Genomic DNA, 137,573 nt, shown 5'->3' with positions numbered 1-137,573 from the left:
AAAAGCCTCCCGAGGTTCTGAAGAGGTTTTTAATCCTGTAAGACTTTAATGTTTTCACTTCTGTTGTAAAGTTGTGGGTTTTTTTTTTGGTGTGTTAATTTCTTGACAAACAGGAAACTTTAAGCAAGTTTGTATTATTACAATCTGACAATCTTCTTTTTATAATCAAGTTAATTTAATGGATGAAATGTCAGAAAATACTGATTTATGAACATCAAACTGTTCAAAAGCCAAAATTTGTGAGTTTGCCGTGACTGGAAACTAGGAACAAGAAACCAAGCAGGAAGTGATCGTATTTGTACAAGCTGGGGGAGGAGCCATCGGTGGATCTGACTGATCTGGAAACCTTAACGATACTACGTCCCGCCCTCCAATAGCTGTAACTTGACTGCACCACAGGCCTGTCAATCAAACAGACTCGCCCCCCAAATCACATCTTTTTAAAGTTTATTTTCTAATGAATGAGGGATTATTTTCAGATGGACCTCCAGAAAACTAAGAAGAAGGAGTGACTTTAGCCAGCAACACCGAGATAACTGATGGACACATTTTATTCACTTTGTATTTGATGAGAGAAGTTGAATGGGAGTCTATGGAGCCGGAGGCTTTTTGGAGCCGAATTCTAGTGGCACTTGGTGGTATTGCAGCTTAAAGACACTTCTGCATTGGCCTCGTTTTTCAGACCTTTTCAGAAAAGTTAGATATCAGGTCAATAAAAGGTCAACAATTAAAAATGTATGCTGTTTATTAGCCCGCAGACTCCAAAAAAAATTCTGTAAATACCGGATTGTAGGTTTACTCTGAAGTTTCTCACAATTAGTTGTGGGACAAACGTCTTTCTCTAACTGAGGTCACACAAAGACAGCAAGTGTTGTGATGCACTTTAACGTCCGCAGAGGTGATCATAAAGATGTTTCTTTTATGTCCCACTTCATTAAAAATTCACTTCATAAATTCACATTTTAGTTCGTCCTACCAGTGTGTTTTAGTGATGCTCTTATTTTGGAAGACATTGGCCTTATTTCCTGTTTGGAGTAGGTTAACTGAAGGTAAAATGCTGCCCCCCCTCGTCCTGCTGTATTTCTGCTGACTGAGCACAATCCCAACAATGCACCAGTTCAAGTCCTCATCCTCCGCGGGGAATCACACACGTTCATCCTGATTAGGATCATTGTGAAAGGGCCTCCGGGCAGGTTTTTACAGATGTTTGCAGTCATCAGTGATGCACACCGAGATTCATTCAAACAGCCTGTAATTAATACTGACAGTACACTGCTGTCTGTTTGGAATATTTTTTTAAAAACTGGAAGTGTTAAGAGGCTGTCTGTCCTGTGTTTTGGATGTTTTATTTTGATCATTTTCACAGGATGTATTAGTGTATTATGTCTTTTGGTGCCTTGGACTGTTTTATTTTGGTAGTTTTCCCAGGAAAAGTTGGTCTGCTTTGTACTCAGGATTATTTAATGGCGATAGTGTTATTGTGATGTCCTGTGCTAATGAAGATTGTACTTTGATAGTTTTCACAGGAACTATCAGTTTATTATGTCAGTTTTGGTGATTTGAACGGTTTCATTTTGGTAGTTTTCACAGGAAGTGTTGGTGTCTGTCTTGACACTGGAGTGCACTAAGAATCCTGTGTTTGCTGCCCTCCAGAGGTCATAATGAGGAACTGCAACGCTGCATTTAAAACCAGTTACAGGTGTTCGTTGTGGTATCGATGCCACACAAACCAACGGGTGACGTCACCGTTGGTCGGCGATTGGTTTCACGTAAAACAGTCATTTGGGAATTCAAAGTGACAAATGACTAATTGGAGAATTGACCTGTAAATTTCAGGTCTTTGTATTTGTATTGGTAGTTTATTAACATTTCTAAGCAAACAGGTGACGCCCGATATTAGCCATGCTGATGTTTAATCGTACTGTTTAATGGTTGTTTGTGGTTTTGTGTCTCTTTGTAGTCGTTTGTTTACATTTTATTTGTTAAAATTCAGTCACTCTCCATGATGACAGATGATCAACCGACAAATTAACCAAATTGGCAACAAGTCTAAAAAAAAACTGCTGTTGCAAACAAGGTTCTGTGAATGTTGTGTTCAATAACATAAATGTATATTTTTAAAGGGACACTTTTACTTTGAAAGACAGACACTGAACAAACCAAGCGTTTCCGGTTTGGTTTGTTGTTATCTCGTCCTGTTTCCGGTGTGGATGCTGCCGCAGCTGTTTATGGTCCCAGCATCAAAATGACCAAACTGCAGCTGCTGAACGCCTACCTGACGGAGCGGCTGACGGCGGTGGTGAAGGAGATCCTGGACGTGGTGGGGGACACGGTGACCGAGTACCGGGAGGAGACCGCCAGGACCAAGCGGGAGAACGAGAGCCTGCGGAGGCAGCTGCGGGACATCCTGCTGCTGGAGGCCGAGACCGAGTGGATGAGTAAGGGCCGAGCTAGCCGGCTAGCTCCCGGACAGAACGCCGTTCAGAACCGCGCTGAAAAATACGTCAGTTTAAGTCTTACCAACGGTTTTAACGTTAAACTCCGACTTAGTCGCGGATTTTAAAGTGCCTACGTGTCTTCAAGGATTCTCTTTTCAATTCGGCACCTGATTAACGACCCCTCTTTGTCAGAATTTTAAAACCGACGTGACCTTTTAGCGTTTTCCCCGTTAGTTCCCCTTTTCCATCACGCGACTATCGAGCGTCGTCTGATGCGATGAGAGCAGGTGTCACCTGAAAAATGAAGAGGAGGGGCTTTGTAGCAACGTGAGACTCCCGCCAAATTAATCTTTAAAGTTTGTTGGCACCGAATTATTTAAATGTGCCCCATTATTATAAGCAATACGTTTACAACAAACAGTTGAACATTAAATTGGCAGATTATTGCATGCAGTTTGGTGTGACGGGCTATAGAGGAACTAAGTTTGAGGAACTGTCAATCTCAGTGTTGGGATGGCTGTCTGTCTGTCAGTCACGTAAAAGGGGAATTACACACACATTTCTATACTATTGAAACTACTTCAGGTTCTACTGAAGAATCAACACATGTTTTTTAGTGGTTGGATAAATAAAACAATTCCCAGATTTAATCGTGAGTTCAGGGTTCATCTGAAATGTCTGACAGGATGTTACCGCCTCCTTTGTTCTGACTGTCGGGTCCTCCTCTGTCTCAGGGTCCAGGTCCGGTCTCGGTCCTGCAGCTCCGGAACAGCAGCAGCTCGCAGAACCGGAGAGGAGACCCCGCTCCGAGGAGCCGGACTCTACCCTGAACCAGCCCAGACAGCCATCGGTCAGCGAGCAGGTGGTGACGGTGTCGTTGCTGTCGCTCCACAGCGACGCCCCCCCGGGACCCGCCCACCTGCCAGAGGACACGAAGCCCGCCGAGTCCTGGGACCTGAAGCCAGAACCGTCGCGGGAGGCGTTTGGAACAGTTTCACCTCACCCGTCTCCCTCCTCCCTGAACCCTCCCGCCGCCGCGGTACCCAGAGTCCACATTGAGGTCCCGCCCCTCAGGGAGGAGCCACGTGCCCCGCCCCTTAGGGAGGAGCCTCGTGCCACGCCCCTCGGGGAGGAGCTTCGTGCCCCCCCTCTCATCAAAACTGAACCTGAGGAGTTCAAAGTGAGTGAACCCGAAGGCCCGACGGGCTCCGTGACGTTGAGCGCTCTCGTCCCGAAGGAGGCGGTGTTCAGGAGCCGGGTGGAGCCGGAGCGGACCGTGGTGGTGCACGCAGACCGACAGGAAGCGCAGCCAAACAGAAAGTCTTCTCAGGAGACGCTGCCGGCCGACGGCGGCGGTGCCGCGGTCGGCGGTTTCGTCCCCGAGCTCGTCCACCGCTGCCCGCGCTGCGGCGACGCGTTCGGCCAGGCCGCCAGCCTGTGCCTGCACCTGGAGCAGCAGAGGAAGACGTACGCCTGCGACTGGTGCTGCAAGTCCTTCGCGCAGTCGGCCGACCTGCGGCGCCACCTGCGCACCCACACGGGCGAGCGGCCGCACCGCTGCACCTTCTGCTCCAAGAGCTTCAGCCAGCGGGGGAACCTGCGGCGCCACCTGCGCATCCACACGGGGGAGCGTCCGTACAGCTGCCCGTTCTGCTGCCGCACCTTCAGCGACGGCGACACCATGAAGAAGCACAAGCGCACGCACTCCGGCGAGAAGCCGTACCGCTGCGCCCAGTGCACCAAGACCTTCACCAGCGCCAGCGGCCTGCAGATCCACCTGAAGAAGGGCATGTGCTTCGTGCTAAACGCCTGATTGGTCGCTTCGGGAGGGACGTCGCTCACACATACGGACACGGCAGCTCATCAAGCGAAGGGGGCGGAGTTCTGCAGGGACGCCGAGGACGGCGGGAAGTGACACGACGGAGGAGAGATGGTTCCCGCTCGGGTGTCCGAAAGAGAGACGAGCAAAGCGGAGGAAACGCCGGTCGTCTGCGAAGTCGTAAAGGAGAAAGACGACGACGCGAGGAGACAAAACAGCCGTCCAATCAGAAGAGAGGCTGTCGACTCACCTGAGGCTGTTTGTGTCTGGAGCTGCGAGACGCGTCGCAAACCAGCGAGCTGTGAGGCGTTTTGATATTTTCATATAAAAACCTTCAACATTAAATCAGACGAAGTTCTGAGATGTAAAACTTCACAGAAAAAAAACTTTAAATCTCCTGCAGAAAATAATTTCATTATAAAATGTATTTATTTAAAGCAGAAAATAAAGATCGTTTCATGTTTGTTGCGAACCGAACGTGAAGACATCAGCCAGCCGGTTTTTCAAAATGCAATTTAGTCTAAATATCATCTGTGTGCAGAACGACTTCTGTCTGCAGCTCATATTCATTTAATTATTGATTACGCTGCAGATCAGATTTCTCCCTGTGAAAGATTTCAGTTTACTGTCGTCGTTACAGATGCATGCTGGGAAATATTTTAGTCAAAAGAGACAAAAAAAATCACCCAGTGAATCATCAATTTATTATTTGACTCCGAGAACTTTAACATCTGGAGAGGAAAATTAAGATGGAAGTTGTTCATGAAACAGAATTGATTGATTGATTGATTATTGAAACTTTGGCTGCTGGTACGTTAACATGTTAGTTATCAGTTTTTAAACATGTAAAAGATACTAAATAAACTTTAGGATCTTTTTTTAAACCCTAAAGACAGAAGATGAACTGAAACGCTGAGAAAACAGTCACTGGTTTGTGATGCGGCGCTGCAGAGGAGGAAGAACAGGCTCCTCCTCTTCCTCCTCTTCCTCCCGCTGAGCTTTTTCCGAGCACTTTGAGTTTTTAACGGCAGCTACAGACGACGTGGTCCTTCCTATTTATTTATTTATTTCTGAGAGTTGGAGGATGGGACGAGTGTTTACGCCGACAGGAAGTCTCTTCTTGCTTTGCACTTGTTCTTCACCTTTCATTGTTTTCATTTTGGATGCAGGTCAGAGGTCAAAGGTCACTAAAAAATCTTAAATAATCTGACCTGCAGAAAACTTTAATCTGTGAAAATCCTTCAGAGGACGACGACGCTCAGAGAGAAGAAGTGAAACAATAAAGTTTTATTTGCTGGATTTATTTCAACAATTAAAAGTTTTGCGACAGTTTTGTCAGGTGGTTTTATTTATTAAACTACATTATTATTTTGAATATTTTTTTTTTATATCTTATAAATCACCAGCTCAGAAACAATCGACACATTTATCTTCAGTAAAACTTCTTTTGATGAAAATGAAAATCGACCTGCTGTAAAAAAAAAAAAAAAAAACTCAGAGAGACCACGTGATGGAATAAGTATCAGGTGACACGTTGCTCCGTTCAGGTGTTTCCACTTGTTCACCTGGTGAGAGCTTACCCTGCATTCAAATCCTGTTGGACATCTGCACGCTAACACCAGACAAACACTTCAGACACTTTCTGTATTATTTAATTATTAAAAGTGAAAGTTTCTCTCCCATCAAGTGAAAAATCTGCTTACTCGGACGGTAAAGCAAAATCTGTGATGAAGGAAGACGGAAGCAACAGAAACGAGCAAATGACACGAGAGAAAAAAAGTCTTTAATAGAAAAGAAGAAATTAACAAACAGTGAGTTCCTGGACGAACAGAAAGAAAACGAAGATGAATTATTTCTTAGAGGAAGGGCTTTAAATGTCATTTAATTTCACAATAAAAAAATATTTGCAGAAGTTTCTGTATTATTGATGTGAAAAAAATGAAGTGAAAGTAGTGGAGTATATTTAGTGACTTTAGGATGGGTTCAGCAATTTAAATTCTATTTTTAAACAATATGTGAGCTAAGTTTTCTAATCAATTAAAAATATCGCCTAAACACATTTGATTAACTAGAAAAAAATTAAGTACAAAAAGAATCAATTATCAAGAAATATATTCAGAAACAACCTGATTTAAGTCAATTTATAATATAAACGACATGTTTTAACTGAATGTAAACTAAAAACACGTTTTGAATTCATTTAAAACAAACGACACGTTTTATGAATTTAAAACATAAACGACAACATTTTAAATGAACTTAAAATTTAACCATGGTTTCAGAGAATTTCTAGTTGTGTCTTTGTTGTTGTTCGTGTCAGATTTCTTTTGCCTCTTAATAAAAACCAGTAAAACACTAATAAAGTTGAAACCCTCTGGTAGTGTTGGAGGTGTGACCGTAATTACACTTCACACATCTGTAGTCTCCCTCTCTGCTGCTGCTGTTATTGCACTTCTGTTTCCCCGCCTGCAGGGGGCAGCGTGACGCCGCTCCGCCGAGGAAGAACCACCCTGCACGGGAACAAACTGACACCTCTTCCTCTGTCTGTGTTGCATTCCAAATTTATTGTTGCATCGTACATAAAACACCTGATAGAAATGTCAGAAGGACCGTAAAGCACGAGGTCGGTGTAAACAACGATATCGTAGAGAAAAGCCACGTCCGTACATTCAGTCGTGCATAAGAGATGAAGAGTAAACAGCGGAACAGGAGCTGCAACCTGAATGCCGCATCAGGTCTCGCTCCAACACTTCAATTAGAAAACAGGCGCAGAGAGATATAAAGAAGTATAACAACATATTGCATCATGCAACAACGAGGAAGAACCACTTGTATCATCATCATCATCATCATCATTGACAGGATGTACTTTGTTTTTTTTTCACAGTCTCAGTGAGGAGTGCAATAGAAGTGTGATCATGGGGGAGTGACAGGAAGTGATTAATGGCACCTGTACAGATTTATATGGAAGCAGATGAGGGTTTATATTTTAACAAAATCCCCAAAAGAGTCGGGAAGCTGTTTCAGTCGCTGCAGTAAAACTCATCTTCATTCAGAAAACGTCACCAAACTCACAGTTTAAGATCTTCTGTATAGAGTCCAAAACATGTCAATATCAAACAAATAATTAGAAAATAAATATGTTTTTTACAAATATGGTTATTGTGAAATATTTCATAATATAATGTTGACTTCGTAAATTTATTTCTTACGTTTTACACCATTTATTGACGCGATTATTGATTTCCTAACTATTTATTTAATGTTGACCTCTTTGGGACTCCGTACATCTGCAACAGAAAAATGTCAGACTCTTAAAATAAAAAGCCGGTAGGTATACGAGCTTGTGTACACAACGTTTTTCGACAACTCCCAACGTGCATTTTGTTCGTAAACATCCAATCACGAAGCTTAAAACTGTTGTCGCATGTGAAGCTAACGGAGCTAAACTACTAACTAAACTGAAGATTATCGAGTCGAAAAATGTATTCACTTAAAACAAAAATCGGAGCGTGGCCAAATTATTCGGGGAAACTCGGACCACATGTTTTGAGTTTCTTCTGGTTCCTTCGGCAGCCGAACCCAAAGATTCTCTCACAATTAGCACCTTCAAACATCATCAAACCGTCACCTTTTAAAAAACAGGTGAAAGAATCTTTTTCAACAAAACAAAAAGCATCAGGATAAACGGTGAGATCCAAACGATGGAGGATCATTAAACCGAGCTTGTGGGTGTGGCTTCGTACGTCTAGATCAGGGGTGTCAAACTCATTTTAGTTAAGGGGCCACATACTGCCGGCTTTGATCTCAAGTGGGCCAGACCAGTAAAATCATAGCATAATAACGCATACATAACGACAATATTTCTCTTTGTTTAAATCATTGGTGAAGGTTTTTGGATGATAAACCCTGTTTTAAAGGTCTTTCTACAATAAACTAGAAACATAAAGAGCAAAAACTCAGACATCAGCCCGCTGTTTATCCGCCCCGGCTCTCCTCTGCAGATTCCCTCGCTTTGTGACGCGTTTGACGTCAAACGCGTCACAAAGCGAGCAGCGAGCGCTGCTGCCTGTGGCACCGAGCGCTTCTTCCTCCGGAGCAGACGTCGCATTTACGCTGTTTTTGAAGCAATTACTGGATCGATTAAAAAAAAAAAAATAACAAAACGTTCGTACTCATAAACCTCCATATTCTCATAGAAATGCAATTTATGTCTTTCTGTAATTTTCACACTTAGCAAAGTCATCCAGCGGGACGAGCTGGACCCCCTGGCGGGCCGGATCCGGCCCGCGGGCCGTATGTTTGACACCCCTGGTCTAGATTGTGTTTTATAAACTAATATGTTGTCGTTAATTTGATATGTGGCCTCTAACAAACATCATTTCCCAGAAGCCCAGAGGTTTGGTGGCCTTTTGTGTTGGAATGTGAAAAGGTACCCTGAGGAACATGCAGCATTTTTATTTTTTTTTCAGATAGAAACGAGAGACGGCGTCGACTTGCTGAAAGCCGGCGGACGGAGACGAACTCCGACGTGTCGATGCGACTTTAAATACTCCGCGTTTTGTCCTTCAGACCGACATGGTTTTTCACGCTTTAACCACAACAAGAGATTATTTTAAACGGTAAGACGTTGCTTCTTCACTCTGGCCAGCAGAGGGCGCTGCCGTTCCCACAGCACCCCGCCGCTACGCTGATTTAAGCAGAATTAAACCTTCTGTGGACGAACTTCCAGATATTTAAGTGCCCCAAAAAAGATTAAAGTAACAGAAATGGTCCCCGTTGGGTCTTCTTTCTAGGATCTTTTTTTTTTTATTTTTTTTTTATTTTTTTTATCACAAGGGTATATTTAAATTATAATTTAATGAACTGAAATTACATTCGACGTGTTACTCTGAACATTGTGTTCTGTTGGTTTTTATCCACCAAATGAAACAGAAAATTCGTCCCAACCCAGCATATCTACACCATGAGGGCCGGAACTCATCAAAATGAGATGATTAAAGATTCACTTCGGTTACTGTCCCGTCAGCGGCCGGTTAGAAGTGTTACGACGTCAGCGCGCAAGACGCCTCGAAATTCAAGCTGTTTTCCGAGAAAACTTCCTGCGGCGGAAACGTGATGCAGGAAATGCAAAAGAGGGAACAGACGGAGCGTCGATATTTTCCTCGGACGTACTTTTAAATTACGAAGAAAAACTGCGTACGACTAAAAATGACAATATATTCATTTGCCACCCGGCGACAAATTAGCTTCCAGCATTCTTGAAAACGTCAGTAAACGCGACACAGTTTTGTGAACTCGGAGCGTTCGGAAAAGTTTGCAAACGCCACAAGAGGGCGACATTCACACGAACTCTTCTCGTAAAAGACGGTAAACACGACCACAGTCGGAGGCAGCAGTTAACAGATGAGTTAGAGGCTCAGTATGCTACAGCTGACCAGCTAATTAGTTTGCTAGCCAGCTAACATTGGCCGTGCACGTTTCACCAGCAGACGTTTGTTTTATTTAGCTTAAGTTTAGCTAAAAGCGCAACGCGACGCGTGTCCATGCGTGTTTCTTACACTCTGACGAACACCGACATGTAAATCCTGCAACAAACATGCTTTCGGCAGCGCGGCCGTTGATTTATTTGAGCCGACTCGATCAGATGGAGAAGTTATCGGTCGACGAACGGTCACAGCATCACGAAGATTAATTTGAATGATCCGATTGGCCGTCGACGTAAACACAGAACAGCAGAACCAGGAAGTGACGAACTTGAAGTATCAAACATGCAGTTTAATTTATTACAAATCTACAAAACCTCGACTGAACTTTGGTGAGTTCCGCCCCTCAGACGTCGCGCGTTCACATCGACCCGACGACCTTTTCTTCCCGATGACTTGCGGGTCGGTAACGAAGGCACGCCGCCACCGCGCCGCCCTCTTGTTGTAAGACACTCGTCCTCCGTACTTCCTGCGGCGAAGAAGAAGTGCGTCCAGTAAACCCGAAGGTCCCGGTGAACCGTGCGCCCCCTGACGGCGGAGGGCGGCGGCGGCGGCGGCGGCGGTGGCGGTTAGTCGTGGCTGAGGGTCTGCGGCAGCTCGTTGGTCAGGATGTGCCACCGCTCCACCCGGCGGCCTTTGTTCTTCAGGCAGTCCGTCCAGTGGCGGAGGGCGTCGCCCTGGGAGCGGCAGCTCAGACAGACGCCACCTACAGACCGGCGGCGGGAAGCACAGGAAGAGTTTCTGCAGTCAGCGATCCGTTAAAGTCTCTCCGAGGACGCCCGGGAGTCGCTACGGTCGCCACGGCGACACCGAGGAAACCGTATTTATTTTTGACGGGCTACGTCGGAGTCCTTCATCGGCGCTACGATTGTGTTGTTGAGGGCGAGAAACTCCCCCGTTTTTTAACGCGCCGCGAGCGGCGTGCTGTCATGTTGGAGAAGCCCGTTGCCACGGCGACACAGTTCAGGTGGTTTGCAGCGAATGTTTTCCCCTCGGACGCCTCAGAAGGTCCCGGTAGAGCTAACCAGGCTAACGAACATCTAGTTTCACAAAAAAAACAAAAAACAGCTAAACTCAAGTTAACCAACAGCTATCAACTTGCTAAACAAAGCTAAAAACAGATAATTTTACACAAAAAACAAAAAAATACTTAATTTAATAAAGCTAATTTCACTAAAAACTAGCTAAACTCAAGTTGATAACAACCAGCCAATAAAGCTAAAAAAAAAAAAACAGCTAATTTCACTTAAAAACAGCAAAACTAAAGTTAAAATCTAACAACTCTAACAATCGGCTAACAAACAGTTAATTTCGCAATAATAAACAGCTAAACTCCGGTTAACAACCAGCTGAAAACGCGCCTTCTTCGGTCTTAGACAATGAAGCTCCGCCGCTCTTGAAACGTGAATGTCTCTCATAAAAACCTTTTTCATCAATCAAAGTCATGATTCACAATGTGATTGTGCTGTTTGTCATCAATCAGGTGATCATCTGAAAAACTGTTCTAGAATCAGTGTAAAGATCTACAGAACCGATGCATTGGGTTCTGATTGGCGTTTCTTGACAGCCAATCAGGACGAGTATTTTTCCACGTCTGTGTCGAAACCTGTCTCGTACTCGCCGACACAACAGGACAAACAACTGTTGAGCGCTCACGTCGTCCAGGATGAAGACGGCAGGACTCTGTGCAGATGGACGCGTGATAAATATCTTAGGAAACATACCCAAGCTGTCGCTGAGCAGCTTCGCCGACACCAGCGAGCAGCGTGTGTGAGCCTCATTAATATTTACGGTATTTTTTTTGTAACAGCTAGAAGCAGAAAATGAACCTGAAGATAAGAAAACAAGTTTCAGCCGCTCACCGATGAAGTCGTTGGAGCGTCCCAGGTCGTAGTCCCACACCGTCACCTCCAGCGTCTTGTTGGCGAGCTCCGACAGCGACATCTCGTAGAAGAACTCCTGCAGAGAAAACACAGGCTGAGGACGGGTCGGTGGGGATGAGTCGCCGAGGTCAAGCGTCTAACGTCCTCCGACACCTGAACGCTGCACGAACAACAACGGCCTCCGTTCGTTTCCTCACCGCAGTCGTCTGCTGCCTGCTGACGTTTCCATTGATAAACGTGCAGCTGTGGATCAGATTTAGTTCAAATATTTCATCTTCTAGTCGGTCAGGAAAAAGGCTTTGTGCTCCTTTCATGTAAAACAATGAATTTTTGACATATTTATGACCCCAAACATTTGAAGTCCCCTCAGAAGACTATTTTTTTTAGGTGAAAACACAGAGTTTAGTGTCGAAGAAGCATGTTTTAATGGGAGAAAGATGTCAGCTGGTAATTTCCTAAAATTAAACGAATATAAAACACAAAATCCTCCCCGTCGGCCCCAAAACAAAAAGAGATATGTTGGAAAATAATCTGGATTAGCTAACTCTTTGGATAAAATCAGAGGTAAGAAGCCACGGCCACTTATAAAGTGCTCTGCGTGTTACTGGAGGACTCCACTAGGGGGCGCACCACTGAACCAAGGATAAAATCAGAACATCCCGATATAACTGATATAAACAATAAACATGGCGACAGTTAAGGGCGTCACTACTTTACTGATTCTGATATCACAGGGGGACAGAACGCTTCGGAGCACACTCAGTTTTTCCAGCATTTCACGTAGAAAACGGACATAACTGTCTCTGACTTGTTTCTATGCAGTTTAGCACATCTCTGACTCTGTCACGGCTCCACACTGCCCCCACAGGTCATCTGTATATTACATCTGACCGTCACAGCTCCACACTGCCCCCCACAGGTCATCTGTATATTACATCTGACCATCACAGCTCCACACTGCCCCCACAGGTCATCTGTGTATTACAACTTGAGTATGCAATGCGTTAATTTTAAAATGTGTTTTACTTTTTTCTACATTTTAACTCAATTTAATTGATGTGTTTCCTTGTGTTTAATTTAATCTGCTCTTAGGCTTTTTATTTTTAAATTACATTTTAACATGTTTTTATGTTCCTTTATTTCTGTTCTTATGTGAATCACTGCATGTCGTTTTCTTGCTGTAAAACACTTTGAGCTGCACTTATTGCATGAAAGGTGCTTTAACAATAAAGTTTATTATTATTAAACGACCGTAGTACGAGCTTGTTAGCACCGTCATCCTGGGAGGACGTGGAGCTCAGACTCAGGCTTCTTACCTCGTTGAACTCCGGGTTGAGGGTTTTCTTCATCACGGCTGTTTTGTGCTTTGATTTCTTCTGCATGTCAGGCTTCAGGTATCTGAGAGCAGAGACAGAAGAGGAGGAGGAGGAGGGAGCTCATTAGTTCACTTCTGAGTCATCACACTTAAATATGAGTGTAAATACAGTCATTCAACCTGCTGTTCATGTGCTTTAATACGGACTCTGGTTGGATTCAAAGTCTGAAGGAAATTGGTTCGGTCAAAGTTTTATTCAGTTTTATTCTGTAAGTAGCCAACAAGTACTCAGTATAAGTGGGACCTCCCTCAAAATAAAAGCATTCTAGGAACCTGGTTGTAGGATAAAGAGTTAATTCTGATTTTTTTTTTTCAGTACATCATTTCACATATTTTTAAACTTATTTTTCTCCCTTTTTTGACCAAAAAAAAATTCAGCATTTTATTTCACTTTATTTCTTATTCCTGTCAAAAGGGACTTTTTCCTTCCAGCTGTCACTCATGTTGAATTGTTGGGTTTTCGTCTGAACTGCCCCGAGAAGTCTTATGTTGTGATTTATTGCTACATAATTAAAAAAAAATCTGTCTGGACTCTGCAAGTCGTTTCTGGTGAATCTCTTCGCGCTCTTTCGGCCCTCAGCTGTCAGACGTCTTGTTCTGACTGCGACTCAGTTCTTATCGACAGGAAACAAACTTTCCTCCTTCCTCAAACTGTCCCTCGAGCTCCGCAGGAGACAAAAGAACAGGGAAGCCTTAAATCCCAGAGTCCGTCCCGGGGCATGTCCTCCCGAGGAGACACTGCCCCAACTCTCCTCCCCTCTCTGATTCTCTCTGATGCCAAACAGATGCTGCTCTTAGTCAAACAGTAACTGCACCAGTGCTTATCGCGGTTAATAAGATGGCAGAACTCCAGTTTTTAATTGTCTCATTGATGTCGAAGTGTGAAGTCTGCAGAAGGAACAAGACGCAACACTGACAAACGGTCCGAATCACAAACGTTGGCTGAGCCAACGTAATAATACCAGAAATGCTTTTTCGCCGCTCAGTTCATATAAACTGAAGGAGTTCAGTAAAACCATAAAACCTAAAAACACAATTAGCGTAAAAATTTAAAAATGACCAACTTTAAATTATAAACGAAAACATTCACCAATAATTAGAAATAATGCCTTTGTCCCATTAAACAAACACAACGAACCAAACAGTGAAAGTTGTATGATGCTGCCATTCAGCTTTGCAGCCAACTTTTCTCAGTGGGCACGTCTGGTACTGTAACAACAACAACAACAACAACAACAACAACCAAAACTCCATTGGCCTCCATTATAATTTGTATAAAACCTCATTTTCATGACAGTGTGTTGGGGATCTTACATTTTGACGTAGGGGTCGGAGAATCCGTTGACGTCCATCGCTGCCAGGTGGGCGCAGCGCCTCACGCCAACGCAGAGACCCCCGCTGCGACGGCCTTCACCTCCTCCTCCTCGCTCCACGTCTTCGTCCTTCAGCGGAGGCAGGAACTGCAGGGACAGAAGAAGACGACCTCTCTCCTCCAGACTGTGGAGCTGCTCGTTCTCCCACTGTGGACGACATCAGAGCAGCCGCATTGGTTTAGTCTGTTTAGTTTAGTCTGTTTAGTTTAGTCAGATTAGTTTAATCAGATTAGTTTATTTAGGTTAGTTTAGACAATTTAGTTTCGTCAGTTTAGGTTATTCAGATTAGTTTAAACAGATTACTTTATTCAGATTAGTTTAGTCAGTTTGGTTTAGTCAGGTTAGTTCAATCATATTAGGTTTGTCAGATCAGTTTAATTGAGCCAGTTTTAATCATTACTTTTAATTACTGGGGTGAGAAAATCAGCAAAATCAATCAACAACAACAAACTGAAGCAGCAACAACAACAGTTTCTAAAACTCCAATCAGAAAGTCATACAAATTCCAGTGTTGACTCTGACGCTTTGTGTACTTTGGGTTTGATCTTGTACTCCTTTTGCAGGACTCGATATCCTCTCAGGTTTCAGCTGCTTTGATGCTTTTGCTTCAGGCGATCCGAGCCGAAAACCCTCCAAGGAAGGAGACGACACTCGTGAACTCAGCAGAATTTCCCCAAAGGTACCACGACTGTGTTTGAACATCAACAATCGTCCTCTCTGGATATTTTAGTGATTGTCATCACGCTTGCGTCTCCCTGTTGGCGAGGACAGACTTTTAGTTTTACTTCAGAAAGTCAACTCTCCACAAAATGAAGACAAACCGATCATCATTTCTGTCAGAGAGACTTCCAAAGTGCAAACACAGTCCTGAATGTGGTCCAAACTGTTCAACTCTTTTGGCCACGATAATCATGTGTGAGTCATGACTGGATCATTTTAGCCTATTAATCCGCCTGCAATCCTGTTTTCTACTGATAAACTGGAAATGTATTTTAATCCACAAACCCAATCATAGTCCACCACAGCGATGAGAACAAACGGACGTCTGATGGAGTTCATTAAAACTTTTTGATTCCATCTCAGTGAGAAGATCGATAGTTTAATCCTCTATCTTTGGCCTCCTCCCGGTGTGAAGCTCCCGTCTCCGTCTGACTCCTCCAGCTCTCTCCATCATCACCCCACCAGTCCTCATTATAAACAGACCGTCTGAGCTCTCGGTTTATCACCTGCACCTCCTCCTCCGCTCGCTGACCTTTTTCGCTGTGCCTCCAAAAAGGAAAAGGCAAAAAGCTTTTCGTTTTGAGCTGTTTGAACTGGACAAAAAAAAGGCAAAATGTTGTATTCAGGTCGTTTGTATTAAGAGCTTCCTACGATTTCTGTTGGTATTCAGCTGCTTCCCACCATCCCTCACAAAAAAAAAAAAAAGAAATGCAGCTAAGAAAAGAAATAAAGGTCAAAAATAATCAGACCGATGACTTTTCGCAGGTGTCGGCACGGCCTGGCAGGACTTCTCTTCCCGCCCACCACTTCAGTGGGAGAGGCACTTTGTAGATGAATACGGTCTCCGGCTGAAATGGAGAGTCGCTCTTCAATAACACGTTATCAGGCTCCAGCTTCGTGTTCCAGCCGGTGCACAGCTTTTCTATCGGAGTGAGACCTCCATGCTCATCTTTCAAAGTGAGTAAGGAGGTGAGCGAACGGGTCGAGGAAGGGTGACGGTTTCCTGTTTCCCTCAAACAGTCAGTTTTGGTTTCTTTTCAACCATCATCTTTCTCTGGCCAGAAACAGCATCGTATTTCAACCAGAACTCCGGTTACAGGTTAACTAAAATACAATATTTTAAATAATACATTTGCATTGTTAATCATTTTTATGACCAAAACGAAGAAAAAAATGTTGGAGGAAATATTCAATATTCTCCTTAACAAAGACAGCTGAAGGGGCGTGTCCCTGTCTGTTTGATTGACAGCTGGCAAAGGGGCGTGTCCCTATCATTCAGGAAACAATTTACATATTTGTTTCTAACTGTTGGAGGAATAATTATATATTTTTTTGCTGTTATTTGCATGGATCAGCAGTGCACATAGTTAATGACAAAATATTAACAGCAGAGTAAATATTAAATTAACTGTAATACATTATGATGTGGAATAAATCCTGATGTTTGTGCTCCGGGCTGCTATTAGACAGTATTTTAACACACTCATCATCTAACTAATCTCACCAAATCTGATCAAACAAACGACTTCATTTCCATCATATCTGCAGAGGAAGAGTGAAACAGGACCAACGAGGAGGGGATCTGATCCACAGAGAGACTCTGAGCTGCTGTTTGTGTTTTACAGCCGGCCACTCTCAGATCAGCCTCCACACACGGCAACAACAGGCCGAAGGTGAGTCATTAGGTAAAGCCACTTGTTTGTCTCTGTGCAGGTTCGATTGGCTCTAAACAGCGACGGTGAAACGATGAAACGGCGAAACACCTCCCCGCCTCCCCCGCCTCTGTCTTTGTTAAAGCACCTGTGTGACCGCTGAGGCCGGCAGGCGACTAACAAGCTCGCTCCGGGTTAAAAACACCGACGAGATCCTGCGTCACACACACAACATGAAGCCAGACTAATCTTTAAAGTGGTGAATTGGAGCCTGAAGTTTGACAGAAACAGGACAAAGACTGATGAGACCTGGCAGGAGGACGCAGCTCCGACCGCATGTTGTTATGATAAGAAGGACAGCACAGCATGGAAAATATGAAGAGCATGAATTTATTCGTTTGGAACTGGATTTGCACCAAACATGAAGGAACGCCACCAAGGCACTCCTAAAATTTTGCATTTGCAACAGGTAATTAACATGAGGTCACTGTGACCTTTGACCACCAAATTCTAATCAGTTCATTGTTGGGCCCAAGCGAACATTTGTGCCAAATGTCAAGGAATTCCATCAAGTTGTTCCTGAGATATCACATTCATAATAGGGGATAGATGTGAAGTCACAGTGACCTTCGACAACCAAAATCTACTTAATTCATCACTATGACCTTGACCTTTGACCCAGAATCTTATCAGTTTATCATTGGGACCAAGTGAACATTTGTGCCAAATTTGAAGGAACTCCATCAAAGTGTTCTTGAGAAAACACTTTCGAGAGAATGAGACAGACATCCACACGTTTGTACGAAAACCAAACAAATGGACAAACAACTAATTACTGTTTCAACGCAAACTCTTATTGGACGACTGATGTGAGAACATGTTCTCCATCAGATCGAAGGCTCCAGGTTTGATTTTGACACTCAGAGAGTAAAGAGACTAAACGAGTCAATGGCATGTTATATAAAGCATCTCTCCGACACGATGCTGTCCGCGACACTCAGAGCTCCAAATCCGGTGGTCACACGTCATCGCCGACCTGCCGTTTGGTAACAGGAAGCGACAGATTAATAACAGGATATCCAACCCGCGGTTCAGAGACTGCCAGAGGTCTTCACGAGGTTGAGGAATCAGGCAGAGAAATGAGAAGTAGTTTCATCTCATGACTGCCTAATTCAAAAGAAATTATCTCCCAGTCGGAGAGCGTGTAACGAGGAGTAATTCAGATATCAGGCTTAACTCCTCTCCACACTATTATCCTCCCACATGAAGAGGAGGAGGGACGGCGAGAAGTTTCTGCCAGGAGACACTAAAAAATGAGCTGCCGATACAGACGATCATCGAGTCCAGTTTGACTGAGGCTCAGATTTCTGTCTGAAATTTCTGTCCTTAAAGTCTCCAAGAACCAACACGTCCTCCTCTCAGCCCGACTGAAAGAGTTAAATCCAGACGTTGTTCTTGCAGCTCGACTATCTCGAACCTTCAGAGGTTGTGGGATGGTCGGCAGCTTTGATAATAAAGTGTGAAGGACGCTCGCTGTCGGAGCCGCGAGGAGCGACACTTCCTGCTCACATCGTTGACTTATTGCCAAACTACCGAGGTGAGACGTCGTGTTCCCCGCCGAGCGTCTGTCTCCTCCAGCTGCCATGACGAGTCCTCTCATTTATCTGGACGTCTCTCCGGTCCTCAGTCTCTCTTTTTACGAGGCTGCAGATCTCAGAGCTCAACGAGAAGTTCCAGAAGAGACTTTTCTCATCAGTCAGAGCTCCTATTTGTTTTCTTGCTATTTTCTGTCGTTTTTTTTAACCCAAAACTACGACTGAAATTAGAATGAAACCGAATTCCATCCGGAGGCTTCACGTCGGTCACAGTCTGGATCATTTCACCGTCATGGTCCATAAAACCACACAACCTTCCATGGTACATCAGAAATGTCTCATTAACGAGCCTCCCTGGTTGCAGCTGCCGAGAAAATCACCACCGCAGGAAGTCCTTGTCCGAAAGTTCCCGCTGAGAACCGACAGTGACCCCGCGGCTAAACGTCAGAGACGAGATGATCTCATGACCCCGTGTTTCTTTTCAAGTCAGACTTGGACGTTAACTTTGGAGGATGTGAGGACTCTGCATCACTTCCAATCTCTGGTTGGGTTTTAGATTTAAATCACAGCAGCAGACACATAAGGAGAATTTGGATAGAAATTTCTGATCCTAATTTGATCCTGGTTCTTGCTGTTCTTTAGATTCTTTAGATTCCAGACCGGAAAATAAACTCTTCAAAATAAAATCTTCCGATAAATCACAGCATTTCAAACAGGAAGTGAAATCTCAGACTGACTCTGAACCTCTCTGAGTGTTTGATGAAGGAGAACCATGAGAGCCGCACGTCGGAAGATAATCTGAGTCCTCAGAAGAACCACTTCAAGCTGCTCTATCCTCCTTCATCCTTTACGTTCTGGTTTCTAACGAAGTCTAATTAAAGTTTGAAGAGCAGCTCAGTGAATCAACACGTTCCTTTATCTCCAGACTTCGTGGAAACAAATAAAAACAGGTGAATTTAAATGTAAAACTCTTCGAACCTCCTCTGTGACTCCGGCTCAGCGCGAGTCATCCCGTTCAGCCTCAATACATCGACGAAGCAGATTCCCTTTATTCATTAATTTAGAAGCGTCAAGCAGTCGAGACTTATTCGCCATGGCAACCGTCCCTGTTAGAGATTTGAGGACGATGACGAAGAAGATGGTTTCACTGCACTGACATCAATAATAAAGGTACAGTACTGAGGTGAGACCTGTTGCATCAATAATTAGGGGTGATCGTCATTATTAAAGTTGATTAAAGGTCTGAATTAATAAAGAAAATTAAATATTAACATCAACAATCAGACAGGACTGATTAGATTATTAATCAGGTGTTAATGGATGATATTCATAATGAGGTCAAACTTTAAAGAGAGTTTAATACATGTTTTTAATTTCACCTGATAAAATTCTATTTTAATCTGATTTAATTAAATGGTTGAAAGGTTTAAAAATGTAAAGAGAAACCGAACAGATCAATACAACGTCCCGCCCACCAATAGCTGTAACCTGACTGCACCACAGGCCTGTCAATCAAACAGACACGCCCCCAACACATCTTTTTGAATCTTCTTTTCTAATGAATGAGGGATTATTTTCAGATGGACCTCCAGAAAACTAATAAGAAGGAGTGACTTTAGCTAACAACACCGAGATAACTGATGGACACATTTTATTCACTTTGTATTTGATGAGAGAAGTTGAATGGGAGTCTATGGAGCCGGAGGCTTTTTGGAGCCGACCTCTAGTGGCACTCGCTGGTATTGCACCTTAAGACACTTCTGCATCAGCCTCATTTTTCAGACCTGGAAGCTACGAACACTTTTACATTCAATGTGTGATCAGGACGAACACACCTGCTGATTTTAAGGTCACGCTGTCACCTCATCAGACAGATCGGTGATTAATCTGCTCTCACAGACAGACAGACAGACAGATGGAGAGACGTTTACCTCTCGTAAGTAGCAGGATATTCCTCGCAGGGCTTCACCCATGGCAGTTGGAGAGGGAAGCTGAAGCAGAGACGTGAACAGGAAGTCAGAGATAAAACAGAATTATCCAACGCAATTAAATGCCCTCGTTAATGTGTCATAACTGGCTGCTGTTTTATTTTCCATGAAGGACATGCATGTGTGTCCTCGCTGGTACAGTTCTGTGTGTGTGTGTGTGTGTGTGTGTGTGTGTGTGTGTGTGTGTGTGTGTGTGTGTGTGTGTGTGTGTGTGTGTGTGTGTGTGTGTGTGTGTGTGTGTGTGTGTGTGTGTGTGTGTGTGTGTTACCGGTGGCGGATGCTCTAGGCAGGTGTGGAAGTGTTTCGTCTGGTCGTGTTTCACACGTTTCAGAGGAACACGGGACTCCCCGATTAACTCATTATGGGTCAACTTGTCCTCGTCACACACGGTCAACCTGGACAGGAGGAGACACAGGAGTTAGGAAACAGAGGAAGAGACGCAGGAGGAAAAAAGAGGAGAGGAAATAAAGGCAGAAACCAAATAAAGTCCTTCTGTTACTCCTTCATGAAATTTTTTTTTTTTTTTTAGATTTCTTGTTTTAAATTTTCTCTGCTTTGCTGTATTTACGTCTCGTTGTCTCTGGATGTCTCTGGATGTCTCTGGATGTTTCTGGATGGTTCTGGATGGTTCTGGATCTTTAGGACTGCAGACCTAAACCCGTCCAGGTGAGAGTTTGAGAGTTTGACTGTAACTGAATCAGAAGTGGGAGATAATGAGGACTGCAGCTCCTCGGAAATTTCCAGCTGTGTGTGTTGATGTTTTTTGAGGAAAAATCGTGGGAATTCTTTTGCAAAATTTAGCAAAATTGCAAGCTCTTGCAAATATTGAAGGTGCTTGAATTTGCATTAATTACTATGCTCGAAAGTGCAGCAGAGCACAATTCAAATGGCAGAATTTACAAAAGAAGGAAGAATTCTTTGATAATTTAATTTTCAAAAACTGAAAAGAGATGCTATTTATATGAACAACATTTTTCCCAAGAGTCCGCAGACGTTACCGATATTGTAAAAAAAAAAAAAAGAGGGGGTGGGGCTCCAGCTGCTGTACATATCAAAGTATTTCAGAGGTGCGTTCACAGTCACATGTTGGCTTTGACACACGTTTAGTGGAGTCTGAACGTTTGCTCTGAGATCAGTAATTAAAAGCTTCCTGCTCAGTTATTTCACACCTCCGACTGCAGACTTTCTCCTCCTGTCGCTGTCATCTGCATCTTCACTGCTGGAAAACATTCATCCATCATCAGAAAACATTTCAGCTCCTTAAAGATCCGTCATGGTTGCATCACGTAGAGAACGTCACCAAACTTCATTAAAGAAGAGAGGAGAGGAGGTCTGAGATACGAGCGGGTGGGAAACAGGAAAACATCAGTTCGCCTCATGAATCCCCTGTCTTACATTCAGCGGGAGCTCAGAGCTTCTCCCACAGCAGGTTTCAGCTCTGACAATTAAATTAATGAAACATGACGACGGAGCTCCACGTCTGAATGTCAGGGTGTCCCCGCACCCGGCTGACAGCTGCGAGAGGAATTGCTCTTAAATGAGAGCCGATCGAACTGGACAGGGATCGTTTCCGAGGTGTCTCACGCACACACACACACACACACGGTAATCACACACACCTGAGCGTCTTCCTGTGCATATCCTCCTCTGTGATCCCAACGTACGTGAGCGTTTCATTCCACACCGGATTCAGTGAGTTACGGATCGTCTTCGTCTTCAGTTTGTTGGCCTGAAGATGAAAAACACAGAATTAATGGAATTATTTGTTTTGTGTTTGGTATGTCACTTATCCGTCATGTTTCCTCTTCCTCATGTCCTTTTAAAAACATTCCCGCTGGTATTTTGTGTGTCTGTTCTTAATTTTTTTTTTTCTGATCCGTGTAAAACATTTTGCAATTTTGTTTTGAAAGGTTCTTCATAAATAGATGTAATGTTACATTATTGCTAATTACATCACGCAGCGTTGCAGCAGCACAAACTGTGACATGAGGAGTGCGCTCCCACTGAATTCCCTGGAAGGAACATCCTGAACAAAGAAGCTGTGTCTCAGTGCAGAAGGTTTTAATATGACTCACAGCAGCATACAGATTAAAACAGTCTGAATAACCATGTTTGTATCAGAAGTAAATTTAGAGTTGAGATCCAAAGCAGCAGAATTATGAACACAGCAGGCGAGAAAAAAACAAGTCCTAAACAAATCCTAAAACCAAGTTTAAAATCAAGTCTACAACCAGGTCTAAAACTAGTCCTCAACAAGTCCAAAATAAACCTAAAACCAAGTCCAAAACCAGTCCTCAAGAAGTCCAATGTAGTCTAAAGCCAAGTCCTATACCTGTCCAAAAATCAAGTCTAAAACCAGGTCTAAAACTAGCCTCTATTCTAGAAACTCCCAGCTGAAACTCTACCGAATCAGACGTAAAAGAAATGAAGCCCGACATCCGTTTTAACCACAGCAGCACCAGACGGCCTCTCCAGAGTGATACAGAGATCTAAAAGTGCCCGACGGTGTGTCACTCCTGGTTCTGAGGTTTATACGCTGATTCCTCGACGGTGTGACGCTGCTATCAGACGGTATTCCACCAACACTAAGGTGTGCGGTTGTGTCTCACCTTACAGGCTCCTGGCAGCAGGTGCAGTTTGACGTACGGGTCGGCTAAACCGTTGAAGTCCATCGGCTTCAGACCCTGCAGTCAAAAAGCAACACGAGAGTGAGAAAACGGGAGGACAGCAGGTGAGACTCATTATTTTTTTACTGTGGAGATGTTTCTGTTGTCAGTTATCACTAGTATTATTTGAATTATTTTAGACTTTAACAGGAAAAATGGGTGGCATGAGAACGTGACAAGATACAATTAGTTTGAAGATTTTCATTAAGTCTGTATAAGTCTGCAAAGAATCTGTTTGTATGTTTGTTTGTCCTTCAAATATCTCAACAACCGTTCGTCCCATCTGCTTCAACCTTGGTGAGTGTGTTGCTGGGGACTCGAAGATGTGCACTGTCAAATTTGGTGCGATTTGAACATGCAACAAATTAAATGTTAATAAAGTTTAATAAAAATGTGACAGCCGCAGTTCTACAGAGCATCGCAGCAGATGTAGTCAAGCAGGTTTTCAAGTACGGCGAGATGTTCTCAAGAAAACTACACAGCAATACCACAAGCTGGACAATCATACCGCCAAACAGGTTATTTTTAAGGGGCACTGGTAGAAGTAAATTGTAAAATCAGGAAATAGACCCAAACAGGACAAGGTCAAAATATACTTTTTGGCCTGACCAAGTATGAAACACGAGAGGGCTTTTAATTTGAAATGAGGGCTTTTAATTTGAAAATTCACAACATCTCAGGAAACATGGAGCACAGCGTCAGCTAGGACATTTTCCTGCAGAAATTTCTATTTATTGTGTTTTAGTGTTTTCAACGGTTGTATTTGAGTAAAGAATTTTCTCATGTTTTTTATTTAGACAGAAAACTGAATTAGAAACCTTTCTCTTCTCTCACCAGTGAACTGGACACGACAGTCCGCAGATGATTATAAATCATCCTGTATAATCTGTGATTCCTGACATTCACACCTCATACTTGTGGATAAGATCTCTGAGAGTCTCTCCTGGTATCAATGATTCAGAAGAATAAAAATAAATGAGACAGCAGCACAGAGGATTTTTTTTCCTCAAGACCAGATCAAACACCTGATTTGAATCTTTTGACCTCACCTGCAGCAGCAGATCATCATGACAAATTGCTCCTAAATGTCTTTCAACAGCTTTGACATTTGCAGCCGCAAAGATTTTTTTTTCTGGGAATAATTTTCCCCCTTCACCATTTTTAATGAGGCCGCGGGATGATGAAGACTGTGACCTTCTCAATGTGCCTGGAGTCAAATCCAATCTCACATCTGACAGAAACAATTACGTATCTTTCATTCATGACACCGACTTCTTCCCTGCGATGTCAAATGTACATTTTTGTTTATTTAATGGTGTCAGCAATGCACCATGAAACCAGAGTGGAAGCTTATCCACATCTTTTTTATTCACCACTAAAAGAGTTTAACAGTACACAGATCGTGTTTTTTTAACATTTTAATACAGTTGTCATTTTCAAAAGTTGTTTCGTATTTTGTTTGTTTTGTTTCTGACGAGTAAAATATGTGTTATATGTATGTATAATACAAACATTCTTTTTTTGTCGTAGTTTTCGTTAACCCTGGTAATGCTTAGCTTTTTCCGTTAGCCTCGCAATAGACAAGAATAACAACAGTAACCATGACAACCATATACATAGAAGGAGACAAGTATAGTATGAACAATTTTTTGAAAATAAATTTAAAAAAAGTTATATTTTCATCCGGTACGTTGATATGTTTGTTCAAACTGCATCTTTTCACTGCCAGAACAAAAATCTGCCTCGTCATCTTTTTATGTTCTACCTTTGAAATTTTGGATTACTCTGCCGAACAATTCAAACGTTCCTGAACAGCGGTTTGTATTTTATCTGACATTACAGATATCACATGAATCTCAGCTCTCCTCTGCACGAACTGAGCAGTACCCGCCCAACAGACAGCTGAGTTAATGCACCTGCTCAGGTCTGAAGCAGCTCCTCTCTCCGCTGCTGCAGAAATGAGCCGCTGCCGGGAGGGAAATCATTGAAATTCAAGTACGTACTCAAACCAAGAAAACACCGGAGCTCAGTGACAGCAGGCGCTCAGATTATCTCCCATCCCCGAGATAATGAAGCAATTTTAACCCCACTCGTGTTTCTATCAGTGTGCTTTCCCGTAATGTTTTTCCTTTGTTGGTACCACTGCACTCCAAACGTGTGCCGCTGTCCGACCTGCATCAAGTGGAGTAACCAAATTCAGGTGCAGCGTGAGAGAAGCCCAAACACCTCAGCCTGAATAAAATTTCATTTTAGTGGCGGTGAAGTCAAGATGAGGAGAAATATTAGTAGCTTTAAAAGGTTTAGTTCTTCAGTTCGAGACTGATTCTAGTCTAGGATTGAAGAACGGGGGTCCAATGTTCTGCACACGGGGTTTATATGTATTTTTAGTGGTCTTTTTAAAAATGTGAAAATACCAATCAGCAACCATCAGTGACTCAAGTCTTTGGTTTGTGAACTTTATGAAGCCTCCAGTTCAGATTCTGGCCGTCACCATCTTTGCTAGTTCGGAGCGGTTTAGAGCAGGAAGTGACCATATTTGGATGAGTTCGGGGCGGAGTCAGCGGTGGATCTGACTGATCTGATTGGAAAGCTGACGATACTACGTCCCGCCCACCAATAAGTGTAACCTGACTGGACCACAGGTGTGTCAATCAAACAGACCTCAAAAACAGGTATTTTTTACACCGAGATAACTGCTGGAGACATTTTATTGACTTCATAGTTTATTGACTTCTAGTGGCACACGGTGGTATTGCAGCTTAAGGCACTTCTGCATCGGCCTCATTTTTCAGACCTGGAAGCTACGAACACTTTTATATAAAGTTTATAGCCAATACGAGTGGCCTTTAGGGGCCCTTCTCTCTAATGTTTTGGGGGCACATGTTGTTTTTTGTGTCATTAACATCTAAAGACCTCGGAGCTACCAGGAAACAGCAGCTCTGGGAGACATACTGACGTCCTTAAGAAATGTTTTTCTGTAAAAATGCTCAGAGAATATTCTGCAGTCATGTTTTCCGCAGGAAGTTGGTTTTTTTGTTCACTGAATGTTCTTCTTAAAGATCGTTCTCTGAAAATAGTTTGTGTTGCCTTTTCTAAAGTGTTTCTCATTCTGCTGTCAGAAACATTATGATCCAATTCTTGAAATGTTTTCAGCAGCAAGATTTTCCAGGAAGTCATTATTTTAGAGAACGATGTGCTTTAAAAACCTTTCATTTTTAAAATGTTTTAAGAGAACGTTCTTCAACATCCTGGAAACAAAATAATAAAAACAAATCCTTGAAATTTGAACATTTCTATCCGGGTACATTGGCCTCGATGTTCAGTGGATCATAAATTATAAAACCTGAAAAAGCGACATCTTTAGTCAGAGACTGACTATGTCCTGGAGGCAGCTCAGTAGAAACAGATATCGGATTACGGAGTGAAATCATTTCTCCCAGCAGCATTTTTCTTTCGCCCTGAACTCGACATCTGCTTTTCACACCAAGCTTCGTATCTTCACCTACTCCTGACTCCCAACACCTGCCGAGGGACTCTGTGCTTACGGGTCAACGAGATGGATGACTCAGCGAAGCAGCACTGAGATGCACCGTCAGCTGACGAACATTGATGGTATTCATATCTGAGGAATGAAGCCACATCCACAGTCTGTGCCGATGATGTCACAGGTCTGAGCGCATCAATAAATCTAAATCTACACTGAAAAAACATTCAGCATTCAGGTGTAGGTGAAATACCGCCGAGGGCCACTAGGGGCTGTCTCCAACAGACTCCCATTGAAAAAGTATCAAGTTTATTATCTAATGGCACCATAACGACTTGTGAAAAACATTTACTGACTTTGTATTTCAGGAGAGAACTTGATGCTTTTTCAATGGGAGTCTGTTGGAGACCGCCCCTAGTGGCCCTCGGCGGTATTACACTACGAACATTGTGGTTCTGAGTCAAATCCACCGCTTGCTCCTCCCCATCTCGTCCAAATATGGTCACTTCTAGCTCCAAAAAAAACAAGATTGCGAAGGCCAAAATACCTAAATCGAGGCTTTAAAACGTTCACAAAGAAACAGGTGACATCCCTGTTGGTTGATTGATTGATTGATTGATTGATTGATTGATTGATTGGTTCTACCGCATTTCAATGGTGTTCTTCCACGGTTAATGGCTTCAACTGACTTCAGTACTGCAAAATTTATGACCATAAACAACAAATTTTAACTAAATATATATGAACAATGTGGGAAAACATGAACTTAAAACCTTCTATTAAACATTTCATGAACAGAGAATCAGTCCTGTTTCTCAGTGTTGGGACATAATCTGGTATCGAGTCTTAAAGTTCTTCCTTGTTTCTGAATATTCCCAGAAAACAGACACACAAGTCTCGTTTGGATGACCAGAAGCGGACGGGGAGTATTGGTGTCGTTACCTTGGCCCGCAGCAAGGTGCAGTGGAGCTCGCTGCAGCTCCGCTCGTAGCGCAGCTCAAACTCCAGCGTTCCTAGAGCGGCTGCGGAGAGGAAGGAGACGGATTAAAAGAAAAAACACACGACACGGATCAACACATCGACATCTGTCAGGCCTAATTAAAGGCAAGCTGCAGAATAAAGACGCTTCTGAAGCGTTGAGACGATCAGAGGAATCTCAACAGGGCACGACGCACGTCAACAAATCTACAAATCCTCTTAACAGGAGACACACACACACACACAATCAAACACACAGGCAGCGTGAAGATGTGTGAACATGTTAATGCAACAAACACAAACAGAACCGGCCGTTCTGCCAGAACTCTTATGTAACATACGCTGATACATACACTGTGAATGAAAGGATTTATTTATAACATCAGAAATACCCACAAACCCCTGCTGGTAGTTTTTCCTTCCTTCTGTTTGAGGTTTCTTCCTGTTAAAAGAGAGTTTTTCCTTCCTTCTGTTGGCGTTTTTTCTCCCATTAAAAGTGAAGGTTTTTCCCACCTAGTTTACATGGGAACTGTTGAATTCCTCTGTAAAATGCTGTAAAGTTCTGTTGTAAGCACTTCATAATTTATAAATAAAATTGAATTGAAAGTGGTATCGTACTTTAAGGCACTTCTGCATTGGCTTCACTTTTCAGACCTGGAAAACATTTTTATAAACAGTCTGTGGCTGCAACATTAAAGTGATGAACATGTTATTAACTATCATAGTGGCTTTTAATATATTTAGGATCCTGTATCATAAGTACTTTTAATTGCAGAGAAACATTGTTGAAAACTGGACTTTACGCCAGAGTGTTGGCAAAATCCTGCTGCTATTTCTTCTCTCTGCTGATTCCTCTGCAGTCCAGAGCGCACAATCTTTTGGTGCTTTTTTCATTCTGCTTCCACCCACTTACTCCTACTTACAGCAGCTCGAGGCAGAGACGACCACAAACCCTCCTGCTGACGTCGCTGCTCTGAAATCTCTGCGTAGATCGAAACCCTGATCAACGTCTTTAATGTTTGATCAAAGAAATGCAGGAGGCCGACTGTCGATCCGTCTGAAGCCTCGTTAGTGAGAAGCTCCGAAGAAACAACAGAACAAACACATGTTGTCGCGGATATGGAAACTAATTGGTGTTTTCTTTGGATCGGTGCACGCAGCCTTTCATCACAATTTATTCTGGAATGGCGATTGGCCCGTTCAGACATCCGTGCAGCACAGATCATGTTTCAGCTGCAGTCTGCTGCCTCATCACACACACTCCGACGTTCAGCAGATGTGTCTGTGTGAGCTGCATTATTAATATTATTTTAACATAAACCCATTGAATTATTAAGGAGGTGCTGCGGTTCACTGGTTTGTGTTTCATTTTGGCGTTTTTGCTGCTGCAGCATCCTTGAGGAGGATTCGTAACGTTCCTGCAGACTCACCAACATTTCATCTGCACAACACGCCGACAATAAACTCACATTTACCAGATAGAGACAACATTTTGTTGTTTAAAGTGTAAATAAGCACATTGGTAGTGAAGACATCTGCGGCTTCCAATCCACCGAGCCTCCAGTCAATAAAATGATTCACCAAAAGAACAAAAAAGAATCCGCCTGCAGCGCCATGATGCAACAACAACAGACTGGATCTTAACGGGGAGATCTGAGGGATTATGAAGGCTGTGAATGAGGAAGAGGAACACGTTCGTGTTAATCTGATGGAAACATATAAACCTGTTGAAAATAAAGCTGCTGCACTCTGTGAGCTCATCAAATTCAGTGGAATCGATGCCGTTAAAAGCAGCTGAATGATCCGTCAGCGGCTCCTGTTCGTAATGAGCCCGCCGAGTTTCAGACGACTCCTTCTGGATCTCTGTGATATCGAAGAAAACATAACGTGAAGATTCTCAACAGCTTCTGAATTGTCTTTTCACTCCGATTTCTAATCAGCATTTTACTCTTGTGCTTCCTGTTCGATTTTTTTTTTAATCTCCATCTTTGTAGAGTTTCTCGCCCCTTTTCAAAGTGCTCTGAGCGGTCGTGTTAAAGATTTTCTATTGTCCAAGAATTTGACTCAAAATGTGATGCAAGGGACAAGGCTGAAAGCCAGTATGGGATGGCTGTGATCTTCAGGCCCCTCCGGCGGCACTGCTTTAAAAACAGCCATGATTCTGTGGGTGAAAATGACTGCATGGGCTCAGGAACACTGAACACTACAGTTGGCTGCAACTGGGTGACTTGCAGATTTTGTTCCCCAAATTCTGATGATTCTCTGCTCCAGTTTTAAGTCCGTGGTGACATCACAAATGTTCACGTTCATGTTGCTTCCTGCTGCATCGCTGTGCTGCGTTCAGGAACACTCTCCGAACTTTTAGAGGAACTGAACTCATCTACAGCCTTTAACGCTGTCAGATCGGCTTCCTGTTGGGTCGACATTTTAGTCAGAGCTCGTGAAACATGTGGAAACAGACTCGATGAGAAATATCATGCGGCGTCGTGTGAAGAAGCCTCGTCACCTGCAGATGTGTACAGATGTACAGACACACACACACACAGACAGACACACAGACACAGACAGACACATGCCAACAGTGAGGCTCACTGCAGTCGTCACTGTCGGAGCTGTTGATCTCCACCGACGTGTCCATGCTGCTTGTCAGGGACAGAGACCCGCCCCCGCCCCTGACTCCGCCCCCTCCCGGCCTGCCGTGGGCCAGCAGCGGCGACAGGAGGTGAGACCCGCCCATCCCGGAGGCCACGGAACGGGGGCTGAGGGCCAGCGGCGAGGACGCGGGGTTCGGGGTCACGGCGGGGTTCGGGGAGACGGGGGTGGGGGAGGTGGGGGAGAGGCGGGGGAAGTAGGCAGAGATGGCTCGGATGGGTCTGATGGGGCCGGGGCAGACGTCTATGGCCATGTGTTCCTGGATGGAGATGGAGAGCTTCTTATCTCTCCGCACCGTCATAGAGTCTGAGCAAACAAACAAAAACAAACAAACAAACAAACACACAAACACACAAGATTACTGAACAAAACAATCTCAGAATCAAGTCATTTTCTGGCTGTAGCTTTTTAATCAAATAACATGAGCTTCATCAGCAGATGAAGAAAAAAGAATCAGTTCAGTTTAAATTGAGTTTTTGTAAAACTCAAGTTTTTTGTTTGAATTGTTATAAAGTTTAGTTTAACTTTAAACGTATTAGTTTGGGTTTATTTGTTCTGGTTAGTTTGTGTTTTTAGTTTCAATTGTGTTGAATTTTGCTTTAGAATATTTTAGTTTAGTTTGACTTTTGTTTAGGTTAACTTGAGATTAGTTTTGGTTAACTTTAGGTTAGTATGAATTAAATCTTTGTTTAATTTCTTTCTCTTTAGATCATTTTTTTTTTGTTTATTTTCACTTTGGTTTAGTTTGGACGAATTCAGTTTAACTTTAAGTTAACTATGATTAGTTTGAGTTATTTAAATTATTAGTTTTAATTGTGTTAACGCTCCACATTTTTGTTTTGTTTTGTTAAATTTTAGTTTAGCGTTCTTTAGTTTTATCCGTTCATCCATTATTGATATCAATTTCATCCTGTAGAGGGGCGGAGCCTATCCCAGTTGGCTTTGGGTGAAGGCGGTACACCTGGACAGGTCGTCAGTCCATCACAACACTTTAGTTTTACTTTAGTCTCATTTTTGATTTAGTTCATCTGTGGTTTGGTTTAGTTTAAATAAGATTAGTTACGTTTAGTGCAGGTTCATTTTAAATGAGTAAATTCAAGTTTATTTTTTTATTTAGGTTAACTGTAGTTTAAATGTAGTTTTGCTTTACTTGGAATTCAGTTTATTTTCAATTTTTTTTTGTTTAGTTTTATTTTGCTTTAGATTGGTTGAGTTTAATCTGGGTAAGTTTAGTTTTCTTCAAGAGTGTTGCCGTCAGCAAATATCTACATTGGGATTCATACCGCCTTGCTTTGAACCAAATAAGACAGTTGCATCCCATTCTTTATTCAGTAGAGAAATCAGAGTTGAAATGAATAAATTACAGTATTAGTCATACAAATTGGACTTTCCAGCAGAAATATTTTATTAAAGAAGATAAATATGAAAACTTGCTGAAGATCTGTTAACTGAAAAGAAAATGAATCCCAAAGAAAGAAACACCAGAACATATGAGAACCTATAATTGTGTTGTTTTCTTTGATTATCCTCGACTGTTTTTTTTACTCCTCTCAGTGTGTCATCGGTATAATTACACTTTAATTATAATTATACTGTTGGTTTGATTTAAAACCTCTTTAACCGTCTGCAGAGACTTCAGGATAATCTAAACACAAACAGAGCTGATTGAAATAACGTCAGATTTACTTATAGATAAGTCCTTGTTGGAAGATTTATCAAAGATGAACTCAAGTACAGCCCAAGTAGAAGCAAACAATGACGCTGATTGGATTTAACGCTGCGTAAACGGAGCAAAAGTTTTGTGTTGGAAAACAAAAACTTGTTTGTGTGGACGAAGCTTGGGCTTCTAAATTTGGTACCAAATTACAATACAATTTTTGCCGTGAAACTATCGAAGTCTGGCACCTTTACTGGCCTGATTAGGTGAAGACAAACAAGTGTTGAATCGCCAGCAAACAATTCAAGACTAATTCCACTTCTAGATCCCCATTATGGTTTTAATAAAAAAAAGCCTGAAGGATCATTACTCCAAAATAGACTTCAATATAATTCGACCCAATCTGAAGACAAACCGAGCTGAACACGTAGCTTCTATGAACGGCGGCTGGTTTCATGTTATTAATAACCGGGTTGTAGGACACGCCGGTCGTTGAAGCGGACCGCAGCTCTCCATCTGACAGTTTAACATTTTCCTCTTCTTCCTGTCAGAGCGTCTCTGCAATGTTTGGGATTCGTTACAGGAAAACGATGCAGCGCCAACTCCTACCGTTCGATTGCTCATCTTAATGGAAACGCAGCCTGGACGCCGGGCCGGCTGCAGGTGTCTGACAGTTTAATGAGGAGTGTTTGTGACACATGAAGATCCGATCATCGGGCTAAAACTTAATATTTCTCTTTCACGTTGGTTAACGGTCAGATTCAATGCATGAAAACGCAACGAGTACGACATGGACAAACACACTGTTCTGTGGTACAAAGTGTTCTTTTGTGATTTTAAACGTATAGTTTATCTGACTGGAGCATTCAGCACCTGACAGCTGGAAAAGGTGGAGGTTGGTTTTGCCATCATGTGAGATATCGATGTTTCTGGATCCCTCAAACGGAGCCTTGTGGGACTCCGCGTGTCCCGATTAAAACAAAGCAGTCTCTAGAACTTTTAGGGTAAATATATTATTTTCCTTCAGAAACGTATGTTGCGAAGATCAGTGAAATATTCTACAAGTAACTTCCTTTATTTACCATAGAAATTCATCTCCGTGGCTCATAATCGCATTTACGTGTAAAACGGGCCTGGCGCTGATCTTTCTTAAGTAAATATGCCGCTCAGTTTTCGTCGAGGAGCCTCAGTCTTCACACTCGATGTGACAGATGAGTCGGCATCCAGGAGGCTTTACAGGGAGGAACAGTGATAGTGTCAACTCCAGCAGCCGACTTTAAAAAGTATACAGGTCGAAGAATAAAAGCTGCAGCTCAGTGAGGTATCAGGGAATATAATTCCGGCAGCAAAAAAACAAAAAACAGCAAAGTTTTCAAAGAACTGGGAATTTGTTCCAGATATGTGGAGCATAAAAACACCGAATGCTGCCTCTGGGACTCCGGGGACTCCCGACAACAGACCGCCGGCCATAAAACATGCAGCTGCAACAACAATCCTCCGCCGGCTGCAGTCTCACTGGAATCAACCAGACAACAACACAGCAGCGAGCTCAACAGGCGTAATAAGCTCCATAAATCACTTCCTAATGTAGTCAAAGCACGCCGTGAAAACTCGACCTCCGAGTACACAGGCGTCACTACGGCGATCATTATTCCACTGAGCTCCGCTAATATCTCTTCGCCTCTGTTCACGCACATCAAACACGACAGGAAACACTTTGGATTTGAAGAACATCTGGAAACGCAGCAGCAGGGTTTTTACCCTCGGCGGAGGCCGAAGAGTTTCGGTATCCGTTTTAAGAGTAAAAGCAATTAAGTGCAAAGGAATCAAACACGAACAGGAGACTGTCCTGCTTTCCTCTGCAGCGCTTTAATGGCCCCGACTGGGGAATTGGCTCCTGATGGTCTCGTAATGATGTAGAAATTAGTCATTATTAGTTTCATTGTCTTTGTCTGATTTTCTCGAAACTCTGCTGAGATTTGCTTTACGTCCGGATAGAAACCCGTTAAATGAAGAGTAAATGTGGTATTTTGCTTGCGGGATGACCTTCGAAGGTCGCGCCTCAAAGTGTGTGAGATCGATTATGGGCACCAGGCGGACCGTTAAATAAATGAATTATAACTGATGGAGACGGACGCAAAGGTTAGCGGTAGCGGCGTGGCTCCGGATGGATGTCGGTCTGAGGGTCCGACCATGTTCTCCTGAGGATGAACCCCCGACATCACCGCCAACATTAAAATTGCATCAACATTTTTGAGAATGATGCAACAATCACAAAAAAAAACAATTCTGCAACATCCTGGAGGGACTGTGTAATTTTACTTTTAACTGTTTTTTTGGTTTTTTTTTTTTACTTTGTCTTCTCATACTTGTGAAGTTTTAAGGTTATTTTGCGAAAAATGTTCAAGCTCTTACAATTTTTACAGCAAAATAAGATGTCAAAAAGTCCGATTTTGCGCCAACGTTTCACTTTAATTAAGTACATTTTGGTTTTGTGGGGAAGTTTTGCTGCTTTGTTGTAGATTTGTTCACGTTCAGGAAGCTCAGACAGAGTTTTGAATGAGACAAGAACAAAATGATTTCTTTCCTAGGCTTGTGGAGTCTAATGTATTCACCAGCAACCGGGCTGAATGTAATTGATCTCGGCAGAGAGGAGCACCGGATTGTCTTTTTCAGTTAAAGTGGGATGCGGTAACGGGTTCGAGCCTCTCGTCGTGTCTGGTGGTAATCAACTCTCTCCAGCTCCACTGCAGGAGTCACATCAGGAACACGATCCAATATTTCATTCAGTGATCAAATTGTTGTGAAGAACCTGCCGCTGCAGATGAGAAACTGAAAGCTGACGAAGAGTCTGGTGGTGCCGGAGTGACTGAGAGGACTCCTCGTTACCGACTCCCTGCTGATTCGTCCTTCGGTGGTGAAGCCAGATGACGAATGAGATGTTCGAGGACGTGAAGACGTAGAACCAGCGGGAGAGACCGACTCTGAACGGGAGCTGTTTCACAGCATGTGTAACCATTTTCTCCATTAAACCCTCAGCAGGGCGTCCGTAAGGAGGCGGAGGCCCGTCGACGGTGCGAAGTGTGGATGGAGTGAAGAGGCGGATCAAAGACTGGACTCTTCTTCACTGGGTTTCACAAATCTTCAATTCCATTCTCCTATTTTCACATCGGCGACGTAAAGACCAACGTAAAGACCGACGTAAAGACCTCGTTACTCGTGTGGTTTCAAGTTTTTTTTTAATTTGCCATCCAAGAAGAAACCTGCTGTGTTTTTGCTGGGTTCTGATTGGCTGAAAGAAGCGCTGATCCGTGCACACTTGTACTTCTAAATCAAATTAACAGGACTGGAAATGCTGCAGTTATAATCGGCCACATATCGGCAGGTTAATGGTAACGATGTTTGTGGCGGTTTTTTTTGTTGTCGGAGGACTCAACATTTTTCACCAGATGTTGGTCTGAAAGTCTTAATTTCAATTCTGCTAATCGAAAAATCCAACCTGATATCAAGGCCAGTGTGTAATAGATTGTATATGAAAGTGGACAAAGTTTCCAGGTCTGAAAAGTAAAGCCAATGCAGAAGTACTGTAAAGTGTAATTACCACTGAGGGCCACCAGGGGCTGTCTCCAATAGACTCTCATTTAAAAAGCATCAATTTCTCTCATGAAATACAGTAAACAGTCTTATGTTTACATCTCAAGAAATGTGTGGTTCCGAAAATGTCAAATTTAAAAAAAAAATTGTTTTTTCTTTTAAACCTTTTTTCAACATCTCCTCGGCAACAGACCGACCGAATCGTCACAAAACTTCTAAAGACGTTTCCAATCTTACGTTGTTCAGTAAATTCTGATTCGTCGATCTGTTTTGACTTTACAAGCGAAACAATATCCATCAAAATGTCAGATATTTTGCCAATCGCATCGTCCGATTGGGCCAAAACGCAACACTCTTGGTCTTCACGACGCTCTGTGGACGAAGTTTAATTCAAATAGACGACTGAACAGTTACTGACTTTGTATTTCAGGAGAGAAGTTGAGGATTTTTGAACGGGAGTCTATTGGAGACAGAAGGGTTTTTGCACTAGCCCCTAGTGGCCCTCAGCGGCATTACACTTTTAAGGCTTCACTTTCACCTGGAGGCGACATCCACTTTTATTTCGCGTCTACGTACCACACTGCGTTTAAAATTGGAGTCATTTTGATTTAATTACAAGACATGAAGTCAGTTTTATGAGATTCAGAGTTATAATTATTAATTTGTTGTGATTTTATGTCACTGAGGAGCCTCACAGTCGTCCTGGTGAATAACAACGTGCGGGAGTCCGTCCCTGAAGTTGGACTCTTCCTGTTCATTATTCGTTATCTTTGCCGCCGCTGTGTGTGTGTGTGTGTGTTTGTGTGACTACGTGTGTGACCGCCTGTTTCATTCAGGCAGGAAGCGGCGTTTATCAGCGGAAACATTCTCCCACATGAAAAAGGAATCTGCGGCGCATGATGGATTCAGTCACGGTGGGTTTACGGGAGGAGGAGAGTGAAACTCAGCACATTATGTTAATGAAGACACATGAAATGCTTCTGTTTCCTCCTCGCCGACTCATCTCAACTGCCACTCGCTGCTGCAGCCCCCCTCCGCCCTCCTCCGCCCCCCTACCCTCCTCATCCCTCCTCCTCCTCCTCCTCCTCCCCACTGCAGGTATTCACCATCTGCATTAACAGTCCCCCACTCACCTGCCCTCCTCGGTGTGACAGCAGCAGGTGAGGAGCATTAAAAGATCACATCGTCACGACAGCAACTTATTGATTATTCCTGGCAGCGCTGCTGTTTACGCTGCTTTGGCATCACCACATGGATGCGGAACACAATCGATAAGATGATGGACTGCAGTTCAGAAGTCCCCTGAGAATCAGTGGGATTTTAGGATGACTTCATTTTCAGAACGATTCACTGATAGATGAGAGAACGTCTGATGGTTCGGAGTGAACATGAAGTGTTGATGGATCATTTAGCAAACTGAATTTTTACAATTCAATACAATAATTTTTCTTTTTGACTGCAGTATTTCAACACAAAATCAGGAAGTTCCCCGAATAAAACATTAAATGAGGAGAAGTGTGGAGGATTTTGTGGCATTTCAGCGGTCGCCATCTTGCTTCCTTGGAGCCAGGAGTGACCATATTTGGACGAGCTCGAGAACCCATGGACACTAGATTTCAGTTTGGTGAACACCTACAACAGGAACGCCATGTAAAAAGCACCTGTGCTCAGAGGATTGTGGGTAATGGAGTCTTTACCCCTCCCTGCCATAACGATAAGTTGAATTAATTAAATCTTTCCAGACCAACAGTTTCCATCCCGAAGATATTCTGTTTCTTAACACGGAGCCAGAAAACATTCAGATTAAGGAAGCTGGAATCAGAGAAATTAATTAAAACAATTCATTCAAAGTAAAAGTTCATTATTTTGACAAACTACTATAATACGTCGTCGTTATCACCTTTTCCACGACCATTATTCTGATTCTTTGCGTCTTGATTTTCCACATCATTATTTTGAATTATTTCTGTAATCTCTCAGCAGACTGACGCAGTGTTTCAGCTCAAGGTCGTCGTAACTATAATTAAATTCACTTCTTCTGCCAAAATTCTCCTCTCTGGGATCTGGAAATCTCCAGCCACCGAAAAGCACCACATTACAATTCATATCCACCAACAGCTGCATGCTAATCAATACGCAGAGCTGATCAAAGGAAATCAGTTTGGCAGAGAAACAGAGAAGAAAAGAAGCTGTTTTCTCAGCGGAGGAAAAAAAAAATTCAGTGAGCGAAATAACAGCAAACTTAACTAAAATAAGATACACGGAAACAAACGCTGCAGCCGACGGAGAGGCACACCAGGGAACACAATCGCTTCCGGACGTTAAGATGAATGTTAACATGATCTGCATTGGCTAGCTGCTTAGCCGTTAGCTCGTTAGCAGCAGTAGTTCACCGACTACTGACCGCCATTTTAAAACTTTACGGCAGAAATAAACATGTTTTCAGAAGAAATAAACACATTTACAGCCTGGTACAAAACATTTTCCTGCAGAACTCCATCAGGACATTTGGACCGAAATGTTTTTATTTATTTCACATTTTATAGACAAATGTAATGTTTAAGTTGAAATCTTTTCCTCCTACATGCTTCTACTAATCCTTCAGGGCTTCAGTTTTCTTTTTTGCCTAAAAGTTAAATAACAGGTGCTTTTTCAATGGGAGTCTATTGGAAACATTGAAGCCCCTTGTGGCCCTCAGCGGTATTACACTCTAAGGCAACTTTTCTACCTCTGCCAGGCAATACATTTCTTTTTTAAGTATTATAAGGTATTGTAACATTAAATGAGGCATTTACATTTTTTTTTCTTTTTTTCTTACTGTGTTGTATTTACTATAATCCAAATTTGTCCAGTTTAACCCGCAGACATGCATATACGTCCAGTAAAGATTTTGGTAATAAATACGCATCCATTTGGATTTCTGTTTATTAAATCATAAATAACATGGACAATCCAACAATGACATATTTACACCTCTCCTGCTGTTAGCAGACAGTTTTACAGCCACAACATCACATTATGTTCACTTGTCGGATGTTTCTGTGCAAAAAAAAAAGCTTCAAACATTCAAACGCAATAAATAAAATACATAAATACACATAAATAAAAGCATGTAAGAGCTACCATACAAGTACCTATTGTTTGTTTTGATCACTTAAAATTCAAATCTGAAATGTAATTATTAAATACAGTTTGAACTGTAATTAAATGTCCAATAAAGTGCAATAAAATATAAAATAAAGTCATTTAAATCTACTTTCCAGCCCTCACGTGACCACATAGACATAAAAAGAGAGAGCAGAGAGAGAGGGAGAGGCAGAGACTGAAATCTCACCCAAAAAAAAAAAGAAATTGAGAAGTGAAAATTCTGCAGCGACATGAGGCGAGAAAAACGGAGGAGAAAAATAAAAAGCATTGTTCTTACCTCTGATTGTGTGAGTGGAGGAGATTCCTACACAAACAAGTGGATGTCAGTGCAGGAGGGGTCCACACTAACAGGTGGTGAGAGAGGCAGCCAGCAGCCGAGGGAAGAGAGGGGGGGTGGAGGAGGAGGAGGAGGAAGAGAGAGAGATCTCCTTCTGATGGATTTGGACTTTTAACTCTTTGTGTCTCCACTCCGTTTAATATCCTCTCGCTGAGCTTCACATTCATCTGAAACGTCAACAGCCATGAAGCTCTTCCTTTAATCACACTACACATGTATTAGATTAACTCCTCCAGCAGCACCTTCTCCTCCTCCTCCTCTCTCCGGGCTGCAGAACAATGTTCCAGCAGCAGCATCTGTCCCTCTCTCTGTATAATTTGTGCTTAATGACTCCTAATGATACATGTGTGCATCCAACACAGACACCCACGCCGCACTCCTTCACTGCTTCACTCCTCCACAACAGGAAAAGGGAGGAGATGCTGCGGCCTCCTCCTCCTCCTCCTCTCTTTATCTCTGCACCTCCTCTTCCTCTCAGACAGATAGGTGTCTCTGGGGTTGTTAAAATAAAATTAAAAAAAAAAAAAAAATCCCTCCATCCTTCCTCCTCCTCCTCTTTCTCCTCTGCAGCTCATCCACCCACACTCTATCTCTGCCCATCCATGCATGCCAAATGGTGGGGGTGAACCCTGAGATTAGTTTTCATTTTTCATCCACACCTCCTCCTCTTCCTCCTCCTCGGATCTTCAGCATAACATGAAAACAAAATAAAACCCTGCAGGCCAGTTCAGGAGGAAGCTGAGTGATATCAACACTGCTGATTTTTAATGTGCAGCTCAGATGCAACAACCTGACTGTGGAGCAGGAGGAGGAAGAAGAGGAGGATGAGGAGGAGGAGCACCCAGCATGTCCAGCGTCTCCGTTTTTAGTCGTAGCTGCTGTTCCAGGAGTTTAACAAAGAGTTTGACAGAGCAGTTCAGTTCTGTTTATTTAAATAACTTCTTTTTTTTTATATAGCTGCAGCTTCTGGAAGATGTTTCATTGATGAGGAAATGAAAAGAAAGATTCAGAGGTGGAAAGGAACCAAAACGCCCAACAGTATGTGATGGAAAAAAACACAAGTTCAAATCACTGCAACAAACTCCCGGAGCCGGCACAAAGAACGCGAAGGTGACTAAACGCGTAATAAATAAAAACTAAAGAAAGTTCAACTAAAACGCAAAGAAAATAAACTAAGACAGAACAAAACAGTCACGAAACTTACTGGGTTCCAAAAACACGCAGGAACAGACGAGCAAACGAAACGACGACCTGATAAAGAAGGAAGGGAATCACAGACTAAACGCAGCAGGGAGAGGAGGACACCGAGGGACAAGGTGAAACTAATCAGGGCGGGGGAGACGACCAATCAAAGGGCAGGAAGTGAAGTGGACCAAGACTCAGGACTACAAAGTAAAACAGGAAACACAAAACCCAGACGATGACATCATGTTTGCGTAAATGTGGATTTTATTTGCACGTTAATAAAATAAATTAAAGATTGGTTAATGCAGTTTTCTGTGAAGCTGTTTGTATAATACATTTTTCAATTAAATGTATTTAAATAACATCATCCCAGCTCGAATACTTTGTTCTGAAAAAGTGTTCTAGTTATGTTCATTTCTTTATTCCTAGAATCTTCTTCTTAAAGGTAGAATAAAATGTTTTCAAACATTCTAAAATATTTTTAAAAATATATATTGTCACACATTGTCATAATTCTTATGTTTCTAGTTGCAAGTTTTTTTTTTTTATCCTTGTTTCCAGAAAGTTTATATTTGTAAAAGTGTTATTGTTTCACATCCGTTGTCTTCATTTTAAAGTGTCTTTTTTTTCTCGTTTGTCACCACTTTTTGTGTCTTTACCGACTTTTAGAAACGTTCACAGCCGCTCACCGTTCAGTTATTCAACCATGAACGTGAAACAACAACAGTTTCCGTCCACCAAATCCTTCCTCTGAGAGTAAAAGAAGGACAAGAACGAGGTGGTTTCACTGGAGAACAGTTAAATGATTAATTGCCCGTTGACGGACAACAGTTCAGTGAAGAGACTCGTCCTGATTGGCTTCTCTCTCCTGCAGATCTTCCTCACAAGCAACCATTATTATTATTACAATTATTATCGATGATAATGAGTGAGTTAATTTAAAATATTAATTGCCGGCTCCGTCCTCGGCCTCGGAGATACGAGGTGGTGCGGAGACGCTCATGTTTTATGCAGAGTGAGAGTTATTAACACCGGTGGCCCCGAAGAATTGAGACAATAAACACTCGCTCTCATTTCATTTGCATGAAAAACCCTGAGACCAACTCAGATGGAGGACTCCTGCGTTGTTACTGTAAAAGATCTCCGCCGTGTTTCTCTACATGTGGACGCAACAGATTCCCTCTGATCCCGTTTTTAGAGCTGGAACTTCCTGCAGTGTGTCGTCCACTCATTCATCCATCCATCATTCATCCATCATCCATTCATTCATTCACCCATCCATCATTCATGCATCATCCATCCATCATCCATTCATTCATCCATCATCCATTCATCCATCATTCATCCATCATCCATTATCCATCCATTCATTCATTCATTCATTCATCCATCCATCATCCATCATCATCCATCATCCATTAATCATCCATCCATCATCCATCCATCATCCATCATCTATCCATCATCCATCCATTCATTCATTCATTCATCCATCCATCATCCATCATCCATTCATCATCCATCCATCATCCGTCATCCATTCATCATCCATCCATCATCCATCATCCATCCATCGTCCATCATCTATCCATCATCCATCCATTCATTCATTCATCCATCATCCATTCATTCATTCATTCATCCATCGACTCATCCATCATCCATCCACCCATCAATTATTGACATTAAAATAACAAAAACAATAATCTGAATTTCATCGTCTCTCCGGTTTCCTTCTCGAATTCCGTCAGGTCTGTTTGTCACTTTTTAAAGGCTTAAATGAACACGTTTAATGTTCCCATCTCCTCGGTGACGGCAGATTAAAAGTGTCCAAGAGAGTCCCGTTATTGTTTCATAAATCTCATAAACCCTCTGCTGGCATCCGAGTGACAGACGTGATGACTCAAAGTCGGAGAGGATCTGGTGAGTGTGTGTGGCTACAGTCGAACCAAATGTTGACTTATTTCTGGAGTTGAAAGGTCAGTGTGTTGGTCGTACGGAGAGAACTGTGACGTTTACCAGTAAACAGGTAACAAAGAGCTGGAGTTCATCTGCAGGATTTCCAAACAGATTTACTTTGTTTTTACAGAAAACATTTCATTTATTCAGATTCAGATTTTAATCAAGCAGAAATAAACTCATTAGTTTTACAAATCTGAAGACAGGCTTCGATAATCAGCTTCAGTGTGCGTCTTTATTTTATCGATTTGGTTGTTGGATGGAGATTTCGCGTCTTTTTGTGTTTGATTTTAGATCCATTTGTGTTCATTTTCCATCTCTCTTGTTGGTTGGCGTCTCTTTTTTTGTTGATTTGTGTTTCTCTCGTCATTTTGTGGCTCGTCGTGTCTGATGCGTGTCTCTTTGTACTCGAGTTTTTTTGTGGTTAATTTTTGGATCTATTTATGTTATTTTTACATGTAATTTTTTCGTGTCCTTTCTGAGTTTATTTGTCGTTGTTTTGTGTTGATTCTGTTTTTTGTGATATGTTTGCATCTCTTTATTGTAGTTCTGCATTGATTTGTGTTTATTTTCTGTCTCTCTTTGGTCACTTTTTGTCTCTGGTGGTTTTGTGTTGGTTTTATTCCCTTGTTGTCCTCTCATGTCTCTTTTTGCTGCGGTTTTGTTTTGTTGTGGATGTTTTTGTGTGTCTTTATGGTCTGTTCGTCTCGGCTGTGTGTCCTGAGTATCCGAATGGCGACAGAACGAGAGGACAAAAAAGGTTTTTGAGGAAGTTCTTTGAAGAATAGAAAGACTGGAATCTGATGGATGAAGTCGGCAAGCGAACAAGCGGACGGCGGAGAAGAGATTGTGGTCAAAGAGGTGGAAAAAAACAGATGGAGTGCTTTGAAAGCACACTGACAGAGCAGCAATATAAAGAGGGAAGCTGACTGGGAGGCTGGTGACAGGTGAGGTGGGAGTGGCAGACAGGTGAGGTGGGCGTGGCAGACAAGTAATGAGGAGCCGAGTGGAGGACTCGATGGAACTTCTTCCATCACATTTTTGGGGGTCAAAGGTAACTGTGCTGATTGATCTCGTTTTGAACTGGTTTGAGATGTGGTTTTGGACTGGTTTTAGACTACTTTTAGACCGACTTTGGTCAAGTTTTAAGCTGATTTTAGAGTTGGTTTTCAACTTTGTTTGGGAGTTCAATTGCGCTTTGGTTAAACTGGTTTCAGACGTAGTTTTGGACTGATTTTGGACTTCGGTTTTGGAGTGATATCAGATTTGGTTTTGAATCTGGTTTTAGACTACTTTTAGACCATTTTTGGACTACTTTTAAACTGTTTTTAGACATGTTTTAGGACTGATTTTGGACTTGGTTTAAACTGGTTTCGGACTTGGTAATTGCTGTGAATTGGTGACACTAATCTTGGGTGTCCACCTCGGCTCGGATCTTTGCGGATCAAATACGTGATGATGATCTAATGAACCTTTAATTTACCTGTGTGTGTGTTTACAAGGCGGCACAGTGGTGCAGTGGTTAGCATTGTCGCCTCACAGCAAAAAGGTTCTGGATTCAAATCCAGACCTGGGCCTTTCTGTGTGGAGTCTGCATGTTCTCCCTGTGCCTGCGTGGGTTCTCTCCGGGTACTCCGGCTTCCTCCCACCATCCAAAAACATACCCTGCCTTCGCCCAATTTGAGCTGGGATAGGGTCCAGCCCCCCCGTGACCCTGTTCAGGATAAAGCGGGTATAGATAATGGATGGATGGGTGTTTACTTGCGTGTCTCTATGTGCCATCATGTGTTGCTGAGGTGGTCAGGATGACTCCTGAGTGTCTCCGGCCCTCTCGCCAGGCGGTGGGGTCATCAGGAGCCAACAAACCTCATCCACTTTGATGTTTCCTCGCTCCCTCTGAGCCTCATTATTTCCCTTCCCCTCGTACCAGATTTTCTCTCCCTCTGTCACTGTTGCTTCGCGGCTCTTTGTAAACCCGCAATTGTACCTCAGAGATTTTCTCTGGCAGTGAGACGGGCAGGACCGCATGTCATTATCAGATTTCTTTTTATTTGAAAGACCGCATTTCATTTCCTGCTTTCTGTCAAAACACAATAAATGAGAACAATAGAACAGCAGATAGCTGATTCACAGGGAGTTTTTTTTTTTTTTTTTTTTAAAATGCTGCTGATGAACCTGTTGATCAAAAAAAATATATTATTGTCTGTGAACTGCAAATATAGCGTTCGATACGGAAACACACGACGAGGAGGAGCTGCATTATCATACAGAGCTGATGGAGAGCTACTGAAGGGGAAACAAGGAATTAAATCAGAGTCCGTTTTCATATATTCATTAGGATTTCAGCTGCTCAGGTCATATAATATGTATAATGATAATAATACTCAAGGACCCAGCACATATTTCATCACCTCTGGAAGACACGTTTTATTCCCTAATTATGTCTCAGTATATTTTTTTATTTAAAAAAAATTTAATAAGCCATTCCTCGCATGAAAACAAGTTTAATTTCTGATTCATTTATTAGCTTTGCTTAGCTTAGCTTATCTTGTCTTAACCTTGCTTAGCTTTTCTTGTCTTAGCTTTTCTTAGCTTAGCTTAGCTTATTTTATCTTAGCTTTGCTTGTCTGTGCTTAGCTTGACTAATTTCGTTTTGTTTTGTCTTTCTTCATTTTTTTCTTTGCTTAGCTAAGCTTAACTGGCTTGTTTCAGTTTAGCTTACTTTAGCTCGTCTCGTCTTATTTGTTGTCATTTTTGTTTAGACTTTAACGTGATACAGCAAAGTTTAAATTGATCACAGAGTATCCCAGATTCACAGAGCAGTTTCATCATATTATCACTTAATATGAGGAAAGAATCACTGGTGAAATATATTTTCTATTTTCAGAAGGTCGAACCTCTCCGATGTGATTCTCAGCGCTGCGAGGAAGATTGAGTCTTCCTCGCTGCACAGCCATCTCATTGATTTCCAGATTGAGATTGATAGTTTTAATAGTGTGTGCGGAGAGGGCAACAAATCCCAGTTAAACTCCAGTGTACAACACCAGTACTGGTGATTAGATTTACTTCTCCTTCATATAAATCTTATTCCCATCCTTCCTTCACATCTCGGCGCTGCAATCTGGGACAAATTTAGAATTTCTCATGCAGGCCAGCATGTAAATGTGCACCACATGGTCCCAGTCATCACATGTGATTCAGTTAGCGTGTAAGACGAACTGCGGAGACGCCAACACGGGCCGCTAACTGCTGTCTTTTTTTTAATATTTCCCTCTTGGTATCAGCTTTAATCGTGTTTCCGTCTCGCAGCTGATGTGATGATGTGTGTTTGTACATTTTGTGTACACCAGAGTGAATCAGAGCTGCCAGAGTTTTAGTGTCGAAACGCTGAAGTGGGACGATTGTGTCGTACAGTAGAAGTGAAGCATCCCTAATTGCTGTAATCATCATCAACACATCAGCGGGTGTCCGTCTGCAGATGAGAGGCTGTAAAATGAGGCGGTTCCGTTGGGTTTGTGCAGAAACACTTTGCAAACACTTGGAGTTACGTCTTATTACCAGAAGTAATGACTCCTGGAGAGACCTGCAGGCTGCACGGTGAAAGTTAACTCAAATAATCTGCTGGTCCGAATCTGAATCTCACCGTTGAAATATTTTGCTCTCATCATCTTTTATATTGACCTGTGTCGCAGTGTTGATTTCCCTTAATTTCTACGCTGCTCAGACTTTACATTTAGATGATGTCCCACATGAAAAATTGCTTTTTTGATGCTCTGCGATGATTACACAAATATTGTGTTGACACCGAAACCGCAAACACGGTTAATATTCCTCTTTATATTCATGAATTGAATTTATTCTCAGAGTGTTTTATTATATTGCACATACTGGAGTATTAGGACTAATCAAAGCGTGACAACGGAGTTGTTAAGTGATCCTCCGGTAAGTTCAAAATTCCCTCAACCTTTCCAACAGAATTGCTTTAAGGTCTGTCTTGGGTAGAGATTTGAAGATGTAGAGAGACACCGTAATAATCGTCTATCACAAATAAATCTTTTCACCAACACTTAAGACACAAAACCCTCAAAACCAAATGCTGCCATATTTGCTGCAAAGTAAGCTAAACAACCCACCTCACCCATTCACCAGTGGCAGACATGAAAACATTACTGGATGCCACACGAGCAGCAAGTCGAGCCACACAAGAACTAACAACTTTCCCCAGCATCCTTCCTAATATAAACTTTACTCACCGATCTTCTGGAGCGTACCAGGCTCGAGGTGACTCGAAAGGCTCAACTTCAGCAGCAATAAACAGCCCCAGAAAGCCTACCCCCGTTAGAGACTGAATCTCCGCCCGGGACTACTCTGAAAATAAAAAATAAAAATAATAAAAGAGGGGAAATTATAGAAGAAGAATAAAAGAGGAAGCCATTAAACACTGAATGAGGCCAGACGATACTCACCAGACCAACCACTAGAGAATAGAGGTGACAGAAACACAAACTTAATTGAATTTTATCCCGGACGAGCCCCCAAATATATTATATCCCCGGAGTGGCTAGAGGAGTGGTGGGGAGCAACACGGTAAAAAGAAAAGCCAGAAAAATAAAAAGACACCAGAAAAAACTCCGTAAATTATTTACAAAGGAGATAACTTAAAGACAAATAGCCAGAGGTACTGTGAAACAAAGGATCTTCCTAATACAACAAAAAAGGAGAACTGGCAACCTCTGCTGTTAACAAACTAAACTTTAACACAAAGAAGAAGAACTTCTTCCGACTACATGGAGGAAGTGACCGACTCACCGGCTGAGTGATCGATGGTTGTCAGAGTCTGCTTAATGGAAATTAACACGTACTTTTGTTGCTAAAGTCAGTTTTATTTAGAAAGATGACTGGTACACGAATTGATTTTTTTATATCAAAATATTCAGAAATTCTGACCTATCCCTATTTCATACTGTTTATATTTCATATATTACAGGAAGTACAAGGAACTCTGTAATTTGATTTTGTTAAATGCTTTTAAAGTAATTTTAAAACACCAGGAGGCATTGAGGTGTCAATGCTTTGACTAATGATATTGGGTTGCACTTTTATTGCTCTGTTTTATAAAGGGTTTCTGTTTGTCTTCTTTTAATATATTTGTTTTATTTGTTTTTAATCTGTGATGCTGCCCGTCACAACCTACATTTAATATAAAACGTGTCTGGTCCTCATAAGTGCAGAGAGATGAGCTAATGTGCCTTTGTCTCACTCGGTTATAAAACAGGACGAGAGGCTGCAAATATTTATCGACCTGCAGGTCACTCTGAACATGATAAATAATATCTGTGGGTCGACCTTTAACACACACACACACACACACACACACACACACACACACACACACACACGCATGCACAGAGTGGACTGTAATATCAGCACCAGCAGGATGTTTGTTCTGTATCATTCAGCTCTCTTAGAAAGCAAAACAACAGAGAATTTAAAGATCCGAGTGCTTTAAAGTGTAATTACCACTGAGGGCCACTAGGGGCGGTCTCCAACAGACTCCCATTGAAAAAGCATCAAGTTCTCTCCTGAAATACAAAGTCAGTAAATGTTTCCTACAAAGTCATCATGGTGTCATTAAATAAACTCCCTCCGTCGTTGTACCTGTGCAGGAAGAACAGGAACAGGAAGAGGCCGGCTGAGATCTACAGCACCTGCACAGAAGGAGGAGGAGGATGAGGACAAGGATGAGGACAAGGAGGAGGAGGAGGACTCACCTGAACCTGAACTCTCTCCCAGCCTCAGCAGCACAGTGAGGACCAGCTGCTTGAAACAGGTAAACTCATGCACGCACACACGCACTTACAGAATATCATATTACACTCTCATAACAAACAAATGATCTCTGTCTCTTTTGGCGATACTGAGGACCAGTTGCTAGGCAACCAGGGGAGTTTCTAAAAGCACTGGTATCTCCTCTTCTGCAGAGGGGGTGAGGAGAGAGTGTGTGTGTGTATGTATGTGTGTGTGTGTGTGTGTGTGTGTGTGTGTGTGTGTGTGTGTGTGTGTGTGTGTGTGTGTGTGTGTGTGTGTGTGTGGTTATGTAAGCGTGTTGCTTCATCTCTATAAATATTTCTGATCCTGTTGGAGGGATTCGAACCGAGCCACTTCCTTTTTCACTCTCGGTGTGATTAAAAGTCTACAACCAGACGACCTCAGGCAATAAAAGTAAATGTGATAAATAGGATGCACCATTAAGACTCTGACTTCTGACCTTTGACCTCTGACGACCATGCCAACAGCAGCATGTGTTTAATCTCAAGCTCCGTGTTGAAGTTCAGTCTGAACTCTGCAGTTTCTTCTTTAACTGTTGCATCACTTCATCTCTGAGACTCTGACTCAGCAGGACGACCACTTCCTGTTTGAAAAAACACTGCGTGAGGTCGCGGTGCGGTGCAGCGACCGATCCGACCGAACACGACCATCTCTGAAAACTCTCAGTTCCCCTCCTCAAATACTGGAGAGTTCAGACTCACCTCCAGCCTCTGGAGGGCTGACAGGTGCTGCCACCTGCTGGTGGACACACGCACATCCCACCCCCCTGCAGACTGCGCGCGCGGGCACACACACACACACACACACACACACACACACACACACACACACACACACACACTGTTCAGCTTCAACAAATTCATGGTGAAGAAAATTCATGGTCATCTTATTAAAGAGTCGAGTCTTTGAGTTTAACAGATTTGCATCAGTAAAGAAACAACAGTAAAGAAGATTTACATTAAAACTCAGAATGTGTCGGGTCAAAACTAATCGGATACATAACGTGTAATAAAAACAGTCAACAACTTCCTGCAGTCTTTGTGTCTCTTTGTTGTAATTTTGTGTCTTTTAATTGAGTTCTTTAACTTTGTAACAATAAATATAAAGAATGAAGGTATTTATGTGTCTTTATTATGCAAGCAAAAGAAAATAACAGTTTTGAGAGTAAATATCTCACTGCAATTAAAATTAAGTTGGTAAGTAAAAATATATGAACTGAGAAAATTTTTTTGGTTATTTGCACTGTTCGATGAATAGTTCCAGTCACGGAAAACGCTAGCTGTTGTTTGACAAACAAAATAGTTAAGCGTTACGGAAAACGTCAGCCCGTTCCACGAAAAAAAATTGTTCTCGTCAAGGAAATCGCTAATTGTTGTTCAACAAGAAATAGTTAAAGTCACAGAAAACGCTAGTCGCTGTTCGACAAAAAAAATTGTTGCGGTAACAGAAAACACAAAACGTTATACGACAAACAAAATAGCTGCTGTTGGACAGGAAATAGCATCAGTCGTGGAAAAATATGAAGAAGGCGAATTTCCCCCGAATGTCTATTTCTGCAATAGAAGAGAAACCGTACGGTCATCAAGATGTGCCGATGAAACGACTTCACCGGAGAGTTTACGTTTGCCACCTGCTGCCGTTCTGCGTTTCCTCACACTCCAGGGAAGTACGACTCTTACAAAGTCCAGTCGGAGGTTTGGTCAAGATTTATTGTAGTCGTTAAAAAAAAACATTTCTTGTTCATACAGTTGGATTGCAGACTCTGAGACAACCGTAACCATGGCAACAACACAAATAAACTGTAAAAAATAATTTGTGAATTAAGATATTCTCAGGAGTTGTCAGTAAAATAAAAGTAAAGCTCAGACATGTCGGTCTCCACGTTTAATGTCAGACGGTGGACGAAACCGATGAGAAATAAATGAAATATATTTTTTAAAAAACAAAATTTTTCTGGCTGATCGGACGCGAAACAGTGGGAAGGATCTAAAACCAATTATTCTGGATTTTAATTTAGTGTTTCCAACCTTTAGGAATTCAAAAGAAAACTGGCCGCTGCTCGTCTCAGGTTGAATGTATCTGTAACGTTATCTTCCTTACAGCGTTAAGAGAAGCAGAAAATGGAGAATAAGTTGCTAAGAGTTTAAAGTCAAGTTCCCCTTAAGTGTCGAATCGGAAGCTAACTTTGCGTCGTAACAAGTCGGTGGATGGTAGCCAGTTCAACTAAACAGAAATTTCACAGCAAAAAAAAAAAGCAAATATTAAAAACAAAATGTCAGGAAATTAAAAAATGTAAAATGTTCGTCAGAAATCAGGCTGAAAACGGTCGTTCTGTGTCGGTCGTCCATTTCGTTCCAGAATGAAATGTCTCAACAGCTGTCGCTAATTTACACGTTCATGTTCTTCAGACGATAAATTAGGATCACTGTGATTTCCTGATGGTTCGTCTGGTGCCATCTTTAGTCCACAAAATAAAATAAAATAAAAAAAATGTAAAAGTTGGCGTGATTCGTCACCGAAAGCCCCGTTTGGAAAAGATTCATTGCTGCGTTTAAATGTAGTCGTATTCACAGCATACACAAGAAGAGTCCATATGAACGGCGCCCTCTTGTGGTATTCATCACGTCACAACTCAAAATTTTCTAGAAGCCTCGAGTTCACCAATTGTGACGTGTTTGCTGACGTTCACAGAAATGTCAGAGGTCGTGGAAGTTCATGTTTGGTTGGATGTTCAGCTAACATTGTAATTTTAGTCATATAGAGTTTGTCTTCATAACTTAGATAATAGTCTACGTCTGAGGAAAATGTTGATCTTCCCAACGACCTCATCTGTTCCCTCTTTGTATTTCCTGCATTACGTTACCGCCCCTGTTAACTTGATAAACCATTAGCCTCTGTGGCTTCTAGACGCCCTGCATGTTGCTGTTGCCTAGCTGAAGGAAACTTAAAATCAGACAGATTCTCAGGCAGCTTTTGAACTGTCTGTTTTGACTTCCTTCACAGCAGATTTGTGGAGTTTTTTTTTTTTTTTTTTTTATTCATTACGACGTGGGGAAGAAAAAATATCCTGTCATTTTAAAGAAAGTTTAAATTCTGTCCCGGTGAGTATTTTACCTCCACCTCCCTCCGTCATGTTAGTGATAAATCTGCCGTTCTAAGCGTCTGACTCGTGGTTGGTGTTTTACTTTGCGTGGAGGTGGAGGAAGAAACGTGAAGATGGAGGTTGAAATGCTCGCGGTGGTCAGGCAGTCGTCCCATCATGCACTGGGCACATCAGCTGTGGATCAGCTGAAAGAAATAAGAGACACTGAGCCGTCTGTTTGTCGTGAGGATCTTCGACGTGGCGGCGAGTTGCTTTTACTTACAGGCGGCTGATTGACGTAGTTCCCCTCGCCGTCACTGTCGCTGCTGTTACTGACGCTCTGAGACGATACTTCTGGTGTCGCCGCTGCTCGAAAAAATAAAAGTAGATGTCAAATTAACTGGAAGTGTGTACAGACTTCATCTCCCCATTTATTCCGGGACAATAAACACATTCGATTTTGACGACTAACAAACGAGGAGCCAGAAATGTGACTTCAGGGCGAACTGGCTGTTAGTTCGAACACAATTGGATCCTTCGACCACATGTTTCCACAGTTAAACAATAAAATACAGAAACTAGAAGCTAAAACAAGAATCTCCTGCTTTGTTCAGTCCAGTATGAAGAATATTTAGTTTACTGTCAAACATACGGAACAAAAGAAAAATCTCAGCATGCGAAACGGTCAATATTTTTCCGTTATTTTTGCTCCAAAAATAGATAATAAAACTTGTATTATCACATTATCTGGTACTGTTATTATACTTTTAGTTTTTTATATATATATAAAAAACTATATATATATATATATATATTCACGTGCCACCCGAACCATGTCCACATTTCTGAAAGCCTCACAAACAAACACACATCACATGATCTAAAAACCGAAAGAAACTGGACCTCGAGCTCACATTTACAGATTATCGTCTGCACGTTCAGATAGTCAGATGTGTTCTCCGAGGACTTCTCTGAGGAGCTCTCTGAGGAGCTCTCTGAAGAGGACAAGACACGAAGAAGAAGAGACGTTAACGAGTGTTCAAAAATATGCAAATTTACATTTTAGGATCAGCACGCTCATCTCATTTAAAACTCACCGATATTCTCGTAATCGTGTCGAACATCTGTGGATAAAAAAAAACAGCAGATCAGTTCACGCATTTCCATTTCCAAACATTTCTGCTGCAGGAATCTGAAAATTCGCAGCCTGTTCGGGAAACTTAACAAGTCAGAATTTCATCAAGCTGATATCAGGTGGACAATCATAGAAAAGATCTACAAGAAGTTATTTCTGCTACAGGAGGCAATAATCTAAGTTTCCTGTTGGTGTTGTTCAAGTATAAATAGCATTTAAGAGAGGATCAAATGTTTGCTTGTTTAAAAAAGTTCAAAAAGACCATTGGATCTACTAATTGTCACACGGCTGGAAAATCTGAAGTAACGAACGTAGAAAAATGTGCACACGCTGATGATAATGCATCATCCTCACGAGATTAACTGAATAACTGTGTCAGGATCTTCAGAGGGTTTTTGCTACCGAACGTTCATAAGCTGGAGGAATGAGGCTGTTTCCGAAGTCTTTCCGAACTGTACCTGAACTGGGCGTCGAGGCTCGGCTCTGATTGGTTGGAGGAGCTTCGCCTTCAGGCAACACATCTCTGCAGAAACCAGAGAAGAAGATACGATCAGATCAGAAGAAGAACCAACTGGACGAGACAGAAGTGGTCTGGGCGAAAGAGGAAACCTACATGTATTTGGGGTCGTCTGTGTCGCTCTCCAGAGATTCAGGTCCTGCAGGAAACAGCATGTCAACCGAAGGCCGCGTTCACACACAATGACATCACACAGCCAACGTTTCAAAGGCTATACCAGGTTGGTTATTGTTCTGGTTACACAAGCCCCAAGTCCGGTCCAACAACTCCGGTTTCACAACTTCGGTCCAACACATCTCCAGTCCAGTCAAACGAATCCCCAGTAAACCAAAAAATTCACAGTCAACTAACAAATACAGTCCAACAAGTCTCTTGTCCAGTGCAAGTCCCGAGCCAAAGGCCAACTAGTCCCAAATCGTTCCTGTTTTACGAGCTCCTAAAGCGTCTCGTACAAATATGAACCTTTATAAATTCATTTTTCATCATTGTTAAAGGGTCACAGATTAAAAGTTTGGAAAGCATTGCATCATGGGAAACTCAAAGATTTTAATGTTTTCTTTATCTGCATTTGCTAAAGATTTCTGAGATATGTTGAAGGACTCATCGGCCTGTTGGGATGTTTGTGATCTAGAAATATGCCTCAGTGAAATATTCCAACTGGAAAGTTAAATGTCTTCAAGATAACGACTTCTTCATTGCAGTATGAATAAGATGGGTCGTCTCACCTGGATTCTCATAACTTGGATTACTTTCTGTAGGATAGGAAAAGGATTTCTTTTGTTACCACATCAAAATCTAAAATCAAATTAAAGTCAGAGATAAACTGCAGTAAAGAATAAATTCCTGGTTAACATGGCTTATAAATCCTGTCTTAACAGGACAAAGAAGAATCTCACCAGTTTCTGTTGGCATGTAGGGTCGGAGTCTCCGCTGAGTCCCAGGATCAGCTGAATTTGGACTGAGTTTGACAAAAAAAATACATTTATATTCAATAGCCAACAGCTGACAATCGAAATCTGTCAGGGCAAAAATCTGGTCATAAAATGGCATAAAGCCATTTCTGAAGCACTGAATGTTCCATCCGACCACTTCAGGTACGGCTACGTTTCAAAGTTATTACAGGCATTACTGAGGTTTGATGAATCGTTAAGTTTTGGTAGCGATGAAGACTTCGCAGTCTTCGTAGACACACAAAATAAGCGACTCACAAAGGTGACAGCGGGATGGAGGAAGAGTGAACGGGGTTCAGGTCGTTGGTTTGCTGGGCTGCAACTCAACAGAGAGAAGACCACCTTCATCATCATCATCAACAACATTAATGACAGCATCATCAGCGTAGAGTTGAAGGTTTAATTCTTAAACCTTTATAATCACCAGCTACATAAATGACAGTATCATCAGCGTAGAGTTAAAGGTTTAATTCTTAAACCTTTATAATCACCATCTACATAAATGACAGCATCATCAGCGTAGAGTCGTTGTCACCCCAAAGAAACAAACTGACCCGACTTTTATAATAGAATATTTGTTATCTGTCTTCTGGATTTGGATACTGAAATGAAAAGTGCTGTAAATGTTGGATTTTCTTGATTGAGTCAGGAAATGTCTATGAAAAGATATTTATTTAAAACATATTGTGCTATATTTTGTTATAAGAATGTTTCAGAACAATTTTAGAGTAGACTCTTAAAGAATAACTGGAAGCCACCTCAGGTGTTTCAGACTTACATGGATGGATGACTCTGAATTGAGACGATCTGATAGAAACAAACAAAGAGACGTCAGCCAAATGGTCCAGATTTAATTTATTGTGTTCAAATATGCAGAAGAAAAGACTTACGGCGTGTATTCCTCTGAGGCTTGTCTGATGGAGACTGATGGAAGGAAGAAGAAAACATTAAAGACAGTAAAGTAAAGCCCGTGTGTGATTTGTCAGCAGCTGAAACCAGAAATCACGCAGTCCGAGTCAGACATCAGAAGTGTGAAAACCACACATGATGTGTACTTAACGACCAACCAGAGCAGAGATCAACCACGTCTTAATTTAGTTGGAGGCGACACTTCCTCTCACCCAGTGGGCCTTTGTTCCTGCAGTCCAGACAGACGACGGCCAGCAGGATGATGGCAACGAAGACAGCGGCCGACATGAGGAGGAGGATCCAGGAAACAGCCATGATTCATCTGGGGAGGAAGAGGAAGTCAGAAATTTTATTCAGTCTGTTATTACCGCAGTTGACCACAACGTGTGAAACTGACGGGGACACCAGGTGCGACTCTTTGATACCGCAATAAACTGGCTTGAGTCAGACCTGGAAGACAGGGACTACTTTGTGTCTTTAATTACAAAATCTGAGAAAGTGGAGTGCCTCAGGGCTCCATCCTGGGTCCTCTTCAGTTCAAAATCTACCTGCTGCCACTAACTCGCATGATAGAAAACAACTTAACCAGGTTAAAAAAAAAAAAAAAAAGTTTAAAACTAGTCTGAAACCAGGTTTAAAACCAAGTTTAAAAGCAGCTCACAGCCATCAGTTTGTTGATTTTGGTTCACATGTCGATGTCTTTCCCACTGACAAAAGTAAAGTGGAGTATCTGGTTGGTTTCTTGGCTGTAAAGAGTTTCAACAGCATGTGTTGTTTTCACGTTTGTGGTAGAAATCAGGAGGAATACAAAGTCTTTCAATAAGAATGATCAAAGTTGGTAAAAATGTTTTTCTGTTCCAAAACTGCCAGGAACTTGTATTTTTTTTCATTCTTTTCCGTCAGAGAAATGATGTCACAAACACATTTACATCTCGGAAGACATTTTCCTCAGCTGAAGCTGTGAACCAGATGAAGATGAGTCTTAACATCAGACCTGCTGCTCTATTTTCTTAAATAACTCGTGGTTTTGACTACTGAGCAAGAAGCTGATCTCGATCGAGAAGCGTCACACAGGAAGGAAATCACCTGACACGTGGTGCGACTGACTCTTCTTTCCTCTGCAAACCTGAACTCTCCACCGAACCATCAGCAGCCGGCTCCAAACACGGAAACACAGAAAACACCTGCACCGCCCATCACACACGCTCCCAACACGGAAACAAACACACACCTCCCATCTAATCCTCGGCTTCACAAGTTTAATATTAATTTGATGGTCTTCACAGAGATCTGAGGGATTGATTCTCCCAAGCAGCGCTGCAGCAGACAAATCCACAAAAAAAGTTTTTTTGTTAAAGTCAGCGAATTGAAATTCAAATGAAATTCAAATGTGTCACAGGCGAGGAGAGGAAGTGTGACAGGAAAAGATTAATTTTAATCGATCTTATCAAACATAGAAGAGAGCGACTCTCTTACAGAGAAATCTGATGAAAACCGAAGAGTTTTACCAGCTAAATGTCAAAATAAAAGCTCTCAGTGTGCAGAAAACTGGTGACTGTTACATGAAAACTGCAGAAAATAAGTGATTATGAGGCAATAATGACTAAATATCAGTGAAAGGATCTGTCCAGTTCATTTTACATGAAAATAAATCTTAAATGTTCCCTTTAAGTTACATTACAGGACAAAGTAACCAACATAATATATTCACACCTATTTATCGATACTTTATACCTATTACCTGAAGCTTCATTCACTTTCCAGACTGATATAAGACTCATTTAATATCTGTATTGAACACTTTGAAGGAATTTGTCCAATGAATCTGAATCTGATAGAACACAAAGTTGTTAGCATGACAACAGACGATGCTTCAAATCTGGACGTTACTGTAAATAAGCTACAGATTGTGGAAGGTGGATTTTTCACACACATGTTGAACCTGACACAGAAGATCTAAACAGTCATCACAGTTTAAATAAGAGTCACACATTCAGGATCTGAACACAGACGGTCTGTCCTTCTGTGAATCACTTAAGGCATCACCTTCACATGATTGGTGGGGACATGAAGTCAGAGTGACCTTTGAGCACCGACATTTTATCAGTTCCTCTTTGAGTCCAAGTGAACATTTGAACCAAATTTGAGGAAATTCTTCCACACCATTCCTTCGATAACGCCCTTTTAACAATGGGAAATATGTGAGGTCACAGTGACAGCCAGAGGTAACAACGGTCTTGAACTTTGGCCTTTGACCCCAGTTTATCGTTGGGACCAAGTGAATGTTTGTGCCAAATTTGAAGAACTTCCCTCGAGGCGTTCCGGAGATATCGGCTATACGAGCCTGAGACAGGCGACTTCGAATGTTGTCGGACCAGAAACGTAAAAAAAAAAAAAAAAACTTTAAATGTGGTGCAATTTTAAAAACAAAGAGCGAATAGTTTGGTTGTGGGTGAAAATCACAGAGCAAACGTAAATGTTTGACCCCCTTGTGCGCTAATATCTGTGCTGTAATTGAAAGTTCCTACTTGAATAAAATCAGTAAACTTTTAAAACTCCAGGAGGAAACAGGAAGCAGCTAAAAGGCCTGAATCCTGATGGAGGATGTTGAACTTCAGGACTCAGACCTCTGAGACCAACAAGAAACAGTTTGCGGAGGCGAGTGGAGGTTCGTCTGCTCCACGAGGCCTCGCCGGTCTGCTTCAGCATCTCCCTGAACATGCTGGGAAGAACGTGATCGAGAAGGTAAATATGACGGCGGACTCACCGGCACCTGGAGACGGACGGAGGACGGGTGGAGGACGGGAGAATTTTCAGCTGGGCTCCTCTGCAGGATCTGTTCCACACGAAGCAACTACTCCAACCAAACATCCGCCATGTCTGAGAACTTTTTCGTCAGCGACTCCCCTCCTCCGTCATCTCTTCGCCCAATCGCCTCCTCCGGCTTCACCTCCCTCCACGGAGCCCGGGCGCCTGCTCTGAGGATGGAGACGATGGGACCGTCAGCTGATCGACAGATGAGAGGAAAGACTTTAAGGGTCTGAAAACAGACAGGAAGAAGTGTTAAAAAGCTGCTGAATCAAAAAGTGAGTTCCTGACGATGCGACAAACATCTGCAGAGGTCGACTCACTCACCGGGTGACTCACCGAGAACCAGAGAAGTTCCTGCCTGAGCTGCGGTGAGCGCCGTGTGGGCCGATCAAACTTCAGTTGCAAACTGCTGCTGGAAACTGGAAAAAGGAGGGCCCGAAGCGCAGCAAAGTGTTTCACACTGATACCTTTCGACCAATCAGGAGGGAGCAGCTGCGACACCTCGGAGCGGCGCTGCTGCTGCTGCTGCAACCGTCTTCGACATCCGCCCACCTACAAACAGGAAACCACACCGAAAGGTGGGGAGGAGGGGGGGGTAGCCGAGTCCTCCTCTCCTCTTCACTCCTGTCAAAGAGTCAGAGAGCAGAGTGAGGAAGAGGAGGGAGGAAAGAGGGGCGGGAGGGCAGAGAAACCCCCCCCCCACGTGAGGACACCTGGGGAGCACAGGAGGTCATCGGTTTTCCTATTTATGTGACCCTGCAGGTCAAATAAGAGACGATAGTTTGAGTAGTTTCCCCAATAAAACGGTCAAGAATCAACCGGGTTTTTTGTAAAGCAGCAGACAATTACCATAGACTCGAATGAAAAATGTAAACTCTCGAATGTTTAAAACCATCGTTGACGATCAGTCCTAAGACGATGGGAGGTTCTGCTTTAAATTTTATTATCTTTAATTTAATAATGATTTAATAATTATCTTTAATAATATTTATCATTATTAAAGAGAATATTTTCATATTTCTTCCTCTTGGATCATTAAAAGCATCTTGAAATGTTCCCGATTGTGTCGTTGACATGTTTCGGTTCATCGAGAACGAACACACAAACACAACCATGTGACAAGTTAATTCTCATTTAATAGTTCACAAAAAGATTTGTCAAAATAATCTGAGGTTAACATTCAGTTAGTTGTTTTTTTCTTAATCCTTCTATAATAACCGTGTTGTCGATATATCTTCTGCAGAGAGGAGTAATGATAAAAGGTCGTAACTCTGATTTAAACGTTTCAGAGTGACGGAAACGTGACTCAAACCATCATAATGAAAAGAAAAAAAAAAAAAAGGCCAGAAGCTCGGATGGTTCCTGTTTGTTCTGCCGCAGCGAGGATGGCGTTCCTGAAACAAACACATGCTTCTGAGAAGGCGTCGTTAAATTCTGCTCGATATAAAACGTCTGGTTTTGGTCGGAGATGTTCGTCTTTATGTTTCCTGGATGTGAGGCTGATCCCGGATCAGCAGGTTGAAAAGATACCGATCGAAACCTCAGGGCAGCTTCGGTCGGGTCTCCGCTTCTCGTCCTCGTCATCATGTCCGCTCTGAAAACATCCCGTCAGTCTCCGCTCGAGGCACAAACAACATCTCAAGCCCAAAAATCTGTTTCCTCCAAAACAGGCATGGAAAAGTTATAAAAAGTAATGCTGACAAATCTGTAAAAATAAAGGTCCTAAAGGGTCTCTGCACGGCCGACAGTCCTAAACAGGTCGAATGAACCAACCACAGGTGGAGACAGACGTCCACCAGGTCTCAGATCAGGACACTGGACACCGGTACCCGAGTGGACCGGCCGCTCTTCGGTACGACGATGGGCTCGTCATCTGTGGACGGAGAGAAGAGGGCTGGTTTGACTTTTCGTTTTCTTACGTCCACACACTAAAACACATTACTGATGAACTGACTTCATACTTAATGAAGTTTTCTTAAATAAATTCATTTTACTTTAAAGAGTCACGTGTGGTTTCCACATTCTGTCCATCCTTTGTGTCCAAAAACGGGCTTGTCCGGGATTCATACCCGGGACTTTTTACTGGGTCGTGTCATGTCTTTTTTTTTTTTTTGTAACTATTACAATCAAAGATGTTGATTTTTCAGCAGCTTTTTTTAAAAGAACTCAGATATCATTTGCGACATGTTTTGCACTAAATTTGCATGAATTAGCTCAGATTGCACGTCCAGGAAAATGTTTATTATTTTCCCATGACAATAATCCTGCTGAACATCACAGAAATATTTCATTTGTAATTTGTTTTTCTTCGTTTTGAACCATGGGGCTCAAAGTAACGTAAACTGTCTAAAAAGTGACGTAAACTGTCGAAAAGTGATTTAGTTTTACAAAACAGAGTCTGTGACTGTAGTATTAAACACAGGCTCCATCTGCTTTAGATGTTTTTTAAATAAAAATGAATTCAACACTAAAACAAAGTTCCAGTAGTTTGGAGAAAACTCATTTAACATTTTCCTCATTCCCATCATAAGAGCACATTTCCCACAAACCCCGTCACTTCCTGTTGTTGCGGTTTGCTAGCGGCAGTTTGTTTTGATGGTGAGAGGAGAGGTGCGACTCACCTGTGGGGACGTAGTTCTCCGCCCGGTTGCGATCTCCCTCGATGAAGAGGGCGGTGGCGAGGAAGAAAGCCCCGCCCACCACGGCCACGAAGGCGCAGAGCAGCAGGGAGAGCTGCAGAGATCGAAACTGCCAGAGGAAGGAGTCAGTCTTCCTCAAAGAGTCAGAGACCTGCGAGAGAGGAGGAGGAGGAGAAGGAGGAGGAGGAGGAGGAGGAGGAGGGTTCTCTTGAAAAAATATTTTTCCTCTTTTAAAAAAAAAGACATAAATCTGAAGTGTGTGTGTGTGTGTGTGTGTGTGTGTGTGTGTGTGTGTGTGTGTGTGTGTGTGTGTGTGTGTGTGTGTGTGTGTGTGTGTGTGTGTGTGCGCGTACCACTCCGATCAGGTACGGACTTCCTGCGTCTCCCAGCAGGTGAGACACGACAATCTGAAGAGCTTCAGCAGTGGCGCGACGAGTGGGAACGACCACGTACTGAGACAGACAGGGGGACAGACATGAGGACAGACGGGAGGACAGACAGGAGGACAGACAAGGCAGTCAGTCTGTGTGTGTTCACGGAGATCTGCGATGTTCGTAAAAGAAGACGCGTGTCTCACCAGCAGGATGTCGGCCACAATGGCCCAGTTCATGGACAGGAATGTCTCCCCGAAGAAGATGAAGACCTGCAGAGACGGACGAATGACACAGAGATCTTTAACTGTCTCACAACGGACAGAGAACCAGAAAACATCAAACACGGCAAAGATCAGGAAATAAACTTCAAAACAGGCTCGTCAGAGGAATAGATCACGTTTCGGCCCCGCCCCCGTTGCCAGGCGACCGGCTGAGGACTCACGTAGGTGGCGACGGTGCTGGTCTGCGCGAACACGATGGCCAGGTAGAGGAACGGAGCGGAGAGGAGCAGGCCGGCGGCGCAGACCAGCGGGTCGGCGCGGGCCGTCCTCTTCCTCAGCTGCCGGCTCACCTGCACGCCGCTGGCCACGCCCAGCACGCCCGTGACGCAGGTGATGGCCCCGAATATCAGACTGCAGGGAGGGAGGAGAGGACACGGAGAGCGTCAAGGGCGGCTGCCTGCGTCGGGCGGAGCGGCGACATCGTCGGGTGCGTTTTGTTACCTGTCGTAGGAGGCGCAGTGGGCGTCCATGCAGGGCGGCCGCTCCCTGGTGAACACGGCCGCACGCAGCAGGAAGGTCGGCGCCCACAGCGCCAGAGAACCCGTCACGAACGCCACCGCCGTGAAGCCCAGCGTGGACAGCAGGAAGCTGCAGCTGCAGAGGAGACAGGACACGCTGCGTCATGCGACCCGATGAAGAACTATGTGATTCAGAACCATGTGACCCAGAACCATGTGACCCAGAACTATGTGATCCAGAACTATGTGACCCAGAACCATGTGACCCAGAACTATGTGATCCAGAACTATGTGACCCAGAACCATGTGACCCAGAACTATGTGATCCAGAACTATGTGACCCAGAACCATGTGACCCAGAACTATGTGACCCAGAACCATGTGACCCAGAACCATGTGACCCAGAACCATGTGACCTGGTGAAGAACCTACTTCTTGCTCAGCGCCCGCAGGTCCGTCAGCCAGCTGCTCCGCTGCATGTGCAGCTCCGGTCGAGCTTCGATGGCTCCTCGTTTGGGCTCCTGGACGACGAAGAGCAGCAGCAGCACGGCGATCAGCCCCAACCCCGGAGTCACCTGCAGGAGGAAGCACACCTGGTCAGCCTCATCTACCCGCGGGAGGAGGGGGGGGCAATCAGAGCGGAGGATCGGTCGACCACGCTCACCCGCAGCGCCCAGTGCCAGTCCTTCGCCACGTTACTGACTTGGGATCCCACGATGTATCCGAGACCGCTGACAGGAAGAGAAGACACACCGTGAGGTCAACACACTTCACATACATTTTTTGGACTTTGATTTGCTGTTTCAGCCATTTTTCAACCAAAACCAGTGAATAAAATATAAAATATTCTTAACTGGCGCTAGTGTTGACTCACATTAGCAGCTCATGTTAGCTATGATTACGAGTGAAGAAATGTTAGCAACGTAACTAACTTTTTGCTAAAATCTCATGCGAGAGATTTTAACGTTGTTATAGATGTTCTGGAAAAAAGTTATTCAGCTGGAAAAAAAATAAACTCTTTTAAAAAAAGTTAGTAATTATTAAACTTTCATTTAAATGATGTATCATGATTAGAAATAGCAAATTAATTAATGTATTTAATTCTGCGGGTAAAAGATTTTAATGGAATCAAATTATAATGAATTTGAACACTTTTATTTAACGATAAAAAATCAAAAAGTGTGGACCAGAAGGTGTTTTTAAATCTACCTGCCGACAGGAATGGCAAAATAAAAGACGGACAGCATGTTGGTCCTCTTCCCTTTGACGTAGAGGTCGGCGATGATGGTGGGAGCGATGGTGGAGTAGCTGGCCTCGCCGACGCCGACCAGCCCGCGGGTCAGCAGCAGCACCCAGAAATGCTTCAAAAAGATCAACAGTAAACCGGTTGGACAGCAGAGGGCGCTCTTACAGCTGTTTAACATAATAAAACGTCATAGTTCATCATTAATCTGCTAGCAGGAGGATACGCGGGTCGCCACGACACCGCCGACGACCTCTCACCTTTTTGGGCGTGTACGAGCTGGCGAGCGTCACCAGCGACCAGAACGTGATGCCGACGCTCATGATGAACTTCCTGTTGTACCTGTCGCCGAGGTAACCGAAGAAGGGAGCCAGGAACATGTAGCTGCAGATGAAGACTGGGAGGGAAACAAATATTCAGACATCTGAATGTTTAGATTTTTCTTCTTTTTGTATTTTTGTTCAACAAAAAAACAACTTCTTATTTTTTTTTATAAAAACAATGAAACCGTTGATTCTAATTTTTCTAATGTTATTTGTTTATATTTGCGGGTTCTATTTTCTTAGTAGATCAACAATCCAAAACATCATGAGTAACATGAAGCATGAGTTTCACGGCGCATTCAGGAGCAATTGGAAGCGTGGGAAAGTTCTGACCTCCGAGTGAGAGATTACACTGTTTGACTTCACCTGACTCGGCACCGAGCCGACCTAAAAACACATCAGAACAGAACTTTCCCACTTTCCAGCTGCTCCTTAACAAACCAGTAGCATTCAATGTGTAGGTTTATATGAATTAAAACGAGTCAGTTTTGCTTTTCTGCTCTTCTGACAGCAGGTTTCCTTTCAACCAGGAAGTAGGACGTTCCTAGATTTTACAAATTCCCATCTTCCTGAATGCACCACTAACAGGTGAGGAGGGAAGGAGGCGTCGGAGGCTCTTCTCACCTGTCTGAAGCAATCCAGACTTTTCGTCATTGATCCCAAAATAATGCTCGATGTCGGGGAGAACACCTGGAGGAGCAAACAGAGAGTCGCTTCAGTTTACGGACGGCGGTGAAGGCAGCGCCGACATGTCAGAGAGGCCTTGAAAGCACCGGAGCGCAAACTGATGAATCTCAAGATTGTCACACGAGATGATTTTATTTCTCTGTTCGGAGAAACAAAAACACGTTGGAAGACGTCGTTTCGTGGATTATTATTAATTTAAAACTGTTTAATTAAATTAGTTTATAAAAAAAGAATACAGCTTCGGTCTCATTAAAATCACACAATGAGACACGTGACGGACAGTTTGGAGGAAAAAGGACAGAAATTGTTTCCCAAAAAACTTTCCGATTGATGAAAAGAGAAGCAGCCCCGGATTGGCTGCGGTAAGCCCCGCCTACCTGCCACGGTGAACCGGTCCATGTAGTTGAGCAGGTTGATGTAGCAGAGGATGAGGACGGTGAGCAACGCCCGGACTTTGGACACCCCGCTGGGCGACTCCTCCTCCGGCGGCCGCTGACCGCCCTGATCCTCCGGACCCTCCGCCTCGCTGTCTGAGGAGAAGAGCGGCGCCGAGTCCGACGTCGGATCGCCCAGAGACATGGCAGCAGCTGTGTGTGTGTGTGTAGGGGAGGTGGGGGGGACGAGGAGAGACAGTTAGTCCAGTGAGTCCATCAGCATCATCATCATTTAAATACCAACAGTGATTTTGTTCAATATATCGAGTTACAAAGCCTGAAGTTTGGAGCAGGAAGTGACCATATTTAGACAAGCTGGGGGAGGAGCCAGCGGTGGATCTGACTGATCTGATTGGAAACCCGATGATACTATGTCCCGCCCACCGATTGCTGTAACCTGACTGCACCACAGGCCTGTCAATCAAACAGACACGCCCCCCAAAAACAGGTCTTCTTGAATCTTCTTTTCTAATGAATGAGGGATTATTTTCAGATGGACCTCCAGAAAACTAATAAGAAGGAGTGACTTTAGCTAACAACACCGAGATAACTGATGGACACATTTTATTCACTTTGGATTTGATGAGAGAAGTTGAATGGGAGTCTATGGAGCCGGAGGCTTTTTGGAGCCGACCTCTAGTGGCACTCGGTGGTATTGCAGCTTAAGACACTTCTGCATCGGACACATTTTTTAGACCTGAAAGCTACGAACACTTTTATAAACAGTCTGTGATTTGACCTCACAGCGCCTGTAAGAAGTTCTTCATCCCTGTGAATTATAGTCTGAGACTACAGATCAGATGACAGACGACTTCACTGAGAGGAGCTTCAGAGGGGAGGAAGAGAAAGAGAAAGAGAAAGAGAAAGAGAAAGAGAAAGGAAAAAGCTCGGGGAATATATGACCATGTGACCTCCAGCACGTGCTGGACTGACCTCTAAGATACTGAGGAGGAAGAGGAGCTCAAGAGAGGATCTGCTGATGTTGTTCACTTCATCCTCTTTCTTGAAAATGAAAGGGAACTTTTTGATCCACTGAAACAGGTGCGTCGCTTTTAATTTACATTTAACACGGCGTCCCAACTTTTTAGAAAACGGGGTTGAAGAAAGTGAAGACAAAAACTGTCCTAAACGGACACAAAAAGGACCAAAAGGACTCTTGGTTTTACATTAAAATCTGTTATTTCTGTTACTTTTTCTGCAGAACTTAAACTCATGTTTCAATAACTGGTTTGTAAATTAAAAGGAAATCTTTCTTTATTCATTTTTAAGTGTTGATTATTTGTTAAAGACATTATAAAAAAAAAATTGTGTTTTTATACATCATTATACATCAAGCTTTCTGCCTGTCCTCTTTAATTCAGCCAGTCAACAGAGAAAGTGCAAAGACCCTGAAACTGCATGTAGAAACCAACACCTTTGTTTTGACCTTTGACCTTTTTACAAACCCAACTCTGATAAGATATCAGATGATCAGATGATCAGATGATCAGATGCCTTGTATTTTCCTGTTACAAAAATGGCACCAGAAGATTTAAGGAGCCTTCTGGGAAAAAAAATAAAATCGGCATATAAGACTCTCTCTCTCTCGATATTTAAAAACTAAACAAAAAATGTGGAACATAGAGAAAGGTACACCACCAGAGTCCATTCAGAATTCTCAGTTTTATCTACTTAACGTTGGAATAAACATTAATGTCAGTAAAGCAAAGGCACGGAGCATTTTAAAAGATATTCTGATAAATTCGTCACAAAAAAAAAGAAAATAAAATGTGAGTTTTGTTTCAGGAGATGTTTGTATGACTTGCAGGTCGGGAGCGCCACTCCAGACTCCGTTAAGGATTCCGTCAGTTTTACGTACTTGCTTTCAGAACAACACGCTACTTTAAAAAAAAATAAAAAACTGTTAAGCTGTTAAGATTTAAAGGATGTTTGGATAAATTCGGGGAATGACCGACATGATTTAACAGCCTAATTTATTCCTGTTCGTATTCGCAGTTTAAAAAAAAAAAAAGGAATACAGTACAGAATAAAATAAAATAAAATAAACAATGGAGTTCGTACTTTGGTTTGTGTGTCTTTATGATGAACAGGCTGGTTTTTTTTATCTCGCTGCCCTGCTGACTGTAGCCGCCGCTAGCTTTGGGCTCGTTAGCCTGTTGTTGTTGTTGTTTACCTGTTGGGATGAGTCAGGCTGACGCGTCTTCCTGCTGCTGCTCCAAATCTTCTCGGTGTCACGCTCACTTATGAACGCTGGTCGAAGCCCATGCTGACGACTTCCAAGATAAATGCTCCCCGAGAACTCGGTGTTCCGCCGTGAGGGTGAAGAACACAATGTTTACTTCCCAGCACATCCGAAATGACACTCCTGCACCGGCGCCATGACACTGCTGAGCGCACTTCCGCTCCGCAGCTCACGTGACTTCCTGATTAGCAAGTCACATGACGGAAATCAGGTAATTAAAGGTACAACGTCGATATTTAAGGTCCCGTCTCGTGATTTCAGTTCGTACAACAAGAACAAGAGGTTAAAGTGAGTCACTGCAGCGTCCAGTCAGAGAAAGTTCATTAAAGTCAGCCAGTCTGTGAACAGATAGATAGAAAGTTTATTAATCCCACAAGGGGACTTTTTTTAAAGGGTTAGAGTAGGAATGAAGCTAAAGCTAGTTAATTCCTCCCCCAGTTATCTAAATTTAAAAAAAAAAAAAAAATCGATTTTGATGAGCTTGGTTTTAGTTTATTCAGTTTGTTAGTAATTAAATAAAGCAGTAGCGACATCAGTTCATGACGAAGAAGAAAAACAAAGCAATTAAACTCCTGCTAAAAGTAGCTAGATTAGTAAAAAGTTCATCATTCGATGGTTTAGTAATCACAAAAAAACAATACAAATAACTTTACAACAATACGATGAGTTAATGTTTCAAGTTGTTTTTATTTTATTTTGAAAATATAATCCCATGTCGCTTCATGAACGAGAACATTTACAAATACAGTGGCTTTTTTCCAAATAAAGTACCGTGCCGGCTCAGGTCCAGACTTCGATGATGTCACCGTCCTCCATGTCCAGCTGCGCCGGCGTCTGGCCGCCGTCCACCTTGGAGCCGTCGTAGTGAAAGCGGACTTTAGAGCGAGCAGCGGCGGACATCTCGGACAGATACCGGGAGAAGACGGAGCCCAGCGGGGCGTCCTGAAAAAAACAAAAAAACAAAACACATGACATCATCCGTTTGTGTCCCGCTGCTGAAACAAACAACAGACGATGAAGGAGCGAGGAGGAGGAGGAGCTACGAACTCTGTGCAGGGAGAACTCCTGAGAAGCGTCTCTGTCTCTGCTCTGCAGGCGAACCGTGATGATGCTGCTGTCGTCTGCTTCGCTTTTATCCTCCGCTGCCATGACGACACACTCTGCTCACACACAAGAAAAAAAAAGTCGTAAAAGATTTTTTTTTTTTTTTTTTTTACGTATGAATTATTCAGATTTAGGTTTTCGAGCCGCCACAAACTTGTTGTCTGCTTCTCGTCTCTTCACGAATAAACTCACCGATGATGTCGGCGATGCCGAGGCCGAGCTGGCCGACGGTGGAGCCCGTCGGCAGCTCCACTTCCTCCCTCAGCAGCAGGAGGCGAGGGGGCGGGACGTTCAGGATGACGGACAGCTGGGCCACCACGTCTCTTAGAGGTGTCGCCTAAAAACATTTAAAAACAAACAAACAAACAAACAAACCAGGCGTGACTGACAGGAAGTTTCCAACACGAGACAACAAGGAACTGTCGAGGAACAAAGGAAGTTCTCCGAGGAACGTTTCTGCATACGTACGGGCAGCACCGGGATCTTGTGGACGTCCGTCCGGCAACGGATCTTCAGGGGGATCTCCCGGGCTGAGGAGCTGTACGGAGAACTCTGGGATCCCAACGTGGGGCTCACCACGATGATGTCATCGTTAGGACTCATGACAATGATGTCATCGTAGTCGTCATCGTCGGGCGAGGAGGACCGGCGGCTTCGAAGGCGTCTGGACCTGCTGTCCCGAATGTCCGGAGACAAGAGGGAGTTCATCTCCTGGAGGCGCCTGTCGATCTCACTGAGGACACACACACACACACACACACACACACACACACACACACACACACACACACACACACACACACACACACACACAGTTGACCCTTCGGATCCGATAACTTTTCAGCTCACTTCACATTATTTGGATCTCCAAGATTATTGTTGGAGCCAAAATTAGTTGGTGTATTTATATTCCCCGAATATGAGTCACCTTCAAACCCACCAGAACCGACAGAACCGGACCCACCTGAGCTTGTCTTTGACCTTCCTGGACTGTTTCTGGACCGGACTCTCGGGAGGAGGAGGAGACGGGCAGCGGACGGCCTCTCTGAAGTAGAACAGAACAAACGGACTCGTGTTAAAAAAAATGTTTGGACGCCGTTTTTTTTTTTTTTTTGCCGCGAGGTGGATCCGGTTTGTCTTTTCGGACTCACCCTTGTTCCGGTTGGTCCCGCACGTGTTCCGCTTCGTCCTCCGAGTCGCTGAAGGTGATGACGGGCGGCGGCATCCGTCGGGATGTAAAGTCGGACCACAGGCCGTCGTCTGGACCGCCGTCTGCTCGGACACGGACAAAGGTCAACTTTAAAGCAGGAAAACGACCTTTGACCCCCCCCCCGCCCCTCGGCATCGAACCACGCCTGCTCAGGTAAATTTACCTGCGTTTTCCTTCTCTAAGAACACAGCGGCCGCCGGCTTCATCTGCAGGCTGCTGCTCACCTGAGGGCACACAACGGCGGTTTTAGATGACATCATCAAAAAGAACAGAGAACTTCCCGCCGACTCGGCACCTTGCTGGAGTAGACCGGGACGCCCACGACCGCCGACGGGTCCAGGATGCGTCGGCGTTTCGGTGGCTGCTCCACGGCCGTCCCCTCGCTGTCCGACACCTGCACAGGAGGGACAGAAATATTAGGAGCAGCTCCTCCTCGAGACCCAGTGCAGTAAAAAGTCTTCAAAATAAGAGCATTAATATAAACAGAAACAACTGAACTTTACTGGATCGTCTTTCAACCTGTTTGTGACGTCACAAACCTAAACTTTCAGCAAATGAAAATGCAAAACAGCTTCTTAGTTTTAAAACTCTGAAGACAGTGAGATTTATTTACGGATTATAAAATTAAAGGATTTACGGACACACTGGTTTACGGGGAGACTTTATAATAAATACAACTCAACGGTAACGTCCTTGTAGAACAAAAACCTCCGAGGATGAACTAAATAAAACACTTTCTGACTGCATTGTTTGAGCCGTTGAACGGTTCTTCAGTCGACAGTTATCCGGTTAACGGTTTTTAACGGAGTTCTGTGCTGTTATTAACATCCGGTTATAAAGTGTCAGGTTCGGTTTTAGTGGTTAAATCAGACGGATTTGATTGTAAACAGCTGTAGAAACTAAAAACGAAACCAACGCAGCGGCCTGCGGGCTTTTATTTTGAAGAGTTGTGATTTTTAACGCCCGTTAGCGAACTTCTTCATCTTCTTCTTCTTCTTCTTCGCGGTTTCACGTGTTGAACTGTTCGCTTTCAGCCCGCGGTGTGTTTCACGGGAACACTGGACCTTTATATCAATGACGTTAACCACCGATACGTGTTTGTTTTACCGATAAAAAAAAGAAAGAAAAAAAGAAACGGCGGCAGGTCCGTCAAAACACTCACCGCTTCCGCCATCTTTTTCCTGCGCGCTGCTGCCCCCTTCACGGACCGTGGGATATTATTACGGGTGTTTTAACCAATATCTGGTGTTGCCTTCAGGGACTATGGAAAAAAAAATAAAACACGAACAAAGAAAAGCTACATTGTACGTTTGTTGGCTGCTCAGACCGAGATTTTACCAAAAATATTGAACAACTAGTTTATAAAAAATATAGTAATTTTACAAATTATAATAACGCCAACAGTATAACATGTTTAAAATTAGAGCTCCACAATAAGCAGTGTATGTAAATGTATAAACATACGTATGTTTGTATATTGCGTCTTTCATTTCTTCTGTTCTGTTCATTTAAACTGTTAAACTTTGTGTTTCCTTCTGTTTGCACGCGTGGGACCATAAAAGCTGAACACCGTCTTTGAACAGGAAGTCGTTTTTAATGTGGGGGACACCAGGTTTTATTTTACTGCGTAAAAACAATCAAGTCGCGAGTGTTCAACGAAGTTTATTTCACTGCCTGGAAAAAAACGACAAACTGTAAACTGAAGTGAAAGCCGCTGAGAGACACCCGGGTGACCTCTGACCTGCCGCAGGAAACGTGAAAATAATGAAAACAGCTGGTGCACTAAACATATTAACACCTACTTTAATAATGAAGACTTAAACGTTAAAAACGCCAGGTAAGTCTCTGACCCTCTGAACCTGCAGTGAGAGTCAGTGTGTGTGTGTGTGTGTGTGTGTGTGTGTGTGTGTGTGTGTGTGTGTGTGTGTGTGTGTGTGTGTGTGTGTACAAAGCAACAACACATGAACCTGTCTGTAAGTCCAGTAGTTTGTTTTTATAACACGTAAAAAAACACAGTTTAAGGATCGTCAGTGTCGAGCTGCAGTTCTTCTGTCATCCAGCAGGTGGCGCTCTGAGGAGAAACGTGTCCGCACAAACAGGAGGTTTGTCCTTCATCAGTAGAGAGTCTGATCGATCAGTGAACATCAGATGCTGATGATGATGATGATGATGATAATGATGAAGGCTTCCCTCCCCGCAGCTCGCTTCACTTCTTCTTGTTCTCTTTGCAGGCGACCACGTATCTCTGAGCCACGTTGAGCGGAGGAGAGTATCCGTCGGCGTACGATGTGTCCTCGAACAGAACCGAGTAGTCGTCCTGAGGCTGTAAACAAAAACAAACAAAAAAACAAATAAGAACGTTTTCTGTCATGTAGAAATAAATCCCGAGGGGGTTCTTCGGTCTGCGAACGTCTCGTGACAGAAACAGAAACTGACCCGGTGTGGCGGCGTGTGGATCAGCGCCCGGTAGAAGCAGGTGGTCTGCGGGTAGAGGGCCAGAACCAGCTGGTCCTTGCTGAACAGGGCCTCGGGGTCCGTCTCCGGGTTGGCCTTCCACTGCGGCAGCGGGATGATCCTCCGTCTGCTCAGAGTGTGTCGCCTGATCACAGAGACAGAGCGGATGAACAGAAACACGGCGTGGGCGGACGAGAGGCCGGCGGGACGGACAGACTCCGCCTCCCAACCCTCTGAACCCCAACCGGCTGCCCCGCGGGCGTCAAAAGACATGTTTACTTTTGAATAAATCACCATAACGACCAGAAACTGGAAAGAAAAACAAAAAACAAAAAAACAGAAACTATTATCAGGTCTTCAAGCTTCTGATGGTCCTCAAACAGATCACGAGCTTTTGAATGCTTCAGAATCTGATTTAAAACGAAGATATTAGATAGAAAATGTGCCCAAAACTAAAGACGATGTAATGAAGCGACGCTGTGGAGCCCTCGTTGTCCTCCTCTCCCTGGTGGATGTGACCTGATTCTACTGGGTTTCTACTGGACGTGTTAAAGGGTCACAAAGTGGAGACGGACACGGAGCAGAATCAGAACTCACTCTTTGCCCTCCTCGTCGATGTCGTCCACTTCATACCTGCGGCGACAGAAAAGGAGGTTTTAACGCAGGTGACGCCGTGATATGTGGGGACGTGTCGCCGTGACGACCAAGCTGCGCTCTCACTTGTTGGTGGAGTGGTTGTAGCTGACCACCTCGGCCAGGATCCACTGCTCGTCCCCGTCCACCGCCTTCACCCTCGCCGCCACCTTGTCCCCCTGTTTAGCCACGTAGTCGCTGCTAGCCGGCGTCGCACCACACAGAGGAGGAGGGCTGGAGGAGTAGGAGGAGGAGAGAAGAGGAGGAGGAGGTGGAAAAGAGAGGATGAGGAGGAGGAAGGAGGAGGAGGAGGAGAGAAGAGGAGGTGGAGAGAGGAGGAGGTGGAGGAGAGAGGATGAGGAGGAGGAGGAGGGAAGAGGAGGAGAGAAGAGGAGGTGGAGAGAGGAGGAGGAGGAGGAGGAGAGAAGAGGAGGTGGAGAGAAGAGGAGGAGGAGAGAGGATGAGGAGGAGGAGAGAGGAGGAGGAGGAGGGAAGAGGAGGAGAGAAGAGGTGGTAGAGAGAGGAGGAGGTGGAGGAGAGAGGATGAGGAGGAGGAGGAGGAGGAGGAGGAGGAGGAGGAGGAGAGAAGAGGAGGTGGAGAGAGGATGAGGAGGAGGAGAGAGGAGGAGAGAGGAAGAGGAGAAGAGAGGACGAGGAGGAGAGGAGAGAGGATGAGGAGGAGGAGGAGAGAGGTCCATCATGGCAGCTGTTCCTAATAAAGTGACCCGGTGCTGGATGATGACTCAGCAGTACCTCTCTCCCGGCTTGCCAATCCACAGCGGCAGCGTCATGGCCGACTGCTGGAGGAGCGTCATCAGGACGCCTCGCCGCATCGTCTTCCTCGGAGGGTCGCTGTCGCTGTAAACGCCCGCCATCTTAGCAGCTGCAAACAAACAAATAAACAAACAAACAAACATGAGACAGGAAGTCAGGTGCAGACGTTTAAAAGCTCTCAGCACCAACGTACCGATTCTTCTCTCTTCCAGCAGAGACTTGATTTCTGCGATTTTATCGAGAGCGTGACGCAGGATGCTGCGGAGAAGGAGGTGGAGGTGGAGGATGATGATGATGATGATGATGATGATGAGGAAGACGTGAAGAAGACAGCGTTAGTTTTCTTGGGATTCTCTGAAGCGAGATGAAAACACGAGATGTGATTCAGGACTGTTTGGTTTTCTCCAACCTGCACTCGGCCTCTGCGTCGGCCTTCGCCGTGGTGTACAGTCCTCTGAGTTTGGTCCGGTAGTATGGAGACGCTGCAGGAGGAGGAGGAGGAGGAGGAGAACCACGTCAACAGTCAGACTCGGTTTAAAACGAGGGAATCTAACGAGTGTCTTCTGGGACTGACTTTTGTTCTCTGTCTGCATCCTCTCGTGTGTTTTCTGGATGTTGAGCAGGTTGTGTTCGCTGCGGGACCGCTCCTCCTAAAGGAGGCGCAGAGGAGTATTTAAAAAAAAAAAAAAAACTTTCAAATGGATCAATTATGAAATATTTGACTGAGGAGGAGGAGGAAGGGAGAGGAAGAGGAGGAGGAGGAAAGAGGAAGAGGAGGAGGAAGAGGAGGAGGAGGAAGAGGAAATGTTTGACCGACCTGCGTCTGTTTGATGAGCTGATGAAGCTCCGTCAGCAGCTCAGCGATCTTCGTGTCGGCTGACATGTCTGAGAAAGGACTTGTTACAACACGGACACATTCAAAACCTCGTTTAAAAATCGGTCGTTTTATGGCGCTGTGTACAGCGCAAGATGGCCGGTTCCAGTTCGTAGGAACACAAATTAATTACAAAATAATTTCACTGTTGTACTAAAAACTTGCACCAGATAGAAGCCGAACCAATAAGCAGGTGCACATTGTTTTAATTCACGTCCAGCTGGTAAAGCAGACGTCTGGAAAAACAGAGTAGCTCTTAATTGACTGATTTCTGAATGGAGTTTGGTCGAGCATTCTCAGACTACGAAAAAAAAACGTCCTGTTTTTAGGAACTAGGCGAATGTAGATGCATCAAGTTCTATTAATAAATTTGGTTAAAATCCGGATTATATTTTTATAAATAGATCACAAATAAATCTCGTCGACTGGGTTAACAACTGGTTTATATGGCTAATGTTAGCTGGGCTGCATCGCTGAATAATTAGCTTCTTACTCACTCGAGAAACACATCAGATGAATAATTTCATTGAGATCAATTATAATAAAAATGCGTCATTTCCTATAAAGAAACAGCCCGTAAAGCTACGTACCGCGTAACTTTATTTGTTTGTTTACTGTCGACTTGCTAACAACGGAGGTTAGCCTCCTCTTCTTCTTCGGTGTTAATAGGCGGAAGTCTTCGCCACAGGTTTAATCTTCACACCGCCGCCAGCAGGACGGAGGTGGTACTGCAACTCTGAAACGACACGTTAAAATATACCTGTTTCTTCATTAAAGTTGATGCTATGACAACAAAATGCTCATGTTGAAATAATAATAGAACATGTTGTTTTATTGGTTTGTCTCAGATGTGTGAAACTCCCCATAAACCTCAAAGAGACGTCTGTATTGACTGCAGACATATTACTTTTTTTTTTTTTTTTTTTTTTGACAGAAGCTGGAACAAAGTGGATCTCAAACAGTAACATGCTGCCAGACACCTGAAAACAACAACAACACAGGTTTAACTTCTGCAGACCAGAATCATGCCAACGTGGAGACCTCAGGTTAAAACCTTCCAAAAAAAATCCAGGTCATGGACTTGTTGTACTTTCTTTAGGAGGAGCTGACGGGTCAGCACGTGGAAGGAAAGGTTGTTGTTTTGTTTTTTTAAATCTTTGATGAACACTGGTGCCAGATGTCACAAACACAGCGGCTATCGTCACACGGGAGCTCGTCAGCTGATAAACATCCAGTTCAGTCGATGATTAACGTCTGCTGCGTAAAATCAGGTCAGTGTATTAAAACACATTTTCTGTTTATTTAGTCAAAGTCAAAGTCAAAGTACAAATGCACACGGAAAAATACTACAGGTATAAATACACTGAAAAAGTATGATATTGTATATTAATATACAATATTTTGAGATGAGCACGGAGAGAATCACAGTGTTTCTATTTAAAAGTCGGTAAGATGAATGTGTTCACGTGGAGTTAATGTTCAGCCACACTGATATCTGTGACCCAATTTGAACATTGTGTGAACTCTCTGTGTGACACGCCTGAAACTTGTGTTTGTGCACATGGTTCCTGACAGACAGACCGACCTGCAAATATTTGCCGAGCTGCGTTTCAGGAGCAGCCGAGGTGAAACAAGACGAACGGACGACCAAGACAAAACAGTTTAAACGCAGTGTAAAATGTAAATAAAAAAAACGAATGGCATGATTTTTAAATAACGTAAACTCATATTTAACAGAAAATAGACCAAAGACAACATATCAAATGTTTTATTGTCTTGTGTGTCTTGTGTATCTTGTATCTGCTTTTTTAAAATTTCTACAAAAAGTTGTGACAGAGTGAACAAAAGACTGGAAAAGTTGTGTAAAGATTAAAAAAAAAAAAAACTGGTGGCACATCTGTCAACTAATCAGGTTACCATGGTAACAGATCAGTAGCATCATTGGGTATAACAAGATCGTTTCAGAGAGTCAGAGTCTCAGCAGTGAAGATGGGGAGAGGTTCGCCACTCTGTGAAAAGACTGTGTGGGCAAATAGTGCAATAATCTAAGAATAATGTTCCTCAACGTAAAACTACAAAGAATTAGTGGATTTCATCGTCGACGGTTCATAATATCATTAAAAGATTCAGAGAATCTGGAGAAATCTCTGAACACAAGGGACAAACCAATATTGGATGGTGGTGATCTTCGGGCCCTCAGGCAGCACTGCATTAAAAACAGATACTATTCTGGAGTGGAAATCACTGCATGGGCTCAGGAACACTTGTAAAAACCATCGTCTGTGAACACAGTTCATCGCTGCGTCCACAAATGCAGGTTAAGAATGGGACATTTCACTTTCAAAACTCCAGAAACTGGTCTCCTCAGTTCCCAAACGTTTACAGAGTGTTGTTAAAAGAAGAGGTGACGCAACACAGCGGTCAACATGACCCAACTTTTTAGAGGCGTGTTGCTGCTATCAAATTCAAAATGAGCACATATTTTTTTTATAAAGCAATAATATTTCTCCATTTCAACATTTGATATGTTGTCTTTGATCTATTTTCAATTCAATATGAATTCATGTGATTTGTGTTTTTGACTCGAGACTTTCTTCTCTCGCTACAGTTTTCCCTGCTCAGATGTTTTTCTCTGAACTTTCCAGACTGGAGGAGGAGTTTCATCCTGGAGGAGTCTCAAAAAAAAAAAAAAAATCCCAAAACAGCTGCATGACGGTGACTTACATAAACATCATGACTAAACTGGAATTTTACAGCCCGGATATATCAGACTAACAATTTCCATCCATAGAAACATGTCGAAAACTAAAAACACTGAATAAATAGCTTTGTTTTCTACAGCAATAAAAAGTTTGCCAGCAAAGTTTCCAAAGTTCACAATAAATGATGTAAATGGAGTTTATTTAGTTGGTTTTGTCTTCAAATAATGGGAAGTTATTTCTCTTTTTAAAACTTCTCTGCATGTTTACGCTCATGAGGTCGAGGTCGTAAAATCTGCAGCCGCTGATAAAAGATTAAAAGAACACAGTCACTGTAATCTGCTGCAGAAAAGGAGGTCAGACTTCAAAATAAAAAACAAATCATGACTCAAAAAGAGAAAAATGTGAGTTTATATGTAAAAGAGACAAAAAAAAAAGGCTGAAAAGGATTTCAAAAGGTCAAAAGCATGAACCAAAAATGTACACGTTGAATTAAGTTCAAAGGCAAAATTAGGAAAAGAAAACCCACAAAGGTCAAAACTATAAATTAAAAAAAATTTAAATGACAGAAATTTTTACTGAGATAAAAAGTTACATTTCTGAAAAAAAAGTCACAAATGAGTTATGAGTATAAAAATAATATTTCTTCACTTATTATATCAATTTAAAAAAAGCTGAAGAGACTTTTTCAATCTGATGCAACATCTGAGCAGAAACCTGCATGAGGAGGAGGAGGAAGATGAAGAGGAGGAGGAGGAAGATGAAGAGGAGGAGGAGGAAGAAGAAGAGCTCTTCTATAAAAACTCAGACTGACTCCTGTAAACAGAACTTTTCGAAGAACAAAACATTTCCGACCGTGAAACTTCTGACAGACTTCGTTGTTGTTGTTTTTTAAAGAAAAACTTGTTGACAAAACAAACCACCATGAGTCACGTGGAAGTGAAGAACCTGAAGCCCTCCAGCTTTGAAGAGGAGTACTACGATGAATATGATTATTATAACTTAACCGATAAATTCGCAGGTGAGCGGCCGCTTCTCTTCAGCTGATCTCAGATCCGGCTGTCGTTGTTCTGGTCGGCTTTGTCCGAACTGAACCGGGTTGTTTTTCTTCCAGAGGGTTCGGCCCGGAAAGGCAGGACGAAGAAGGAGGCCAGCGACAACACGAACCGACACAACCCCGGCGGACACGAGCGCAAGATCGTGGAGAAACTCCAGAACACCGAGAAGAAAGCCAAAGAGTGAATACTGAGGTAAACACGGAGTCAAAACGGTCAAAACGGCGTCAACAGTCTGTTCATGTGTCAATAACTAGATGCCGAATTATTCACGGGTTGTGATATTAATGAGAGGTGACTTTGGTTGGTTAATCAATGAGCTCAACACACGAACAAAACAAGTAAAAACTTTAAATTGGAACATTTCTGAACGACATCTGGTATATTGACGGTTAGAACGTTGACACCGGTGATAGAAACGTGACACCGCCCCACACAGTTCAACTCTTCCTTTAAGAATCTTGTTATATAAGCTCTTCTCCCGCCGCTGCGGCTCAGCTGAGCGGCGGGGACTCCAAAGCAAACTTTAACTCAAATAGGAGTCCGTTTTTCTTCACCATCAAAATATCCTCTGCCGAATTTTATTTTGTGAGTGATTCAGTCACTGAATCATTTTGATGTGCTTTTTACTCGCACGACTCAGCAGGTACTTTAAAAATGGCGAATTTGTCAATGAGGTTTGGAGCGTAGCATGAGACTTTTCTAAATGTTAGAAAAGTCACAAAGTTGGACTTTCCCTTTAAGGATCTCTGTCCTTCTTCCCAGTAAACAAGTAGGTGCGACTGCCAACCTGCAAGAAGTGTTAACCCTTTGTTCATGTCTGTGTAACCTGACACGGTTGTGTTTCACATAAAATCAGTTTTAATGCTCAGTTGGAGCAGACAATAAAAAATTTGCTGATTTCTGAATGAACTCTGGTGTATGAAAGTGTGAAGATAAACTTGTCCTTTTCCTTTAGTTTTAAATTCACATTAAGTCTCAAATGCTCCCTGTCATGTTCGTACTGAGGTTCCTGCAGGTGTGTTCTTGTAAAAGGTTCCTCAGACGTGTTTGTGTGGAACTGTTTCCCCCCCCCTCAGGGCTAACCGGACGGCTCATCCCGGATACCGACCACGGCCTCCTCGGCGGCAGAACGAGACGTGCTGACTCCACGTTGGACCCGAGCGTGACGAGGAGCTTCAGATCCAGCTCTGGCTGTGAAGAGGCTCCTCCCCCTCCTGCAGGTGCTGTGCAGCACTCACCTGAGGCGGCGTCACGCGGTTGCAGCTCGCACCACCACAGTGCACCTGTGACTGCAGCTGGATGACTAATGAACTTCTTTAAAGTTGTTTTAATATTAAAAAGTCTTTAAATGACCTGAGAGTTGTTGTTGTTTTCTTCCGTCCTGCAGCAGCCAAATAATTTTTCAATTCAACTCTTTTTTTCTGAAATAATTTGAGTCCTTCAATTTTTTTTTTTACTTTTGAAAAGAAATACTTTGCTGTCGTTGTGGGAAATAAGAATGAAATTAGAAATAAAACTCCTGATTTTGCGAAGATATATAAAAATAAATAAATAACATTATTTATATTTTGTGAATTTATTTTAACTATAAAATGAATGTGTAACTAAAGTCAAGACGGTGCAGCAGAATACTGGACAAAAAAATTATATTATTTGTAGTTTGTCGTTTTAAAATCATTCAAACAGAATTCAGGTTTTTTTTGTTTTTTTTCTCAGTGATTTTATTAATAATGAACTGGTTTCGTCTGTAAAAGGAGGACTGAGGAGGGACGGGGAGAAAAAAACAAGTTTCCACCAGTTGTCTTCAGTCCGGCTTCGTGTTAAAACAGTCTCTACTTACATTTTAAAATCCAGAAACTTTTTCTCCTCGAAGTCGACCGACGCTCCTCACCAGAGGTTCTCTTCTCGAAAAAAGATCCGGGTAACGACGAGGACGTGTTAGTTTGATGTTGTGGGGGAGAGTGGGGTTTCGGGTAGGGAGGGGGGGATTCAGGTAAGGAGGAGGGTTCGTGGGGGGGGGAATGTTACGAGTCGGGGCACCGCCGCCTTCGTCGCTCCTGCATCCGGCGGTGACGACTTGGTTTTCAGTTGGCGGAGGGGTGGAAGGAGAGCTGCTGGGAGGGGTGAGCCTGGACCTGGAGGGCTGCAAGAAAAACACCATTAAAAACCAGAAAACAAAATGTATTCAGGATGATTTACTTTCTTCAGAGTCAAATAGCAAATCTGTTTACGTCCCTCGTCTCGTGATTATTTCAGGTTTTTTTTCTCTTCCATTTGAGTGTTTTCTCAACAAAATGACAGAAAATAGTAAAATAGGTTCGTTATTATTTCTCACAGGCCGAGATAACGTCTTCAGACGCCCCTCCCCTATAATACACCAAAATAAAATATATAGTCAAAATATGTATATTTCCATTTTATTATTTAGTTAAATGTACTTGTTTTAGATTTTTCTTTTTGCTTTACTTTGCATCGTTGTTAAATTTTATTATTTTTATTTTCCAATTTAGCAATTTTTATTTGTAATTTATTTTAGATTATATTTACTTCGGTTTTACTTTTAAATGATTTATTTTCTTCTTTAAATTTTCAAATTTTTATTTATTTGTTTCAGTTTATTTTAATATTAATTTTGGGATTTAATTTTAAAATATTTTTTTTTAAATTAATATATTTTAGATTCTGGTCACTTTATCTTCTGATTTTTATATTGTTTTATTTTAATTTAGATACAGGTGGCTGTGAAGTTCTCCCTCTCCCACATATTAACATATCAAAAGTAGTTTCACAAACTTTACACATCTGTCTTTTTCTTTCCAGTTGTTGTTTTTGAGCCGAAGCTCTTGAAATGTTGATTTTCTTGCGTGTTTCTATGCCGACGACTCCCACATCTATTTTCTCATTTTTTTGTTGTCAATAAAGTGAGTCTTCGTTCTTTAATACTTTTAGCAGAGATTCTGTTGACAACATTTTTGTGCGGGAAAATTTAGCAGGAATTTAGCGCAAAATTTGTTTTTAAGCCGCCTGCGAATATTTCGTAGATTTCTTGATTTTGCGTGGACGACTGCGATCGTTGCGGTCGTCACCTTGAGGGTGTCCGATGTAGAAGTGCTGCGGCGCCCCCTGCTGGGGAGGCGGGCCGTGCTGGGGGTTGGAGCCACCGCCCTGCTGAGGGGGGGCGTAGTGCAGCATGACGTGCGGGGGGGCGTGGCCGGCGGAGTGGTGCGGTCCCGACATCCCTGCTGCCAGGTGAGCCTGCGGAGAGGAAGAGAAGAGGAAGAGGAGGAGAAGATTTGATGTCTTACAACGAACGCGGGTTTCTGTATTTTGAAGGTTTTCCGCGTGTTTCTCGCGGGTTTGTTCACCTGCGTGAGCTGGCTGATGGAGGCGAAGCCGTGGGGCAGCGCCTGGTGGGTGGGCAGGCCGTAGCCCTGCATGGTGTAGGAGGCCTGAGGGGAGCTGTGGCCCGGCGGCAGAGTGGGAGGAGTCTGAGCTGACAGACCGCCGGAGTGGAACAAGGATTGAGGCTGCGGAGCGCCTTGACCCGCCTGAAGAAGATGAAAACATAAACACTCTCAAGATGATGGAAGAGTTAAAGCAGAACATTATAATCTACAAACGATATGAAATCAGAAGTTTATAAGTGCTGCTGTCTATTTAAAAAGGACAATTACAAACACTTTTAAACTCTTGAAACACTTTCTCTGACCAACAGAATAATAAAATCAGAATATTATTTTCTCATAAAATTCAGTTAAACTGTTGAATTTTAGTGATATTTTTTTAATGGAAACCTGGTGATGAAGGAGGGCGGCACCCACCTGAGCGTGCCCGGGACTCGGCGCGGCGTGCTGCGGGGGGGGCTGACTCCCTGTGGGGGTGCTGGAGGGCTGAGGGTGATGGAGGGCGCCCGCGTGGTGAGAGAACGACTGAGCAGCTGAAAAGAGATAGAAAAAAAAAAAAGAAAGGTCAAATCAAAACATTTACATCCCGCAGGGACTTTAATGAATCTGACGTTACCGGCGACGATGTTACAAACGCGTTATAATCTATGCGGACACAGAAGAACTACTAGTTGACCTTTCAGAGGCGTCCAACACTCGAACCGCTGATCTTCTGCTTCCTGTAAATGTCCCGTGTGACGATACCGTCGTTTTACGTCGCTGAACATTTGGAGTCTTCAGAGTTTTATTAAGACTCATTAGAAGCATTTCATTGATACGCCTGATCTGAAATTTACAAGGTTTCTTTGATTCAATATTATATTTATTATTCATATTTTACCAGAATATCTTAAGTTCCTCTATTACGCTAAATGTTTTTTGTTGTTGTTTTTTTTACTTTTCTTCTTTATCAGGTAAATAAAAGCAATAAACTTTTAATCTGAAACAAAAAGGTCATTTTGACTTTCTTCAGATGCTCCTCCTCTATAATACACCAAAATAAAATATATAGTAGAAATATGCCGATTTTTATTTTATAATTTTGATTTATTCAGTTCATTTTAATTTAGCAATTTTAATTTTTTATTTATTTTAGATTTTGTTTACTTCATCTTTTACTTTTAAATGATTTATTTTCTTCTTAAGATTTTCACATTTTTATTTATTTGTTTCAGTTTATTTTAATCTTAATTTGGGGATTTAGTTTTACTTGCTTTTTAAATTAATATATTTTAGATTCTGTTCATTTTATCTTCAGATTTTTTATTTGTTTATTTTATTTTTATTTAGATACAGGTGGCTGTGAAGTTCTCCCACTCCCACATTTTAATATATCAAAAGTAGTTTCACAAACTTTACATCTGGCTTCAGTTCACAGCTACGAACTCGTCCTGCGGGCCGAACCGGTTTCTTACCGTACATGGCCTGTTGGGGCCCCGGCGGGCCCTCGGCCTGGCCGGGGTACTGGTGGCCAGGAGGGCCCATGTGCTGATGAGGGGCCCCGGATGTGAGCATCCTCGCTCCGCCCTGTAGCATCGAGTAAACCGCCTGGAAACAACGAGACAAAAGAAATAAATTTAAAAAAACGATTGTCAGTTGTTGGACCTGAAGGTGGAGAAACCTGAACCACCAGAAATCAAAGGTTCCTAGAAATCACATCTGGTTACTAAACAACAGGCGGAGTTGCAAGTTTGCGACGCCGTACCTGTCCGTGGTAGTGGGGGGGCATGGCCTGGATCACCTGGCCGTACTGCAGGTAGGACTGGGGGAACGGCGAGGCCACCAGCGGGGGTCCTGCTGCGGAGGCGGCGGCCGAGATCATGGCGGAGGCCGCCGAGGCGTGGTGGTCCGGACGCTGACCAACCACCGGGGCTGAAACACCGGAGCGGAGGTCAGCGACAGACGGAAAACTACAACCTCTGTATGAGGTCCAAACTAAACCGGGTGAAAAAAAAAAACCTTCTGGGTCAGACAACACTGAGTTCTACTGGGACGCTCTGATGGTGGTTCCAGCTACGAGCTCTTCGTTAGCTGGTTGTTAACTTGTGTTGAGCTGTTTTTAGCTCATTTTTTTGACCAAAATTAGCTTTTGTTAGCTTTGTTAGCTGTTTCCTAACTTCCGCTTTGGTAGCTGATCGTTAGCGTTGTTAGATGTTTGTTTAGCTAGGTCATAGCGAAATTAGCTGCTTGTTAGCTGTTTTCTAACCGTTTAATTAACTATTTGTTAGCCATCTTAGCCGATGCTTAGCTTTGTTAGCTGTTTTTTTGTTTTTTTTTAAACAAAATTAGCCGTTTGCGTTGTTAACTTGAGTTTAACTATTGTTTTTTGCAGCATTAGCTTTTTGTCAGTTTCCACGGTGACGTTCTGATGCAAAGTGGCAGGAAGTCACGACAGAAACCAGAAACCGTACCCCATTTCTTCTTCTGTGGTTTTGCGTGGCTGGTAAATAGTTGTTCAACATCCTAATGGCGCTTCCTGTCTTCATCGACACGTTATAATAAAAAAAGACTGTCTGTGTGTTCGGTGTGTACCTTTGGCTCGGGGGTATTTGCCCTGATTGACAGCCGACATGGTGTACTGGTACATCTGAGGAGCCTGAGGCGGGAGAAGATTAAAAGCAGACGTTTTACGACGACATCGGCGGACACAAACGGCGAAGAGACGACCACCGAAAAGACACAAACCTGGATGGAGTGTCCCTGGAGGGGGAGGGGCGACATGTAGGACAGGTAGTGTCCCTGCGGGGTGCTGTAGATGGCACCGCCCCCCGGCTGTCCCGGAGGAGGGAGGACCACAGAGGGGCTGGGCGGGGTCGGGCGCGGCGGGGTGGGTGTTGACCTGGGCTTCTGCCATGTCAGAGATAAAGTCAGAGTCGACAGTAAAAGGGTTGTGTGTGTGGTTGTGTGTGTGTGTGTGTGTGTGTGTGTGTGTGTGTGTGTGTGTATTTGTGTGTGATATAGTCAACACACTAACCGGTGTTACGTTTCCTTTGATGGGCTGAAACTCCTTCGCGTTCGGATTCAGCGTCGAGTTTTTCACCTGCCTGAAGAGAAACGAGTTGGAAAAGTTGATTGAATGAATTAAATTTTTTTATTTGAATTTTTACATCGTTCAGAAATCGGACATTTTGTAAAGCGAACTGTCTGAGAACGAGCGAGCCGTCGAGAGTTTTCCGTCCTGCTCTCCCTGGTGGTGGGACGGTGTAACGGTCGCATCGGTCACTCACTCTGTAGCCGCAGCCTCCGGTCGATCGCCGCTCTCCGGACTCGTCTCCTCTCTGCCGCCGGTCGCAGCCGGCTGGGAGGCGCCGGGCTGAGGCCCCTGTTGCTCCTGGGGGCCCGCTGCAGCTCCAGGGGGCGGGGCTACAGGTGTTGATGAAGAGGGAGTGGTCTCTGAAGGTTGCTGCAGGTCTTGGGGGGAGGAGGAGAGGGAGGTGACGGGTTTAGGGGGGCCCGGGGAGGAGGAGGGCTCCGCAGCTGGAGGGGCGGAGCTATCCTGAGGAGGCTCTGCAGAGGCGGGGCTCGCTGAAGGGGAGGAGCTGGGGTGCAGCTGTCAGATAGAGAGGAAGACAAGTGAGACTCTGAAACTCTTGAGATAAAAACCTGGAAGGCCATTTTTACACCTCCGGTACCGACTCATCCCGATCAGTCCTTAACTCGACCTGACCCGCCTCTACTCGTCTCCAGCACACTCGAATTGACTCAACTGGACTCGTCAAGACCGACCTTGACCCGTCCACACTAGAATTGACTTAACACCATCATATACAGTTTAGTTTAGTAGCGACGCCACCTTCAGGGAGAAACTATCTGCAGAGGAAAACGGATTCCAGAAAACGACCCGATACCAAAAGCGAGTAAAAATGGATTTGAATCGAGTCGGTACCGTCAGACAAATCAAGCGTGTCGGGGAACTTACCCTGAACTCTTTGCCGAACTTGCGGAGCTCCTCCAGCTGAAATCTCTGCTGAACCGTAGGAGCTGTGAAAGATGCCATCAGATGTCAGAGGTGTTTTAAAGACCGTTCATCAGCACTGTGTGGAGTCTGTGTTTAATCACAGACGGTACAATCAGCTCTTTTACCTTTAGTGCTCTTGGCCTCCTGTGGACCGGCCAGACTCTCGGTTCGCTCCTTGGCGGCGGCGCTCAGGATTTCATTCACTGCGGGAAACACGGAGAACACGGGATGAAAATATCGACCAGTGGACGACGTTCCGCCGAGTTTCATGTAAACTCTGTTTTTTTCTGTAATCCTGCCGACGGAGGTGATGATGTCTCACCATCGACTGGGAACAGAGGGGTGGGGCCGCAGGGTTTGGTGGTGGTTGCCGTAGTGACAGCAGAGGGGGAGGAGTCCAGGAAAGCAGGGCCGACCAAGGGGGGGTCCTGGGGAGGGGCGTCTGGTTTCGGAGGACGAGAGACTGGAGGGAGGACAGATGATGGAGGGAGGTCAGAGAGGAGGAACTGATGATGAAGAAAACTAACAGCTGATAACAAGTTGGATGGTCCCTCTCCTCTTTAACCTGGAGGATGTCCAGGACTTCCAAAAAAAGAATCTTAGACTGTGATTCAACAGCCACAGGACAGTTTTACACTTCGAAGGTGGAGGTGTTTCTGGACCACATTTCTATCTGGTTTCTTCTTTGTAGAGTTTTAACCTGCATTTGTGGATGCAGCGATGAACTGTGTTCACAAACGGTGGTTTTCACAAGTGTTCCTGAGCCCATGCAGTGATTTCCACTACAGAATTGTGTCCGTTTTGAATGACACGGTTTGTGTTGTGTTGTACCTGCAGGAGTGGACTGGGAGTTCGGGGTTCTCAGGGTTCTGCTGCTCTGAAGTCTCTGGGACTTCGGGGAAGTTCTGGATGCAACTGAAAGAGACGCCGTGCAAGTTCAAACCAGTAAAACACTAATAATTAACAGGATGTCGCCTCCTAAGCTGCAGTCACACTTAAAATGTTCTTGCCCGTTCACTGCAGAGAGAAACGGGAAGATCAAACCTTTTTTCTCAGACCTGGGAACAAAACTCAAAACCATAAACATGTCTGACATATTTGTCTAAAAGCTTCGCACCTCCGTTGATGGACGACCGCGACCCGTCGGCCGGCGGGTGCACGTGATTGGCACAGGGCGGGCTGCCGACTGCAGGCGGGCTGCTCTGTGATTGGTGCGGGGAGTAGGCGGTTCTGACTGACAGCGGGCTGCTCCTGTCGATGGGTGGTTTGGGGGACGGGGAGCCGGGCGGAGGGTGTCTGGAGGAGGCCGGCGCCGCGGTCCGACCGGAGGCTCCAGATCTGACGCCACCGACCTCTCGGGCCCTCTGAGGGAGAGGAACGTATTTACCTTCCCTGGAGGGAGAGGACAACAGGAAGTGAGAGGAAGTCCAGGCGTACGTCACAGAGTGAAAAAGCTTTGTTAAACAGAGGACCAGGTGAGTCGTACCTGCTGCTGGAGGGGAATCCGGGACTCGCCCGCTCCTCCCGATCCCGGACCACCGAGCTGTATTTGTCCTCCTCGCTCCGGCCCTCATCGTTCTCCAAGGAAACCCGTCGGCGGTACTGCAGGCTGCCCTCGATTTCGCTGGCCAGCCGAGCCGCTCTCGCCTCCCGCTGCCGGTACCCCTCCGAGTTGCCTCTCTCCAACGGCATGCTGGGAAACACACGGCGACAGAACCGGTGGATTATCAGGAGGATTTTCAGACCGCTGCAATTGGAACCGACCTGAATCTCAGTTTACTCACGTGTACATGGAGAGGCTGGAGTCGTACGTGGACTTGATGCCGTACGTCTCCTCGTTGAACTTGAACATCTCGTTGGCGTCCCAGCCGTTCGACTGACAGAAAAAAAAAAAGAAAAAAGAAACACCAAACATGAATCGGTGACCTTCAGGAACTTCTTTCTTGAACGTTTTCCTTCGTTAAAAACCCGTTTCTCCCGTTTGGTTTTCTTGTGTTCTCTCACCGCGTCCGACTCCAGCTCCACGTTGTCCCCGTTTCCGTCTCCGTCCCACCGCTGCAGCACCTTCTCCCGGTGATCCCCGTTGAGCCGCGACGAACTGATGGCCGTGTCGGTGAATGTGTCTGAAACACAAGGAACAAAACGAAGTCCATCTCCAGACCTTTAAACTTTGATCCGTGAAAATCAATCAGCACTGAAACTAATCATATTTATTATCCCTTTAATGTGGCTAAAATGATCTTTTCTGCGAATGGACTCTGGTCACCTCTGACAGCGAAGTTTAAGTCGACGTCGCGGCAGGTCATGGTGACGAGGTCGGCCGGGCTGAAGATCATGGTGTCGGTGATGTCCTCCACCCGAGGAAGAGCGGGCTGGCCGCCGCCGCCTCCTCCTCCTCCTCCACCTCCTCCAACTCCTCCGTCACTCCGTTTATGAACAGCATCCACAGCCAGCTCACACTAGAGGGCAGCAGAGCACAAATTACAGCTGCTTCATCACCACGGGAGCCTAGAGAGGCTTAAAAAAAAATGTCCACGTCCGGCTGAACTCCGGCTGAGCAGCGTCGGATCTTCAGCAGCCACGTTTGAGGTCCGAGATATTTTCTATGGACATCATCCGTTAGAGGTTTTCTCACCTGTGAGCTCAGCGTCTTGAAGATTCCCTCGTACAAGGTGCCATTTTTCACCCTCACGTCACAGGTGGATCCCTGAAAGCAGAGAGAGAGAGAGAGAGAGACGGCTTCAGTCACGTTCGGGACCAAAAAATAAAATAATCAAGTTCGAAAAAAAGTTTTTTTTTTAAGTGGGACGACTCACCACGACGGCTGTGAGGAAGTGAAGCATGCGGGCGTTGTTGTACACGCCTTCAAACACCTTGAAATACAGAGATATCACGTGAGAACGACCTCCTATGAGGAACTAAAAAGGTCAAAACATTTTGTGAAATTATCTCATCATTGAAATATTATTTTTTTGCTGGTTCGGCCTCTCAAATGTGAAGATTAACAATTTTACTTTGACATGCATGAAAATAAAAAAGACAAAATTTGGACTTGGGAACTATTCCAACAAAATATGCATTTTCTAACATTTTAAACAACAAAACATCCATCAGATTAATTAGCAGTAAAAATGATTTGATTTATTCTCACTTGTGTGACTTATTGTCAAGACATACGAGCAGATACCAACAGATCAATCAGTTTATCACTGGTCAATAATTATGTGGAACTACTTTTCATACTTTAAGTAATTGTTCTGTATTTAAATATCATTTTACTGGATGTGTTTCTTCTTCCCCCTTTAGGGAAAGACCTCGGTATTTTCGCCATCTTTCTTTGTTGTCATTTAATTTCGGGAGTGACCTGTTCTCTGATTTAAAGGCCACTCTGTTGTCTTGCGTGTACTTCACGGACTGCACCTTTAAAGGTTAATTTCGGCAGCCTGATTTCTTGGTTCAAACGGCCACGAGATCGTGATTAAAGATGATTAAAAAAAAAAACTACCGACGACAACGATCACAATGATCTGATCTGTAATCAATAGAAGTCATCGGGGTCACAGGTTGGGTTCGTTCATGACGACGCGGAGCTGTCGGTACTCACGGAGCAGCCGGCGGGAGGTGACTGAGTCTGAGTGGGGGGCTTCATCGTGTTCCTCGTCCTGGAAAAAAAAAAAAAAAAAAAAATTTGACAAATAACCCGTCAAGCTAAATGCTAACCGCTCCGTCGGTGGGAACAATAACAACGACCCTCAACCGGGCAACCGCCGCCGCCCGGTTCAGGTTAGCGGGCGGGAAACGTCAAGGCCGACACGGAGCGACCCGGTGGAAATTAAACGACTACCACTCCCTCAGCTGTTTCTCCTAAAGATTAGCTCAGAAGTCACGTGTTGTTGTTGTTGTACAGAATAGTAAAATCTGCTAGCTAACGAGCTAACGCAGGCTAGCTCGGCTTACAACGGCGGGGTTTTTTTTAGCACCAGACGAACCGCGCACAGCGATGACGTTGTCACATTAGGAAACCGAGGGGTGCGCGAGCCTGTGGATTTTTTACTTTTTAGTCATGTGCATCCCGTTATCCCGGTTCCGTCGTCCCAGTGAAGAGCCGCACGGTTTGACGGGCCAGACACGGTAACGCCGCTGAAAAACAACAACAAAACACAACACCGGGTGCGCTCGATTTGGGAAAACCCGGCGGCTGCTGCGCACGTGACACGGGTCGGTTCCGGCGGGCGGACAAGGCCCGGCTCCTCGAAAACAAAACATAAACGTCCTCTGATACAGCGAAGAGATTTTTGTGTTTTTTTTAAGTCGCCTTATCCGGTGATGTTAGTGCTCAGGAAGCGTTAATGTTGTCGCGTGTAAACAAAACGTGAAAGCCAGCAGAACCCACCCGAGCACCTATAACGAGCGCACCGATTCCAAACTCCGTCCGCTCATCGACGGTGAGCCCTGATTGGATAAATGTCTTTCAATCATTTCTGACCTATTTTGCAATTGGCTTGGCTTCCTGTCAATCACGCATCTTCTGGGCCGATTCCTTAAACCCGCCTTTCTTTAACGTCATGTGATGAAATCGATGCCACGGTTCGTTTTATTTGCTGCAAAGGAGGCGAAATTAATTCGGTTTCCACGCGAAGTCACACAAAAAAAAATAGGAATAAAACAAATAAATACATGTAAAAAATATTTCTAAATATTTTTTTTTAAAATCGGACAATAAAGAAAAAAGGACATTAAAGGTGGAATCACAACTAACAACGTATTTATTTTACAAACTATTAAATAAACGTGACTAACAGGATATCTATGACACCGGAAATACTAGTTGTGATTCGGTGTTACTGAGATAAACACGTTTATCATAACTCAGATCATTCTGTAAGGGGAATGTTTTATTCTTAAAGCAGCTCCTTTGATAATGAATCCATTTTAAAAGGATTATCAATCATTATTTTATTCTGGAGGATAATATATTGGCAACAGAAGAAAAATGCCAAAAATATGGAAAACAGAGTTTGTCATGTTTTATTTGTATTTTTGTTGGTTTGTCATTTGGGTTTTCTCCTTCTCATATATATATATATATATATTTATAAATTGTTTTTAAATACAATTGACCACTTACTGGCTTTTCTACAGAGCTTTCAACCACATCTAACTGCCAACAGTCCCACTGTAATATAACTTCATGAGCATTTTAATGTTGTCTATCCTCTGTGTAATAATGCTCTTATAGAAAGCAATCATGTTTCAGGTGTGAAATATTGATCTGAAAAGTAACTAAAGCTGTCAGATAAAAGTAGTGGAAGTATATAGCAAAAACAGGTGTACCCAATAAACTGACCAATCAGTGTAAATAATAACAGGAGGAAATAAAGGACCACACAGCAGCCTGTATGTTTCACTATATTTATATTATATCATTATCATTAAATTCGATGTAGTACCTGAAACTAACCACACAGGCCGGACACACGACAGCATCCCGCCTCAACACACGGTCCCAGCAAAGAGAGAAAAGAGACAGAGAAAGGCACAAAGAGTTTCCAAACTGAGAACAGGACACAGAACGGGATGATCAAGGGAGGGGGGCGAGGGAGAGGTGGGAAGGTGCATATAGACAAATACATGAGCAAAAGAAAGGAGCGGGTCGTCGGAGATGATGAGCGGGCGGGGGTCAAAGGTCAAAGGAAAGGACGCAGGCCGATGACGACGAGACGACAAGACACAGAAAGGCACAAGTAGAAAAAGTAGGTGTTCTCACTGACATGTTCTGCTATTCTTTTTTTCTTTTCTTTTTTTTTTTTTTAACCCTTGATGAGTGACGGATGAGGTTGAGGAGGAGAAGACAGCATGAAAACAAGAGTGAGGGATGCGGTCGCCTTGACGACGAAGCATCACAGCAAATTGTACAGAAACTGTTGTTGTTGTTTTTTATCCCCCCCCCAAAAAAAAGAAGAAAAAAAAAAAGGCACAAAGACATTTTGAGTTACAAGATGAAGTCGGAACACGTGTTACATGGAGTAAAAAATAAGAAGGTGTCTCAAGAAGAAATAAAATTAATACTATTATTCTGACCGTCATTATTATTATTTCCATTATTCTGATTGGTAATCGATCGTAATCGATTTTCTCGTAGTGTCGGAGAGAGAACGAGAGGAAGAGAGAGAGAGGCGTCCCGTACAGACTGAGTGATGCTGCTGAGTGTCACTGAGGTAAAATGTTTCCTGCCTGCTGCGGACCCGAGTCAGCACACGCGTCGACGCCAACCAGACTCCATTCAAAAAAACCTGTCGTTTTAACGCATGTTGAACACACCTCCAGAACAGGGAATGTCCCCTTAAAAAAAAAAAAAAAAAAAAAAATCAATATATTTGGCTGCTCACATTTGAAAAATACACGATACGGTCGTTTCTTTCTTTATTTGAAGTATTTTAAAACGGAGCTAAACCCCCCAAAAATTGCAAAAACACTACACTAAAATAACAAAACAACCGCAATTTGTCACGTTTGAGGAGCTTGAAGTGATAAAAATCTTTGGTATTTTGGCTCGATTGTTTCACTTCCTGCAGGTGAGCGGTGGAAACTTCAAATGAGTAAAATCTCAGATGTACCCTGGTATTAACAGCCTCTATCTTTATGCAAATTGTGTTTTCATTGTCGCCTCCTGTTTACAAGAATATATCAGATTTATATTTGAAGCTGCAGCATCTTCATTGTGGACGGTGCTGCAGCAGCTGTGAAGAAGTTTGTACCATTAAAATCTTCATAAATGTCTCGGCTGCTGACGACTTGAATAAAACGTAAATCTGCTATTATTATCATTATTATTATTATTATTATTTAGTATTATTAGTCTACATTCAGTCACATCGTGTATTTATTGTTGATTTTAAATTCACATTTCACGTCGGTTTGGTGTTTCTGGCTCTTTCACTTAATGTCTTCATGGATTAAGATTTATGTATTCATTTAATTTGAATGTTTTGTGACGTTATGTCGAGGCCTGAAGTCACTACGACGCCAGAAATCAGCTGCAGCTGAACTCCGGCTCAGATCCGGGTTCTGTTGCCGTTTTAGTTTCCATTAAAAATACTTCAGGAGTTTCTTCTCTTCAGAAACAACATTTCTAAGAAAAACCTTTTTGTGTGTGTGTGTGTGTGTGTGTGTGTGTTATTTAGGAAACTGGATCCACGTTTGCAGCTGGTATCATGTCTCCAATGTTCTCCGACTTTAAATGGTTTAAAGGTTTTTCTCTTCCTGTTTTGTTGAATGATGTTTCATGATGATGAAGATTTTATCTGCAGCACACCACCTTCAACTTCCAACATCAAATATCGTGTCAAATATGAACAACTATATGATGAATTGTGCATTATATCACAGTTTTAGTCTGTTTACTTCTCACTCTAATTTTAAAGCAGGAAATGTGGGTTTTTTTTCAGTCAATATTTTAGGATGAAATCATGGATAATAAACACTGATTGTCTCCAGCAGCTGTGATCTCGCTGCAGATGAAGTTTTTTTTTCTTTTTTTAACGGAGCCGGCCGTGACGCTGTCAGACAGCGTGTGATGTCTCAGGTCTACTGACCACAGTAGAAGTGTCCGTTTGGCCCTCTGGCTAGCAGTGTGCTGTGTTGGCAGGACCACGGTGAGGTATCGGGTCTGCTGGCTCCGCCCCCTCCGGAGGAAAACACAAAGCTTATCTGACTAAAAACAATAAAGAAATGTAGCGCGAGTTAGTTAGTGTTGTAAAGCTGCTCTCTCTCCTCTCTCTCTCTCTGTGAGTCTATAGTGTTAGTACTCCTTCTCCATCTTCTCCTCCCCGCTAACAAAATAAAAATACTGGTTATGAATGGCTATGATGTACGCCGCCTCATTCACTCTCACTTTCACTCACACACACACTCTCTGTCGGATACACACAAAAACACACATCCACATACACCTCCTCCTCTTCCTCCTCCTGGTCTTCATCAGAAGAAGGAGTACTGGTTGTCGATGGCTCGGGGGGCCCTCGCTCCGTCTCTCTCTTCTCCCTCCACAGCCTCCAGTTGGCGGAGAGGAGTGTCTCTGTCCCTCTCCTCCCAGTCCTCCGCTGCTCCTCCGCTGCCTCCACTTCCTCCTCCTCCTCCTCCCCCTCCCGCTGCTGCTGCGGCTGCGGCTGCCATCGTCACCACAGTCGCTGCTCCTGCTCCTCCTCCCGCTCCTCCGCCTCCTGCTCCTCCTCCTCCTCCCGGCTCCGTGTCGTTCCCTCTCTCCTGGGGCGGAGTCGGGGGCGGCGGCCGGCCCGGCGGCAGCGGAGGAGGCTGAGGAGGGCTACGGGGTCTGCTGGTCAAGTCTGAGAAGGAGGAGCAACAGACGAGAGGAAGACAGGAGAGAGGGAAGGGGGAGTGGTGGGAGAGGGGGGGATGAGAGAGAAGTGTAAATAAAGGGAGAAAGAGGAGGAGGAGGAGGAAGACCAAAGATGGAGGAGGTGAAGTGACAGCGTAGTCGGAGGAGTAGGAGAGAGGGAGAGAGAGAGAGAGAAGATGAGAGGTGAAGTCTGAATGATGGGAGTCCATGGAGTCACACACACACACACACACACACACACACACACACACACACACACCTGCAGTATATCATGAACCAAACTGCAGCTTAAAAACTCAGAATTTTAATCTTTAAATCGTCTGTTGATGAATTTTCTTCTTGTAATTGATTGATTGATTGATTGATTGATCATCAGCTGTATTGATAATCTAAAGCTGTCAGCTGCAGTGATTCTTTTAAATAACGTGTCTTTAGTCTGTCATAATGAGGAAGTGCCGCCACCTGGTGGCAGACAGGAGGCCCACATATAAAACTTAATATTGCAATAAAAATCAGCTGATGAGGTGTTTTTTTTTTTGTTGCTTTTTTTGTGTTGCTCGTCTGATTGATGGTCTCTCCTGGGCAGATCCAGATGTTCAGGCTGCCTCACATCTGCCCTGTGTGTTAATGAGTGTCTTCGAAGGTATTATAAGAGTTTTCGGGATGAATAAAAGCACGATATCGATGATGGTTTTATGTCCACAGCACACACGCCGTCTCTCTCAGCAGAGTCCGGTCTCACTTACACACAGTCAGAGATGGGGGTTGATGGAGAGTCGGGATGGCGCGTGGTGATGACATCACAGACCGTGGGCCGACTGCCTGCCCTGTCGCGGCCTGCAAGGGACGAGCCAACGGATAGACAACAACAACAGAGAGGTCAGAGCAGCGGTGGGAGGAGTCAAACAGAACGGCGGGTGGAGACGGCTGCAGGTGCCAGGCCCCGCCCACTTTATGCACCACACACACACACACATTCACTTATTTAATTTTTTTTTTTTTTTTTTTTTTAAACACGTCGCAACTGGGTTTAGACTCAACGAGCCTTCATCCGAGCGTCGTCTTCCTCCCCCGCAGCTCGCTCCTTACCTGGCTGGCGGACGGCGGTGGCGCCCACGAAGCTGATGAGCGTGACGTCGGAGGCGCCGCCGGACTCCAGCGGGATCGGGTGCACCCGGAAGTGCTCCAACATGTCGAAGATGGACTGGAACCAGAGGTGCTGCACGCGGCACTGACCGTCCTCGTTCAGGGACAGACGGAGGTGCTGTGGAGGGCGAGGGGGGGACAGAGGACATCCGATCTGAGGCTCCACACCAGAACTGTTCCTCTACGTTACCATGACGACCACTGCTGTATTTCCTCCCGCTGGGCCTCTGCGGTTCAGACGCACGACTCACCTTGGCTTTGCCCTGGAAGTTGAAGGTGAGGACGTACTCTCCGCGCCGCGTCTCGCTCTGCCGGACCAGGAAGACTCCGTGGCTTGCCGGGCCGCCGGCCAGCACCAGCTGGGCGGCTTTGAGTCGGGACAGGGTGCCGTGGAACCACTGGCACTCGCTGAGCGGGTGCTCCACGGTCTCAGAGGGCGTCACCTCGGAGAACAAGAAGGAGCCTGGAGGGTCGACGAGGGGTTAACGTGTGAAGGAACAAACGCACGTTTAAACCGTTTTTAGATAAAAGAGAAGTCACCTGTCGCATCCGGCGTCTCGGCGAAAGGTGTGCCCAGACTGGCCCCGCCTCCTCCGAGGATCCGGCCGTCCGGTTCGTCGAGAGGAGCTCGAGGTGGCAGCTCCGGTGGGAGGGGATCCATCAGAGGGGAGGAGCCTCCGATACCACCGTAACACACTGATGGGACGGAAGGAGGAGGAAGAGAAGAAGAAGAAGAAGGAGTCAGAAACACACGGAGCAGAGAGACACAGGACAACAGCTGTATCAACATCAACAGCTGCATCAAACTCACCTTGAGACAGACGGTCTCCGATGTCAGGTGTCCCGCTGACGTCCAACGGACCCACACACACACCTTCAGCATCCTCCTGTTCACTGTGGGAGAGACAGAGAGAGGCAGGTCACTCACACACACAAGCACAAGCACACACACACACACACACACACACACACACACACACACACACACACAGAAACACACCTGAGACAGATGCCGTTCCTGATGTCACTCAGCCAGGCTCTCATCTGAACGGCGTCTCGGGTCTCGATCACATACTGAGACGAACCTTCCAGCTGAGAGGAACAAAAGCAGAAAACCTCCTGAGAACCAGAACCAGAACTTTGTCTGATGACTCTTCACAGGGACACGAGGCCGTACCTGCAGCAGGAAGGTGTTCTCCTTGTCGGGGACCTCCAGCGCCGTGGTGCTCCTCACCTCCATGATTGAGCAGCAGGGGACCATAAGACGTGGCTTCGACGACTGCAGACACAGTAGTGGAGTTCAAAGTTCACCTGACGCTCGTTTCACTTCCTGTTTCCAGACTGTGTTAAATGAAGACTGAAAGATCTTCACTCAGTCCGACAGGTTTTAAAGTACTTTAACATACTAAACAATGACTTAAAATCATTAAACACTTTGTTTTGCTACCGTCTGGTAATTGTTTTTTTTTTATTGTGCATTTTAAAATCAAAACTGTGATGATGAAAGTCTTTAGTCCAATAACTTCCCACCATCCTCCAGAAAACAGAACAACCCTGCAGGTGTTGCCGGGAAGTCTTAAGAGATTTTCCAACCACCAGGTGTCACTGTGGTGCTGCACGCAGCCCCGAAACCTTCACGTTCAAAAAGTCTTTTAAACACTTCAGTTTAAACAAACAACATTCAGCATCTTCTCATCTAAACCTGACAGATTAATCTGATAAATGGATTGTTTTATCTATAAAATGGCAGAAGTTCGAGGTGACGTCTTCAAACGCAACAGAAGAAAACGTTTAAACTTCCTGTATCGAACTGCATACTGTTTTTGCCTGAACACAATTTAAAGTTAATATTCGTTTAGTTTATTTGTATTTGGGTTCCAGTTTGTGCTCATCGTGATTGAATCCACAGCTGGTCATTATTCTGTCGTTTTAATGTCTCGGCAGAAGAGAAAACTTACTTTGGGAGGGATGAAGAACTCCAGGTAGTACTCCTCGCCCCGCTCGCCGCCCTCTCGGTCCCGATCTCTGAGGACCAGGCGACATTTGTGCCAGCGTCCTCCTCTCCAGGGCACGTTGCCCCCGCTGGCCAGAGGCAGCGCTGCAGAGGCGGACGAAGCGGCGGCGGCGGCGTTGTTGTTGTCCGTGCCATGATGCAGGAGCCCGAACGAGAAGCCAGAGAAGCCGTGGCTGACGCTCAACTCGTCGCTGGACGAGCTGACGCTCACTCCGCCCTCCCGCACCAGCCGGCCCACCTTCCTGGGAGGACCCACGGCGGCGGCGGCGGCGCTGCTGGGAGGCAGCGTGGAGGAGGCGGAGTGAGAACCGGCCGGGCTGAGGATGGGGGGAGGAGAGCGCGACAGCCGGAGTTTCTCCAGGCGATGGCTCCACTTCTCCTTCTCGCCTCCCTCCCCGTTGCTCCGCCTCCGGTCGCGAGCCGCCTCCGACAGAGACAGAGAGGTGGCGCTGCTGGAGGAGGAGGGGGGCAGGGAGGAGGAGGAGGAGTGGGGGAGGGAGAGCGGCATGGACAGGGACACGGGCATGGAGGAGGTGGGGGTGGGGGGCTGGGTACCAGAGTTCCTCTTGCAGGCGGAGCCTAAGCTGGCGTCCTGCACCCCCATGGTGTAGCTGTAGCTGGAGGGCAGCGGGCTCTGAGGCGCGTCGCTGGAGGAGCTCCGCCAGTGGAGGATCCCGCGGACGCTCCCCCGCACGCTGCGGCCCACGCTGCGCAGCGAGAAGCGCTTCTTCAGTTTGTTTTTGGAGGAGTTGGGAGTACCGTTACCTTTGGAGCCGGGGGGGGGAGTGACGGCGGAGGGCGCGGTCTGAGGAGTGTGGGCGGAGTCTGCGTTACCCACCTCCGAGGACTCGACTTCCCGCTCTTCGGGCTCCACGTCGTCTCCGACGGACGCCGCCCCGAGCCAGCTGTCCTCCTCCTCCTCCACAGGCGCCTCCCCGTTGCCGGGAGCAGCCACCGCCCCCCGCTCCTCCCGCCTCCCGTTGTTGCCCCCCACCGAGGAGCAGCATGACGATGACGAGGATGGAGGCAGGACCTGTCCGTGGGCGTACGAGTCCTGGAACCGGTCCCCGCTGCGGTTCTCCAACACCAGGCGTGACGGCGTCGGCTTGGACGTGGCCCGCGCCGTGTTGGTCGGGGGACACGGGAGGAGCGCCCCCCCGGTGGCGGACAGCGGGGAGACTGCCTCCTCTTCCAGGGAAGTGGCGTCTGACTGGGGAGCCCAGCTCACCATCTCATCCCTGCCAGGAGCACAGCTCGGCGGGAGCGCCCCTTCCAGCTCGCTCTGGAAGTGGCGGACGAAGCGGTCGGTGAAGCGGCGGCAGAAGGCGGCCGCCGAGTCGGCGGAGTAGTGTGGGTTCTCCAGGAGAAAAGCCCGGAAGTGGCGTGCGAAGTCGCCGGCGGCGACGCGGGCGTGGAGCTCACAGAATTCGGTCCAGCTCAGGCAGGGCGAGGGGGACGGTGTGGGGGTGTCGGACAGCGAGGACGGGTGGGCCTGGGGAGGGGGGCTCACCAGGGGAGGGAGGGGCGGAGGGCGGGGGGACAGGGGCAGCAGAGAGGGGGACGGCGGGGACGGAGACGGAGAGGGAGACGGAGGTAAGGGGGAGGAGTTGGCCGCCCGCGGGCTGGGCGGGGTTAAAAGAGAGCCGTTCATCCTCCGAGAGGTCTGCGGCGCTGACTGAGGGGGCGTGGCTTAGATCACTTCAAACACAGGACACGGAGCTGCAACGGTTGCACAGCTGGGCTGAATGACGGCGGACAAACACGGCACATCGGTCTGCTAATTCACAAATGAGTGCGAGCTGAAATAAAGAGTCCACACACGACGCGCCGGCTTTGAAAGAGGTCAAAGGTCACCAGGGCGAATCTCGGTGCTACATTATTCTGAGGAAATTTTAAACTTTATCATGTCAGAGAGAAAACTAGGGTTTCAGACGGCCCGTAGACAGGAGGAGGAGGAGGAGGAGGAGGAGGCCGGAGGAGAGAGAAGGTCTGTCCCGTCTTCACCGTCTGTCAGACATCCAGAGACACAAGGACACATCCTGGAAATAAAAAAACACAGACATCAACACGGCTGCACAAAACTATGAGTGTAAAGAAGTGAATACAAACAAAAAAACCTAAGCAGAAACCAGCTGATCATCTAACCAACCAGTGAAACTTCCAAGGGACCAGAGTCCATTAAAAAAAGGCAGATTTTAAGGCAAGATTTATTCTGAGTGTGGAAACTTCAACTTCTTCAGAAACGTTTTAATAAATCTAAGATGAGTCTAAGAACAGGAACCAACTGGACGTCTGCAGCGAATAAAACCGAGATTTTGGCTGAAACTAAAAAAAAAAAAAAAAAATTCTACAACATTTACCAAAGATTTCACCAACAAAACATGCAGTCAGTTTATAAAACATTGAGCATTAATAGAGGTTAAACCACCTGTAGTGTGTGAAATAGATAAATAATATATTATTAACACTAATCGACTGAATATTTCAGGTGTTGGACCAATCGGAGATACAAAACAATCACTTTCAAGGCGTCGGACATTTCTCAACTTCATCGACTAAATCGATCGATAACTCGATAAAACGAGCAGATGAATCCAGACTGAAGGTATCGATCAGTCAAACATTAAAGTTTAAACTCAGTTTTTTTCTTCGTTTACTTAATGCTTAATTTCTGTTAGAAATAATCTATTTATGATTATAAATAGCCACGAGGGACGATTTTCTGAACTAACAAATAGCCTCCTATTTAAAACATTTTTTTATTTTTATTAAAGTAAATCAAATATCACGATATCGATGACAATTAGCGCGTTCACAGAATATTTACAGATATAAAGATTTAACTTCAATCATCAGTCGTCTCAAAATAACAGGTCAGAAAACGACATCATTTTTTTACTGTAATGGAGCCTTTAAAAACAAAAACAACAACAACAACAACAAAAAAATCCAGGAAAAGACGACAAAATATACCTGATCGATATATCACGATAAGATTTAAAAAAAAATAATAATAATAATCAAGGACGATCCGCGGTCTCGTGATACGATAAAAAAAAATAATAAAAAAAAAAATCGATGAAAATATCGATGAAATATCGATATATCGACTTACAGTAACTTCACCCGACGACACTACTTCTCGGTGTTTCTGTCGGTTTTGCTTCGGCTTCAGTAAAGCGACGCGGGTGTTTCCAGACACGTCGATGTCCGCCGACCGCCGGTAAACACACCTGAAAGCAGGAGTTTTAAAGTCGTAAACACGAGGCTCGGCTGCTAGCAGCGGGTTAGCACGCAGACTCCCATTCAGGGCTGCCCGGACAGACGTGTAACGTTATGCTAAGCTAACAATAGCAGCCCAGCCTCCCGACATGCCCGCGGGTTCCTCGCCGCTCGTTCGCCCCTTCTTCTTCTTCTTCTTCTTCTTCTTCTTTTGTTTTTGTTTTTTTTGTTTTGTTGTTGTACTCAGCTCCTACCGGCGGGTCGGAGCCGCCGCTGCCGGGGGAGAGATGGATGGATGACCGCGTATCGGATCGTCCGCGCCGCGGCGGTCGCCAAACATTCTCCGCGAGCTAAGCTAACCCGTTAGCCGACCAGCTAGCTATTAATAAACCAGCCACCTAGCTATCAATATTCGCACCAGCGCTAAAAAAAAAAAAAAGAAAAAAAAGAAAAAGAAAAGTCCGGCGTCTGCCGCACCTGTGCGTCACAGTCCGGTGCGTCCGTCCGCGTCTCCGGGCGAAGCTGCTGCCGCACACCGCCTCATTCTTCCAGCCTACATAGCGGAACGATCATCTTCCGAAAAGGTTGTTGTTGTTGCTAAATATGAATATTGCTATGCCTTGCCTGGACCCGTTCCTCTCGCAGTCCCCCCCCTCCCCCCTCGTCCTCTCGCGAGAGTTGGGAGGTCGGCGTGTAAACGTCTTCGCTTTCCTCGCGCGGCGTTTTGAGGTTTTTACCACAAAAAAAATTTTTTTTTTAAATAAAATAAAATAAAACCAGAAGCTGGAGAAACAAAAACAAGAGGAGGAGAGGAGCCGCGAGCTTCCACCAAACCCGGGACAAACAAACGGACCCGGACCGGACCGGACCGGACCGGACCCCGCTCCGTCCTGAAGGGGTCCCACAACCTTAAATAAAGTCCAAGTTATAACATATTATGTTTAATTATTAGTGTGGGAAGAAGCACTCAGGTCCTTCTCCTACTTCTACTTCTTTATTTTTAAGACTATTTTTTTTTTTATACACTTCTCGTCCAGTAGAAACTGTTGTTTTTAATATTTCTAATAAACTAAAGGATTAAATTGGAGAAAATCTTCCTTCTTCTGAAGCTCAATAAACTATTTATAAAACCCTACATCGATCAGCTGGAGGTTGCATCATTACAAAGGGGAAAACAGGTCTGTTTCCTAAGCTCATGAAGATTTTACGGAAGCTTATTGCTCCCGCACCAAAAAAAACATCAAATTATTAGTAAAAGATTTTTGTTAAAAAAAAATATATATATATATATATATATATATAAAAATATCTCGTTATAACCAGATGTTTTTACTTTATTGCAACATACAAACATCACGTTATCATGTGAAACTTATTTTATTATAACATACTATACATACTATCTTATCACGTTATAATGTTTAACATAATAAAATAACAGCGTTCGGTCTTATAACATTGTCATAATAACGTTATAATGAAAATTATTTTAACGTGACAAAACATCTTGGGGAAAAAAAACTAACCTAACAAAAAAAAAAAATTGTATATAATATATATATATACTGTACTGTATATACTGTGCATTTTATATTTTTACTGCTAATTTACTGATATTTTATTGCTTTCTATTATTCTATTATTATCTTATTGCTTCTGTATGCTGCTGTAGCGAAACAAAATTTCCCCTTGGGGATTAATAAAGTAACTACCTAACCTAACCTAACCTACCTAACCTACCTAACCTAACCTACCTAACCTAACCTAACCTACCTAACCTAACCTACCCTAACCTAACCTAAAAATGTCATTTGAAAACATTAAACTTTTGACCGTGATACTGATTTTTGACAGCGATATGCTTCCGTACGTGAGTATGCATTAAACCTACTTAAAAATCACGAACAACATGCAGGTCAGATGTTGTCTGTGTTATTTAAGCGACAGATGAACCTTTTTGTGAGATATTAAATTAAAAATTTTTTTGAAATAAAAGCTCCTCTCTGTGTTTCGCGCCACTTCACGGCGACTCGCGAGAGTTCTGATGAAGCTGCGTCAAGAGGTCAGAGTTTAGTTTCACAATAAGAGAAGTAAACATTCATACCGCCTGGCCACACCTCACAGTCCTCAGGTTGGAGTTTTATTTTGAAGCGCCTAACAGGAAGTTGCACCGCGTCGTCGACGCTGCTTTGCGTGTGAAACGTTGTGACGTAATCGTTGCAGCTCCTGTGACCACTAGAGGGCAGTGAACACACTTTGGAAGACCAAAGCATTATTATACAGTATGAATATAAATACCATTAGAATCAGTATTCATGTGCGTAAAATATAAGTTTATGTACAAGTTATATATACAGCATGTAAATACGTTACCCTGGTAACTTTATTGTCTTTTATGAATAACATTTTACTACATTTTGTTTAAATGACAAAAAAAAACTGTTGGATTTATAAAAAAAAAAAAAAAAAATCCATAAATTAATCGTAGGGTCATTTTTTTACACGTTTCTTTGTAAACTGGAGCCGACCCTTTTAAAAAGTCTCCATTTCACTCATTTCTTTCCTTCTTTTCTATTTAAATCTGAGGAGCTGCTTTTGATTTTTTTTTTTTTTTTTTTACATCAAAATCTTCCGTCTTCTCCCCGTTTTGATCTGCAGTAACAGTCCTCCGTTTTCCTTTCCGTCGATGAAGTCAGGTTAAACTCCGCCCCTCAGCGTCCGTCCGTCTGATTTGTCGAGCAGCCGTTAGCCGGGGTCAAGTGGAGGTCGTCGGGTTTAGAGGGCGCCGGCGAGCGTCTCGTGAACAGCCGCAGAGCTCCTCGGAGGATCAGCCCGAACCAGTAGAGCTGCAGCGGCCAGAGCAGCGCGGCGCCCAGGTTGCACTGCCACGGGGCCACCAGGGGCACCTCGTACACCGGGGTCGACGCGTACCTGCAGCACAAGACAGGTGGCGCCATTTTCAAAAAGCAAACTCAGATGGTCATAGAACATTTTTATTTAAAGTTCCCTCAAATTCCTCAATCGAACAGACACGCCCCCCAAAAACAGGTCTTCTTGAATCTTCTTTTCTAATGAATGAGGGATTATTTTCAGATGGACCTCCAGAAAACTAATAAGAAGGAGTGACTTTAGCTAACAACACCGAGATAACTGATGGACACATTTTATTCACTTTGGATTTGATGAGAGAAGTTGAATGGGAGTCTATGGAGCCGGAGGCTTTTTGGAGCCGACCTCTAGTGGCACTCGGTGGTATTGCAGCTTAAGACACTTCTGCATCGGCCTCATTTTTTTAGACGTCCACTTTTATAAACAGTTTATGGTTAAATTTTGTAGTATTTAGTAAAACAAAGTAGGTGATCATTAATTTCAGTTAGAAAACGATCCAAATTGTCGTTTCTGTAATGACGATGTCCTCAGCTGGTGTTGTTTTCTACTGATGGACACTTAAGTGTCCAAACACCAAAAAAAATAAATAAAGTTATATAGTGGCAAAATAATAAATTTTCAGTGCAAAGACAAAAGAAAGTTGGAATTTTTGTTTGGTACCATTTCATGCAGGCAGATATAAAAAGCACAGAAAATAGATAATCAATCTTATGTTCTTATTTTTAATCAATACATTTAAAAAAAAATTGCTGAATATCTTTTGCAGTGACGGACAGGTGGCGCTACCTGCTGTAGGCGTAGTACAGGTAGGGGAAGAGCAGCACGCGGCAGCAGAAGAAGCTGAGCAGCATGACGACGCCGTTGACTTTGTGCAGCAGAGTGTGCTGCTTCTTGAACTGAAGACGAAACACATCAAACATCACAGTTACTGTGTTCGTGTGAATTAAATAAAAATTAAAAAGAATCACAGTGAATGCGAACGTGATCTTCAGACGTGGATCACCTGAATCAGGACTTTCCCCAGAGAGACGGACGGCGTGCTGAGCTCAGCAAGAAACAGGACGCCCTGGAAGTAATCACCTTTACCCTGCCTCCACAGCTACACACACACACACACACACACACACACACACACACACACACACACACACACACACACACACACACACACACACACACACACACACACACAGGGAAATGTTAATTTGCTGACAGCTAATTTTTTTCAGCTGTACTGTAAAAAAAAAAAAAAGTTCATTCAGTGTTGCCATAGTTACCAGCGAGGCGGGAAAGCAGAAGGCCACCATGAAGACGTGATGCAGCACCATGAGGACCTCCGCGCGCAGGAAACCCGGCACGGCGGCCCGCATCGACCCGACGCCCCGCCCCGCCTCCTCGTGACCTTTGACCTGCAGCTTGTGCCAGTAGCACAGAAACATGGCGTAGATGTCGTAGGCGAAGTAGGGCGTGGCAAACAGGATGTAAGCGTCGGTCAGCCAGTGTCTGAGGAGGAGTGATGAGGCAAGTTTTACTTTGAAGTTCATGAAGTAAAAGATCGAAATCCTCCCGCTGAAACACTTTGTTAACTTTCTGCAGGATTATAAATGTTTACTTTCGTGCAGCGGGTGAACTGGAGATTAAAAACTCCCAGAGTTCCTTGCGGCTCGCTGCCTGTGGTGTGATTTGACAAACAAATGCGAATCGGCCCAGACTCGAACCTCGGCTCCACTTTGACTAAGAAATGATGAAACCAGAGCTCCAGCGACACTCCCTCGTCATCCATCTCTCTCTCTCTCTGCGCGTCGTTTCATTTCCCAGCATGCTCGGCGGCGAGGATTAGTGAACTGAAAATAGCTCCACTGCTGCTGCTCGGCTCGGCTCGGCTCACGAGACGAATTAGACTCGGACTGTTAATGAGATTACGGACAGACAGCGAGTTTGTGTCGTAAAGACGAACTGCATGAGAGCAAAATAAGAGTTTAATTAATCCTGAAGGAAAATCTCCTTAAAAGATGACATCATCATAACAATATGGTGAGAATGGAATAAACAGTAGAGCCAAAACAGAACGACTCAAGTCAAACAAAAACTGTTTTTAATGAAAGCTGATGTCTTTGTTTTAGTGAACTCGGCTAATTCAATTAAAAATGAAGAGTTTACCTCAAAATACTGAAGTTTTACAAACTCCTCTGCAGCAGTTATTCTCAATTGATTCTTTAAAAAATAACTACACTTGAAATAATATCGGAAGAAAATCAAGAGTTTCTTGTTGAAAAATCACACTTTATTTTGAAGGCCCTGGATTTTCCCACATATTTTTTCCTGCAAACTTTTCTCTAATTTTCCTGAAACTGATTTCAAATCGTTAAACGGACAAGGACTGTGGTCGTTGATCAAAAGAAACAAAACTTCTGTGACTGAACATCAGAACAGAACGACACATCTCACCCCCAGAAGGTTGAGAACCACCGAGGGGAAAGAAAGGAAGGTGAAGATCGAGGTTGTGATGGTGGAGTCCTCACCTGTCCTCCACGACGTCCCTGCAGGACGAGGCGATGGTGCATCCGACAGACGAGGCCATGAGGGCCTGAAGGGACGACACCAGACTGAGAACACAAACAACCTGATCAACAACCTCAAAGAGACACAACAACAACAAAAATTCAAGAGACAAAACTATAACTAAGAGACACAAAACAACCTCAAACAGGTCACATGTTAAGGTTAGGGTAAATCTACAGTGTCTTTCTGTGTGTGTGTGTGTGTGTGTGTGTGTGTGTGTGTGTGTGTGTGTGTGTGTTCCCACCGTGTGGACACGACGGCGGCGTCCCCCTCGCTCCATCCCATCAGGTGTCTCAGAGTCCGTTTGGACAGCAGGAAGAATCCGGGGAAGAAGACGGCGCCGGCAGCCACGAGGGCCGACATGGCTCCTGTGTGTGTGTGTGTGTGTGTGTGTGTGTGTGTGTGTGTGTGTGTGTGTGTGTGTGTGTGTGTGTGTGTGTGTGTGTGTGTGTGTGTTGTGATGGTTGGAGGAGGTTTGTAGTAGGAGCTCAGAGAGGGGGATGAGGGAGGAGGAGCCTCCTGCTGCCACCTGTCAGAGGTGTGGTGACGGGGGGAGGATTACTCAGATCTGAGGACCAGCAGGGCTTTAAGGCGGGGCCACCAGAGGCCACACCTCCTCCGGGATATTTACATAATTTGATTAAGTGCAAATTAGTTAGAAATATGAGCGTTTGTTTTACTTTACAGGTCTCACATTCAAGTGGAAACTTTAATATTAATGCCCCAAAAATTAATGAGCATTATTCAAAGGACTAAATAATCATAAAGAAAGAGGTTGAAGTGTTCAGGTGTATTTTTAACCTCTGTGCAGCAGCGCCCCCTGCTGTGGGGAGGCCAGCATCTACAGTGTGTTTCTATGGAAACAAGCGACTCTTGAACAAGAGTCAAACAAACGCAGCTCTCAAATATTGACGACTTCTCAGCTACAAATATGTGGAATTAAAAGTTTTACAAATTAATACAAATATTTTTTTGACCTTGTGTGCTGTGTGTTTAATTTAAAAAAACAAAAGTATTTTTGCTTAACCTTAAATGTTTTGCACTTTGTGAACAAGAAAAGTTTTTAACATTTATATTTTGGTATGTGTACTATGAAAACTGTTTAAAAAAAGTATTGTTTAAAATAGTGTAGTTTTCAAGAAGATATAATTATATAACAATACATGATATAAGAAATAGGTAAATTAGGTTGATAGATTTAAGTATCTTCAGTTTAAACATGGTTCAGTGATGTTCACTTAAATAAAAATAAGTTCTATATTTGTCATTTTCTACTTTAAAGCTAAACATGCTTTTTTTTTTAAGAAATTCAATTATTTGTTAAGAACACCAGTAAAACCACCGCTGCTGGATTTTTTTTTTTTTTTTTAAAAAGAAGCAATTAAGTTTCTCAGTTTAAAAGTTGATTTGCGGCCAATCAGCTCTAAACGAGGGGAATGTGCGGAGAAAAGATCAGACGGCTCGACACGGCGGAGGAATATTATCCAGTGTCCATTTATTTATTTATTTGTCATTCACTACTTTAACTCTAAACATTTTTTTTTTTTAAGAAATTCAAGTATTTGTCGGGAACACAAGTCAAAAATAACAAAAAAAGAAAAGAAAAAAAAACAACAAATAAATCTTTTTGCTAAAACAAAGACAAAAAACATCCGTTTAAAACATCAGTTTCATATTTATAATAATAAACACATCGAGTTTCTTTTCGTAGAAGAAAACGAGTCTAATCTCTAAAGAGGACCAGCCGTCCGTCTCGCTCCGCTTCACGCCGCTAACTTAAAAAAAAACCCAACAACAACGCAGAGCGGAGACGGCGCTCCTGAACGCATCCGACGGCTGATCTGAGAACAGAGTGCAGGAAGGGGAAAGACCAAACACAGGTCGACTGGTTTAAAAACTGTTCCTAACCTGGAAGGATCTCCACTAACACAACGACAGAAAAAGCAAAGAGGAGTCGGCACCGAAAACCTTCGATTATTGTCCCCTAAACTAAAACCTGTACAAAACCTACTTAAATCATTCATTTAACATCTGGAAATTATCACTTTTGTTTTATCTTTTTTATAATTTTTTAGTTATTTATTAATTATCATTCTATGCAGTTTGATATTTTTTTAAAACAAATGTGTAACTGTAAGGATTTGCTGCTTTTACATTTTTTTTTTTATGACTCTAAACTGAATATTTTGGGGTTTTTGGATAAAATAAATAAAAAATAAAAATCCAGTAATGAAACTCCCGATCAAATTCACCCAAATTTTCATGTGTAACTGAAATTAGAGGATGTATGAAGTGTTGAAGTTCAACGTCATGAAAAATCTAAATAAAATTATTTTTTGTTTTAAAAAAATGTGACACTTTCTCACTTAACTTTAATTTGTAGAAAACTATTCATACTTCTTTGGAAATATCTCGTATTTTACAGCTAAATAGCAGCATTTTTTTTTGAGCAAATGATGGAGAAGTTGAAAAATTCAGGAGACGTAAAGATTTGCACCAACCGTCGTCTCTGCATCCTTCAATAACCTAAAACAAGTGCTACGAATGCAGAGACGCGACGGTAGCTGTGAACAATGGGAGTCAAAGTGTTTCGTCAGATTAGTCGCACATTCATGTCATTTTCTGAAAACGTATTTTATTGACTAAAAAGTAGCTCGGGCAAAAAAAATAAGTACAATAAAATTTGGTAAAATTTTTTGTTTAACAGCTAAAATCTGAACAATTCGCAGATCAAGATTTTTCGCTCTAAAAACAACAATAAATAAACGTATCAGTGCAGAAGTTCACTAAGTGTTTTTTTTTTTTTTTTAGGGAACAATTATCAAAACATTCTCCAACTCCGTGAAAAAAAAAATCTAATTAGATCACAACAAACAAAACAAAAAAAGTAAAAAGGAACAAAACTGCTAATAAAATCACTTCCTAAGATGAATTAAATAAAATGACCACAAGTTGTACGTTTTCGTGAACAAACTCAACCATTGCACAGCATTCAAACCCAAATGCTCTCCGCGGGATAATAAATATACACATGCAGATTTACAAGTCGCTCTCCGGGTTCCTCACGGAGACTCGCTGCGTTCAAGTCCGAGACGAGCTGAGGTTTAAGGAAGTCAGGAGACTGCGAGGGACCGACGAGGACGCTTTGGGGGCCCCGGGGGGCCCCCGCGACTCAGGGGCCCCGTCTGCTAGAGGTTCAGGGCGTGTACAAAAAAGAAAAAAATATATCTGAAATTACTTTGACTGCAGCTTTTAAAAAAAAAAACACACACACACACACACGATCCAGGAACGGAGCTGAAGGTTTCCACCGCTTCTCGAATGGAATCGAACGTGGATTCAAAACCAACATCGTTGGAGGCCGAACGTCGGACAAACGCTCCGAGGCCGAATGTCGTATTATCGCCACCAGTCCACCCTCAATGTAAAGTTCCTGAGATCCTAAAAAAAATAATAATAAAAAAAGGTTCTTGCAGTCAAAAAGGCGCCACGTGGAGCCGGTTTCTCGACCGTTCAAGGACCACACTGATGGTTTTACATGTTTTATATTCACAAAGTCTACGGGAGATGAATTTAAGCATTCATCGGGTTTATCTCCTCAAAACGTTCAGAAGCCGTAAACCGGCCGCAGAGACCGAACAGCGAAGCGAAAGTGTGTCATCTTTGTGTTCGCAGTCGTGACTGGGGGCCCAAAGAGGCCCCGCCCCTTTCTCACCCAGAAAAATCAGTTGATATGTGGCGAGCCAGCGGTTACTGATCACGTTTAGCTCGTGAAGCGGCAGTGGCTCGGCTTTGTGAAGTTCAAGGGGTGTGGCCTAACATTTGGGAGGGGCAGGAGGCGGGACCTCGATAATTGGTGTCAGCCAACATTTCGGACAGATTTCGGCTTCACTTCCGTACAGTGGGGAGGGAGTGGTCGCGTCGGCCATCTTTGTTTACAGTCTGAGGTACCACGCATGTCATGGGGCGATAAAACTACAAAACTAAAATTCAAATGCTTTTGGTCACACATTAATCAGGGCTTTGTTAAGAAAACAAAACAAAGAACCTGCTTGTCACTTAAATCTTAGTTCTTTTCTTTTTTTAAGCCAAATAATCAGATATTTTGGTTTTGGACTGTTGGTCAGTCAGAATATTATTCTTGTAATGAAATAAGACATCTCTGGTTTTAAAATGATTGAGATTAATCCATAAAAAATATATTTGTTAGCTTCAAACACACGGTATTATTAATCTGAGGGGCTGAACATGTAAAAACCACCAGTATGTCGCCGGCGGCCAAAAAGACAACCGAGTCCACCGAGTCGTGGTCACAGGACAGACGTCTCCTCACGCACTCTTCTACGAAATTTCGGACTTTTACAGAAGGTGCGTTTCCACCGCAGGAACTACCCCCAAAGAACATGAACCTTTGGGGGGCGTTAAGACAGAAATCTGCCTTCAGTCGCTCCCTGAAGATTCAGGAACTTCTTATCTTCACGGTGTTTTTGCAGCTTTGTGCAGCAGCTCAGGAGATTTACCAACAGATGGAGCGTCGGACTAAATCCGGGCTCGGCTGTCCGACGACTTTTCAGAGCGGCCTGATTTACTAAATCGTCTTTCGGGCTTTTGTCCTGTCGGACTAAATCAAATCACAACCTGTTGGAGGAACGTCTTCCTCTGGAAAAGTTCCTGGATGTTAAAAGCCACCGCAGTAACTTTCCCAAGAATTCGATTACCCTACACGCTACAGAAGAAGGATGGACCGTCGGCGAAGCCCAGGACTTGTGAAGCATTAAATCAGAGGAAGACATCAGCAGGAGCTTTCAAATCTTGTCACTAATTGGACGCTTCTTTTATACGAGTTTTTTTTTTTTTTTTTGCCGAACCTTCCCGGGGCTTTAGACTGCGGTGGAAACGCAGTAAAAGGTTCCTTCAAAAGTTGATGGAACCTTTCGATGTCGGAGCTAAAAGTTTCGACAACATTTGCTTTTGTGGGAAATTTCGGTTCCTGGAACCTTTGGTGGAAAAGCACCTTTAGTAAAAAAAAAAAGAAAAAGAAAAAAAAGAACAGATTATTTTCTTCTTCCGGACGTCCCGAAGAACCGAACCAGGACCGGTACCGGTGCGTCCTGATGTGGCTTCACACAGTTCAGAGTCTACAACAGGACACCTGAGCCTTCAACTAAACAGGAACTAAAAAAAAAAACAAAGACGATAAAAACAGCAGCATTTCACCGCTCAGAACCTGAAAGGGATTCGGAGCGGCGGCGCGACATACGAGGAGCGAGCGCGAGGTAAAAGAAATCCGGAGGAATGACGTTCAGCTTGTGACGGGAGAGTTTCAGTTTATAGATATGCACCCCGGCGTCCTCCGCCTCCGGGTGTTTCGCTTTTTTCTTCTTCTTCTTCGGGTTTTGAGGTAACCGAGACCGCCACGGACGCCCAGAGGGGGGCGCTCTGAACATAAAAAGGGTGGAAACACGCACGCTTCAACAAACACTCAATAAATTAAGATATAAAAAAAAAAAAAAAAAAACATCGCCAGCCGCCGCTTCATCCGCCTTCTCCCTCGGCGAGCGGGACAAAATAAAAGGTCGAGGAGGAGAGCGGGAAAATAAAAACACGGAAGTCTGAGGAGAGGCGGGGAAAAAACAACAACAACAAAAAGTCAGTTTCAGGAAAAAGTTGCCAAACATCTGCAGTTTTGGCACCTTTCCATCAGCAGAACACCAGTTTTAGTCGACTGAAACACTGAGTCGCAAACTTCCTGTCAAAGTTTTCAAAATAAAACACCGGCGGGGGATGAATTCCTGATTAAACGTGGTGATTTCCCGGTTCATCTCTCCTGCCGAACGTTGAGGTGAAACTGTACACGTGGAGAAACACGTGGGACTCTAAAACCTGCTACATCTGGTAAATTGCATTATTATTATTATTATTATTATTATTATTTTCGGGCACGTCGACGCGCGAAGACGCCGCGCCACGAAAACACAGTGAGTGATGAGTTCAAATGCATTAAAAAATAAAAGGAGGGAACCTTGGCAGGTGGGAGGGGGGGGTTGTTTGGCAGGCGATGACGTCATGACTGACCCGTTGACGTGGTGTGAGGTGGGCGGGTGTCCCGTCGGCCCGGTGACTTCATCGCCTCCTCTTTAAAAGGAAATCGTATTGCACAGGGCTGGAATGACTTAAAAAAAATTAAAAAAAAAAAAAAAAACCAACTAAGCATCAAATCTACCAAAGCAGCTAAAATCATTATTCCTTTAAAGTCTCTACGAACACAGATGGAAAAATCCGATCTAGTACCGAGTTCAGTTCTTCTCCTTGACTCACTGCAGCAGCATTTTCTTATTTTCTTTTTGAATTCAGCACCGGAAAAAAACGCTTCGAGCAGCCGATGTTCAGGTCGGTGAAAGTTTTCGTGTTCAGGAAACTGTCGATTTTGTAAAGGGAGTGAGTGTGTGTGAGTGTGTGTGTGTGTGTGTGTGTGTGTGTGTGTGTGTGGTATTTTCATGAGGCGGGAGGGTTAGTTTTCACACCGTCGTTTTCCCACCGGCAACGAAGAAGAGAGAAAGTTAAAAAAAAAAAAGAAATTAAAAAAAATTAAAATAAAAAAAGAAGAAGACCCAACTCTTCGGTGTTTTTTTCGGGCCGATTGAGACCTTCCTTGAGCCGCGGTCGCTCCTGACGACGGAGACGAGCAGCGCTCATCTCTCCTCCTTCCTGGACACCTTGGAGGAGTGCCAGGCGGTGGACCTGAGGACACAGGTGGGAGGGGAGACGGGGGGGAAGGGTGTTCAAACATACAAGATGGAAAACCATCAGTGACGTCACCCGTTGGCTTGTGAACGTTATGAAGGAGGAGCCCCGCCCCCTCACACAGTTCCTTGAGCCACAGCAGCAGAACTCGACACGCTGGAACAACTAATTCATCTTGACATAAACTGATAAGGTCCTGACAGTTCAGGTCCTAAATTACAAACTCACTGAAATATATTTTTTGTAGATGAAAACTGAAATTAATCTCTGCCTGTTTCAATATGAAATCTTATTTATTAGAGATATTCATGTCTGATATGTTTGAAAATGTGTATTAATGTTAATGTTTCCACATTTTTCTGTAAAAAAAAAAAAAGTCTTCTCCTCGTCCTCACCTGATGAAGGTCTTGAAGGCAGCACTCTGAGGGTTGATGCACAGCGGCACCCGTTTGCCCTGCTGGTGCTCCGTGATAAAGCGATGGATCAACTCTGAAGACGACAGAGAAACAGAACCGGCGTCAGCCGTTCGTTCGTTCATAGAACCGACGTCAGCTGTTCGTTCGTTCATAGAAACAGACGCTACGATGTCGCTCACCTTTTCCCTGCCACACGGACAGCAGGCTGTTCTCGTAGCTGTGGCTGAACGGCCGCTCGGCGACCGGCTCGAAGTCCCGCGTGTAGACGCGCCCGCTGGGAACGGAGTAGCAGCACTGACACATGCAGGTGTGGTAACGCAGGCGGCCCTCGTCCAGGTACGGGTGGGAGAGGGCGTCGCTGCCGGAGATCCTTTTAGCCTGGACGAACAAACAGCAGGAGGAGGAGGAGGAGGAGGAGGAGGAGGAGAAGAAGGAGAAGAAGAAGAAGGACAAGGACAAGAAGAAGAAGAAGGACAAGGACAAGAAGAAGGAGAAGGAGAAGAAGGAGGAGGAGGAGGAGAAGAAGGACAAGGAGAAGGAGAAGAAGAAACGGTCATAGGGTGAAGAGATCCAGACACTGATCACATGACACCTGAAGGAGGCGGAGCCAGAAACGTTGGGTTTTTAATGAAAGACGCGATATTCACATCGTGGATTTGGCTGCTGAGCCGAAAACAGCACGTCTAATAAACGACTCGTCTTTTTCATGAAGTAACCGATAGTTACGATACATTATATAATAAAAAAAGTTTTATTGTAATTTTTATGAAAATCAACCGTCAACTAATACTGCTTGATCGTGACCACCCGACACCACGTATATTTTATTGACAGCTGGTAGCAACGTTTTCTTCTTCTTTAGTAGCTTACTGGCGGTTAACAAACAGCTTTCAGGTGAATTAGCGCCACCAGCTGTTCATCTCGACTTCTAACATTCAACTAACGGCGATTCGATGGCACGTCTACCGACATTCACGTATATAATAATTACGATACGCTATACAATAACAGGCATAAAATGAAAAAAACAAAAACATTTTTGAATAATTATTTAGAAAGAATATTTTGCGATCGTGACGGCCAAACTTCCTTCTATGTTTTTACCAACACCTGACGTTCCTCTTAACAAATAGCTTTCAGGTCGGACACTCGCTTCTAAAGCGAAAGTTATCGCTCGCATATTTTCACGAGGCTGTTATTTTTGTCGTTGTGTGTTTGTAAAAGGTTTTTAGGACCGTGATTTTACATCATAAATAAAACTGAACTGAACAAATGAACGGAGCCGCTGCTGACGGTCACCACAGACGTCCTCCAACGGTAAAACATCCGACATCAAACGGAGCGAACTCACCGGATCGAAGACCAACATGCGACACAGCAGGTGCACGGCCTCGTGCGTCGCGCCGTCCGACAGCATGTAGAGCACCGACAGCGACGGCTGAGGAGGGAAAAACAAACGGGTTCCGTTAAGCGGAAAAACATCTGGGACCGAACACGCGTATCGGAACCACCGGATTTTTAACGATCATAACGAAGGCCGGTACCGGTTTGTGCGGCCCCCTCAGGATGTGGGCCCGGGCTCCTTCGCAGGCCGACGCCAGTGCCGACAGCGGCGGCGTTCCCAGCAGGTCTGTGATCAGATCCAGCTGGAGGAGCAGAGCGGACGCATTCAGGGACACGGTAGAACCAAGCCGATCGCCGGGTGGTTAAAAATGTTCTGTCCGGTCTCACCTGCTGGATCGGACTCTGAGCCTGGAAGAGGATGCGTCGTCCCAGCAGCTCGGCGAAGATGCAGCCCACGGACCAGACGTCGATGGCCGAGCCGTAGTGCCGGCAGCCCATCAGAACCTCCGGCGCCCTGTAGTACTGAGTCACCACCTCCTGGGTCATGTGACGCGACGGGTCGGGCTCCTCCACGCGCGCCAAGCCGAAGTCACAGATCTGAGCAGAGACGCAACGACGGTGACCAACTTTCGGAACGAACCGACTGTCGGGTTGTTTTGGTGCAGAAATAAAGAGCTGTATTGCCGTTTTCTGTCACTCCGGCCAAAGGCGGGAACCAGACGGGTGCACCTGAACGTTACCTTGAGCAGACAGTTGCTGTTGACCAGCAGGTTTCCAGGCTTGATGTCTCTGTGCAGGATCCCAGCCGAGTGCAGGTACTTCAGACCTGAAGGAGGAAACAACAGTCAGACCTCCTGGAACACTTTGTGGTGTTTAAAAGTCTGCAGACGTCAGGTTTCCCCATTGACACTGAAGCAGACTGTTCTTAATGTTTCTATTGGACGTTCTGAAATCCTTAATCCTGATTGGAGTAAAAGAGATGACTTCCTATACGAGGATGCACTGGAAATGTTCTTCAGAAACCCTGAAGAACTTACAGGAACTGTTTTTTCCCCCCACAAATGAATCAAAAGGTGGAGTGAACAAAACGTGGTAACATATATATTAAAACGTGGGAATGTATTTACTATAACTTGTAAACGAATGAATTAAAATGTGGAATCGAATAAAACACAGGAACTAGTTTATTAAAACGGGGGGAGGGACCAATTTTTTAAAACAAGGGGAGAAACTAATCATAACGTGGGAACGAGTTGTATCTAAAACGTGGCCTTGATTTAAAAAAATGTTTCCTCTTCTATCAGCACAACCACAAATATACCAACTGACTCAAATCTCGAGACAAGTGTAGAATCTGTAAAAACCACGCTGTGATTGATTAAACCGGAGTCTCCCGATCTCCTCGCTCACCTCGGAGGATCTGGTAGAGGAAGACCTTGATGTGGTCGGTGGTGAGAGGCTGCGGAGACACGATCACTTTGTGGAGGTCGCTCTGCATCAGCTCCGTGATCACGTAGCTGCGGGGCGGTCGGGCTTGTCAAGGAAAAGAAAAACACGAGCTGACCTTCCGCCCACGACAACACGAAGCAGCTCCGAAGGCCTCAGATGGAGCCGCAACAAGTGTCAGTAAAACAGAGAAGAAGAAGAAAAACCTCGTAGCTGCTTTTAGACCGGAGACAAGCGGCTAAATTAAGTGAATTAAAAAGGAGGACGGACACTTAATGAGGAGAAAGTGGGACAGCCGACCTGAGGACGTTAAACGTATGCAATGATATTAAACCACAAGGAAGAAAAATAATAAAAAAGGATACATCTCCTCGAAGCAGTCGATCTGAGGCGGCTGCAGGATGTCCAGAGCTGACAGCACCTGCGGGGAGACACGAAGTAACAACAGTCTTAAGTCCTGTTTCTGTGTCCAAAATAAAACAATCTTTCAACCGGCGGTCCGTCTGCTTCTTTTACGTTGTCGTGTTTGAAGAAGCAGAGCATCCGCAGCTCTCTGAAGACTCTCTTGCAGGAGACCAGGTTCTGGAAGACGTTGGGCATCTTCTTCAGAGCCACCTTTCGACCGTCGCGAGGATCCGTCACCGACCTGCCGGGAAGTCACCGTTATTACTCAAATCGTGCTTATTTAAAACCAACCAGGATCATTAATTATTTTTTTTTACTACCTTTTAACAGGAAGAAAACAGCAGGGAAATAAACTGAAAAATACAATTAAATCATGAATCAAAGTTGTTGGCGTGACAATTAATCGTCCACCTAAATGTCTCGATGGCGACAGCGTGTTTCCCGTCACAGATGAGGACGGTTTCAGTTTGACATAAAGTCGGTACAGCTGCAGGTAAAGATCAAATAATTTGGTCTTTTAAAGCAAAAAGTAAGACACGTGAACAAAATAATCCGAACATCCTTTCCGTTTTGATAAACAAATAGATGTTTTTGATTATTTTCCAGCATTTAGTAAGACAAAACAACCCAATTGTTAGCAATTGTGTGTTTTTGCCTCTTTACTGCACGTCATCGCTGGTAATCGTCTTTTAAGACGCGTTTACCGAGTCGTTTTGCTTCATCGGCTGCCTGTTTCCACTTAAATAAAATCCAACTTTCAGATGTTTTACACGCGTTATTGCTTCTGCTGACGTCTAACTCACTTTACAGCTGAGTGGTGAAAGCTGTTGACTCTGTGAGGTGCAGCCATGGCAGCCATTACAGCTTCAAACTAACATGATCAACAGCAGACAGGTGGATTAAAATGACTCATCAGCTGGTTTCTGATGGTGGAGACCAGCCGTCTGCAGTATTCAGGTAAACAGGTGTTCACTCAAAAAAATGACTGACAGCAGTATTAACAGTTAAAGAGCTGTTTGGCCCTCTGTTGATGTTTTCTTACCATACAACACCAAATGCGCCATAACCGATGGGCCGGTCGGGCTCCATCTCTGCGGGGCTGGGCACCTCGCTGGCCGGGTTGCTGTAGGGCTGAGGCACCGCCGCGCCGCCGCCGGCGCTTCCTCCGAGAGCCGTGGGGTGACGCGGCGTCCCGGCCGGGGCCGTGGGTCCGGTCAGGCACGGCGTGGCGCTGAGGCCCGTGGAGGGAGCACCGCAGGAGGAGTTCACGCAGAAATACTTGTGGCCCAGCTCGGAGCCCGGAAACAGGTCTCCGCACACGGCCTGCCGGCCGGCGCCGTGAAACGCCATCCTGCCCCCGGACCAAACCCAGAAACGGTGCGGTGTGGCTGCTGCTGCTGCTCCGGAGGAAACACGGCTCCTCACTCAGTGGGACCCATCGGCTTCCTGCGTGGACATACAGGGGGTGTTAAGGGGGGGTGGAGGAGGTGTGGAGGGGAGGAGAGGGGAGGGGGGGGACCGGGCATGAGACGTGACGCTGCCGGTGTAAACAGACGAGGCTCCGCTGCTCGGCCACGATGCTCAAACCCCCGTTAGAGTCTGCAGCGGGCGGGTTTAAAGCCCAGATAAAGACGGGCCTCGGTGTGGCGGGCCTCTTCCTCCTCCCACCTCCTCCTCCTCCTCCTCCTCCTCCTCCCCGAACACTTCAACCAACCTGCTCAGTTAGCTTTGTTAGTAGCTCGGTTAAGCTAACGACTTCAACATATCCTCCAAAAAAACCAACACACGTTTAAAGCGGCGCTAACATCAGCCACTCCGGCTGCAGAGTGTCTATATATATCCCCCAACAAAAAGCACATGCATTACTGTTTATACTTTTTAACTGATTAATAAATTTTAAAAAAAACCAACAACCCGTTTATCGTCGAGAAAGCAGCTAGCTGTCATGCTAACCAGCTGTTCCGGCTCTGACCCACTTTAGCTTCCGTCGGTGACCTACATCGTCTCTGACCCCCCTCCCCCTCCCCTCCTCTCCGGTACCAACCTGGCTCGGTCGAACGACGGATGGCATGGCACGAAAAACGAGACGTCGGAAGAGGCCGAGTGAGCCGCGGTCAGCGCCCGTCGCCCCGGCGCCTCGGAGCGAGCTCTGCGGGGGTAGCCGACCAGCTAGCTGCAGCTAGCACCGGGACCGCTCGCTAGCTGGCCGCCGCGCCGTGACATCCAGGATGGAAGCGTGCCATGGTACGATGTCTCGTGTTCTTCGGATGAAGGGGTCATCCAGCGGGCTCTCTTTCTCTCTTCCTGTCTCTCTTTTCTTGTCAGCGGGACTTTCTAGTCGCCCCCCTTTTTTTTTTTTTTTGACAGCGACGGCTAACGGCTAGCTGGTTAGCTCGTGAGGGGGAAGGGGGAGGAGCTTGTGGCGCCGGATGGGGGAGGGGGCGGGGCTTGGGGCGGGGCTTAGCGCTCCGCTGTAAACAACGTGAACCTGAACGAGCTGCTTCACGATCAACTCGGAGGAGGACGGAGGCACAGGAGTAACTAGTTAGTTAAAATACAAAGAGCGTGTAAGTAATCTTTTACAGTGACTGAGAAAAAAATAATTAATTAAACATTTAATAAATTATATTCGTGATTACATCTGAATATTCTTCTGGGTAAAATTCTTTTACATAGAATATATTATTTATTCTGCTGTTTTGCATCTTTTGTAGACTGTATATACTGTGCATTTTATATTTAATATTTTTTACTGCTATTTTACTGCTATTTTATTGCTTTTCTATTATTCTATTATTATCTTATTGCTTCTGTATGCTGCTGTAGCGAAAAAAAATTCCCCTCGGGGATTAATAAAGTAAATACCTAACCTAACCTAACCTAATAATGGACGTAGCTTCCAGGTCTGAAAAGTTAAGACAACACTCTGCCGCTAGGGGGCGGGCTCCAAAAAAAAAAAAAATCAATTTCTCTCCTAAAATACAAAGTCAATAAATGTTTTTCACAAGTCATTATGATGGTCCTGATGAAAATAATTCCAGCATTGATTAGATATTAGGTCTCAAAAAGCCATATATTTGGGGGGCGTGTCTGGTTTGATTGACGTTCCTCTGGTGCAGTCAGGTTTCAGCTCTAAGTGGGCGGGGCGTAGTGTCCTTGAGTTCACTGCGAGCTCCTCCCCAGTTCGTCCAAATATGGTCACTCGTGGCTCTGAAAAACTGAGACGGTGACGGCCAAAATAATGAAGTTGAGGCTTGAATGTGGCCGTCAACGAACCAATGTTCGCCGTACGTAAATGTCTCCTGTCTACATTTAGATGGGTGCCAATCATTTGGCAGCATGAGTTCAAACTTTGAGCCCTGTTTTGAATAATTTTTTTGGACCACTTTGCATTGACAAATATTTTTCCTTCACTGCAGTCATCTGTGATCGACATACTTGTGATTCATTTTAGTGTATCTGTATTTAAAATTAAAAAAAAAAATCCAAGCTTAATTCAAGTTCCATTGAAGAACTTTTAATTAAAGTTTGACAGTAATCAGTGTTGAGTTTTATTTACACCGTTAAGATAAATTGGTCTTTATATGTCATTTATTTTTCTCAATTTTTCATCATGCATCTAAGAATAGCAATACAAATGTGCAGAAATAAATGAAAAAATAAATGTGAAAAGACATAAAAATGCTTCTAATTATTATTTTATACTTTGTTATTAGTCTTTATATTTCCACATTTATTTAATCCTTTATTTCCTTTTGTTAATTTACTCATTTATTCCTCTTTTAAACATTTTTTGTAATTATTTTTACAAATTTCTTTTTTATGGCTTTCCCATGACTCCATATGATATATCATATCAACTTGAATCCACACACGCATTTCACTGCCTTTTTAATACAGTAATATTAACGAGGCGCTATGCACTATGCTTCAAGTACAATCAATATGCACAGCCACAGAAAAATGTGTCACCAAGGTAGCTACAAATCACATGGCAATTTATCTTTTTCAAGAGTTACAAATCAGCATCCAGAGTAAGAACAAAGATCATATGAAGCAGAGAAGTTATGCACATTCAATGTCCATGGGGGGGTGGAGGGGAAGGAGAGGGTATATATACACCAACAACTATTGGTTTGCCTTTATCAGCCATATAAAAGTGTATGTACACCCGTCAGAAACACTCGCTCCAACAGGATCTGACAAAAGGCAAACTGGAGACTTGTTTTCGTAATAAATTAGAAGAGAAGTCAATAATAAGTCGCGTCACGGGATGTCAAGTCAAGTCATTTTCCTCGTTATAAACCAACACTGAAATCACGGAATAGAAACGGTGTAAAAACAGCGACAGCTTTTACAAAAATCATGAGCGGCTGCGTCGAGTCGGTTGAAAATGAAAAACGACGACGTGATGACAGCTAGTTGCGGAAAAAGCCGTGTGAGTAGAAATACACATCGTTTGTCCTCCTCGATGAGGTTTTCCTTCGGGTCTCTTCCTCCCCCTGTAGAGTTTGTACAGTTTAAAGTGTTTGTGTCTCTGCGTCGGAGGCAGATCAGCTGTTTAATATTGACGGCGATCCAAAAATCACAGACAAATAAAAACAAACAATAAAAGGTCCAAAAAAAGGACGTCGTCTTTGTGAAATCATCCGACGGACGAGGAAGATTCTCCCGATCGGAGGCCGCCTGCTCGGAAACTACCTGAAAAAAAATTAAATGAAAAACAAGTTCTATTAAAATGCAAACGTGGAAACTACAGATTTTTATTCATTCGTGTGCTATTATTGCTCCTTTTTTATTTCACTGGACACTGCGGTCAAAAACAAAACTGCACATTCATGTTTCACCCTAAAAACTGAGACGTGAAGAATTTTTCAGCTTTTCTTCCTGTTAAAAGACAGTTTTTCTTGAGTTTTCTTGAGTTTTACATCTTCCTTCTTTTAAAAAGACAGTTTTTCCTTCCTCCTGTTACTCGTGGGATTTGTTGGGTTCCTCTGTAATGTAAGTTTTATTACGTTAAAGTTTCCACAGGTGACTGATTTGACGCTGCATAAATTAAATTAAATTAAAATTTCTGAAGATAAAATAATTCAAGAACAGTCCGGTGACCGACTGTCTGTCCATCATCAGGATGAACCGACGAACTGAGACTGCTGGTCTGTGGTGTCTTTACACAAACATGAAGAACACACCCGTTACACAAACATGAAGAACACACCCGTTACACAACATGAAGAACACACCCGTTACACAAACATGAAGAACACACCCGTTACACAACATGAAGAACACACCCGTTACACAACATGAAGAACACACCCGTTACACAAACATGAAGAACACACCCGTTACACAAACATGAAGAACACACCCGTTACACAAACATGAAGAACACACCCGTTACACAACATGAAGAACACACCCGTTACACAAACATGAAGAACACACCCGTTACACAAACTTGAAGAACACACCCGTTACACAAACATGAAGAACACACCTGTTACACAAACATGAAGAACACACCCGTTGCACAAACATGAAGAACACACCCGTTACACAAACATGAAGAACACACCCGTTACACAAACATGAAGAACACACCCGTTACACAAACATGAAGAACACACCCGTTACACAAACATGAAGAACACACCCGTTACACAAACATGAAGAACACACCCGTTACACAAACATGAAGAACACACCCGTTACACAAACATGAAGAACACACCCGTTACACAACATGAAGAACACACCCGTTACACAAACATGAAGAACACACCCGTTACACAAACATGAAGAACACACCCGTTACACAACATGAAGAACACACCTGTTACACAAACATGAAGAACACACCTGTTACACAACATGAAGAACACACCTGTTACACAACATGAAGAACACACCTGTTACACAAACATGAAGAACACACCTGTTACACAAACATGAAGAACACACCTGTTACACAAACATGGAAAACTGTTACCTGCTGCTGAACTCCATCTTCCAGCTCTAGGAGGCGGCTGTCCGCCCGCCCGTCCGTCCGTCCTCTCCTCCATAATCCCCCCTCCCTCCCCTCCCCGCCCCCCCAGCCTGCTAGCTGTGGGGTTGGGGTGCGATACCGGAGCAGTCAGTGACCAGCAGTCCCACTGTGCTGGCGCTGGACACGGCGACGGCCACGCTGGTGGTGCCGGCGCCGGTCGGGTCGGGGCCCGGCTCTCCCTGGCCGGCGTGGGTGCCCATGTGACCCTGGAGCTGCGTGGCCGTCTTGCACTGCACGCCGCACAGCTGGCAGAGCAGCACCCCGCCGGCCCCCGTCCCGCCAAAACCCCCCCGCGCCCCGCCGCTCTCCTTCCACTCCTGGCCGTGGTGCTTCTGGGCGTGGACACGCAGGTAGGTGAGCGTGGTGAAGCCTGCAGGACATACGGACATGTCTGCTTTTAGAGGTGAAAAAAAAAAAAAATCCCAGTAGAACCTTTAAACGTCAGTTTTTAATCAAACAATCCGTTCAGTTGTGATGCTGCGATAAAAACACGGACGAGTCCTTTAAATAAAAAAACAAAAACCAAAAAAAAACCACCCTGCTAGTCTTGCAGCCGTGTGGATTTAAACATGTACTCTGTGGCGTGTGGATTCAAAAATGCCGGCGGTGGCGTGTGCTGCGTCTTACTGCGATTGCACAGGTGGCAGGCGTGGTGCTGCGACTGGTTGTGGACCCTCATGTGATCCGTGATGTACGCGGCCGACAGCAGCTTCCCGCAGATGTGACACGGAACCTTTTCCTCGTGTCGGATCAGGTGGGCGCGCAGCCGGTCCCGCGTGGCGAACGCAGACGTGCACGTCTGAGGGAAAACGAGGACATTTAAAAAATAAATACATATATATATATATATATATATATATATATATATATATATATATATATGTATATATACACATACATACACACACACAAACACACACACACAACATGAATAACGTCAGAATGAATTCACATGACAGGAAAATATAAAACAAATATTCCATATTTTATGTTATTTTCTGTCGTTAAACACGTGCTCACATTTACAGCTTCAGATAACCAAATGTAAGTGTCTGTAAAATTGTAAATAAATCAAAAATATTTCAACAGTTTGAACGTTGAAATACAAAATGACACCGAAGCACACCTGCTGAAAGTCACACCGAACTAAACCCAGAATCAGTTACCAAACCCAGGATTTCACTTACACTTATTCCACATTTTTGCTGCTGCAGGTAAAAATATTGTCGTTTATTAATCTGGACCTGGAGTGTATTTTATAAAGGTAAACAAACATGTAGTTGAGCTAAAAATATATTTTACATACAGATACCCTGCAGCAAAAAAATATTAAAAACATTAAAAAAAAGAGTTTTTTTTTTAAGGGAGTTCTCTCGTAGAGGAAATATCTCTTTTTATATAAAGATATTTATATAGATATGGATATTTATTTACATAAATATTCATTATCTTTAACCTTAAAGATTTAGAGGTTTTCAATCGTAACAGTAAAAGCAGGAAGTGCAGCGCAACATAAAAAAAAAAAAGGTACAATAATGAGTCATTCTGGAGGTTAGAAACTGTTTTTCATGTTTAAAATGAGGGAGGATGTGACAGCTGGACTTTAATCACCGACGGCAGTAAACAAACACGTTACCGTGCACTTGAACGGTCTCTCTGTGGAGTGAACCTGTCGGACGTGACTGTTGAGATGGTCCGGCCTGAAAAGAACCAGAACCAGAAATAAAATGAGAACATTTCCTGAGGTTCTTGTCGCCGTGAAGGCAGCAACAACAACAACAATGTATGTTACATTACCTTTCATTTAGCTGACGCTTTTATCCAAAGTGACTTACAACATACTGATGGTACATCATCGGGAGCAATTTTTAAAAAAAATTTTTTAGGGTTCAGTGTCTTGCTCAGGGACACTTGGGCATGTGGGTGGGAGGAGCTGGGGACTGAACCACCAACCTTCTGATTGGTGTGCAGCCCAGTCTACTGACTGAGCTACAGCCTCCCTCCCAGGGCCACAGAGAGACTGACAGAAACAAAGACCATTCACACCCAAGGACAATTTGTAGAACCACCAATTAACCTGAGGTGCCTGTTTTTGGATGTTGGGAGGAAGCCGGAGAACCCGGAGAGAACCCACGCAAGCACAGGGAGAACATGCAAACTCCACACAGAAAGGACCAGGACCGGATTCGAACCCGGAACCTTTTTGCTGTGAGGCGACAATGCTAACCACTGCGCCACTGTGCCGCCCCACACATCATTCACAGAGGCTAATGTTAGCTTAGCAGCACATGACATTCACTGAGGCTAATGTTAGCTTAGCCGGACACATCATTCACAGAGGCTAACGTTAGCTTAGCAGCACACAACATTTACTGAGGTTAATGTTAGCTTAGCCACAAACAACATTCACAGAAGCTAATGTTAGCTTAGCCGCACACAACATTCACTGAGGCTAACGTTAGCTTAGCAGCACACAACATTCACTGAGGCTAACGTTAGCTTAGCAGCACACAACATTCACTGAGGCTAACGTTAGCTTAGCAGCACACAACATTCACTGAGGCTAACGTTAGCTTAGCAGCACACAACATTCACTGAGGCTAACGTTAGCTTAGCAGCACACAACATTCACTGAGGCTAATGTTAGCTTAGCAGCACTCGACATTCACTGAGGCTAACGCTAGCTTAGCAGCACACAACAGTCACTGAGGCTAACGTTAGCTTAGCAGCACACAACAGTCACTGAGGCTAACGTTAGCTTAGCAGCACACAACATTCACTGAGGCTAACGTTAGCTTAGCAGCACACAACAGTCACTGAGGCTAACGTTAGCTTAGCAGCACACAACATTCACTGAGGCTAACGTTAGCTTAGCAGCACACAACAGTCACTGAGGCTAACGTTAGCTTAGCCGCACGCAACATTCATAGAGGCTAACGTTAGCTTAGCAGCACACGACATTCACTGAGGCTAACGTTAGCTTAGCAGCACACAACAGTCACTGAGGCTAACGTTAGCTTAGCAGCACGCTAAATTCCCAGTAGCTAATGCTAGCTTATCCACGCGGGTTAGCGCTACCATCAGCAGGGGACCGTGGTGCGTCCGAGTGCGTACCGAGAGAAGGCCTTGGCGCAGTGCGGGCAGACGTACGGTTTCTCCACGCCGCCCTGGTGCGAGCGGACGTGGTAGCTCATCCTGTCTTTCCTCTTGAAGCGCTGCTGGCAGATCGGACACGAGTACGGCTTCTCGTCCGAGTGGGACAGACGGTGGCGGTTGAGGTGGTAGACGTCCCGGAAAGCTTTCCCGCAGGCCTCACAGGCGTGGTTCTTCCTCACCTGGTTGGTGTTCGGGATCGGGATCGGGATCGGGTTCTACGGGCCAGAAAGGGAGACGCTATGTCCAACCGTCCTCGATGTTGAAGGTAGTTTTGTTTTTTTGTTTTTTTTAATATAAATATATAAATATAAATAAACCTCAAAAGAAAAACAAGTCACTGTTTTTTTTTTATTAACTTTTCACAACAAAAACTGATTTACGAACTAACTAACGTTCACCGCGCCGCAGAGCACACGTAACCGTGGTAACCGTACGCAAACACGGAGACGAGCCGCAGCCTCGCGACGTTCAACACGACTTTGGGGTCACGAAGGAAAGTGTGACTGAAACGTTGCAAAAGAAAACGCAACTGAAACGTTGCCACGGAAATACCAAACTTTACGGCTACGACTAAAAATGCGCCCAGAAAAATGCGAACAAAATGGTTGCCGAGAAAAACGCAAATTAAATGACCGGAGAAAAACGCGATTAAAACGTTCCCGAGAAATACAAAACTTTACGGCTGAGAAAAACTTTTGAAAACTAAAAACTTACTAAAAACTTTAGGGCTACTATTACGACGTCGCCGAGAAAAACACAAATAAAACGTCGCGGAGAAAAACGAGAATAAAAGGTGGAGAAGAAAACACGACCAAAATGTCGCAGAGGAAAACGTGATTTAAAAACGCGACTGAAACAAAACTTTCATTGAGTCGGCGTTAGAACTGTCGGATTAATTAATAATGATAATTATCGGCGGCCGTGTTGATAATGAAGACGCAGGAGAAAAAAAGTAAAACGGTGACTTTAGCCCCGCCCCCCGCCTCGCCCCGCCCCTCTCCGCCCCTCCCCCTGGCTGGCGGCTCTCCAGCGAAACCCACCTGCTCCATGGACCCGATGACAACAACAGCTGCCTGGATGGGTTGAGGCGGTGCAGCCATGGTTACGGTTGCCGGGGCGATGGACACAGAGACCGGCTGGCTCTGCTGGTTGGCGTGCTGACCGGGCTGGGGGAGGGCGTCCGGGGCGGCGGAGACGACGACGGCGGCGGCGGCGGGGGGAGGGAGGGGCTGCTGCTGCTGCGGTGGGGGCAGGGTGAGGTGGAGGAGGGACAGCGGCACCGTCTGCTTCTCCACCCGGCCCCCCTTCGCCGCGTCCTCCTTCTCCCGCGCCGCCCGGTCCTTCATCTTGATGCCCGTGTGCACCGACTGGTGCCGCCGCAGGTTGTAGCTGTTCTTGAACTCCTTGTTGCAGGTGGCACAGATGTGGGCGGGCCGGCCCGGTTTGGGGAGCGGCTTCGCTGTCGGACACAAAGTAAAGTTCAAAGTTCAAGTCCGAATTCGCGATCTGTCCATCGAAAGGAACGATCACGCCGACAAAGAGGAAAACGAAAAGTGAGGTTTTTCTTTTCCCTCGTTTTATTTTATTAATAAGTCGTTTAATTTGAGAGTTCGATAGTTTGCAGCTTTAATTATATATAAAAAAAGAAAGAAGAAGACATTATTCAGAGTGAAACCCGAAACCATCGAAAGCTCAAAATTTGATGTTTTCAACGTGACCGAGGACTTTTTTTTAATTATTATTATTTTTTTTAGTCGCTTGGTGTAACGGACAGGTGTAACTGAGGCCCCGCCCCCTTCCTCACCGGGCAGCGGCTCCTCGCTCAGCGCGGCCGTGTCCACGGTGGACGGCGGCGTCACGATGTGCTCGTCCGGAGGACTCTGAGCCGAGCCGGTCAGGTCGGGCAGCAGCTCCGACTGAAGCGGCGTCTCCGGTTGGCCCTGAGTCGACGGCGTCTGCAGGAGGTCGTCAACGTCAACAACAACAACAACAACAACAACAACATGTCAGTTATTCCGTTTCCTGGTTCTCTGTTGTAAACTCACTGCCGATCTCAGTATTTCTCTTATCGTCGGTTTACAATCAAACATAACAACAACATTTTGAACTGAATCCATTTTACACTTTGCTGCTTTTAAAAACTAATATTTACACTTTTTAAAAGCTTCTTTTTTTTTTTTTTTTTCCCCCACCGTCTTAAAAATAAAGTTTAAACTTTAAGTGTTGTTTACATCTTCAATAAGACATCTCCATGTTTGATTTGGCTCCGTTACAACCAGAGGTGTATTTTTGATTAATAATCCATCTCAGGTTTGTGTTCAAAGGGGGAAACAGATTTTTCTTTGACCCGGTGACGCGTGTCGACGCCTGCTGTCACGTGGGCTCAGTGGTTGTTTGATTAATGAAACCTAAACTTTAATGTGGTTTTAAGTGGAAAACTAGGAGGTTCAATAAAGTTAAAAGAAGTTAATCAACGAAATGAATTTAGGATTTAATTTAGGAAATAAATCAGAACCCGGAGACAACGGGTCAGGAGGTGGGAAAGCGGGATCCAAACCCACAACCTCCTCCTGACTCCTCTGTGACCTCTGCCACCCCTCCTCCCCTCCCTCCTCCATCTGCAACCCCCATGCAGAAATGTCACCCCCCACCCCACCCCCCACCTTCCCAAAGAAAACCCCACAAAGCTGCTGCAGCAGCATCAGTCAACACTTACCTGAAAGAGGAAATTGCTCCAGGAGGTGTCCATCCTGAGGAGCCGAGATGGAACCGGGCTGAGGGACCGAAGAGGGGCGGGAGGAGGGCAGCGCAGCCGGGAACGACCGCTCCGAGAGCTGGAAGAGAAGCCGAGGCCTTGTACCGCAGCTGTGGTCTACCTGCCCGGCCTCATTAATCGACAAATGCAGAAACGGAAACCCGCCGACACGGATCAGTGCTGAAGCTGCTCTGAGTTATTAATTAAACGTGGCGGTCTGTTGGCGGCAAAACAAGCACTGACAAGATGCTTTTTTAAATGCGACAAAATGGTTGGTATCATGCTTTGCTTTTAATGGTGCGTTTTAATATTATTTGCTTATGTCTACTGTAATAAAAAAATTGGTGAATTGCATGCAAAATATAGCTTATTTTGAGCAGTCCAGACGTGCTAATCATCGTCAGCAGCTGTTCAGGAGGCATTTATTTGCGATAGCTCCGGGAAAGGCCGCAGCGTCAGGTTCCAAGCCTCGGCGTTGCGTAGAACTCGTCCCCTGACTAGAGCGCTCCTGGTCGGCCGCGGTCCATGGCTCCGCCTCGGTGTTTCAATCGACAGGATGACATCTTTCTCTTTTTTTTAAACTCGCTCCCTCTCGCCCTCCCTCCCTCTCTGTCTTTCTTCCTTTTCTTTTTTTTTTTTTCCTTTTTTTTTTTATCTCTTCTTCACCCCCTCTGTCCCTCTCTGCTTTAAAGGGAAAGTATTTTGTGTATGCACCCTCCTCGCGGACCCCGTCTCGGCTCGTCTCGTGCCGCGCCGTCCCTCTCGCCCCCGCCGCCGCCGCCACTTCTCGGTAGGCCGACAAAAAATGAAATCCGACATTTATAGATTCAGCACGGCCGTTAATTCCTCCCCCCCTCCCCCCGCACACACCTCGCTCCGCGGGTAGAAATCCACCGCTGCTCGGCGAGGAAACACCCGGCCGGCGGTCCGGACCGTGTTCGTCAGACGCGAACAAACTCTTGGCTAAAATGGTGTCGGGTTTAGCTAAAACAAGGCTTTATCCCCGGAGCATCTTAAAGGTAACGATGCGCGCAAGTGCAACAGCTGGATCTAACCTCCACACACATGACGTCCATTCCTAGACGGGCCAGACGGCGCGCCGCACCAAACTCCATTCAAAATATCTAAAATTTCACGTTGGCTCCCTTATCTGTTGGAGTCAAAGAGGATAATAACAACCTCCTGCCATTCAGTAAGAGGCAGCCATTATTTCGGCTTGTATCAAATATATATATATATTAAAAAAAATGCATTGGCTACAATCCCTGCATTCAAATATTAAAACTTATTTTAGTACTTAAAAGGTATAAAAATTAAAAATAGCCAGTGCAGAAAAATGCTCCATGTGACTCATGCTATTATATTTGTTTTCAAACTTTTATCTTAAAAAGATGTAATACTTGCCAAATATAATAAAAAATGGCAGCCTTTTTTAACATATGCTTAGTTTAGCTTTAATTGTATGTATCTAATATTTTAAAGGTACCTTAGGCGGATTTCAAATGTTGTCCTTTTTTTTTTTTCTTCTTTCTTCAGTTTGTGAAGTTTGTATTTGTTTTTCTATTCAAAACACTGTTTTCATGTTTTTATGCTTTGATTTTGAGAAATAAAACTCTAAAAGGCGCAAAACAAACAGCGTGTTTTCATCGTCTTTATTGTGCAGCTGCTTTTTTTTTTTTTTTTTTTTTACAGTAAATTCAAACCAACCAACCAAAATAACCATCAAAATATTTCAGTTACTACAATTAATTTCTCTTAAATAGAACATTTAAAGACATGGCTTCCATGTTTATATATAGATTTGTTTGTAATAATACATTCTAGGACACCAGCAGCACAAACGTGACTTCAAACAACCACAAACGTAATACTTGGTGCGCTTCACGTGAGGTAAACGTATGACTTGCATAACTAGCTGTTTCTAAGAAGATTAAAATCGGAAACTCACCTCGTCTACCACAAATAAAGAACGTCAGAAATCTCCAATAAGCCCCCGCCGTCCCTCCAAAAGCCCCCCAAAAAACATTTAATCAAAACCGAATGTCAGCAATAATCTCCACAAATAAACAAATAAAAACAGAAAATAGTGGCTCGGATGTCGCAAGAGGAATATTTAAGAACGAACTCGCTCCGTACGGAGCGCTTCTCATCTCGGATTTTTATTCTTTAATAAGAACGAGCGGATGTTTTTGGTCGTTGATTTCGGGGTTTCTAATCAATAAAAAAAAAAAAAAATTAACAATAAAAACAAAACAAATGAGGAATAAAAGTGGATTTTTTTTTTTTTTTTGGTGTCTCAACAGTTACCGACTGTTTAATGTTAACGTGTCGGTTGTGTTTCGATGCGGCAGGCTCGCAGACATTCTGGGAAACAAAACAGCGTGATTACTCTAAAGGAAATTTGGAGGCCGCCCCCTGGTGGCCCTTGGTGGTATTTCACTTTAAGGGCCTCCTGAGCTGGCTTCACTTTTCAGACTTCCGTCCATTTTTATATACAGTCTGCGGTCACATCGTTGGTTGGCCAAATGCCATGACTTCCTGTAACCCTCGGGGATTAATAAAGTAACTACCTAACTAACCTAACCCTTTCAAATTAAAAGCCCTCGTTTCAAATTAAAAGCGCGGTAGCGTTTCCAGGTTTTGTTGGGAAAGCAGCCAACAGCAACAGACGCGTTAACGTTAAACACGGCCAGCGGGAAATAAAGCGGAAATTCTCCTCTGATTCTAGTGAAGTTAAATAATTGTTCACAAGTCAGTTAGAAACCGTCAATAAGAACGACTTTGGGTCGTCAATGCACCATTTTTAAATACTTGATTATTTTCCATGAAAGATTTGTTTTCGTTTGGTCGGTGAGATGTCAGAAGTCGTTTTAAAATCACGTCTCGTCATGTCAGAAACACAAAGACATTTAAAGAAACATCACGGAAACGAAGGGACGACCGAATATTCGCGTCTGAAGCCGAAACCGGAGAAGTTACGTGTTTTTAACTGATCTGCGAAACTTGATGAAGGAATAAAGGGCGACTCATCAGATTTTAAATATCTGTAAATATGTGAGAATTATTGATCCGATATCGGCTCGTCGGCCCGATTTCCTTTTTCCTGCGTCTCCTCAGGCAGCAGGTGAAGTTTTAAAAACGTAACAAAAAAAAACATCGGTGAAGAAAACAAACGTGCAAAACAAATGACTCCTACAAAATTAAACGAGAGTGACGTCGCCGCGGTAACTTCATCCGGGCTCCTGAAAGTTTATTTTACAAGCAGACACAGTGAAATTAAATCTGAGACGCGAGACCTGATGACGAAAAATGGACTTAACATACCATAAATAAATGCTTTGATTCTCGTTCACAGCAGACGAGCGGACAAAACTGTGTCTTAAATAGAATAATAATTAGAAGAAGAAGGAGAATAGTAAGAAGTATGAGAGGAAGAAGAAGAAGAAGAAGAAGCACCAACCGTCCGTCCATCGATTCGTCTACATGTTTCTGTTTTTGTTATTAGTTCATATTGTGATTTCCTGTTGCATCACATGTTGTGTTGTTTGCTTGTAAAATAAATGAGAGGAGAAAAAAAAGTGATTTCTGGATGTTTTGAAACTCAAGAGTCAATAATAAAGTAAATAATCAAGTCATAATAAAGTAAATCACCCTCTCAGACTCTCACCTGCCTCCTCTGGAATCTGTTTGCTTGGTCGTGAAGCGTCTCTTCGTTATAAAGTGAGAATAAATAAACCCGCGGTGGATCTGTTACCGACGTCTGGCTGCCTCTTCGTCCTCCTCCTCCCACTCCGCCACCCCCCCTCCACCCCCTCCTCCTCCTCCCCCTCTTCCTCCTCACTGCCTCTTCGAGTCTCTCTCCCTCTCGGCGGTGTCCAGGGCGGCCATGTTCTGGGAGGCGGTGATGAGGTGCACGACGCTGATGCCCGATTTCAGCAGGCAGATGATCCCGCAGATTCCCTGCAGCCAGTAGAGCCAGGCTGCAGACACACACATGGTCAACACTTCCTGTCTTGCACAGTCCAAAAGGAGGCAAGAACCCGTCTAAACCTCCCCTGTGTTCATTTTTTTTTTCTTTTTTTCTGACATCAGACCCACAGCATGCGTGCGTGGTCTGATCTGGTTCAGGTTGGGAATTACAAAACATTCACAAACGTGAAATGAATTAAAAAAAATTTTTTTTTTTAAAAAGTTAAATGACGCCGCAGAGACGTCTCAGCCCGACGTGGTCTCGAGACGAAGGTGAGGAAAAGGAGGGTCTGAGGACAGACGCTTACCTGCGGGCTCCTCGATGTGATGGAGGAGGTACAGCAGACAGAAGAAGAGCTCATTCCCGGCGCACATCACGAACAGAACCGGCTGCAGGACACAAACAAATAAATAAAACGCGGCTCTTTTCTTTTCTGTTGAATTTGAAACAAACAGATTTAACAATAAATCATCCCGACCGCTCACCTTGGACGTGTAGTAGATCCGGAGGACGGGGTTCCCCGACAGGTCGATGGTCTTGTGGCTCGCTGATCCTTTTATCGTAGAGCTGAGGAAGACAACGGAGAACATTTATCTCGATTCTTTTTCTTTTTTTTAAATTTAAGGCCATAAAATGTCTATAAAATGTTTTATTTATAAATGACTAAACTTCCTGTATTGACCCACATGATTTAAACATTAAATCTGTTATTCGTGACATAAGCGCGGACCACTTACTGATTTTATTACCTATATCTTCCTGATTATTTTAACTATAATCGTCCAAATTATATTAGCTTCTGTCCCCTCCGACAGCAAATTAAAAAACAAACAACACCTACAACTTTTAGAAATTAAATTTGAAGACGTTAAAATGCCCCCCCCCCCGGAGACCTTTAAAAAATACTTTAATGCTTCTTGAGTGTTTCAGTAATGTCGGCTCGCTCTACAGGTGTAGAAGAAGAAGAAAGCCTGCTCACAGACTGAAAAGTTTCACCTGGATTCACTCACAGGAAATCGTCATCGGACGCCGCCGACTCACCTGTGCAGGTGCAGCCAGTGGCTGGCGATGTCCACGCACATGCTGATCTGGAAGAGGAAGGTGTAGGACGGGTAGAGCAGCGACAGGTTGACCAGCAGACACATGGTGGCGCAGCGGTCCGTCAGCATGTCCATCATGGCGCCGAACTTGGTGGCTGGTAGAAAAATAAAAAATAAAAACACAGAGAGTCAGCTGGGAGGCCGTTGGACGCGGGGGGGGGGGGGGGGTCAACGCGCTCGGATACGTACACTGGTTGAGCGCTCGGGCGGCGTGGCCGTCGAAGGCGTCGAGCAGCGCGCTGAGCAGGTAGCAGAAGACGGCCGGCCACGGACAGCAGGGCATCAGGTAGAAGGAGAGCAGCGCCAGGACCACGCGGGCGTAACCTGGGCAACGGAAATATTACAGTTAAAGATGGACAGAAAATTTAAATCACAGCTTCACAGAGTAGCTGAAATGTGCAATTTTTGTTTAGTAAAAAGATATGAACCAAATAAAAGCCTCATTTAAGAGTCTGGATTCAGAAAATATATATATATATATTTTTTTTTAAACTACAACAACTTAGATGATGAATCTATTATTAATGTAGTTAAAGTAATTGTTTCCTGTTCACATTAAACCAGCTTTTCACAGCATTTATTTGTATTTGTGCCCCCAAAAAAATTAAATCAAAGATTTGCAAATATTTTCTATTTAGTCCAACATTTCCCAGTAAACAAGGTGAAAAGTAGATTAATAAAAAAATTTAAAATCGAATTAAACTCAGTGTAAGTTAAGCTTCTTGTTTCTGTCATGTTTTGGCCTCATTTGTCCTCCGGACTTCAAGTTCATTAGTCAAACGGAAACACATGAAAGAGTTAAACCAGATTGTCTAAATTTGGCCTTTTTTTGAATGGACTTTGGTCCCAGTGTCTCAGCAGCATCTACAGTGACGTTACGTTGGCTAACGCTGAGATAGCTCCGTGTTGTCAGAGGCGGTAAAATAACTCACCGATCAAATTGGGAACGAACATGAAAATGTTTTCTTCCGTCATCTCGGCGGTTCCGGGTCCAGACGGGTCGGATTTCTGAGCGTGTTCGCCGGCTATTTTCGACAAGGAAACTGCGGAAGACAGTTGAAGGTTTGTCAGAAGGGATGACTTCCTGTCAGTGGCGGCGGCCCCCCCAGAACCGGAAGTAGCACGAGAACGGCTTCCGCTGTTTTCTTCTTTCAGAATAAAAGCGTCATTCTGACCCAAACTGTCTGGCGGAATTTTAGCTGCATACTTAAAGGGAACCGTATAAATAAATATATACAATTATATTATATTTGCATATAAATAGCATGAAATAAGACCTGAACCGTCACAACGATCACAAACCACAGAAGACCTGAGATCGTTTTGTTTTATTATTCAAGGTTGGCGCAAAATACCCACAATGCACCAGTCATGAGCACACGCTTGTTTTTTTAGTTTGTTGTGGGTCAGAAGAGGGTTTGAAAACCGCGGGTGGGGGTTCTATTGTGCCGTTTCCTGTCCCCTTCAAAATAAAACCCTTCAAGTGACCCAATGCTGACTGTTACACTGATCGGTCAGTCTGCTGATCTGGATTTGTTCATCTTGAAAACTGTCTGGAATAGATGACCTGATCCGGTAAAACATAGGATTTTCAAATTAAAAGCAATCTTTTATAACTCCTCTAAACAGAGAACTGCAGGTCACAAAAACAAACCCAGTAACAAACTGGAAAGTGTGTCGATTGTTTAAAAGTTCATATCGCAAAATAAAATTCTGATCAGGACTATTTCTGGGGTGCATTCACTGACCCTCCGTTAACCTCCACGTCGCTCCTTAAAAACAATAAAAACAAACCGACTCTTCTGTTTTTGTTCTTTTATTTCTCCAAAATTATTTCGTTACGTTTCTGTACAAGTCGTTTCTTCCAACGCTCGGCACTGAACCTGAACATGTTAAAGTCCTGCATCCATACAGCAGCTTCCTCCTCCTCCTCCTCCATCATCATCATCATCCTCATCCTCATCATCATCCTCACAGCCGCTCCCATCAGTCTCTCACCTGCTGGCCACAAACACAACGACAGTCCGGGTACTTCCTGTTTGTTTGTTTGTTTCGGGGGGAGGAAGTTCGTTTCCCGTCTGTGGAGGCAGGAAAACTAAAAACTTTTAAAACTGCACCAGGAAACACGCGAACACGCGAACACACCAGGGATCATCTGGCCAACTGCAGTTTGGGAAATTTATTTCTTTGCTGTCGACTTTTTTTTTTTTTACAACAAATGACTGTTTTTAGATGTCAAACTGTCCTTGAACGCAACACAGAGGCGACCCACTGACAGCAATTTATGCTCCTGAGAATGTTAAAGGTGAAGAAACTAGAGCTGAAATAAATGATCTATTATTGACTTTCAGAACTAACTGGAAATTAAAAAGTCACTTTTTATTTTCAAAACGTCTTTAAAGACGTTGTTCTCATTTTAAACGGAATATATTTTGTTTCAAGAAATTTTGTCACTATTTTCTGTTATTTTGAACATCAAATGTTTGTTAAATATATAAAAAAAATCAGCAACCATTTCTTTGTTTCATCAGCTGATTAATCTGCAGATTTTCTCATCAATTAACAGATTGTTTATCGTTAAAATGTCCCCTGGCTCAAACATATCATCATGACACTTTTCCTGAGTCCGACATTTAAAATACAAAATGAGACATAAAATTTAAAGTTAGTGGAGTTAAACAGCATTACAAAACACTTTTTTTTCTTTTTTTTTAAATGTGAAAAAAATTTAAAAAAAACCTCTTACTGTGAAAACTCAAAAGAGATTCAGTTTTCTGTGATGTAAAACACAAAATTCTCCCTTTAAAAGGAGCTAAAACAAAAAAACATTGAGTCCATTGATCAGAACATTAATTCGCTTGTTTCAGCTCTATTTATCAAAACGTCACGTTTAACAGGCAGTTTCATTTCCACCGTTTTATCAACCAGAACATAAACAAATTGTTTTTTTTGTGTTTTTTTTTTACATTTAACTCGAAGACGACAGCAAACATTAAAATTTCCCAAAAAAAATCCTTTACTTTTGACAAAGTACATAAATCCTGAAGTCAGTAAACATCTCACAAGCTATTGATCAGAACTAAAGAGTCGCTTCACTGTCGGACTCGTTGTGACTTTAACTTCCCCGGTGCAGCTTTAATTTGGCAAAAATAACTCGCATCAGGAATGGTCGGGTTTTTCAAAATAAAACAAGGTTGGCAAAAAAAGAAATCTCACGCTTCAAACGACCAGCAGCTTCCCGTCAACCCGACGTCTCCCGTGACTCGCGTCCGGCCCTGAAAGTCCGTTAAAGTCCAGCATGTCCTGCAGCGATAATGTGTTAAAAAGGAAAAAGGTACATTTTACAGCTCTTCCACTCGTTGATTTGTCTCTCCGGCTCTCATTCAGCGTCTCTCGTCAACATTTGCACAAAAAAATGAGAAGGAAAACAAAAAAGAAAAAGAACCATGTTTTTTTTTTTCTTTCTTTTTTTTTTTCTCTTTAAAATCCACCCAAACATTCTTCGACTATCAGTGCAAATGAGGTAGACGTGACGACTACAGACGGCGTCCGATGGCGCGGAGCTTGGATTTTTCTACCCATTCGGACTGTGCAAAATCAAACGATGAGGCGAAAACACGCAGTGGAGGTCGGCTACGGAGTCCCGAAGTGAGCAATGTTCAAATGAAATAAAAGTCAGTATGAAATAAATCATTAGATGAACAAGTCACGTAAAATACACAAAAAAAAAAAAAAAGATTTGTGAAATTATCGACCCGAAAAAATTAAAATTCAACTCATTGAAATATTTTATTTCTAATGATGTTAATGCTGTTTTATATAGTCATGGCTTTTTTTTTTTTATTTTTTTTTATTCATTTCCAGTCACTTTCATTTCTTGAATTTCAATTTTATTTCTTAAACATGAATCTCACACTACTTCTGTAATTTTTGTTTATTATTAATTTGTAAAAATTCTTTACGTCACTTTTTTTTGGTGGCACTTTTAATTATATATATATATATATACGTTTTAAGTAAAACAATAAGACAAAATAAAACCGTCAGGAAATTGAAGTAACTGGAGGAAAACGCCACAAAAACACTTTTGAAAGGCATTTTTTTTTCTCTAAAATGCATTAAAATGATAATGATCAAATAATTTGTTAAAGATGACCTCATAACGAGTTGAATTTCAATAATTTCCTCAATTATTTCATGACTTTTATTCTAAACAAGTTATTCATATTATTATCCATTTTTGGGCTCCATATTTTGCAGGTTACAGTGTTTTGGGGGGAAAGTCCTTCGCACAAATTTAAAAAAAAACCCAGCAAAATTAAAAATTAAAAAAAAGAAAGAAATGATGGCACCAAATGTAGTGAAAGAATCTGGAAACACGTCTGTTACTCGGCTCGACTGCGGACGCTCCACGTTTTTAATACTGGCTCAAAAATAAAAAAATAAAAAAGTAGAACGCGGCCCCGCCCACAACCGGAGACTCCTCCCCCTGAGACCTCGACAGGAATGCTGGGAAAGGTAGTCCTTTTGTCCTCCTTAAAAACACTAATATTGTTGTTGTTGTTGTTGTTTTTATAGCTCTATCACAGTAACATTGCGCTTATTCCCCACCTAGTGGTCAAAATTGGCAATTACATTTTTAAAAATTAGCATACAACATAAATATTCCGACTGCAGTAGAAGTAATAATAATGATAGCATCTATTTGTCTGCTTCTAGTACAAATCGTTTAACTCACGTGACAAAATAATCATCATTATTCCTCTAACGCGGCCCTCGGTTAGTGCTTCTATGTACACCGGTCAGTACAATGCAAGTCAAAGGTGATTGGACAGTGAACAATCTTCAGAATACCTGCCGGCCACGTGTACACAGGCATCTTACATTTATATGCATTTATATAAATAGGTAGTGTGCATGTTTATTCATACAAATGTCGTCTGTACATTAGTTCCATGCACTGAGTTGCACTAGTTCGTAACGCACATGTACATCTTATCTACAGATGCAGACAGACTGTGGGAGGGGAAGGGAGGGGTGAGGGGTGAGGGGCTGGGGGAGGGGGAGGGGGGAGACTGGTGGGGGGAAGCTGTCAGCGCTGCACACACACACATTCACACTAACAAACACACACACACACACACACACACACCTGGCAGCATCCCTTTAACGAGATCTTCTTTGCCGTTTGAGCTCAGATGAGACGACGGGCGTCGAGTGTTCGGGTTCAGTACGGAAGAAGATCTGCGTCGGCATTACACGCGCAAAAATACAATAATGATCATGATAATATTCGAACAGTCGCTCCGAGCGAATCGAGTATTTAATCGATTTTTAGCTTCGCGGTGAATTGCCGCCACCTGCTGACGGGAGCAACACATTACAACCACGGGACAAAAAGGATTATACACCCTTTTTATATTTTCACGAATATTCGAAAATCACGACCCTTCCCGAGTTAGCCTAGCCTAGCTCAGCATGAAACCAGAAGCATGTAAAGGATAAAAATAAAAAAAAGTGTTTACAGTATTAATTAAACGTTTTTTTTGTTTTTTTTTTAGAGGAAAGTCTTTTACGAACAGAATTGTTCGTATGCGACACAGTTATGTTTATTTTTTTCTTTCTTCGCTCTGAAGAAATTGTACGGCGGTTCGGACCAGACGTTGGAGTCTTTCTTTAATATCAATATAGCCGCCAATTTAAACAACATTGTTTTTTTTATTTCTCCTCATCGTGAACAGCTTCAAAAGATGATTTTAGTTTAATTAAAATGAATTAAATTAAAATTAAACGTAAAAATCTATTCAAAGGAAGCCCTTTCGAGTATTTTGATATCTATATTTCTGAAAACAAAACAAACATCTTACGTAAAACATCCAAACGTAAA

General features: G+C 43.8%; 13 protein-coding genes and 2 long non-coding RNA genes across 23 annotated transcripts; 4 read left to right on the top strand and 11 right to left on the bottom strand.

Annotated features, from left to right (window-relative positions):
* The first annotated feature begins 2,205 nt into the window (after window positions 1–2,205).
* On the top strand, window positions 2,206–5,586 carry LOC138636659 (zinc finger protein 672-like). Its single transcript, XM_069724784.1, has 2 exons — window positions 2,206–2,438; window positions 3,173–5,586. The coding sequence occupies exons 1-2, from the start codon at window positions 2,246–2,248 to the stop codon at window positions 4,249–4,251; spliced, it is 1,272 nt and encodes a 423-aa protein (XP_069580885.1). The 5' UTR covers window positions 2,206–2,245; the 3' UTR covers window positions 4,252–5,586.
* A 437-nt stretch (window positions 5,587–6,023) lies between these two features.
* On the bottom strand, window positions 6,024–39,258 carry doc2a (double C2-like domains, alpha). The gene is made up of 11 exons (XM_069724782.1): window positions 38,785–39,258; window positions 30,050–30,415; window positions 27,422–27,501; window positions 22,939–23,013; window positions 21,949–22,058; window positions 20,598–20,724; window positions 20,273–20,332; window positions 14,316–14,521; window positions 12,943–13,024; window positions 11,606–11,702; window positions 6,024–10,449 (listed from the first exon to the last, which is right to left on the bottom strand). The coding sequence occupies exons 2-11, from the start codon at window positions 30,408–30,410 to the stop codon at window positions 10,313–10,315; spliced, it is 1,335 nt and encodes a 444-aa protein (XP_069580883.1). The 5' UTR covers window positions 30,411–30,415; window positions 38,785–39,258; the 3' UTR covers window positions 6,024–10,312.
* Window positions 39,259–49,505: 10,247 nt separating this feature from the next.
* LOC138636655 (uncharacterized) lies at window positions 49,506–57,608 on the bottom strand. Of its 2 annotated transcripts, none has more exons than XM_069724778.1 (14): window positions 57,546–57,608; window positions 57,178–57,450; window positions 54,623–54,732; window positions 54,392–54,425; window positions 54,280–54,308; window positions 53,760–53,823; window positions 53,448–53,509; window positions 53,277–53,303; window positions 52,648–52,690; window positions 52,493–52,557; window positions 51,997–52,023; window positions 51,814–51,894; window positions 51,183–51,265; window positions 49,506–51,105 (listed from the first exon to the last, which is right to left on the bottom strand). In XM_069724778.1, exons 3-14 carry the CDS (start codon window positions 54,723–54,725, stop codon window positions 51,091–51,093), a joined length of 633 nt encoding a protein of 210 aa, XP_069580879.1. In that variant the 5' UTR covers window positions 54,726–54,732; window positions 57,178–57,450; window positions 57,546–57,608; the 3' UTR covers window positions 49,506–51,090. The 2 variants fall into 2 exon arrangements, with proteins under 2 accessions (XP_069580879.1, XP_069580881.1); XM_069724780.1 differs by having other exon boundaries at window positions 53,760–53,817.
* Window positions 57,609–58,337: 729 nt separating this feature from the next.
* On the bottom strand, window positions 58,338–66,080 carry spns1 (SPNS lysolipid transporter 1, lysophospholipid). The gene is made up of 13 exons (XM_069724781.1): window positions 65,834–66,080; window positions 63,604–63,813; window positions 63,164–63,229; window positions 62,477–62,613; window positions 62,183–62,334; window positions 61,638–61,704; window positions 61,406–61,548; window positions 60,957–61,109; window positions 60,677–60,866; window positions 60,438–60,503; window positions 60,214–60,312; window positions 59,843–60,011; window positions 58,338–59,094 (listed from the first exon to the last, which is right to left on the bottom strand). Exons 2-13 carry the CDS (start codon window positions 63,803–63,805, stop codon window positions 59,024–59,026), a joined length of 1,515 nt encoding a protein of 504 aa, XP_069580882.1. The 5' UTR covers window positions 63,806–63,813; window positions 65,834–66,080; the 3' UTR covers window positions 58,338–59,023.
* Window positions 66,081–66,575: 495 nt separating this feature from the next.
* nfatc2ip (nuclear factor of activated T cells 2 interacting protein) lies at window positions 66,576–69,391 on the bottom strand. The gene is made up of 9 exons (XM_069724773.1): window positions 69,379–69,391; window positions 68,512–68,610; window positions 68,380–68,440; window positions 68,158–68,278; window positions 67,971–68,051; window positions 67,475–67,739; window positions 67,199–67,343; window positions 66,950–67,062; window positions 66,576–66,844 (listed from the first exon to the last, which is right to left on the bottom strand). Exons 1-9 carry the CDS (start codon window positions 69,388–69,390, stop codon window positions 66,683–66,685), a joined length of 1,059 nt encoding a protein of 352 aa, XP_069580874.1. The 5' UTR covers window position 69,391; the 3' UTR covers window positions 66,576–66,682.
* A 797-nt stretch (window positions 69,392–70,188) lies between these two features.
* sgf29 (SAGA complex associated factor 29) lies at window positions 70,189–73,721 on the bottom strand. 4 transcript variants are annotated; one of them, XM_069724787.1, is made up of 10 exons: window positions 73,449–73,721; window positions 72,895–72,962; window positions 72,652–72,727; window positions 72,487–72,559; window positions 72,271–72,335; window positions 72,057–72,186; window positions 71,391–71,537; window positions 71,268–71,303; window positions 70,653–70,815; window positions 70,189–70,539 (listed from the first exon to the last, which is right to left on the bottom strand). In XM_069724787.1, the coding sequence occupies exons 1-10, from the start codon at window positions 73,459–73,461 to the stop codon at window positions 70,423–70,425; spliced, it is 888 nt and encodes a 295-aa protein (XP_069580888.1). In that variant the 5' UTR covers window positions 73,462–73,721; the 3' UTR covers window positions 70,189–70,422. The 4 variants fall into 4 exon arrangements, with proteins under 4 accessions (XP_069580888.1, XP_069580890.1, XP_069580889.1 ...); XM_069724789.1 differs by having other exon boundaries at window positions 72,895–72,973; window positions 73,449–73,720; XM_069724788.1 differs by having other exon boundaries at window positions 72,895–72,973; window positions 73,542–73,720.
* A 162-nt stretch (window positions 73,722–73,883) lies between these two features.
* On the top strand, window positions 73,884–76,213 carry LOC138636663 (uncharacterized). Its single transcript, XR_011312314.1, has 3 exons — window positions 73,884–74,222; window positions 74,527–74,631; window positions 75,560–76,213. It is a non-coding gene; the product is annotated as an uncharacterized lncRNA (long non-coding RNA).
* Window positions 76,214–76,427: 214 nt separating this feature from the next.
* nupr1b (nuclear protein 1b) lies at window positions 76,428–78,065 on the top strand. Its single transcript, XM_069724791.1, has 3 exons — window positions 76,428–76,671; window positions 76,765–76,900; window positions 77,785–78,065. Exons 1-2 carry the CDS (start codon window positions 76,575–76,577, stop codon window positions 76,890–76,892), a joined length of 225 nt encoding a protein of 74 aa, XP_069580892.1. The 5' UTR covers window positions 76,428–76,574; the 3' UTR covers window positions 76,893–76,900; window positions 77,785–78,065.
* Window positions 78,066–78,702: 637 nt separating this feature from the next.
* Window positions 78,703–88,269, bottom strand: atxn2l (ataxin 2-like). Of its 2 annotated transcripts, none has more exons than XM_069724785.1 (23): window positions 88,164–88,269; window positions 87,714–87,771; window positions 86,926–86,982; window positions 86,745–86,816; window positions 86,376–86,568; window positions 86,114–86,232; window positions 85,894–85,985; window positions 85,596–85,802; window positions 85,227–85,501; window positions 84,941–85,024; window positions 84,432–84,572; window positions 84,235–84,312; window positions 84,071–84,132; window positions 83,379–83,701; window positions 83,126–83,195; window positions 82,837–82,998; window positions 82,684–82,747; window positions 81,857–82,023; window positions 81,567–81,699; window positions 80,503–80,645; window positions 80,074–80,256; window positions 79,795–79,963; window positions 78,703–78,851 (listed from the first exon to the last, which is right to left on the bottom strand). In XM_069724785.1, the coding sequence occupies exons 1-23, from the start codon at window positions 88,178–88,180 to the stop codon at window positions 78,793–78,795; spliced, it is 2,928 nt and encodes a 975-aa protein (XP_069580886.1). In that variant the 5' UTR covers window positions 88,181–88,269; the 3' UTR covers window positions 78,703–78,792. The 2 variants fall into 2 exon arrangements, with proteins under 2 accessions (XP_069580886.1, XP_069580887.1); XM_069724786.1 differs by having other exon boundaries at window positions 80,530–80,645.
* Window positions 88,270–89,507: 1,238 nt separating this feature from the next.
* sh2b1 (SH2B adaptor protein 1) lies at window positions 89,508–99,505 on the bottom strand. Of its 3 annotated transcripts, XM_069724757.1 has the most exons (10): window positions 99,328–99,505; window positions 95,573–97,667; window positions 94,792–94,893; window positions 94,615–94,706; window positions 94,426–94,508; window positions 94,155–94,310; window positions 93,866–94,077; window positions 93,558–93,732; window positions 93,215–93,305; window positions 92,337–92,454 (listed from the first exon to the last, which is right to left on the bottom strand). In XM_069724757.1, the coding sequence occupies exons 2-10, from the start codon at window positions 97,277–97,279 to the stop codon at window positions 92,433–92,435; spliced, it is 2,640 nt and encodes an 879-aa protein (XP_069580858.1). In that variant the 5' UTR covers window positions 97,280–97,667; window positions 99,328–99,505; the 3' UTR covers window positions 92,337–92,432. The 3 variants fall into 3 exon arrangements, with proteins under 3 accessions (XP_069580856.1, XP_069580857.1, XP_069580858.1); XM_069724755.1 differs by lacking the exon at window positions 93,215–93,305 and having other exon boundaries at window positions 89,508–92,454; XM_069724756.1 differs by lacking the exons at window positions 93,215–93,305; window positions 99,328–99,505 and adding an exon at window positions 98,744–99,061 and having other exon boundaries at window positions 89,508–92,454.
* Window positions 99,506–101,232: 1,727 nt separating this feature from the next.
* On the bottom strand, window positions 101,233–104,760 carry tlcd3ba (TLC domain containing 3Ba). Its single transcript, XM_069724777.1, has 6 exons — window positions 104,546–104,760; window positions 104,262–104,345; window positions 103,017–103,242; window positions 102,743–102,838; window positions 102,526–102,635; window positions 101,233–101,781 (listed from the first exon to the last, which is right to left on the bottom strand). The coding sequence occupies exons 1-6, from the start codon at window positions 104,662–104,664 to the stop codon at window positions 101,562–101,564; spliced, it is 855 nt and encodes a 284-aa protein (XP_069580878.1). The 5' UTR covers window positions 104,665–104,760; the 3' UTR covers window positions 101,233–101,561.
* Window positions 104,761–105,779: 1,019 nt separating this feature from the next.
* nlk1 (nemo-like kinase, type 1) lies at window positions 105,780–117,061 on the bottom strand. Its single transcript, XM_069724774.1, has 12 exons — window positions 116,701–117,061; window positions 115,699–116,102; window positions 114,768–114,897; window positions 114,617–114,672; window positions 114,216–114,322; window positions 113,546–113,631; window positions 113,193–113,402; window positions 113,006–113,107; window positions 112,813–112,899; window positions 111,641–111,839; window positions 111,441–111,534; window positions 105,780–111,042 (listed from the first exon to the last, which is right to left on the bottom strand). The coding sequence occupies exons 2-12, from the start codon at window positions 116,004–116,006 to the stop codon at window positions 110,994–110,996; spliced, it is 1,428 nt and encodes a 475-aa protein (XP_069580875.1). The 5' UTR covers window positions 116,007–116,102; window positions 116,701–117,061; the 3' UTR covers window positions 105,780–110,993.
* A 1,469-nt stretch (window positions 117,062–118,530) lies between these two features.
* Window positions 118,531–126,663, bottom strand: LOC138636640 (myc-associated zinc finger protein). 2 transcript variants are annotated; one of them, XM_069724751.1, is made up of 8 exons: window positions 126,578–126,663; window positions 125,666–125,816; window positions 124,902–125,320; window positions 123,820–124,076; window positions 122,342–122,405; window positions 121,333–121,504; window positions 120,649–121,075; window positions 118,531–119,357 (listed from the first exon to the last, which is right to left on the bottom strand). In XM_069724751.1, the coding sequence occupies exons 1-7, from the start codon at window positions 126,608–126,610 to the stop codon at window positions 120,759–120,761; spliced, it is 1,413 nt and encodes a 470-aa protein (XP_069580852.1). In that variant the 5' UTR covers window positions 126,611–126,663; the 3' UTR covers window positions 118,531–119,357; window positions 120,649–120,758. The 2 variants fall into 2 exon arrangements, with proteins under 2 accessions (XP_069580852.1, XP_069580853.1); XM_069724752.1 differs by having other exon boundaries at window positions 123,856–124,076.
* On the top strand, window positions 124,044–126,851 carry LOC138636642 (uncharacterized). The gene is made up of 2 exons (XR_011312313.1): window positions 124,044–124,126; window positions 125,616–126,851. It is a non-coding gene; the product is annotated as an uncharacterized lncRNA (long non-coding RNA).
* Window positions 126,852–128,922: 2,071 nt separating this feature from the next.
* Window positions 128,923–132,783, bottom strand: cdipt (CDP-diacylglycerol--inositol 3-phosphatidyltransferase (phosphatidylinositol synthase)). The gene is made up of 6 exons (XM_069724754.1): window positions 132,619–132,783; window positions 131,876–132,010; window positions 131,628–131,781; window positions 131,072–131,153; window positions 130,894–130,975; window positions 128,923–130,596 (listed from the first exon to the last, which is right to left on the bottom strand). The coding sequence occupies exons 1-6, from the start codon at window positions 132,659–132,661 to the stop codon at window positions 130,454–130,456; spliced, it is 639 nt and encodes a 212-aa protein (XP_069580855.1). The 5' UTR covers window positions 132,662–132,783; the 3' UTR covers window positions 128,923–130,453.
* Between the last annotated feature and the right edge of the window lie 4,790 nt (window positions 132,784–137,573).

Source organism: Brachyistius frenatus, unplaced genomic scaffold, assembly GCF_029030835.1.
Source record: "Brachyistius frenatus isolate BFR_SWC_R1_liver_20210118 unplaced genomic scaffold, ASM2903083v1 Contig_394, whole genome shotgun sequence".
In the NCBI taxonomy this organism is placed as follows: domain Eukaryota; kingdom Metazoa; phylum Chordata; class Actinopteri; family Embiotocidae; genus Brachyistius; species Brachyistius frenatus.
Note: the sequence above shows the minus strand (reverse complement) of the source record. Positions and strands in the feature narration are given on the sequence as shown.

Coding starts and splice junctions, on each gene's coding strand:
- LOC138636659 (XM_069724784.1), top strand. CDS start 2,246: ATGACCAAACTGCAGCTGCTGAACGCCTACCTGACGGAGCGGCTGACG. Junction 2,439..3,172: donor GGCCGAGACCGAGTGGATGA/GTAAGGGCCGAG, acceptor CCTCTGTCTCAG/GGTCCAGGTCCGGTCTCGGT.
- cdipt (XM_069724754.1), bottom strand. CDS start 132,661: ATGACGGAAGAAAACATTTTCATGTTCGTTCCCAATTTGATCG. Junction 131,154..131,627: donor CACTGGCTGCACCTGCACAG/GTGAGTCGGCGG, acceptor TGTCTTCCTCAG/CTCTACGATAAAAGGATCAG. Junction 130,597..130,893: donor TCACATCGAGGAGCCCGCAG/GTAAGCGTCTGT, acceptor GTGTGTCTGCAG/CCTGGCTCTACTGGCTGCAG.
- doc2a (XM_069724782.1), bottom strand. CDS start 30,410: ATGACGGTGCGGAGAGATAAGAAGCTCTCCATCTCCATCCAGGAACAC. Junction 27,502..30,049: donor CTCCGACAGTGACGACTGCA/GTGAGCCTCACT, acceptor TCCTCTCCGCAG/CCGCTCTAGGAACGCTGGAG. Junction 20,725..21,948: donor ATGCACAGGAAGACGCTCAG/GTGTGTGTGATT, acceptor CCTCCTGTCCAG/GTTGACCGTGTGTGACGAGG.
- sgf29 (XM_069724787.1), bottom strand. Junction 72,560..72,651: donor GATGCAGACAGAGAACAAAA/GTCAGTCCCAGA, acceptor CTCCTCCTGCAG/CGTCTCCATACTACCGGACC. Junction 71,304..71,390: donor TACAACCACTCCACCAACAA/GTGAGAGCGCAG, acceptor CTGTCGCCGCAG/GTATGAAGTGGACGACATCG.
- LOC138636655 (XM_069724778.1), bottom strand. CDS start 54,725: ATGGCTGTTTCCTGGATCCTCCTCCTCATGTCGGCCGCTGTCTTCGTT. Junction 53,510..53,759: donor TCCATCCCGCTGTCACCTTT/GTGAGTCGCTTA, acceptor TGTCAAACTCAG/TCCAAATTCAGCTGATCCTG. Junction 51,895..51,996: donor ACACGATTACGAGAATATCG/GTGAGTTTTAAA, acceptor TGTCCTCTTCAG/AGAGCTCCTCAGAGAGCTCC.
- spns1 (XM_069724781.1), bottom strand. CDS start 63,805: ATGTCTCTGGGCGATCCGACGTCGGACTCGGCGCCGCTCTTCTCCTCA. Junction 61,110..61,405: donor CTGCGGGCGCTGAGCAAGAA/GTAGGTTCTTCA, acceptor TCTCCTCTGCAG/CTGCAGCTTCCTGCTGTCCA. Junction 59,095..59,842: donor GGAGAACTACGTCCCCACAG/GTGAGTCGCACC, acceptor CTCCGTCCACAG/ATGACGAGCCCATCGTCGTA.
- LOC138636640 (XM_069724751.1), bottom strand. CDS start 126,610: ATGGACACCTCCTGGAGCAATTTCCTCTTTCAG. Junction 121,505..122,341: donor AGAGACCGTTCAAGTGCACG/GTAACGTGTTTG, acceptor GTTTTCCCTCAG/ACGTGCACGTCTGCGTTCGC. Junction 121,076..121,332: donor CTGCCACCTGTGCAATCGCA/GTAAGACGCAGC, acceptor TATGTCCTGCAG/GCTTCACCACGCTCACCTAC.
- atxn2l (XM_069724785.1), bottom strand. Junction 85,803..85,893: donor TCCAGCCTCTCCATGTACAC/GTGAGTAAACTG, acceptor TGTGTTTCCCAG/CATGCCGTTGGAGAGAGGCA. Junction 84,573..84,940: donor CTCCCAGTCCACTCCTGCAG/GTACAACACAAC, acceptor TCCTCCCTCCAG/TCTCTCGTCCTCCGAAACCA.
- nlk1 (XM_069724774.1), bottom strand. CDS start 116,006: ATGGCGTTTCACGGCGCCGGCCGGCAGGCCGTGTGCGGAGACCTGTTT. Junction 114,673..114,767: donor GCTTCTTCAAACACGACAAC/GTAAAAGAAGCA, acceptor GTCTCCCCGCAG/GTGCTGTCAGCTCTGGACAT. Junction 111,043..111,440: donor GCCTTCAAGACCTTCATCAG/GTGAGGACGAGG, acceptor CTGTGTCCTCAG/GTCCACCGCCTGGCACTCCT.
- sh2b1 (XM_069724755.1), bottom strand. CDS start 97,279: ATGAACGGCTCTCTTTTAACCCCGCCCAGCCCGCGGGCGGCCAACTCC. Junction 94,894..95,572: donor AGTTCTTCATCCCTCCCAAA/GTAAGTTTTCTC, acceptor CTGTGTCTGCAG/TCGTCGAAGCCACGTCTTAT. Junction 94,078..94,154: donor CGAGACGCCGGATGCGACAG/GTGACTTCTCTT, acceptor TCGACCCTCCAG/GCTCCTTCTTGTTCTCCGAG.
- nfatc2ip (XM_069724773.1), bottom strand. Junction 68,052..68,157: donor CGGGACCAACCGGAACAAGG/GTGAGTCCGAAA, acceptor GTTCTACTTCAG/AGAGGCCGTCCGCTGCCCGT. Junction 67,344..67,474: donor ACAAGATCCCGGTGCTGCCC/GTACGTATGCAG, acceptor AAATGTTTTTAG/GCGACACCTCTAAGAGACGT.
- nupr1b (XM_069724791.1), top strand. CDS start 76,575: ATGAGTCACGTGGAAGTGAAGAACCTGAAGCCCTCCAGCTTTGAAGAG. Junction 76,672..76,764: donor CTTAACCGATAAATTCGCAG/GTGAGCGGCCGC, acceptor TTTTTCTTCCAG/AGGGTTCGGCCCGGAAAGGC.
- tlcd3ba (XM_069724777.1), bottom strand. CDS start 104,664: ATGTCGGCCCTCGTGGCTGCCGGCGCCGTCTTCTTCCCCGGATTCTTC. Junction 103,243..104,261: donor AGGGACGTCGTGGAGGACAG/GTGAGGACTCCA, acceptor ACTCCTCCTCAG/ACACTGGCTGACCGACGCTT. Junction 102,839..103,016: donor TCTGCTTTCCCGCCTCGCTG/GTAACTATGGCA, acceptor GTGTGTGTGTAG/CTGTGGAGGCAGGGTAAAGG.